This window comes from Amblyomma maculatum, chromosome 8, assembly GCF_055883805.1.
Source record: "Amblyomma maculatum isolate TAMU_Amacu chromosome 8, ASM5588380v1, whole genome shotgun sequence".
In the NCBI taxonomy this organism is placed as follows: domain Eukaryota; kingdom Metazoa; phylum Arthropoda; class Arachnida; order Ixodida; family Ixodidae; genus Amblyomma; species Amblyomma maculatum.
This window is the reverse complement of record NC_139351.1, coordinates 68,506,847-68,651,025: the sequence shown is the minus strand read 5'-3', so window position 1 is coordinate 68,651,025 and position 144,179 is coordinate 68,506,847. Positions and strand designations below refer to the sequence as shown.

Genomic DNA, 144,179 nt, shown 5'->3' with positions numbered 1-144,179 from the left:
TTAGTTGCTTTATAGAAACATGCATCCCACATCGTGGCACATGCCCAATCTCAAGTATTTCATGTACTCGTATAAGGGCATGGAGTCTGCCATTTATTGCCTGCCGTAATCATAGATTGCTTCTTCTAAGTAGAGGCATCACTTCCGAATGTTCTCAATAGATACGCCAACGGATCTCCAGCGCGGATCTCCGTGGGAGATTCAAACAATCATTTTTGTACATCCGTCGAAAATCCATGGGAGGTCCGTCGGACGTCCGCGGATTCCCTACGGATATCCGTATGTCCAGAACCAGACGTACATCGAACGTCCGATGTACGTTCTGTGGTTGATTGGGTTGTATGTAAAATACAAGCCTAACTAAAACATTGTTCTTTTTCTGGCCACAGCTTATGTAGAGAGTAGCAGTTGTGTCATCCATTGTGCACGCAAGCAGGACACCAGGTGACAGAACACGCGGCAACAAGCAAACATGGTCGAGCCTGCACATTTGTTCAGTTGTGAGGCAATATTACCCCGCAACAAAAAAGCATAGACCAATGCAGACGAGACACCGGTTCTACCTTCAGTACCTGTGCTGGTTCCGCATCCGCCTTCGTCCGCGGGATTTTCGGCGCACTGGAATAATGACTGTAAAGCAACTAGCTAAGCTTTCTACGTTTGCTTACGCACTGCCAGAAGAAGTACGTGGTGTTGAGAGTTTGAACATAGCTTTGACAAAAGCTATTGTTAAATTGTATGGTTTATAATAAATATTTTGAGTAATCGTCACTTATTTTAGTTCGTATATTTGATTATTGCCAGCAAACGATGGCGGCAACGGCAGTTTGACTGCGGTCGAGGCAGTAAAGCAGGATCGTAGACGATGGCGATTGAATTCACCATGAATCAGCATCGACTCCGCATCGAGCTTGACTTCAATCGACTTGATCACAATCGAAAGGGCCTATGTGACAGAGATATAACTAGAAGCACTACATGATTGTGCTTCTCGAGATTGACCTATACCTTTCGCTGGGTTTCAGTTTGTGAATCAGAGTGTGGTTTGCTTGGTTTCGAGGGAAAGGAAGGGACAGTATCCGTCTCACTTTTACGTCAACGCCTACACCTGCACTTACCAGCACACAACTGAAGGTAGCACATATATTGTCGGTAAGAATCCGTCTCAAGCTAGGCCCCGAGTAGACTAACAGTTGGATGCTAAGTGGGAAGCGTAGTGGTTCGACACCACACCAAACAATGAACAAATATCAGTAGCTTCACAATTTCGATAAGAAATAGTGTGCAGATTAGTGTGAAATCAAACCGTACGCAATAGCTCTGATTGCCTAGGATGTTTCTGAGTTCACATCCACGTGGCCTCTTGTGGATAATTTAATGTCTGGTGTGTTTCTGAGTTCACATCCACGTGGCCTCTTGTGGATAATTTAATGTCTGGTGTAGCGGCTTGAAAGCGCCAGTCTTCTTATGGGTCCTTCAAGTTCGCCAAACGACAAAGAGTGACAAGGCCGATGACTGACCGGGGATGGACAATGAGCGCTTGCAGTGATCTCACTATGAAAAAATAACAATTGTACTGGATTTGAATTGATCGGGTGCTAACCCGAGTACCTCGGTTCAGCAGTCAAGTGCCTTAGCCATTGTGCCACCGCAGAGGGTGGACTTCTCGTTATAACCAGGTTTAAGTAGTGGTAAAGCTTCGCCATGACTCCCAGATGACCCCCACACGCCATAGTTTATTTGTGTTTTTTGTAGGGAAGAAGAGGGTACCATCTATTGCTGAGAACAGCAGATGCGAACGCAATAACAACGGCAGGCGAATTTTTGCATAATGGAACGAGTAACGACTTCGAATGAAAATAGCTAGAAAAGGTCTTAATTTTCCCAAACAAGCTGATCTGGCTCGCACTGAAGTCACAAAGTTGTCGATACAGTCATCCAGTGACCATCACCTGCGAAGCACTAAGACTTTCCCCCATGGTTAGAGACATTGCAGCATGCAAGGGGCGAAACTAGGAGAACCGATTACATACCTGAGCCCATGAGATTCCACCCACGTTTCTGCAGCAGTCAACGAGCTCAATGAGCCGCTTATCCTCTTCCTGGGTGAAACGGCCCACGCTGAGGCGCGTCGCGTGGTGGCTGCTGTAATGTTGCGCGCACTGGAACGCACTTCGACCGGTGTCCAATTCCTGGGCCACCTGCGATACACACATGCACAAGCACTGTCGCAGTCAACTCTCCTGTGCCAGTCCGATGAGGACACTCAAAAGAACACACAGGAAACAGACGTTGAGCTGGTGGCTCTGAAATAGGGTAGAACAGTACAGTACGGAGGACCTTCATACCTCTGTAAGCTGCTGCATGCCAAATCTGAATCAAGAGTTCTTCGCTGAGCTTCCACTGAGCTACTGCAAGTGCTGTGCGGCAGAGTAAGAAGCAATGTGAGGCTGCCATCTGAGCATACAGTTCTCTCAATGTTCCCTCAAAATACCTCAGTTTATTTGAATAATGGACTGGCTGGTGAGGTATTTTCTTTTTATTTTGTACACCCGCGACACGCCAGTCCATCTGCATCTACAGCTTTCGGTACTACTGCCTGATGGGAAAGCCTAAGCAATTCTATTACGCTCAGTTTTATATTTAGTTCTATATCTTTAATCTACATAATGCAATACATTTTAGTGCCTGATACTTACGATGTACTGAGGATTGTCTAGGCAGATTTTTGAAGTCCAAAGGTGATGCTATATTTTTTTAGTTTGAATTAATCTTGTCATTTTTTTTATATTCCTGAAATATGTGGCCGGTTTCGAAGTGATGTCGAGAAAGAACGGCAACTCTAGAGTTACAAATTTTACCTGAAATAAATATCGAAGCCTGCGCAACACTTTATTGTGTCGTGCCTGTCTGTAAGGCTGAAAGCTGACTATTTTCAGGACATGCACGCAGTTTGATATCGGTTCCTATAACTGTAAACAATATAACGCAATACAAATATTCATGATTAATTCAGGATTGCTGCAGATTTTAATTAATAAAAGGCGAAGATTTTTTTTAACTTGGAATCAAAGATGTCCTTTTTTGGCGCACTTGAATTTGTTGATTTTGATGCGGTGTGGAATCTCTGTTATCTATTTCTCGAATTTTGCATGAAATGGTGGACATAGCTTCCATAATATAGAAAAATTATTTATTGTCAAAACCTTAAATAGTTATCGTGCCAACATCTGGGACAATATATTTACTTTTTGCACGGCATCGCGCCTGAAGCTGTTTCCAATTTCTTCAGTAAAACTACTGGAGACCAAAAAAATGGTTTAATAACCTTGCTAGAAGTAACAATGCAGAGATTCATTGAGTAAAATATTATGCACGAAAATTTGAATATGCAAGCAAGGCTAAGACCATCGTTTTTTGATGGCGAAAAGAATTTTTGCACCTTTGTTTATGTCGACACATTTAAATTTTAACTAAAAAAGAAAAGTTGGTCATGGAACCTTGATTACCGCTGTGTGATCATACCCACATAAGGGGTGGATTCTGGAGTCACTACAAGAGAAACGAGCAGAACCATCTAAAGAACCTCGTTACGTCATTCGTTATACTGCCAGCAGCAAATCGAATTGCTTCATTGCTATCAGTTGCCTCAACATGTTTTCGTGGATTACTGGCAACGCAGCGAGATTTACGCTTCCCCCCGTGTTTCAATTGCTCGTGACGATTGCGCACCAGATCCCAGTTGCGCTCGTCGTACTTGGTGGCCAGGGCACACAGCTTCTCCTCCTCATCCTCGGTCCATGGATTCTGGTTGAGGCGTACGTCCGCGAGATTGCGCCACTGAATCTCGCATCTAAATGGGGTTCGGTTTGTGCGTATGCCCACCGCTGAAACGCGCAGCCAGTCCACAGGCAACGTCGAGTACAGCAGAAGCTGCTTCAGGCTCATCTTCCTCACCAAGGACACCTGCATTTGACGTTTAACACTCAAACACACCTTGGGCTCAGAGGCGAAGATGGGTTCACGTGAGTTTAGCGGCAGTCAGAAAACACATAGGTGCTTTCACGCCCCCCTCCCCCCAACCCACCCCCAGATGGCAATTTTTCCGAAAAAAATAACACAGATAAGTTGCGCAACTGTATAAGGCACAACTGTTCACAAAGCAGTTGTTGTGGCTGTAGGAAGAAGGAAAAGAAAATGCTCGGGCCTGCTACTGGCTCTGTAGCTGAGCTACCTCCACTGCTTCGTGCGGACAGAAAAGAAAATAGAGATCAAAGAAAAGGAAGAGAGAGAGAAAGACGCGTGCCGCAACAACAGCCGTCGTCCAGGGGAAGGGTGGCAGTTCCTGGCCCTACAGGGCTGGGACGGTAGGTCAACGCCGCTTACGGCGAGGGCTAGCCAGCCACCGAATTTTGATCTGTTGTAGGCCGTCATTGCACCCGCCACCGCTTAGGTGGTGGACGAAGGCTGTTGTTGCGGCAGGCGTCTTTCTCTCCCTCATCTTTTTCTTTCTTCTCTATTTTTTCTTCTGTCCGCACGAGGCAGTGAAGGTGGCTCAGCTACAGAGCCAGTAGCAGGCCTGTGCCTTTTCTTTTCCTTCTTCCTATAGCCACAACAACCGAAGCAGTGGCGGGTGCAATGACAGCCTACAACAGATAAAAATTCGGGGGCTGGCTAGCCCCCGCTGCAAGCAGCGTTGACCTACCGTCCCAGCCCCGTAGGGCCAGGAACTGCCACCCTTCCCCTGTTCACTAAGTAGAAAATAGATGTTTGTGGCGACTGCCACATAGGCGCATAGCCCGTGATAATTGGTTCACAGAAAGGGAAAGGCGCAGTATCTGTCACACTTGCTCTGAGGACATCTGAACCGCGCCGTAAGGGAAGGGAGGAAGGTGGGAGTGAAAGTGAAGATAGAAAGGGGAGCCGTGGTGGAGGGCTACGGAGTAATTTCGACCACCTGGAGATTTTCAGCGTGCGCTGGCATCGCACAGCACACGGACATTTCATTTTGCCTCCATCATCCCGTGATATGTTCTTTTTTTATACATACGGATGGTATATGCATTTACAGATGAGATTTAGGCAATACCAATATATAACTTGTTCACAGGAAGGGAAAGGCGCCGTAACTGTCACACTTGCTATGTGGACACCCGAACCGCGCCGTAAGGGAAGGGAGGAAGGTGGGAATGAAGGTGGAAAGAGAGAAGGAGAAGCCGTAGTGGAGGTCTATGGAGTAATTTCGACCACCTGGGGATCTTTAACGTGCGCTGACATCGCACAGCACACGCACGCCACTTCGTTTCGCCTCCATCGAAACGCAGCCGCCGCGGTCGGGTTCGAACCCGGGAACTCCGGCACAGTAGTCGGACGTCTTACCACTGCACCACCCCGGCGGGGCTTAGGCAATACCATCGTAGAAAAAGAGAGGATAAAGAAGAGGAGGAGGAAGCGGAATAAGAGGAGCTGGAGCAGCGAGGAGAAATATGCAATGCCAATTCGACAACTCTTTCATGGTCGACTTCATTGTCCGGAGCACAATGGCGGCTGTGCGTCAGTCGCAGATTTTTTTTTTCAGTAACGGCAAACTGCCTTCCTGGAGCACAGTACCCATGCTGCTCTGCAAATGCATCTGCAAATAACACCTTGAATTTCGAATCGTAACTTTTTCAAGTCTCAACGACGAGAAATACGGCACGACACGACAGATATCAATAATGCATCCTGATGATGGTGAAAAACTTATTGGTAGGAAGGCTAAAAGAAAATTACACAGCAGCGTTGCAGGCGGCCTTGAAGCAGTCGGTTGCGGCATCCCAGCCAAGTCGCTACAGCGATCAATGCAATGAAAATGACACGGTGGACGGAAATGACGAGAACGGAAAGGGTCGAAAATAAAGCTTGTTACTGGCAAGCTGCATTTTTTTTAAAGAAAATTTGGTGTTAGTTATGAGTTCCCTCGAAATAAATTTACTGTGCTTGACAGGATGATGGGAAGCTTGTTACTGGTAAGCTGCATTTTTTTTTTGCAAGAGAATTTAATGTTAGTTTTGAGTTCTCTCGAAATAAATTTACTGTGCATGACAAGATGATGGCGCTGAGTTGTGGCGCGTAATTTTCTGACTACAGAGCATGCCTACGCCGCCCACCTTATATTTTGCCACGTAAACATTGTAAATTTTTGGGTTCAATGACCCGAAGTGACATATGGACAATGAGCGATGTCGTAGTTGTGGGTTCTAGTTTAATTCAGGCTACCAGGGGTGTCTTAACGTGCAGTATATAGTGCCAACTATGTTCGTCGGCGGGCAGTTACGAGGTGTTTGAAATGGTGTTGCGGCTGCCTAAGAGCTGGGAGGCATCTTGCTTGCTTCTCTTGCTCTCCTCTGATGAAGAATTCGCCGCTAGGCTTGTAATATGCATTTCCACTCAAGGCAGGTGGCATGAAATGTATATGAGAGTGAAATATCAATGCATATGGGCCACGACTCTACAGCTGTAACTGGGAAGTACCTGAAATAATACATCACTTGCGGCAAAAAGAAACAGCACGCTGACGGTTCTTCACTCTACAGTCTGCAATTTATCAGGCCCTGTAAACCGGCAGCGTGCACAATTTCAAAGGCAAAAATGGCAGATAATGATCTCATATGCAAACATTCGTCGTACAAGTCGGGTAGCAAGCAGCGCACCACTGCAGTTTACAACCCTTGCATTTAATAGATGTTGGCGTGACTGTGCAAAAGATGTGTTGCATTAAGCATATTAAAGCAATTTCATGGCAGTAGTTCCTGAGATTAATGACCCACGAACCATTTTAAGTAGCAGCAGACGTTTGTTTGGAGCACCCCTTACGTTAAATATACGGAGACCTGCCTGCCCCAGCCCCATCAGGGACGAAACGGCGGGGTCTGCCGCTGAATTTTTCTGTTGTAGGCCGTCATTGCACCCGCCACCGCTTCGGTGGTGATGGACCACGGCTGTTGTTGCGGGGCAAGTCTTTCTCTCCCTCTTCTTTTTTTCTTTCTTGTCTATTTTCTTTTCTTTCCGCACGAGGCAGCGGACGTAGCTCAGCTACAGAGCCAGTAGCAGGCCCCTGCATTTTCTTTTCTTTCTTCCTACAGCCACAACAACAATCACAACCATAAATTAAGACAGCACCGGCTGGAACTTCATGAAGACCACGAGGTTCAATGTACAGCGCAAGTGTTTTGCAGTCGGAACTTGAAGATGATTTTTACTGCACATCACAGGACGAAACAACATGCAGCGCACAAGAATGATGCGTCATCTACGAAAATGATGAGGTATTATGTGCAGGAATAATGCAAACTTCCCCTATATGCCTCAGGTCACACTTGTAAATAAATATTTATGAATGGACAAATGAAGGAAACTCTCAAATAAACTTAGTAGAGCGAACGCTATAAATGAAGCAGGAATGTTAAGTACATCACATAGGATGGCTGAAATGCCATTTGGTGTTTGCATGCCCGTGCTACTCTTGCTTCGCACAGCTGCTTTTTCGTGAAAGAGGAGCGATCCCCACCGTATTGCACGCTTCCCAATCTCTCCGCAAGTTGGCGGAGACCAACCTCTGACATGCAAACAGTGCACAACCATGGACCATTGACGCACCTTGTCGTCTAGTTGTTGGATGCGCTCTTCCAGAGCATCAATCTCTTTTTGATACACAGTTGACTTAAGTTGCTCGGCCAGGGTCTCCCTGCGGTTCCTAAGAGCCTCCACATTTTGCTGCATCAAGGTTTTGTGGACTGCCGTCACCTGGGCACACAAAAACCAGCTGTAACCACGCTGTTATCTGCAAAGCAGGTCAAGAAGAATCAAACCGGTCACTTTTGATCACATCAGCAATGCAAACATCCCCCAATTTGTTACAGTAATGTATGCAGTTTATGTCCCCGTTTAGGGCGAAACCGGATAACAGAATCAAAGGTCGCAGTCCCCACCGATTAAATGCCTCTATAGCTGGGAACAAGGCTTCACGTGCGTGGCATATGGCGTTTATAGTGTACGAGCCAGTGCTGATCAAAGAATGTTAAAGGCGAAATCGGAACTCCGTACAGAATCGCAAATCCAGTTTCAGTAGGCATTGACTAACTGCCTTATATGTATACATGCCTTTAGTGCCCCCGTTTATTGCTCATATACGTGTATCTCATATCCATGGTTACCGCAGAACTTACCACCGGAAACTTTCCATGCATATAGGCAGCGCTGAATGAGGGTTCGAGGAATGGCATAATTAGACAGCATGCTGAAAATAAAAATCGACACTAAAGAGTGCTTACAATGGCTGATGTTGCCCATTTTGCTCAATGTGCTGATCCTTACGAAATAAAACTGACGAATATCCTTCATTTTGACCTTGAATGTGAGAGAGTGAAATGGAGGACTTAAAATGAAGGTTCTTAGTGTCAACATTTTGAAACGAAGTTTCTTAGTGGCAACGCTGCCGGCAGGCGGCGTCACGCATGTAGACGGCAAAATAATGCTCAAAAGTGAAAGACCTCACGCTGCTTAAGGCAGACCGTATCTGTAAATATGCTAAAGTGTCAGCCCAACAGAATAAGGCCCGGGGCCAAATAGAAAAGCAAGTGGCCTCGGTGAAACTGCGTTTATGATTCCATTGCAGCAGATGCAATCGGACGCACGAGCGGAACAATTGTCCAGCGTTTGGGAAGACATGTTTTGCATGCAGAGGGACCAATCAATTCCTGACCTGCTGCCAGAGAGTCTGCAGTCAGTTGTTGCTGTGGTTGTAGGAATAAGGAAAAAACATGCACGCGCCTGCTACTGGCTCTGTAGCTGAGCCACGTCCGCTGCCTGATTGATTGATTGATTGATTGATTGATTGATTGATTGATTGATTGATTGATTGATTGATTGATTGATTGATTGATTTATAGGAAGGGAAGGCGCGGTAACTGTTTCACTTGTTTCTGTGGACACCTCAACCGCGCCGCCGTAAGGAAAGGGAGGAAGGTGGAGTGAAAGTGGAAAGAGGAGCCGTAGTGGAGGTTACGAAGTAATTTCGACCACTTGGGAATATTTAACGTGCGCTGACATCGCTCAGCACACGGACGCCTCATCGTTTCGCCTCCATCGAAACGCAGCCGCCGAAGTCGGGTTCGAACCCTGGTATTCCGGCACAGTATTCGGGCGTCTTACCACTGCACCACCCCGGCGGGGCTCGTCCCATGCGGACAGAAGAAAGAATAGAGAAGTAAAAGAAGAGGGAGAGTAAGACGCGCGCCGCAACAACAGCCGTCGTCCACCACCGAAGCAGTGGCGGGTGTAATGACGGCCTACAACAGATAAAATTCGGTGGCAGGCTAGCCCCCGCCGGAAGCTGCGGTGACCTACATGCCCCAGCCCCATCAGGGCCAGGATCAGCCACCCTTCCGAGCTCTGCAGTCAGAACGGTAGCTGAGGAGGACAGCTTCGAAATCCTCAATGTCAGGGTCTGCACTGTCGAAAGGACAACTGATTGATGGCACTCAAAGTGGCCAACCAGAATGTTGTTTTCAAAGTGTACACTGGGCCTCAGGCAAACTTGCTGCCCTTTCGGTATTTCGTAAGGGCACAGCAGAGACATCTCTGCAGCCAAGTAGCTCCATTCTTCGGTCGTACAGTGGAGACGTGATTAAACGCTTTGGAGTGGCAACCCTACCAGTGGTCATGAACGACAATTCCGAGGCTTTCACCTTCTTAGTAAAGAAGAGCAACCAGGCAATACTTGGAGTACAGGCAACTGAGGCTAGGACTGGTATTGTGTTCAATCTAAGCCGTGGACGCCGTGCGTTCGAACTAAATATTGCGAGAATTCCCACTGCTCTTCAAGGTACCGAACTGGCCGGTGCGAAGATGCAATTCCAGTGACACAGCCGGCGCGATGCGTTCCCTTGGCGTTGCAAGAACCGCTGCGAGAGGAGCTGCAACGCATGGAAAAGGCACACTTCATTCAAAGGGTCAGCGAGCCAACTCGGTGAGTCCGCTGGTCATTGTCAGGAAGAAAGATGGCAAATTGAGGGTCTGCGTGGATCCTAGAAATAGTAACCAGTACCTAAGCATGAGCACTATCAGATGCCGAAGCGTGATGATACTTAGGCGGAGCTCGCTGGCGCTAAATACTTCTCCCGCCTCGATGAAAATCCAGGGTTTCATCAGATTCCATTGGATGAGGTCACGCCAAAAATTTGCACATTTGCTACACCTTTCGAATGGTATCGCTTCATGACACTGCCGTTTGGGAATTCTTCAGCACCGGAGGTGTTCGAAAAAACATTGACAGAGATATTTGACTAAGATCCAGGCGTTTGCGTGCATGTCGATGACATTCTGGTTTGCGGTGCAACACGGAAGGAACACGATGAGTGCCTTCGTGGAGCACTGAAACTAGCAAAGCAAGCTGGCCTGACGTTAAATGCAAACAAATATAAGTTCGCGTCCACAGAGGTCGAATTCTTGGGTGACATCATCAGCCAAGACAGAATAAAGCCCAATCCCAGGTTCAGCGCATCATAATTGCCGAAATGACGCACCCAACAGATAATAATAATAATAACAATAATAATAAATTTTTTCCTTTACTACAAAGAAAGGAAAGGAGCAGTCGCTAAGAAGCTGCTTCGAAGAGCAGCTTGACGGGGCGGCTGGCCCTGTATATGACAGCATTTCACAGCAGAGAAGTCACGCCCACACACTGAATAAAAACTGAATGGAGAAATAATTAGACTACGAAAAAGCACTAAAATAAGACGGCGATTCAGCGAATGCTGGCGGTGGCCAATTACTTTGGAAAGTATATTCCGCATCTTGCTGAGAAGACCAATTTGTTGCGAGACCTTACCAAAAGGACAAAATATTTGAGTGGACAAAATTGGATTCTTGAAATGGAGGTACAGAAATGGAAATAATTCCAAAATATACAAAATATTATAAAATGCCTCTTTTCTGATTTGGGGGGAAAATTGGATTCTTGAAAATGGAGGTACAGAAATGGAAATAATTCCAAAATATACAAAATATTATAAAAGGCCTCTTTTCTGATTTCGGGGGGAAAAGATTGAAACTGTAATAAAAAAGACACCATTTCTCTAAAACTACACTGCAAGTCTGGACTCTAAACGCAAAATGGGGATGACATAAATGCTCTAAATATAATTGCATTATCCGAAAGGCTGCTGTTAGGTAGCTGCATGCTTTTGCGGATACTCGTCCCCATCCACTCACTTTGCGACCAGCCTGATCAATGAACACTACTCCAGAGCCGTGCCCGGAATTCCTCGCACACTATGCCGGATGTCCTCGAGAGAGAGGGGTGTTTAGCACTGTGAGGTTAAGTTCAAATAAAGCTGTACCCATGAACCTTAGGCGTGCTTTTCGCAAACAAGCTTCAGTTTCATGGACATCTCGGAGGCGGTAGGTTACAGCTCCGCTCTCCTCCAGAGAATGAGAACTCAGTCGAAGTTTTTGGTGCTCACATGTGTAATTTGAGCTGAGTAGCGAGGACATATGTTTTTTGAATCATAAACTAAAGATTTTTCTCAATCAACACTGCTGAGTGTATGCTAAACTATATGCACACTCACAGTATCAATTTCTACTAAACTGAAAGCACAAAAAAATTACTCAAGTTCTCTCATGTTTCTTTGAAACTGGAAAATTTCCCGGCACACTTCATTACATGGAGACCAAATGTTTCGTGGTGCATGAAAACAGGAGGCCCCAATGTGTTCCTGCTGAAGGGGTCATTGCACGTTGCGGAGAAATTCGTAATACTCCTGTTTTGTACTACGCTTCACGAATGTACAGATCTGGTTTCCTTTTTCCCTTAAGCCGTATCAGGCTATTGGTTTCAGTGGGGAAAAAAAAAACTAAAAGCTGCCGTCCCCTGCATCACTTCTTTTCTTCCGCCATATGTGCCGAATCATAGAAAATACAATGGCCAAGTGGAGCTCCGCAGAGAGCAACACCGATAGTACCAAAGCCGCCAAGGGCACCGTACCAGCCAGCGGCGCTCGTCGCGATTCCAAGGTGCAGCCGGCGAAATGTACGGGTCCATCTCCTTGTTGGCCCGCTTAGTCAGCGCATCCTCGTTCGGTGGCGCCGGCATACCGTCCACGTCGATGAAGTATGGGTGGTGGAAAACATATACACCGTGCCAGTTCTTGCGTTTCTTTGGCTTCCTGCGGCGGGTCTTCTGAGCTGGCCTCTGCTCCTCCAGCTCCTTTTGCAGCAACCTGCGAATATGCCACATATGCTTGAAGTGATCACGGTAGAGACAGTGAAACAGATTTTCGCACCTCCTGATCTTGACAAAGCCTGGCCGTTCAATGTTTGGGATCACAGATTTCTTTAGAAGAAAGGCATTTCTTTGAAGCCTTAAACAATAGCAATTCGTACCAGACATCTCGTTCGAGGTGCACCTTCTCGGAAGGCACCCGAGGAGATCAACCTCCTTTGACTACACAGCCGGTAGTGTCTGCTCGGAGCTTTCTCCTCCTCACGCGGCACGTCTCACCGTCAAACCCGCCTTTCATCGCCCCCTCCATTATTCTCCAGATTCTTTCCAAGAAGGCAGTGTCCATCATGTAGGCTTCTGCAGCCCCCAAGCGTGCCCCCGGCCAGATCGATTGCCACTCATTTCCAATGCGCTGCGCTCTGCAGCTGGCAGCTCTCCACATCAGTTTGCCTTCTTCCACGTACCGGTTTTGTGCCCTAGCTCTACTCAGCTGCGTGCCATTGTGCACTGCCTTCTTACTAACATTACTAATCGCTCTCTCACCATACATGAAAGTCAACACCGAGTTAGTTCGGCCCATGCTCGGAGTCGATGCTGCCATACGCTTTAAACACGCAGTTTAAAGAATATTATGCAGTAAAACAGTTCCCAACTTGAATTGTTGATCAATACGATCACACTCAGACTCGTGGTAGATATATCCTGGTTAGCCTTATTGGTGCAACGAATGCGAAGACAAACATGGGCTCCAGCCCCAGATTATAAATACTTTTTCATCAAGCATGAAGTTTTAAAAGTGTAGTATCGTCTTTATTTGTTGCCCCAATGGCTATGGGCACTTAAATGACCCCCCCCCCCCCCCATATGAATATTAACTTTTCTAAAACTGTCTGTGAGCCATTTTCATGACATCCGGGCCCTTCCTTCTTCACATATTCATATTAGTCCAGCCAACTTACACAGAGTGCATGAATATGTCAGTCTCCTGCAAACACACGGCATATATTGGTCAAAACACATTGATGTCATCTGTAATGAGACCTTTAAAAGACTAGGGCACCGCTCCTCGCATGCTGCTAATCAAGAAACTGAGCTCCTTCCAGATAAAACATTACTTTGCCCCATTATCAAATATGCTTGCGTTGTTTGGAATCCATATATATAGTGCGACATCAACAAACTAGAATCTGTACAGAAAAAAAAAACTGTTTTATTTGCAGGAGATTTGACACGTATATTTCAGCGTCTGCTTTTCTTCCAAACCTATAGACGCACTTGCTACGAATCATCATCTTGGATATCTCAAATTTACGTACATTTTAATCGATTCTTCTCACTTTTCCGCAATACATAATAAACCTTCATGTGAGGCGAGAACATCCTGAGTACCACCCCCCCCCCCCTCCTTTTCGCGCACACTCACGTTTTTAGGGGCAGCTTTTTTCCTCATACCATTAAAGCTTGGAATTTTTAGCAGGCAATATTTGCTCATTATCATTAGAGGAATCCTTAGAAGCCTGTTCATAATGTTGCATATTTACTTTGTTTGTTTTGTGCTGTACCCCTCTACCCCACTCTTGAAATAGCATCGCCGAGGCTGCAGTATGTAAAAATGAAATAAATAAATAAATAAATAAATAAATAAATAAATAAATAAATAAATAAATAAATAAATAAATAAATAAATAAATAAAAGACACACTAATAGATGCTTCACCAGATGAGAAATCAAAACCACAAAACGTCTCTTGAACCGAGAAATCAGACTGCAACGTTATTTGTTTTATGTATTGCCCCTCAGAATGGGTGTATATAATCTCCCATTGAGCAAAGATTTAACCTGGTCGCAACACGTTCACCACATAACTAATTCAGCTAAGCAAATTTTAGGATACTTACGCCGTAACCTTGCCTTAGCACCCCGTTCAATAAAACTGCTTGCTTACTAAACATTTGTACGGTCGAAATTAGAGTTTGCATGCGCCGCGTACGATCCTTCTTTTAATAACCTTATTGAAAATCTGTCCAGAATCGCGCTGCAAGATTTATTTGTTCCGACTATTCATATCACACCAGCGTCTTCGCACTTAAATCTCGGCTTAGCCTTCCTTCACTGGCCTGCCGTCGCAAGATCACTCGTCTTTCTTTATATAACAAATTGAATCATACCTCTGATCCTGAAACTACTCCTATCGCACATACTCATCGCATTCTCATAACTCTCACCTTAACGCCGTCTATCCAATCAAAGCCCGCACCGATACATATTATCAGTCTTTGTTCTTGAAAACAGCTCGAAACTGGAATGGCCTTCCATCCGATGTGGCAACCATCGCCAACTTCAACCAATACAAAACCGCCATCGAAGATATTCTGTATTCATATTAAATTTCATAGCCCACCTCTCATGTAATGTCCCCGGACCTTTGAGGAATAAATAAATATAATGGGAAAAAAAGGAAAAATATAAATGCAGGAGAGAACCGGGGCACTGAGCACAGTCTATAGAATTCACTCACATTGGCAGCAGCCTAAAACAACTTTATATAGCAAGCAAATGATTTTACTGTCGGTGAGCTGCAAGTGACATTAGCGCCACAATGTATAGGGACACACGCAGGTGAAGTTAAATGCATTCTGGCCAAACTATCCGTGAGCCTGTGCTACGAAGCTGCCAGGAAGCCATGCGTCAACAACGGCATCTCCGGAGTGGGCAGCAACCCTGTTACTGCGGAAGCGCGAGCAGTTCGAAGGCACTTTTTCCTCAACCTTACCGCTGTATTCAATATTCGCAAACCTTTTTATAATGTATACAGAGAAACACGAATAAGCACAAACAGTGCCAAATCCGATCGTCTTCGTCCGCCTACCCCAAGCAAACATTAAAGACGTTAAGACACATATATCCTTCAAGCTAGGATTAAATAAATCCCATTCAATTCAGTTCTTGACGGTATCGACTTTTTCTAATTCACTTAATACCCCCATTTACCTTACCAAATACGTTTACGCCCTGAGACAGCAAACAACATTATGGGAAAATATGTCAGTTGTGTCTCTCCACCTAGAAATTCATGCCGTTTCGCACACACAAATTACATTTCCTGAGGCACTACCCTACTGTAAACGTTCAATCTAATTGGCATTTTAAGGGCTGAGTGGCTTCCCTCTCAATCGCCACAGCACCCATCTTCTCAGATGACGTGCTACCTCACCAGTTGGTGACAGCCACGATGGGCAGACAAAGCGCTCCCATAGCATTGCGGTCCACAAAGCGATTCTACCGCGCAATGCTCCTTGCCAAAACCATCCATTCACCTAGCTTACACCGTCCGTCCGGGGACCATACCAGGTGCATACATAGCTAGCAACCACAAAACAAATATGTGCAATAGTACTAATTAGCACTAATATATAATTGTGTTCCGCACTCTCTAAAAATGACTTGCCTGTTTTTCTCGAAGGCTTCGGTGAGCTCCTCAATTATTGCCGCCAAATCATCTTGATAAGAGCAGTTTGCTTCCAGGCACAGCTCCAGGTCAGACTTTCCTTCCGCTGCACTGTTAGAGTCTGCGTGAAGGCGAAATACATATTTCGTTTCATTTCCAGATAATCAAATCTCTAGGAAGATCTCCCAACAGGGTCTCATAAGTAACCCAAAACTCTCCCATACTGAGCAAACTCAGCACACGCAGCACACACAGCCCCAAATGTGAAGAGCTCAGGGAAGATAAAGAGCATATTCTGTAATGTCCTTACAACACGTACACTGCCTTTACCTCTATGTATACGTATCTCTCCACTTTTGCGCAGGGGTGTACATATGCAGCGTATGAAGGGTGGACCATGTTACGTCACTCGCGTCCGAACTCGGTGAGGCTAAGAGTGTCAGGAGGAAGAATTTTATTGAAGGTCAGGTCCGAAGCACAGCGAAAAAGGGCGCTTTCGCGACGAGGGCCCGTTGGTCATCAGCCGAGTCCCAGCGAACCCAAGAAGGGAGATTTATTTATAGGAACGGAAAGGCGCGGTAACTGTCTCACTTGTTTTCTGTGGACTGATTTATTTATTTATTTATTTATTTATTTATTTATTTATTTATTTTTTATTTATTTATTTATTTATTTATTTATTTATTTATTTATTTATTTATTTATTTATTTATTTATTTATTTATTTATTTATTTATTTATTTATTTATTTATTTATTTATTTATTTATTTATTTATTTATTTATTTATTTATTTATTTATTTATTTATTTATTTATTTATTTATTTATTTATTTATTTATTTATTTATTTATTTATTTATTTATTTATTTATTTATTTATTTATTTATTTATTTATTTATTTATTTATTTATTTATTTATTTATTTATTTATTTATTTATTTATTGGAAGGGAAAGGCGCGGTAACTGTCTCACTCGTTTTCTGTCAACCGCGCCGTAAGGGAAGGGAGGAAGATGGGAGTGAAAGTGGAAAGAGAGAAAGAGGAGCTGTAGTGGAGGGCTACGGAGTAATCTCGACCACCTGGGGATCTTTACCATGCGCTGACATCGCCCAGCAGACGGACGCGCCTCTTCCATTATCAACTTGTTTACAGTAAAGGAAAAGCGCAGTACTGTCGTGCACGTCCTGAAAGATCCCGTAAGACCTCGTGAAAGAGTGAATTCGCACTAAAACGCTCGCGTGCGGCGCGATGTGACTGGCACGTGAAATAACTCCGAGCGATACTATTAACACGCCACTGACTGCAGAATACCCCTTAGCCCATATGTTGCCTCGAGACATATTAGTCATACCCTACTGTTGCGACGCCCCGCCGTGGTGGTGCAGTGGTTATACGGCGCTCGACTACTGTACCTAAGGCTGCGAGATTGGACCCCGGCCACTGTCCACGGCGACCACTTTTCCGTGAAGACGTTTAAAAGTAAGGCGCCCGTGTGCTGTGCGATGTCAATGTAAGTACGTTAAAGAACCCCAGGTGGCGGAAATTTCCACAGTTCACCTATCCCATGCTGGTAAGCCCAAGGTCGTGCATGTGATTTCAATATTTTCGATGTAGACTGAATACATGATAGGTTTTTGTATTTATTTAATATATGAAATTCATATCCACAGTGAACTGTGTCGGGCTTTTAATAGGTTCTGAGCAACGCCCTTTTTTAGAGCGCAGCTCTTTGGCGTCCGTTCCTGGGTTTCGCGTCGGCGTCGGCCTCGTAACCAGTTCCGCCCCCCTTTCATCCCCCCAGCGCTAGCAGCGACCGACTGATACAGCTGGATGCCGCTGACGCCGCTAGAGAGTCAAGATAACGTGACTGCATAGAACACCGTCGCCGCCATGCAGAAAGAGGAGGGGAGGGTCCCCCCCCCCCTGTTCCTGTGTGGCGGATAGGGTGCTCTTCAGTTGCCGACGCGCTGGTTATTTCACGTAGGCCCCGGCACGTCGATGAATACGTGACCACCTTCCCACGGCTAGACCTGGTTCTTGGCGCTGCGGAAGCGAGGGTATCATATTGTTTGCGTCGGCATCGACGGCGTTGTCCCTGAAAGCAACTCCGCAGCTGGGGTTGACTCACTATCGGCGTTAGCAGCATCAGTCAGTCGCTGCTATCTCTTCCCTCCTCCCTTTATCGCGTTGTCCGCTTGCTGCGCGCGCTTCTTCCCCCATCGTTTGCCGCTGGGTGTACACGCCGCCCCCCTCCCCCCTCTTCCTGCGAGTCTCCGGTTGTCAAAGCGCCGGCTCGAACTTAATTCCTTTCTTCGCTCCTCCTCCAATGCAACCCCTGTGCGGTGGCAATCAGAGAGCCAGATCGGTGGCGGCGGATCTGTATATGTGCACCGCCCGAGCCGAAATTGCCGCTGCCGTTCGTCACTGCGAAATTATCTGCCAGTTCTTTCTGAGCCATGAGCGAGACGAATGTTGACATAAAGACCAACAGGAATTTCTTCACACTTATGCGCGAGAACATCCCGTTCCTCTCGCTCGTAACGCGTCCCACGGCTGTGACAACCTCTCGAGGCACTTGTATAGATCTCGTCTTTGAGAATGAAGCATTGGTGTACCAAGTCGAACATATATCAGTCTATTCCTCCGACCACAAAGCTTCCTTCATGACTGTCAAGAACTGTTAGTGGAGTCTTTGTTAAAGGAATACGTGTGAAAAATAAAAAAAAATTATGTGATAGCGCATACATGTGTTGCTCGATTTCTTTGCCTCAATCTATCGAAAATCTGAAACAGCTTATTTGCTGCGCTCAAATTTCGCATTAGGAAGTAACGTAATCGTCGGTAATTTTTTTTTTCAAATTAAGACTTTCGAAAAGGTTGGAACTAGGCGTACATGTAATGATTAATCAGACTGGAAACCTTGATGATGCTTTGGTGGCAGATGGTTGAAGAGCTCCAGGGGAGGCGGATCACCTACGCATCAGACATCGTGGTAGCAAGCAAGTCCTTCACTCCTGTCTTTCCTTGAACATCCTCACCGTCACATCACCATCAACTTCAAGCGAACCGATCAGGATGATCGCTCGGTGGCCCCGGGAAGTGTTACGAAGAACATCGACAGTGGCGCGAGAGGAGCCCTCGCGCTAGGCCAACCAATAAATCATCCTTAACCCTATCGCCATGTTGTGCTGTCCTCTGTGCTTGTCACCACGTAACAATACGGCGACACACATTTTGCTTCCGCAGAAACATTGCAGTCTTGTGTGACTTGTTCCACACTGTACACGTTAGAAAGCAGTCTTTCCCCCTTTTCTAAGATTTCCATAACGAAAATGCCCTTCAAGGTTGCGTATTTTTTGAAAACCGCACTTTAGCCACCCCGCCGGGGTGGCGCACTGGTTACGGCGCTCGTCTACTGTTGCCAAGAATGCAGGTTCGAATCCCGGCCTCGGCGGCCGCTTTTCGATAGAGGCGAAAAGCAAGGCGTCCTTGTGCTGTGTGATGTCAGCGCACGTTAAAGAACCCCAGGTGGTCGAAATTTCCAGTCCTCCACTACGGCGTCTCATAGCCGGAGCTGCTTCGGGACGTTAAACCCCACAAACCAAACCACTTTAGCCACCATATTGCGAAATGAGGCGCCTGAGCCACCCGCCTCCCGCGTATGAAATTCCCGCTCAAGAGGGCGCTCGCATGCTAAATGGAATTATGGTATAGATAACCGATCTAAAACAATCATTAACATATAGGAAAAAAACGAGCATGATAGCAACTGCTATCACTCCGTTTCAAAGGGGACGCTCCTTACATTCCATACATACATATGAGTCACTCGATTGACTCTAATCCATCGTAGAGTTACTGTATATGTATACCAAAGGTATTGGTAGCATATACATTAACTTTAATCCATCCATCCATGGAGCGCCGCCTGGCCCAGGTTGGGAAGCCTAGAGTTACTCGATAATTCAGGTAGCTCTGGCCTGGCGGCTCGGATTACCGCGGAAGCATCAGCAGGTCCCAGCAAAAGAGGAAGCGTTTTGGAGGCGAAACGAAGAGACGTCCGTGTGCTGTGCGATGTCAGTGTACGTTAAAGATCCCCAGGTGGTCAAAATTACTCCGTAGCCCTCCACTACGGCTCCTCTTTCTCTCTTTCCACTTTCACTTCCACCTTCCTCTTTTCCCTTACAGCGCGGTTGAGGTGTCCACAGAGAACAAGTGAGACAGTTACCGCGCCTTTCCCTTCCTATAAATCAATCAATCGTCTCACAAAAACTATGTTTAATGTTGCATCACGCAGAGAAGCAGAAGCAGGCCCAAGAAAGGAGACTACAGAGCGGGTGTCTCGATGGCTTCTGATCTTCGGCTGGCTGGCTGGAGTGGATGAGGGAAAGATTGGTAAAAGGGGAGGTGCACGTGCCTGTGCTGGAACTGCAGGCAGAACCGATGCAGCGATGTTGTTCTTGTTGATGATGGCGGAAGAGGGGGACTCGGCGCGCTCAATTGTTTCCTCGTGGTTGAGGGAATCACCGCCGTTGCGCCGAGTGGGCGGGGAAGAGGGTATTAAAGTAAAGGAATGTGATGAGAACAGTCTGGGCGACGAGGTGGTGGTGGTGGTGGTGGTGGTTGTGGTGGTGGTGGTAAGAGCATTTATTAGCTATACAAGGGCCAGGAGGTATGTTTGGATCAGCCCATAAGAGACCGGTCCTTACAATAACTGGGTGGATGTCCCTAGTTTGGGACCCCAGGGGCGGTTGCCGCCGCCCGGGCGCGCCTAAGGCTTGTTGGACCTGTAACTCGTGGCAGCCAAGCAGCATCGCCTCCTAGTTTTCCCAGGTTGGGGATGGGGGGGGGGGGGGGGGGGAATAGTCGGGTTGGAGGGGCAGGCCCACACCATGTGATAGATGTCAGAAGACACCGCTCCACAGTGTGGGCAGCTGCCACTAAAGGAGAGGTCAAAATGTTTTAGGGCTGCCGGGCACAGCAATGTATTGGTGAAAAGGCGGAGAAGGAGCCACTCATCCGTACAGCGACAAGGACAGGTGAGAGACCGCCAACCGATGCAGCCACTGCCGGCGTCGTGCAGATAGTAGAGAAGGGGTGAGGTGAGAAAAAAGCAGAATGACGGAGGGAGAGGGGGAAGATATCAAAAGACCGCGTCGCTTGTAGACAGAACATGATTAGACGGGCCGCGCCGAAGTGCAGACACATTGACGCCGGAGGAACCTCCTCGCACAGCCTGTGCTTCTTTCAAGAAAGACTTTTTGTTGGGCTAGTTGGTGCAGCATTTTTTAACAAAAGGACAAAGCGCTAACGACACATTCACAAGAAAGAGGACACGGACAAGCGCTCACTGACAACTGATCTTTTATTGAAGGAAAACGCACAATATATAGACCTTTTCAAAATTGGCCAAAGGGCGCTGCCATATTGGAGACTGGGCTGTGCTCATAACACAGGAAAAAACTGCGGATTCTCCCCCCCATACCTGGTTCTCAGCCCAGTCAAACCGGTTTCTCCAAGGGTCGTGAAAAGGTCTATAGGCACACCATGGCGGCGCTAATCAGATGCAGCAAACGTCAAAAGGTGAAAGGACCTTAAAAGCGATAAAAGACAACAGGCATAAAAGCGATAAAAACAGTTATGATGGAAGGTTCGGAATCAACAAACTGATGTATGACACGTGGTGTATAGGGCCCGATGTAACATGAAGACATTCATAAAAATTGATAAAAAAACTGACAATCACATTTTTTTTTCTCAGACATACGACTAAAAGGAAGATACTTCAAGCGCTCTAGCATAATAAAGATAGTTTATTCAAGTCATCAGGCATGCTCATATTAATGCGACTCTGTTAACACACTGCATACATTATGTCAAAAGATTTGGACAACCCTGCAATGGCCACAGGATTGGAGAAGGTCAGTTTACATCCCCATTCCAAAGAAAGGCAGTGCCAAAGATTGTTCCAACTACCGCACGATTGCGCTTATTTCGCATGCTAGCAAGGTGATGTTAAAAATCCTGCAAGGTAGGCTGCAGCAGTATGTGGATCGGGAGCTTCCGGACGTGCAAGCTGGGTTTCGCAAGGGCAGAGGAACTAGAGACCAAATTGCCAACCTTCGCTGGATCATGGAAAAAGCAAGAGAGTTCCAGAAACCCATTTACTTCTGCTTTATTGATTATGCGAAAGCGTTTGACTGCGTAGATCACAGCAGATTGTGGCAAGCTCTCCAAGAGATGGGAGTTCCAATTCACCTCATCTGTCTCCTCAGGAACCTTTATGAAGGGCAAGAGGCCACAGTCAGAACTGGGCATGGTCTTACTGATTGGTTTCCGATTGAGAAAGGGGTGAGGCAAGGCTGCATACTGTCGCCCTGCCTATTTAACCTATATGCAGAGTGCATCATGAGGAAGGCCGGTCTGGACGAGTCATCAGCTGGAGTGAAGATTGCTGGAAAACGTATCAACAACCTTAGATATGCGGATGATACCACTTTAATGGCAGAAAGTGAAGTGGAACTCAAGAGACTACTGATGCGCGTACAAGAAGAGAGTGAGAAGTTTGGGCTTAAACTGAACATTAAAAAGACGAAGATCATGGCGTCTTGCCCTATCAAGTCCTGGAGCATCAATGGACAAGAAGTGGAAGCTGTGACAGATTTTCTGTTCTTGGGCGCCAAGATTACCTCGGAAGGAGACTGCAGCCATGAAATTAGGAGACGCCTGCTTCTGGGAAAGAGAGCAATGGTTAGCCTTGACCACCTAGTAAAGAGCAGAGACATTAGTCTGCCAACCAAGATCCGTATAACCCGTGCTATGGTCTTTCCAGTTGTGATGTATGGATGCGAGAGTTGGACTGTGAAAAAGGCTGACCGCCGAAGAATTGACGCGTTTGAATTGTGGTGCTGGCGAAGACTCTTAAGAGTTCCTTGGACTGCCAGAAGATCAAATCAGTCGATATTGTCGACCATAAACCCTGACTGCTCATTGGAGGGTCAAATTCTAAAGTTAAAGCTCAGCTACTTTGGTCATCTGATGAGAAGAGAGGAGTCGCTGGAGAAAGATTTGATGTTGGGAAAGGTTGAGGGTCGCCGGAGAAGGGGTAGGCAGCGAACGCGATGGTTAGATGGCATTCTTGAGGCATTGCAGATGAAGCTACGTGATGTTAAGAAGATAGTGAGAGACCGGAAAGCGTGGCGTGACATGGTCCATAGGGTCACGAAGAGTCGGACACGACTGAACGCCTGAACTGAACTGAAAATTCATGCGCGAAAATCAACCGCGCCCTTCTAAAAAAGAGAACAGAGAGAAAAAAGAGAACTTTCTTGTGAATGTGTCGTTAGCGCTTTGTCCTTTTGTTAAAAAAAAAACTGTGCTTCTTTCTCTGAGTGCAGCGCTCGACAAGCATCACCTCCCCCCCCCCCCCCCCGCGCACACACACACACACGAACGCACGTAGCGATCCAACGCGTCGAAATTTGCCGGTCGGAGAAAGCGCTGCGCGACGGTCTACGCTATGTTGAAATGGATGTCACGTCGCATTGACAGTTGAACTTGAATCCGCTGCCGCCGCGTAGGCGATCCCCACACGATGGTGTCAAAAATTTAACACCCGCTTTACGCCAAATGAACAATTAATATCATTAATAATTTAAACACTTTTGCGTAAATGACCGAACCACATCTCACCGCACAATATGAAATACTATTAGGCACTAAAACAGGTATTTCATCATGAATGAATGCAATATGAATTTCCGTACACCCACATTGCCAATGCCAAGACACATGCACGAATGCAAAACTTATAACGGACACGGCAAACTCTTTGCATCTCGGATGGGGTTGATAAAACATTCCCTCTGCTCCATTTTTCGCCTTTGGGGTGAAAATAAACATTCCAAAAAGTTTGTTGCCACCGATGTCGACTGGACGCTCCGAGGTCGAACCCTACGGCCTAAACTACAGTTCCCTTCTAGCAATGGATTCTAACATGAAATGAGATTTACTGTTCTATGCGATGTCAACGCACGTTAAAGATCCCCAGGTGGTCGAAATAACTCCGTAGCCCTCCACTACGGCTCCCCTTTCTCTCTTTTAACCTTCACTCCCACCCTCTTCCCTTCCCTTACGGCGCGGTTCAGGTGTCCACATAGCAAGTGTGACAGATACTGCGCCTTTCCCTTCCTGTGAACCAATTATTATTATTATTATTATTATTATTATTATTATTATTATTATTATTATTATTATTATTATTATTATTATTATTATTATTATTATCATCATTATTATTGCTGCTGCCTTAGTGGCCTGACCTGAAATCGCGCCTAAAACCTCTTCCTCGATAAAATTTTTCTCCTCCTTCTACGTCTCACGTCATGAGACACATGACGTGAGGTGTAGAAGGAGGAGAAAAATTAACATCAGTAAAAAAAGGCAAGTAACGGAATTAAACATCGGCTCATTTCAGCAATGATTTAACATTATTCCGCTTAAAGAAAAAATTACGCTTTCGAACCCATGGCCCTCTGCGAGCCAGACACGCAATCCGCTTGTATCGCTTAGGGAAAAAAGAAGCTGGGGCTTACACAATGCATGTCCTGGGGTCCTTCACGTAAAATTCTGTTTTTACGACTACATACACATCAACAAATGTGTGTAATTAGAGAGAAATACAGGTCGCTATCATGCCACTCTTTAGCGTTTGTTTTTTTTTTTTTCGAGTGCACTACGATGTTCGCTACTCGTGCTGCGTTGCCACGAGGACAGGGTGTTTCGGCTGACAAATGTCACCACGCGCAATTGAGGATTTATTCACAGAAACAGAAAAGGAAATAAAAAAATTTTTGCCAATCATCCTAAGCACATGAACAGGCGCGGCGGACGTACACCAATAGTAAGCAAGAGGGAGAGGAAACCAAAGAGGTGAGCGACCGGCAGAAAGGACAGGGTAGGGTAAAAATAAAAGGTATGCTGATGTATCCTAGATTTTGAGCAGAGCACAGCGTGGTCTTGTCAGGCGCAGCGAAAGCAGCCGCTTCGTCAGGTGACCGTAGCGTGCCATAGGGCTCCGGAGTCGACGTTGCTTTAGCATTAGCGGCAACGAAGTGCCGGCTATGATTCACTCGTGTACGCTGCTGTTTTGTTCCACCGCAATTTTGTCGCGGGAGAAAGATTTAAAATTCTCCACATTGGCAGCTTGCCAGAACGAGACGACTCCGACATGCGTGCGATCTCCTCACGTGTCTCGGCGCACGGCGCAGACGGAGCTCTGAGAGGAAGCGGGGGGGGGGGGGGGGGGGGGTGAAAGCGGCGGCGATTGGCTCACGGCAGCTTGGCGGTGGGCGGGACTTCCGTAGTTTTAGGCCGGCATTGCACCCTCCACCGCTTCGGTGGTGGACGACGGCTGTTTCGACGCGCGTCTTTTTCCCCCTCTTCTTTTTTTTCTCTATTAGCTCTCCTTTACGCACGAGGCAGCGGAGGTGGCTCAGCTACAGAACCAGTGGCAGGCCCGTACATTTTCTTTTCCTTCCTACAGTCGCAACAAACAAAAATTCTCTAGCAGAAAATGGCGACAGAGTGTGAGCTCGCTTCGCAGGAAGCCGGGTGAAAATGGCGCCTTGCACGTGTCAACCTTGGCATCTTGCAGACGGCTATTGGCACAGGGGCGCGCACGAAACAGGAAAATTACATTCCCTCTTCGTGAACGTCCCCGAAACAAGAATGGCACTTTGCAATACGAAAGCAATTTCTTCTTTCCTTAGATCGGATGTCTACTCCGAAGAGTAGACCTTCACGTTTGTGGCTACAAGCCGCTGCATGCCAGAAATGACCTGATCATGGCCGGGCTGAAGGGAAGAGTCATACGCTCCTGAAAGAGCGCGCGCGTACCCCCTTTAGCACGGCCATGACCTGATGTACGCTGCTGCTATTTTGTTCTGCCGCCACCTAGTCGTTGGAGAAAGCTAGAAAATTCTCCATTTGAGCAGCGAGACGGCTCCGACTTGCGGCGCATCTCCTCACGAGTCTCGGCACGCGCCGCAGACGGAGCTCAGAGGTGTGTGTGTGTGTGTGTGGGGGGGGGGGGGGGGGTGAAAGCGGCGGCGATTGGCCCGCGGCAGCTTGGCGGGACTTGCGTTGCGGGAGAGCGAAAAATGGCGACGGAGAGCGCGCTCGCTTCGGGAAGCCGGCTGAAAATGGCGACAAAGAGCGGGCTCGGGAATCCAGCTGCTATTCATGCTTCTTGGAACTTAATGTGGCGGCAGCGGGCTGTATGCCTGCTTATGCTTGCTCGTTCACGTCGAGAGAAGTATTTTAGGCTTCGTTAGTTGTAGTAGTATGAAGCACGCGACCAGTATGTCGCCGTTATTTGCGCAATGCTCCTCTGTGAATGCGTCAGCGATGTGCGGTCCTGCTTGTTCGTTTGTCGCTCTAAGTCCGTCCAGCCACAGGGATGACTCAGTTACTTTGGAGCTTTATTCGCGGCAGTCGGTGACCAGATTGCTCGAGGCTGGCGTTGTGGTAACAAATAGAAGAGGTTTGATGAACCTCGGAGCAGTGTGGTCGTATCAATGCGCCGTGGTACTCGAAGTTCGGGCATCAACGAAACGCGGCATAGCACCCAGTGCTGACTGCTGTCTTCTTGCAATGGATGCCGTTGTGTGCCGCTGCTGAAGCCGCACGCTCCATCTCCATCTCGTCTTTCGGTTATGCTTAAAGCTTCTAAGATTATATGGCCGAGTATTCTTGAACTCTTCTCGCTGCCTGCTCGTTTCTGAAGACGGGCTGACGTCAATGTCATCAATATCGAGGCATGCAGTGCTTCTTCATCGCATATATTCTCGACGATAGTAGAAGGCTCCAAAGCGAACTAGAGATGCAGTGCGGGGCTGACCCGAGCCAGACAGAGCTAAACTGAGCGTAAAAAACGGTGGGCGTGATAAAAGAACCGTTGAAAGATGAACAAAGAATACAGTGGAGCGCAGGGAAAAAACATGCGTGCGTTACTCAAGAGATAAACGAGACTGCGTTATAGGGGAGCGCGCAACGTAGGCCAGATGACAAGAAAATACTATGTGTGAGGCGGCGTGCATGGTATTCCTGACAGGGAATAAAGCTGACTGCAACCAAGGACACTTAGTAACAACGTTTTTGACTAGAAAACTTGCGCCACGGAATACAAAATAAAGAAAATGAAGTGAATGATCGCAACCTCGCAAGCCCGAAATGCGAGAAAATCGCATCAAGGTTGGCATCTATACATACAACAGTAATAATATTATTGGTTCAATAGATTTTTATCTGTTGTAGGCCGTCGTTGCACCAGTTACACTGAATCTATTCACAGCGCGAAAGCTGAGTCATGTATGCTTAACACCCACTTTTCAATCCGCGGCATTTTCTTAATTTTTATTCATAATAATAATTGGTTCACAGGAAAGGAATGCCGCAGTATCTGTGACACTTGTTCTGTGGACACCCGACCGCGCCGTAGAGGAAGGAAGGAGTGAAAGTGGAAGGATATATCTCTAAGAACGTTGGTGGAAGATGAGAAGGGTGAGCTGTAGTGGAGGGATGCGGAGTAATTTCGACCACCTGGGGATTGTATATTGCACGAATTAGGAAAAGTTGGGGGAAGAACTCGCCAAACAGCTAGAGGAGGAGGATAAACATTTATTATTTGAGGAAGTCAGGCAGGCAGGAGCTTCCGAGCTAGATATCAAGATTACACCGACACCATGAAAGACAGACTAAGCGTGCCTTTTATGATATGAGTGACATCACTGACACAGTAACGAACACCATTTAAAGTACAATGATAATTCTATTTTATATTTACAGGGTTCTTATGCTGAGTTGGCATCGTTATTGAAAGCGCCGCTAATATGCCTTAGCTCGAGTCATATCTGTTTGGTGCAAACACCGGAACCGGAAGTGGCTACCACTTCTGGTTCCATCGTTTCCACTAATCGGATCACTCGAAGTCAGGGAGATAGCGACATCTTCGATAACGACACACGGAACACTTGGTGCGGTAGTAAAGGGTTTCGATTTCGACCATTTGGAACCGCACATTCACTGTCATTTCACTGCACACGGATGGCTTTTGGCGGTTACCTAACTTCAATATGCGGCCGTCCTGGACACAAAGTACAAATCAAAAATTCTAGTGGGCACTACCACTAAAGAGCAATGAAGCGAATGCCTCATCATCACAAAAATACCATTATGCTGATCGGTCGCTACCACTAATTAAATTCTTCACTCACAGCTTTAACGATAAACAATCGCGATATGCCGCTGAGCCGTACGCACGCACGGACACTCATGACTCATGAGCCTTAAAACTAGCTAAACGTTCGAGCATGAACACTTCCGCCAAACAGCAGGCGAAAGATAAGGAGACGTTGCGTACAAATGCGCGATGAACAACAAGATACAAAGTCCATGCCCACACATTGTTTTTTAGTTGGTTGCGATTTATCAACACAAAGCGAGTTAGGCTATGAGGGTGGCCGTGGTTGATTGTGACCACCTGCATGGATTCTTCTTCAACATGCACTGACGTCTGAAGTACACGACTGCCATCCGTTCCGCATCCATCAAAACGCTGCCGCCCATGACAGGATCGAAGCTAGCCAGCCTTTTCGGCTCAGTAGTCCAGCACCCTAACCACTAAACCCCCTTGGCAAGGCAAATTTCTCACACGATAAAGCACTAATTTTAAATAAGCCTCCCGTGAGAAATATAAGCACCACAATCATCGCACAGACAGCAATGGTCTCACTATTGCCTTAATCACAGTGAAATTTATTCATTAGTGCTAAGCATCAACGTACCTGCATTCCTGCGACACTGTTATTTAAAAAAAATGCAAATAAATATAGCCCGTCACCTTGTTACTCAACGGCAGTGGCGGCGAAGGCCAGCCCGTTTCCACGATTTCTTATATTCTCTTACGTTTCTATTCAGTATTTAAGCCGCACGCGCACAATGCTGATGACCGAAAAAGTGGAAAGTACGACTAGCGACGACGGTTGCATACTCACCCAGGCCAAGAGGATCTTCGTCTGTGTTCGCGCCTACTCCTTGGTCACCATTGGGGTCGTCCGCTTTCACTTCACCTAAATATTCCAAGAATGCATCAGTCAAGCATCTATCGCCTTCGAACTCGTCGCTGTCGAACTCCTCCGACACGTAATCATCAGTTAGTGCAACCAATGGCCTCAGGTCCAGGTGATCAGACCAGCAGCTCGGCCCCGGCTCATCCCAATCCATGACGAAATCTCCAGCGAAACAAATCAGCCTCCACGCACAGCACCGCGGCGACAGCGACTGCTCCGTGGTGACCGTTGCTCCAGCCAGCGGAGTACGCAGCCGCTAGGCGTCAGCGCTGAAACAGGCTAGCAGCCAATCAGGTCCGGCCATCTCCAACCATCGCTTTTCGAATCTCCGTGTCTACTAGTGTCTCCGTGTTCCGACCGACACTATTCAGCGAAGCGGAGCTCTCATTGTTACCTAGAGCCATCTGCACTGCAATATAGACAACGTTGCTATTAAGGTGGCTGTACAAGAAATAAAAAATTATGGGGTTTAAGCATGGTTTGAACATAGTCATAGAGCGAAAGCTGAGTAATGTACTGCCGCTTGCGGCGGGCTGGGGTGGTTGTGGCAAAACATTTATTTTGGGAACCAGGGTATACATTACAAGGATTGAGGTGGTTCCTGATCCCGGCTGATGTCTGTCAGGCCGTGCGCCTGGCAGCGACCGCTTCAGCCCAGTCAACCAGCATATTTTGCGCTGCTGGGTCTGAGCTGGAGACCGCGATCTCCCAACCCTCTTGGTCCGTGCTGCCCCATTGGGGCGGTGGCTTCAAATATTCGCATAGAAACATTATGTGATTGAAGGTGGCTCTAGGTGAGCCACATAGAGAGCATGTGGGGTCGTACCGGCCCGGGTGTGCCAAGGCCAACCAAGCTGGGAAGGGAAAGGTTTTGGCTTGTAGCTGTCGCCAGATTATTTGTTGGGGTTTTGAGAGAGAGGTGTAAGGTGGGGGATATAAGAGTCGTTGTTCTCGATAGTGAAGTGTTATGTCATGATAGATGAGAAGTCTGTCCCGCGTGCTTCCCCAGTCTTCGGTATGCCCCGCTCGGTTGACGTGCGCTCGAGCAGTTGAGTGGGCTGCCTCGTTACCGGGGTTGCCTGCATGGCCTGGTACCCAGACGATGTGAATGGGTCGGGAAGCTGTGGAACCAGAGGCCAAGATTTGATGGGCGACTGGATGTATTTTCCCTCTTGCGAAATTTTGAATGGCCGTTTTAGAATCGCTGAAAATGAGTGTGGCAGTGGAAGAGGAGATGGCTAGCGCTATGGCTGCCTCTTCGGCTTCTGTCGACGTTTTTGCTTTGACAGAAGAAGAAACTATACGATTGAAGTATATAAGAAATCACACTGATGACATATGTCATGGGGTGCCTGTATTCTGCCGCGTCTACGTAGGCCGCCTCGGTGTCAGTCGCGTGTGCTTTGTGTAACGCCTTGGCTCGAGCTTCTCGTCGTTCCTTGTGGTGAGCAGGGTGCATATTTTTAGGTGGGGGTTGTACGGTAAGGTTGTCCCGGATGTGTTCGGGGACTAGGTGGCTGTTTTCAATGGGTGGACCAATTGGTTGGTTTTAGCGCTGCGAGAATGAACCTGCCCATCTCTGTGGAGGAAAGTCTGTTGATCTGGGCAGTACGATGAGCTTGCACTAGTTCTTGGATTGTGTTGTGCAGTCCCATGTTTAGGAGGCGTGTGGTAGGATTATGCTTCGGGAGGTGAAGTGCTGTTTTATGCCTGACGAATGAGTGACTGTACAAATGCCTGTACAAATGCCTGTACAAGCCGTCGGAGATCGTGCTCTCGCATGCATCTGTGCCTGTTCGCTATTCATTTGCTGAGTCTGATAGTTTGATGGGTGGTGATAGTCAGTTTCAGGATAGTTTCTGTGTTGAGTCCATTGTTTTGCAGGAACATTCCTAGTATTCGAAGTTTGCTGACCTCGGGCACTTGAAGCCCATCTATGGTGATGTGTATGGAGGGAAGTTTTTACTTGGTAAGGCGGCGGTTTGGGTGGAACAACAGAAGTTCGGACTTAGTGGGGGAGCACGCTAGGCCGATTGATGCTGCGTGCGTTGCCACTACGTCCGCTCCTGCTTGAAAAGTGTCCTCTATGTTTCCTACATTTCTCGTGGTTGTCCAAAGGGTAATGTCACCCGGACAGAGGGTGTGGGAGAGGTTTGGGATTTCTGTTAGTTTGTGTGCCATCGGGATGATGGTGATGTTAAATAGTAGGGGGGGGGGGGGGAGAGGACTGATCCCTGGGGTGTTCCGCGATTACCTAGACAGAAGTTGGGGGATTCTATAGGACCGAGTTTGAGTTCCGCGGTGCGGTCGCGGAGAAAGGCTGCGATATGAGTTAGGCTGGAGAGGGCGTCAAGGATTGAGTCATGTGGTATATTATCAAATGCTTTGGTGAGGTCCAGAGCCAGTAAGGCTCTCGTGCGGTTTCAATGCTGCGGATGTAAATTTCTTCGGAAGTTTGAAGCATGATGTATTGTGCGGATAAGTGTCTTCTATATCCCAGCATCGTGTGTGGAAAGAGATTGCGAGTATACATGTGGTTGTGTAATCTGTTAAGGATTACATGCACGAAAAGTTTTCCCATGCATGATGTGAGAGATTGGTCGGAGGTTGGTTATGTCTAGTGGTTTGCCTGGTTTGGAAATGAAGGTGAATCTTGCGTGTGTCCATTCCGGGGGGAGAGTACCTGCCTTCCATTGCTTGTTGAACAAATCTGTCACGGTTTGGACAGAATGGTCATCGAAGTTGCGCAGAGCTTTGTTTTTATCTCATCTACTCCCGGGGCGGACATAGTGCGGAGTTTATGCATCGCTGCTCGAACCTCCCATGTCGCTATGTCTGCATCGAGATCGGGGTTGGGCTTGCCCGTGTATGAAGGGAGTATAGTTCGTGGCGTAGTTGTGAGGTACATGGCGTTTAGGATTTGTATTAAAATGTCATCATCCATCTTTAAGTTGCATGTGGATGAGACGAGTTACGTTACGGTGTTGAGAGCTTTTTGTGTGATTAGGTTCTAGAAGGCACCTCAGTAGCTTCCACGTGTCTCGAAGTCCGTGGTTGCCTTCCATGCGGTCGCACACCTGCCCCCACTGTTGTCGGGTTAGTTGCGTTGCATGTGCCTCTATGTCCTTAATCAAGGCTGAGATCCTTCTTTTCAGGGATCGGTTATGCTTGTTTTTGAGCCATCGCTTTTGTAAACTGTTATGTACCTCCCACATGTGTAGAAGGCGGCTATCGGTGACGTCCGACTCTTTGGTGTTCGGGGCCTCCGACGTGGCCGTGGCTATGTCGCGGGTTAGGTCATTGACCCAATTTACGAGGTGATCTATTTGAGGGGGGGGGGCATCTTTTCGGAGGTTTCGGAACTTGTCCCAGTTTGTTATTTTGAGGCGCTTTTTGACATATGGTGTGATGGAGCTTAGAGAGAAGGAAGTTTGGATAATGTAGTGGTCGCTGCCTAATGATTTCTGCGTGTTCGACCACTGTCATTGTGTGAGATTTTTTGTAAGTGTAAGATCAGGTGTAGTGTTTCGCTGCACACTGTTGCCAATACGCGTATGTTGCTGCGGTTCGTTCACCAATGTAAAGCCCTCGTTTTGTAGGAGCGCCCAGAGTTGGGATCCCTTGCGGCAATTTGATGTGTAGCCCCAACTGACGTGTCGAGCGTTGAAGTCACCTACTACAATAAGCGGGTGGCGTGTGCTGATCTGAAATGTTTTTCGTAGTGCTGCCATGAGGGGAGCTGCTTTACCATTAGGGTGAGTGTAAATGTTTAGGATAAAGAGACTGGGGCTCATTCTGGTTCGAGGCAGGAGTTCAATTAGACGACAGTCGATGTCTTCTAATTCCATCGGGTGATCTTTAGCGGTGTAGTTGCGGTGTACCAATGTAGCAACTTGTGTTTGTTGGTATGTGGGGCTGTAGTTGAGGAATTTAACAGAAGCATACGTTTCTTGTAGTGCGATGACTGTAGGTATTTCTGCCTCGGACAGAGATTGATTGAATGTGGAGTTGCAGGTTGCTGCGCTTGGAGCGAAACCTCCTGCAATTCCACTGCCACACTCTAATTTCCTTGCGGTTTCCTGCCATCGTTAGGTAGGTTGCAAGTTGGGGTAGTCGATGTTTTGGGGTGAGGGACTGTGATGTGATTGAGCTTGTACTGGAGTTGGGCTACGATTTTCGCTTGGGAAGACTGCTGTTGCTCGATCGCTGTCAACCGAGTGCTGAGGTCAGTGGCCCATGAATTTGTGCTTTGGGCCATTACTTCGAACTTTTCGGCTAGCTTTTGTTCGAGGAGAGCCAGAGAAATGAGGAGGTCTTATTGATTTTGGTTTGTCGTTTGCTGTGAGGCCTGTTCCGTAGCCTTACGCTTGGTTGGGGCACTGTGGGAGGTGGAAGGCGTGGGGCTTGGTGCAGGGCTAGGTGATGGGGAAGTTGGTGGAAGGTTCTGTGCTGGATGAGAGGTGAGGGGTTGGACTTCCATTTGCTATGTGGGGGACAATTTTTCCAGTAAAAGCTGTAGCTGATTGCTAAGCTTGGCTATTTGCGCGCTCTGTTGTTGAATTTGTCGGTCCTGTTTCTCTAACCGGGCCTTAAGAAGGGCGTTCTCCTGGACGAGGGAGGAAGATCCAGCTCACCTGTTTGTCTGGAATGGGCTGTTCTGTCAGAGACGGGAAGGATGGCGACCAGTTCCGGGACTTGAGTGGTCTGGATTCTGTCCTCGCTGTCGGTTTAGAGCGGTTGTCGGAGCAGCAGCGATTAGCTGAGTTGGACCGGTGCTTGGTGCGCGACTTCCGGGCAGTCGACTGGTCCGCTGTACCTTCGGCAGGTGTGGTCGTTGTCCTCTTGTTGCCCGGACGATTGTAGCGTTCTTTGCATTCCTTAGATCCGGTGAAATGGGAACCGTTGCAGAGAATGCATTTCGCCGCGCACGTAGGTGGTTCGAAGGGTGTGTGAGCATCTCCATATCGCTGGCATAAATTGTTAATTGGCTTGGTGCACACATCATTTCTATGGCCAGCCTGGCGGAAATTACAGCAGGCTTCCGCCTTGGCCAAGAAGGGGTAGCAATTATATACAGCGCCTTAAAAACGGAGTTGCCAGGGGACCGTCTTCGTACTGATGAATGTAACCAGGATTGATTTAGTTCTTCCCAGCTGTCGGGCGTCCGTGATGGTGAAGGATTGGCTTCGGTTGAACATCTGCAGTTCCTGGAAAACTTCATGGTGCTTGGTCGTATATGGCGTTGTATATTATTCCTCTGATGGCGGTGTCAGGTTGGTCGATGTATGCCTTCATCGGGTATTGTTTATCCGCAACTTGGAGGGATGCAAGTTGGACGTAGAGGTTTGCTCTGTCTTCGGAGGGAGTACTTATGGTGAAAGAGTTGTTTCGGGGACTGATTCGGATGACGTCTTGTTGATGGACTGCTTCTATTGGCAGTTTCAAAGTAGTACTCACTAGGGATAAGATGCATCCTCCGTTATGCTTGCTGAAGCAAGACCTCCATTAGGGCGGTAAATAATCTTCAAATCATCGGCAGGCAGCTTAGGTAACGGGGCTTGACGCCTCACAGTGGTGGATAAAGACTTGTCTTATTGTAGTTGTGCCGGTGTGGCCTGGTCGGCCGGTGTGGCCTGGCCGGCCGGTGGCGGAGGTGGCGAACGCGTGCTGACGCTTCCCGGACGCGAGTGGCTTCGGGTGATTCAGCGTTCGGGCTTCAATAGCCCTACTCCATTTCGGATCGGTGTCGAGTACCTCAGGAGTGATCGCTTCCCCGTCGGTTTTATGGGCCATGCTGCTGTGGGCACATCCACGTACCAGGAGAGGGTCCCGGTGCACGAGGGAAGCCAGGCACAGCCGCTCCTGGAATCGGGGAAATCGCTAGGCCTAAACTAGGCCTAGCAGACGGCCGCCGCTTCGGGTATAAATTGTACGGTTTATAGCAAGTTCGTGCGCGAAATTTCAAAAAAAGTAGTAGTGGGCAGGTGCAGAGCAATTTCACAAACCGGTCGCAGCACTTGAGTTCATAGGGAGTCGTTCAGATCGCATAAATCACTCGAAAAAGTGAGGAGTCGATGCAAACGCGTCCGCTCATTACGCGGGCCGGTGAGCGAATCCCGCGGGCCGAGGGGCTACCCTGCCACCGCATTTTTATCTGTTGTAGGCCGTCGTTGCACCAGCTACTGAATCTATTCATAAAGCGAAAGCTGAGCAATGTATCGATAGCCTGCCTAACACCCATTTTTCAATCCGCGGCATTTTCTTAATTTTTATTAATAATAATAATTGGTTCACAAGAAAGGAATGTCGCAGTATCTGTGACACTTGCGCCGTGGACACCTGAACCATGTCGTAAGGGAACGGAAGATTGATTGACTTATAGGAAGGGAAAGGCGCGGTAACTGTCGCACTTGTTTTTTTTTTGTGGACACCTCAACCGCGCCGTAATGGAAGGGAGTGAAAGTGGAAAGAGAGAAAGGAGAGTCGGTAGTGGAGGGCTGTGGAGTAATTTCGACCACCTAGTGATATTTAAGTGATCTTTAACGTGCGCTGACAGGCAGGAGGGGAGGGAGGTGGGGAAGGGTGGCTGCTCCTGTCTCTGGTGGGGCTGGGACAGGTAGGTCCCCGTCGCTTGCGGCGGGGGCTAGCCTGCCATTTTTATCTGTTGTAGGCCGTCTTTGCACCCGCCACCGCTTCGATGGTGGACGATGGTTGTTGCGGCGCGCGTCTTTCTCCTCCTCACGTGCTTCGCACGCGGCGGTCTCTGTACTCCTCCATGTGCAAGTCATGCACGGCAACACCACCTCCGAACATCAGGAAGTAGCCCGCACGCTTCACCGAGCTCACGAGTGATATTACTGGCCGAGAATACTCTCCACTACAGAACTATATTTGGCCAGTCACACGCAGTACCCGCGTCGCAAACACCCTGCTTCCGCTTCACCTATACCCTATCTCACCCCGTGACGCCTGTTGATTTGGACACCCGCTCACGCTGCCGTCCCTGGTAACGAGGCGGCTCACGAGCTAGCCCGAGCTCTCTACAGCAGTCCGTTCGAACAGGTTGTAATTGATCTGCCCGGACCGTTCCCAAAGCTCGTAAAGGCAATCGCTGAGTCGTGGTCAAGCGGAGGAGGGCCCGCTTGACCACGACACGGAGGGAGGATCAAGCGGGCCCACTGCGGAGGAGGGGCGCGCAGCGGGGTTTACGGAGCTTCTCCCAAACGCACACCCCTGGAAAAGCCGAGCGCCAGGCCGGAGGACGCTTGTACCCATTTTTACCGGTGGGTGTCCGGCGGTGGGTTTCGAACTAACCACCTCCCGCAGCCGAGACGGGCGCTCTAACCACTAGGCCACGGCCTACCTTATCCGTTTATTGTAAAAAGGCTGCTCTACAATCAGGTGCCATGCAAAAAGTGCCGCTATCCCTTCTAAATTCTCTCTCCTCTTTTATCGCCGCGAGTGGTAATCATACAATGACGGACGCCGCCCGTTCACGGGCGATATCACTGAAGAGCTGGCATACGATTGTGCAATTACAGGCACTCAACGCCATATCGCCCACAGACAATTTGACAGAACGCATAAACAGCTAGGTCACTCACCAACATACTTGCCATGGATGTGGACTCTGGTTACACGAACAGGGATACCATACTACCTTTTATCACATGCGTATACGCCTTCAACACCGCCACTCATAAAACGACCGTGCACAGTCCATTCTAACCTCTTGTACGCCCGCCCACTGCGATAAACTCTGGGCATATGTCATTCTATTCTCTACCTGTGACAAACTTTGTATCGCCGAGATCCTATCTTTAGCTGAAGAAACTCATCGGATTGCTCGCCTGTGATCCATTGCTTCAAACAGCGCTTTAGTGACTGCTACGATGGTCACCGCCGCCATGTTATGTACGTTCCGGGTGGGTGACACGGTCTGACTTTGGAGCCGAGTCAGGAACCACAGCTTGCACGAAATGTTACGGGCCCACTACGACGGCCCATACGTACGCGGTTGTGGCCAGAATTACTGACGTCACTTATCAGACTGCGCGCATCACCGCAACTGGTCCCTGTTCCATGAACACGGAACAAATATTACGTCTTCTAAAGCCATGCTACATTCTAAAGAGAACTCGCACGGCGGATTCCGGCTTTGAGTGGAGTAAATATATGTCATGGACAGTCAAAGACGAGGTACTATTGAAGGACAGAGGTTTGATTTGGAGAAGCGGAATTTGGCTCGGTTGTACGCTATTGGGACCAGACTTTCCACGCCTGGCTTGAACAGGTCTTAAGTAAACGTTTAGCGCCTGTGACAATGTCACATGACAGTCATGTAAAAAATGGCAGGGGATGCTTTTCAAAGAATGAGAAGGCGAAAACCTGCTTGGGCGTTATTCTGTTGACCTGATGCTAAACTTTGTGTTCTACGCTCTGTTTTTGAACTTTCTGTTCAACTGTGTGCTGACCTGCTGCCGAACTTTGTGGTAGATGCTGTGAAAAAGTCTAGGATTCACATACCCAAAACAGACTGAAGGTTAAGAACCCCTACACCCGTACGACACACAGAGAACGCATTCATACTCTTGCCTGGAAATTTTACGTGTAGTAGAAAGCGCCACTCAAATCCTAGTCCTGAGAAGTGGAAGGACCTTCTAGCCGACTCGGACGCGCAACATCACCTCATGCTGGTGCAGCGAGCCACAGCCGCTGCTGAGGCCAATGGTCTCCTTGGCAAAGGACTGCCGACCATTGCTCTTTCCTAACCCACTACCCAAAACCCCAATTTTTCCCTATAAAGCTTATTAATCAATCAAGTCGCCCTCGAACCAAATACGGTCGCACACACTCTACCAAGCGGATTGCCTACTAAATATTTCTTGCACTTGCCCGATGCTCTGCTGTGTCACCTTATATTATCTTAACCAGCGGTCACCACTTGACCAGCCCCCTTAAAAGCACCCTACAAATCTCGTGCCATTAACTCGTCACTACCAGGAGCCTTCTATGCCTCCCCGTCGGTACCTTCACCTCTCAAGGCGACTTCTTTTGTACGTGCCGCAGTGGCAGCAATTCCCAAAACCTCTGCGTCGAATTGGGGCCGCACGTTTCTCTCGTCGCGGTTGTTGCAGCCGCTTCTACCTTAGCCGCTTCCTTCCGATGTCGGTAATGACGAGTGGCATTTCGACATTTCGAGCTCCTCCAGCCTCTTTCGCCGTTAAGTAGTTTCAAGATCGCCGCTGCGACTAAGGCTTCGTGCGTCGTCGCGCTTAGTGATTATATACGAAATGAAGCTCAGCCTACACGATGTATACGATTAAGTGCTTCACTTCACAATGTACATCTCACACTCGCAGCCAATACGAAAAGGGCAAACCCCCAACTACGTTTCGCGAAATTGAAAATGCACAGAACTATCTCGCTTCTAGTGGGCAAAAATTTGAGGGTCTCAAGATGTCTCTCAAGAATGGTGTGGATGATCCTGGCCCTGATGGGGCTGGGACAGGTAGGTCATCGCTTGCGGCGAGGGCTAGCCAGCTATCGAATTTTATGTGTTGTAGATCGTCATTGCACTCGCCACCGCTTCGGTGGTGGACGACAGTTGCTGTTGCGACGAGCCTCTTTCTCTCCCTCTTCTTTTTTCCTTTCCTCTCTAGTTTCTCTTCTGTCCGCACGAGGCATGGTGGCGGGAAGAGAAACTAGAGAGGAAAGGAAAAAAGAAGAGGGAGAGAAAGACGCGCGTCGCAACAACAGCCGTCGTCCACCACCGAAGCGGCGGCGAGTGCAATGACGGCCTACAACACATAAAATTCGATGGCTGGCTAGCCCCCGCCGCAAGCGATGACCTACATGTCCCAGCCCTTTCCTCTCTAGTTTCTCTTCTGTCCGCACGAGGCATGGTGGCGAAGCCCCGCCGGGGTGGTGCAGCGGTAAGACGCCCGACTACTGTGCCGGAGTACCCGGGTTCGAACCCGACCTTGGCGGCTGCGTTTCGATGGAGGCGAAGCGAAGAGGCGTCCGTGTGCTGTGCGATGTCAGCGCACGTTAAAGATCCTCAGGTGGTAGAAATTACTCCGTAGCCCTCCACTATGGCTCCTCTTTCTCTCTTTCCACTCTAACTCCCACCTTCCTCCCTTCCCTTAGGGCGCGGTTGCGGTGTCCACAGAAAACAAGTGAGACAGTTACCGTGCCTTTCCCTTCCTACAAATAAATCAGTTAAAATCAGGCATGGTGGCGGGTGCAATGACAGCCTACAACAGATAAAAATTCGGTGGCAGGCTACCCGTCGCCGCAAGCGGCGTCGAACTCGGCTATTGCAACACGCGTGTTTCTCTTCCTCTTCTTTTATTGCGAAGCAATAATAGCGGGGCTTTGGCCCCGCCGGGGTGGTGCACTGTCTCACTTGTTTTCTGTGGACACCTCAACCGCGCAGTAAGGGAAGGGAGGAAGATGGGAGTGAAAGTGGAAAGAGAGAAAGAGGAGCCGTAGTGGAGGACTACGGAGTAATTTCGACCACCTGGGGATCTTTAACGTGCGCTGACATCGCACAGCACGCGGACGCCTCTTCGTTTCACCTCCATCGAAACGCAGCCGCCGAGGTCGGGTTCGAGGAGGCGAAACGAAGAGGCGTCCGTGTGCTGTGCGATGTCAGCGCACGTTAAAGATCCCCAGGTGGTCGAAATTACTCCGTAGCCCTCCACTACGGCTCCTCTTTCTCTCTTTCCACTTTCATTCCCACCTTCCTCCCTTCCCTTACGGCGCGGTAGCGGTGTCCACAGAAAACGAGTGAGACAGTTACCGCGCCTTTCCCTTCCTATAAATAAATCAGGCATCTTCCTCCCTTCCCTTAATGCGCGGTTGCGGTGTCCACAGAAATCAAGTGAGACAGTTACCGCGCTTTTCCCTTCCTATAAATACACATTGCCTTGCTAAAACTCGGGGGATGAACTGCAAATAATGATTGATGACCTAGACAGAAAAAGTAGAAAGGTAGGCTTGAGAATCAATATGCAGAAGACTATAGGTAATGTTCAACAGCCTCGGGAAAGAACAGCAGTTTACGTTAGGTAGCGAAATACTGGAAGTAGTAGGCGAATATGTGTACTTATGACAGGTAGTAACCGCAGATCCGGACCATGAAAAGGAAATAACAAGAAGAATAAAATTGGGATGGAACGCATTTGGCAAGCACTCGCAGATTATGACTAGCAGCTTACCGGTATCGCTCAAGAGGAAAGTATACAACAGTTGCATCTTGCCTGTACTCACCTATGGGGCTGAAACGTGGAGGCTAACCAAGAGAGTTCTACTTAAGTTGAGGACAACCCAGAGGGCTATGGAACAAAAATGGTAGGGGTAACGTTAAGAGATAGAAAGCGTGCAGAGTGGGTCAGAGAAATAACTCAAGTTACCGACATTCTAGTGGAAATTAAGGAGAAGAAATGGGCATGGGCAGGACATGTAGTGCGAAGAGAGGATAACCGATGGTCGCTGAGGGTAACAAACTGGATTCCAAGGGAAGGAAAGCGTAGCAGGGGGCGGCAGAAAGCTAGGTGGACGGATGAGATTAAGAAGTTCGCAGGGGTCAAGTGGATGCAGCTAGCGCAGAACCGGGTTAAGTGGAGAAATATGGGAGAGGCCTTCGCCTGGCAGTGGGTATTATCAGGCTGATGATGATGATAATGATGATGATGATGAAATAAATCAGGCAGCGGAAGGCCCCGCCGGGGTGGTGCAGTGGTAAGACGCCCGACTACTGTGCCGGAGTACCCGGGCTCGAACCCGACCTCGGCGGCTGCGTTTCGATGGAGGCGAAACGAAGAGGCGTCCGTGTGCTGTGCGATGTCAGCGCACGTTAAAGATCCCCAGGTGGTCGAAATTACTCCGTAGCCCTCCACTACGGCTCCTCTTTCTCTCTTTCCACTTTCACTCCCACCTTCATCCCTTCCCTTACGGCGCGGTTGCGGTGTCCACCGAAAACCAGTGAGACAGTTACCGCGCCTTTCCCTTCCTATAAATAAATCAGGCAGCGGAGGTAAAGTGTACTAGAAGGTTTTCCAGTGGCTCGAGCGGAGGCGCTTCCTATTGTGCGCCGCGTACCTGCTTTGGAAGAGAGTAGCGGCGGCGCTGTCGTCGTGCGCGCTTGAAGCGAGTGTGCGCGCCTGCCTTCTGCTCCTGCAGTTGCGTGCGGGTTGGCGTCGCGGAATGTTGCTCCGTGCGTGCGTGCCTCCCAAGCTGCGACGATGCCTCCCAAGCGGCGGTTAAATCACTGTTACGCACCAGGCTGCCCAACTGGCTACGCGAGAACAGCGCAGGAGCGTAAGGTGTCGCTTTTTAAGGCTCCAAAAGACGAACAGCAAAGGCTTGCTTGGCTGCGAAACCTCCATAGGCTCATTGTTATGCTCTGTGACAACTTTGTTGTTTATTGTTGTTCATAACTGCCAAGCACCTGTGCGTACCAAGCAATAGTAAGTGCAGTGCAAATTCCTTGCAATACAGAAACGTAGACGAAGATATTAAACGCTATGAAAAATAATGAAATCTCCCTAAGAGACTAACAACATGTATGCAGTGCAACGGACAGTATTGAGGCGCGTCACCCCCACCCCCCTCAAGCGCGCGCGCACACACATACACACACACAAAATGTTACGACTCTGCTCGGCACTATAGCGGAGGTGGCTCAGCTACAGAGTCAGTAGCAGGCCCGTGCATTTTCTTTTCCTTCTTGATTTATTTATTTACTAACAGGAAGGGAAAGGCGCGGTAACTGTCTCACTTGTTTTCTGTGGACACCGCAACCGCGCAGTAAGGGAAGGGAGGAAGATGGGAGTGAAAGTGGAAAGGGAGAAAGAGGAGCCGTAGTGGAGGGCTACGGAGTAATTTCGACCACCTGGGGATCTTTAACGTGCGCTGACATCGCACAACACACGGACGCCTCTTCGTTTCGCCTCCATCGAAACGCAGCCGCCGAGGTCGGGTTCGAGCCCGGGTACTCCGGCACAGTAGTCGGGCGTCTTACCACTGCACCACCCCGGCAGGGCTCTTTTCCTTCTTCCTACAGCCACAACAACAAGAGGAGAATGGTAGGCGGGGAGGTGGTGAAGGGTGGCTGCTCCTGGCAATGATGGGGCTGGGACAGGTAGGTCACCGCCGCTTGTGAGGGCCGGAGACTTGGCCCTACGGGGCTGGGACTGGTACTCCCCTGATGGGGCTGGGACATGTGGGTCGCCGCCACTTGCGGCGGGGGCTGGCCAGCTACAGAATTTCCATCTGTTGTAGGCCGGCACTACACCCGCCAACGTTTCGGTGGTGGAGGACGGCTGTTGTTGCGGCACGCGTCTTTCTCTCCCTCTTCCTTTTCCTTCTCTTTTTTTTTCTCTTTGCACGAGGCAGCGAAGGTGGCTCAGCTACAGAGCCAGTATCAGGCCCGTGCATTTTCTTTTTCTTCTTCCTACAGCCACAACAACAACGCCGCTTGCGGCGAGGGCTAGCCTCCACCATATTTCATTTGTTGTAGGCCGTCATTGCACCCGCCACCGCTTCGGTGGTGGACGACGGCTGTTGCCGGCACCCGTCTTTCTCTTCCTCTTCTTTTATTGCGAAAGCAATACTGCTAGTACTTCGAGCCTTTGGAGTGTCGTGGCGCCTCCATACATGACCTTTCACGTGACCGTGTGACGTCACGCCAGACCGAGAGATGGGGCCCCAGCTCGCGCCATCGGATGGTGGCGGTGAGTCCTTACAGGAGCCGAAGCGGTGACGTCACGCCATTTTCACGTGACCGTGTGACGTCACGCCAGACCGAGAGACGAAGCCCCAGCTCGCGCCATCGGATGGTGGCGGCGAGTCCATACACGGCGGCTGTGTAGCCAATGAATCAACAATAGCAACAGCCAAGTAACAATGTATAGCCATAAGTTAAGGGCAACCATGGCACACCACCAGCCGAACAAGGCGCAGCCAAGGATATTGATTTCGCAGTCTTCCAGGCTTAACCAAGCTAAGCCTTCAGCCAACTTTTTTTTCTTTCTTCTCTATTTTCCCTCCTGTCCGCACGAGGCAGCAGAGGTGGGGCAGGTGGGGAAGGGTGGCGGTTCCTGGTCCTACGGGGCTAGGACAGTAGATCAACGCCGCTTGCGGCGGGGGCTAGCCAGCCACCGAATTATCTTTTGTAGGCCGTCATTGCAGCCGCCACGGCTTAGGTGGTGGACGACGGCGGATACGGCATGCGTCTTTCTCTCCCTATTTTTTTTCTGTTCTCTCTACTTTCTTTCTTCTGTCCGCACGAGGCAACGGAGGTGGCTCAGCTACAGAGCCAGTAGCAGGCCCGTGCATTTTCTTTTCCTTCGTCCTACAGCCACAACAGCAGCGGAGGTGGCTCAGCTCTAGCGCCAGTAACATACCGTGCATTTTCTTTTCCTTCTTCCTACAGCCACAACAACAACAACCTGTAAACCAGGTGCCGAATTCTCGTCGGCTTCAGTGCCGGGCAAACCCAACAAGTGGTGATTGATTGAACGTCCTTTATTGAATAGGAAGGCTTATGGCCATGGATGGGGGTAAAGGGGAGTCGGCAGAATCTTCTTTGTTTGCACAGGTCGTCACTCAAATCAAATCATATTGCTCTGACCAGTCCACTAAGGGAGCCATACTTGGCAAACACCATCTGTGTGTTAGCATCAGTTTCTAGAAGGAAACGATAGTTCAGGCGGTAGGGTTCGATCTCGGAGCGTCCAGTAGAAAAGGCAGGGCAATCCCAGAGCAGATGAGATATGCCGCCGCGCGTTAGAGTCGTATAGTGGGGACACGTAATCATTTCCTCTGTATACTGACGCCACATGGCCTCAATATCGATATTAATTCAACGTCCAGGATGTCCTGTCTGCAAGTCACGAAATCATGAGGCAGATATTCGCCACTTATTGTGTAAGCCATACGGCTTACACAATGTAAGCCTAAGTATCAATATTTATATCAACGTCCAGGATGTCCTGTCTGCAAGTCACGAAATCATGAGGCAGATATTCGCCACTTATTGTGTAAGCCATAAGCCATACGGCTTACACAATTGTGTAAGCCGTAAGCCGTACACAATGGCCGTGTGGTAGAGCATCCACCTCGCATTCGGTAGGTACGGGGTTTGATCCCCAGTACCGCCGGGTACCCACCGGTTTCCAATGGGTAGAAGATTTCCCCCGGCCTGGTGCTCGACTTTTCTGGGGTGAAAATGCTTGGGAAAAGGGGCCATGAACCAAAATGTTGGTTCAAGAAGAAAAAAAAAACGACGATACGGCTTACACAATAAGTGGCGAATATCTGCCTCATGATTTCGTGACTTGCAGACAGGACATCCTGGACGTTGATATAAACATTGATACTGAGGCGATGTTCGTGTTACAGCAGGTGTGAGGGCAACGCCGACCCGGATCCTCCGTAGCGCAACCTCCTCTGCGCGGGTAAGACCGCTGGGGAGGGTTACCGCACACGGTGGGACAAGAGCACGTGTACGGCGCCGGAAGTGCTCCTTTCTTGTGAGAAGCAGAGCGGCATCATCCATTGTGAGGAAGCGTGTCATTCATGAAGGTAGAGTCGCCTGTCGGGTTGTAGAATCTGTAGAGGTTTGCGAACTGAGTAGGTCACGTGGGACCCACTCAATTCGAATGGTCTGCGAGATGCGAGCCGCTAGACGATTTATATTTTGGCAGATTTATGGGCTGCGACTGACGCGTCGAAGCAGACGTATTGCTTGTAGGGCGTCGGTGCGGATGACAATTTTGGCTGTAGGTAGTAAAGTTGTGACGGATAGAGAGCGAAGCGCGTCTTGGACGGCAACCAGCTCAGCACAGAAAGAAGAAGGAGGTTCTGCAAATTGATATCTGGATGTGCTATTAAGCGCCGGCATACAAGGACAATGAATTCCAGTTGTCGTTTCACATCAGTCAATGCTGGCATTTACACATACAATTATTGAGCCTTGGGGCAGGTTGGTGTCTTGCTCTGCGATCCTTTCACGAAGGGATGATGCCGCATAAGATGTGGTTGGTCTGTGAAGGTCTGTAGGTTTGTTTTCGCTCAGCTCAACAAAATTCCATGGAGGAAGAACTGACGATGGCGGCGGCAATATGGCGGCAACAACGAAAAACGCCGCGACGATTTCATATGGCAGGCAGGGTGATTGCTCATCTGTGTGGGAACACACGTATTCATCACCTTCGGGAAATATTTTTTTTTAATAGCGTCACAAAATATTCAGTATTAACACTTGGATGATATGCTCGCAGTACTGGATATCCTAACTTCTCTTAGGCGCTCAAAGGACCACGCACCAGCAGGTCTACTATAAGACATATCTGCTGCTACTTCCTCTTATGCATGCTATTTATGGCCGGCAAACGCTAGATAATATCGCGGCTAATATTGTGGAATAGCCTCGGTAGTAATGTTCACTAATAACCCACTCTCCGCGCCTTTAAAAAAAAAAAACGATTAAAACATTTTCTACTTAATTCACCCTCGCTTATGTTTTGATGCGTTCTTACATTTTGTAGTATTTAAACGCATGTTATAACTCAATGTTATCACTGTCGTCAGTGCTTACTGGTCTAAAGTGTTTTTATTAAATAGTTACGTTATATTATGGTGCCGTAAAAAGTGTATTAGTTTACATTTGCTGCGACCCTTAAAAAACGTTTTGTTGGGTCTCTGCAGTTGAACTTTTGTACATTTGCTGTTTTTAATATTAAACCACCAAATTCTAAATAAACTCTCATTTGTTTTAACCACAGCTGATTACACATGTACTCACAGAGCAGTGTCATTTAACCTTTAGCATGCAGTGGCGTCGGCAGAGCCTTTTATCGTTAGGCAGGGATCCACGTTCTTTTCTCTTTTCTTTTTTGTACTCTAAGTGGTCTGGCTGGTCCTTTCCACAAAAGGTGAGCGAAGCGCCCCGCCGGGGTGGTGCAGTGGTAAGACGCCCGACTACTGTGCCGGAGTTCCCGGGTTCGAACCCGACCACGGCGGCTGCGTTTCGATGGAGGCGAAACGAAGTGGCGTCCGTGTGCTGTGCGATGTCAGCGCACGTTAAAGATCCCCAGGTGGTCGAAATTACTCCGTAGCCCTCCACTACGGCTCCCCTTTCTCTATATCCACTTTCACTCCCACCTTCATCCCTTCCCTTACGGCGCGGTTCAGGTGTCCACAGAGCAAGTGTGACAGATACTGCGCCTTTCCCTTCCTATGAACCAACCAACCAAGCGTCGATCAGGCATGATTCCTTTTTTATTTTTTTAGTCGATATTTATTGCCTCAGGGCATCAGTAGGTTATGAGATGAAGGATGAATAAATGATTAAATGAATGGAAAAAGGTTGGCTGATTGTATGAAGTCCAGAAGTGAGCGATGATGAGGTCCCTGCGTCCAAGTGACGTATGAGGCAGGATTGGTTGCTGAAAGGCCAGCTATGCTCAGGTGCCGGATTCGTGTTGGCTTGAGTGCTGGGCAGTCCCACAGCAAGTGGTGGATGTCGGCCTCGACATCTTCGTTGTTACAGATCGGGCATCCTGGGCGAGTATATAAGTGTTGGAAGTATGACCACGTCCTAGTTACAGCTGGTGTAAGGGCAACACCGACCCGGATCCTCCTAAGCGCAACCTCCTCTGCACGGGTGAGACCGCGGGGAAGGGATATCGCACACGGAGGGATAAGTGCACGTGTGCGGCGCCGGAGGTGCTCCTTTCTTGACAAAAGGAGGGTAGCGTCGTCGACTTCGAGAAGCCGTGGGATTGATGCGTCTTGGTTCACGAGGCGGGTTGCAAAATCAGCTTGACTTTGGGAAGGCAGCAGATCCCGTGGGACCCACTCAATGCGTATTGATTGTGGGATGCGCGCCGCAAGCTGGTGGATGTCCTGGCAAATTTTAGGGCAGCGGCTGACACGTCGGAGCAGACAAGATCAAAAACAGCGCGGCTACTTGGGACAAACAGAGAGGAGAATAACGGACAAGCGCTGACTAACAACTGAAGTTTATTCGAAAAAAGCACAGGTAATATACACTTTTTTACACAAGACGTACTGCTTGAAGTGCGTCAGTGCGGATGACAACGTGGGCTGTAGGGAGCATGGTTATAGAAGTCATGGAGCAGAGTGCCTGCTGAACTGCCACAAGCTCAGCGCTGAAAGATGTAAGTGGTTCCGAAAGCAGAAACGTAGTTGTCTGATTCAGGCTAGGTCTCCGTGGACATTATTAAATTTATTCCTTCATTTATTTATTTATTATTTATACAGTCCTTTTTATTAAATACAATCTGTTAAGGAAGACAACGAATACTCGGAGCCGCTGCATCTCTATCGCCACCGCTTGTCTCCAGCGTCCATCTCTCGCGTTGAAGCTCTGACCTGGGGCTGGTAATTCTACCCTGCTGTGTTCGACGTACTGGCAGCGTTAGTCGTCGGACCAAGTCCTTAAATACCATTTTCAAATCAATTTTAAATATCACTGGCTCTCAGCAAGGCTAAACGCAAAGCCTGGAAGAGCTTAAGCTATCTGCCCAACTATGTTGTATAACAGTAGTAGTATGTGGTTATTTTATTATTAGATATCCAAAAGGAAGGAAATGATGTTTGCCAGTCCCGGTATCGGCTATCTAATATCTGAAGCACTTGAACTGGCGCGACAGAAATAAAGGGATATTGAAGTGGTACAGGAAATCAAATATGTGAGCGACAGCGATGAAGGGCCGGAGTTGGGGCAAAAATAAAAATGAAGAGAAATATATGCACTGTGGCACTATATACAGTAGTATGCTTGAGGTCCGCCCGCAAATTTGCTAGGTCACATGTACAACAGCTATAGTAGCAACATTCATTTTCCAGAACTTACGAAGACGTTCCACAGAAGTCTCTTTTTCGCTCGCCTAGATACAGTGCCTAGAGAAATCGCCAAGCCTCAGCGTCCTCAAGCGTCAATGGCCGCGGAAATGAAATGTTCCCTTCCTTCACTGCTAGCTGAGTGAAGTAGAAAAAGCACGCAGTGCGGTGTGCGCTTTTTCGTGACGACGCGTCGTCATGAAAACACGATCTGAACCATGAGCACAGACTCGCAACTCATATCGCTCTCTAAATGTGAGTCTAGGCTCGCGCAGGACTTGAGAGAACTTCTTGTTGGGCTAATTGGTAGCTGATAATAATAAATTTAAAGGCGCCGAAAACCAAACACACGCGTACATGCACACAATTAAGCGAAGAAAACAGGACAGAGCTAGCGCTCCATTTTCTTCGTTTGTCTGCATGTGTGTGCGTGGTTTTCGGCGCCTTTAAATTTACCATGCCCACGTAGGACCCGGGCCATAATCTCAGCGTGAGTCCTAACTCTTTCCAATTCAAATCGGGATCTTAGTTAGCCTTGGTGAGTAGGTTAATTCTATCTTAACTCGTGTGATTCCGTCGACTTTGAATCTAAACCTATTTGATATCACTTCTATGTGACACTGAAGTACAACTTAGTTTCATTCGTCCAACGTGCGCAATAAAATAAAATAATCCTGTTGCTCAAAATGAGCAATGAGCGAGCAAAGGGACTAAACCGCTTCTGCCCCGAACACCTGTAGCAGACGAAAACGGCCTAAACGCGTAGGATGACGTCATGAAAGTGCACGCAGCGCCACGTCCTGAGCGACTGAATCCCTATTCTCTGAGGCATTCAAAGTTAATACAAAAAAGTGAATATTCATGCTATGAAACACTGCGTAAAATAAATTTTTAATTGATTCTAGTTACAATAATTGGTACTGAAGCGATTTCTTGTTCTTTTGTTTATTCAGTTGTTGCGCCACCTGTTGAGTGAAAGCACAGTTTTTTTGCCCGAAAGGCCCGAAGCAAAGTCGCTTGGAAACAAAGAAAATGTACACAAAAGCGCGAGAACTTCGTTCGGTCGAACAAGTTTTTCTTCTTTCGCAAGCGTTGCCGTTGCTGCCGTTGCCGTCGCCGCCGCTTCACCTCAGGGAACCAGCGAGAGACTAGGTGACGAAGACAGCGCGAATGACGAAGCGGCAGCTGTGAACGAACTTTAGAAAAGAGACGCGCGGTAAACTTTTTTCGTATGCTGGGACCGTCCCATTCGAGGAGGCTGCTTTTTCGCCCGTGACAGCGGCGGAAGCAGGTTCGGCGGCGGTTGTTCGTTTGTTGTGCTTTTCTGTTTGTCGTTTCTTTTTGTTCCGCCGACGCCAAGACTCCGTCGTCGCCATGGTTCGGACCGCGGGGACAGTAGTGCGGTCGTCACCGTCGGGAGAGACGTCGCACTCTCCGGAGTAATGTGTATTTTTTTGCGTCGTCTGTATCGATCGTCTCTGTACGCACATAACGCGCAAGTTTTTGAAGACCGCTTGCGCGCGCTGTCGTTGATCGGAATTGTCAGGATTGAGACGCGATGTCGTCGACCGCAGAACAGGCATCCCGTTCGCCGCCGAGCCTCGAATCGACCAGCAGCGGCAGCAGCACACCGCGACCGTTGCTCATTTCAGACACCAAGGATCTGCGCGCCGTTATCGGCTGTCAGATGCTGCTTCTGCACGCTCTGCGAAAGCGACGCCGGCGGATGCTCCTGGACCGGCGGACGTCACGCTCGGCGTACATGATACAGAACGCGATGCTTCTTCGCCGTGTCCAGAGACGCCAGTCAAGGATCCATTTCCTGCTGAGCATCCTCAAAACTGCCTTCGCGGCCGGTCTTGGCCGCGACCTGTGTCCGAGCCGCGCGACGAACGCCAACCACGTCTCTTCGTCGTCGTCGATCTTCGACGGCTTGGACGACGCCGACTCTGCGATGGAAGCCGAGGACGTCGTGCATCTGGGCGCCGAAGGCAGCCGCCTCCTCGCTCCTGGACTCATCGGAGACGACGTCTGGCTAAGCACGTTCCGGGTGGGCAAGGACCTCTATCACTTTCTACTCACCGAACTCAAGCCCTTCATGACGATGGCCGAAGGCGGCAGCGTGTTTTACCCACCGTTCGAGCAGCGTGTCGCCATCGCGCTGTGGAGGCTCGGCAAAGTGTGGGACGACCCGGCTCTGCTCAGGGCCTTTGGCGTGACGGGGGACGTGGTCGGGGCCATAGTGCGCGAGTTCTGCTCGGCGGTGGTCAAAGTCCTGATGCCCCGGTTTGTGCAGGTAAAGGAGGCCTCCGATTATATCTAGTTATGGTCTGAAGTGGCTGAGAGCCGCAATGAATGCTTACAGACGAAAGTAGTGGACCTTACTGAAATTCCTAGAGCAACTTTTTGGTGATACTTTCTGCGTGGAGTAGTGGCAGCTCATTTAATTGTAGAAATGTAGATAAAACTTTTGCGGAAAAAGTTGAGTAGGCTGGGTGTCATTGTGGCTGCCACGTTTGGGACCATATGTAAGCTAGCCTCAGTGCTAAAAGATGACTTCCATGACATGCATGAAAACTATAGGGTAAGGAACAAAGTAGTCTTGATTAGGACGTTAGGTCCTTGAAGAATTTAGTTATGCATCAGTGATGTTGCAAACTGATAAAAGTCTATGTGCAATAATAATATGCTGCTAAACCAAACGTGCCCTTGTGCTATTTGCAGGTGCCTTTCGACGAAGACCTTGATGACATCACGGACCAGTTCCGCGAGAGGGCTGGCCTTCCGCAGTGTGCCGGTGCCCTTTGCTTCGCACATGTTCCCATCCAGCCACCGGCAGACGACATCTCCGGCGAGTACACCAACCCAGAAGGCTGGAACTCCATCATCGTGCAAGCAGTGGTCGGTGCCGATCGGCGCTTCTGGGATCTCAACATCGGCTGGCCCGGCAGTACGCAGGTGGCTCAAGTCCTGCGCAGCTCCAGCCTCTGGAAGAAGGGCGAAGAAGGCACCCTGTTCGTCAACCATGAGGAGAGCACCAGCACGGCAGGGCGCACGCACAGGGTTCTCGCAGCGGGGACGGGCTACCCGCTCCGGAGCTGGATCATCACTCCGTACCTCAACCCCGATGAGCGGCAACTGCGCTTCAATCGCGCCCTCTGTGAGGTCCTCTCTGTAGGGGAAGTGGCTTTCCGGCACCTGGAAGCGCGCTTCCCGTTCCTGCTGCGTCACAACAGCAGTGGCATCGACCTGATGCCTAGTATTGTGGGTGCATGCAGTACCTTGCACAACATGTGTGAAGAGTGGGGAGATGGCATCGGCGACGGATGGCTTCCCGAGGCCTCCAGGCATGCACTGCCACAGCCACATCCGGGCTGCGATCCGGCTCGTGATACGACTAGGTGCATCGAGGCAGAGGCCATACGAACGGCTCTGTTTGCGACTGTAGTTAAGTGAGGACCAAGCTTTGTGTGGTTGGTGTTTGCGTTAAAACATTTTTTTTGACGGCTAACCACCTTTGTCTAACGTGGCTGTTCTGCCTCAGTCTCACTACCTCTCATTTGGCTCAGTATTTGGATAGTATTTCTGTGCAAAAGGCTTTCCAAACATCCTTGTTTGCAACATTATTCTTGGGGTTCAAGTTTCATGTTGCTGTAGTGTGCTTGGTGCAGAAAGGCTAGAGATGATCTCTTCAGTCGAGTTGTGGCAGCTGTAGTCTGTTGTTTGACTGCAGTCCAGATCCTGCAGTGTATCTCTCCATTGCAGAGTTGTGGCCCTTCCAGTGTAGTTATGCCAGTTTCATTGCTTCTGCAGAGCCAGAGTGTATGTGTGGCAATTTGTGACAGCTGTGTTACAGACTAGAATTTTGTGCATCTTACGTATGGCGTACATGCAGTTAGGTTGGTCGCTATTTGTGGCCCCCAACTGCTCTGCATACTCTGAAGCTGTGCGACACTGAGCCATTCACTGACTAGAACAAAGAAATAGTTGTAAAAGGCCACCTTACCACTCTTGCCATGCTGCCTAATCAAACATGGTACATGAAGTGTTTTTGCTGTTGCCTTGTTTAAGACGTAATTCAGGTGTAGGCGAGGAAGTTGTGTGTGCAGCTTTATTTTGCTGTATGTGGAGTGACGTGTGTAACATGTATTTTAACCATCTTTTGTACCATTGTTGGTGAACTCTGTCGTGTAATGTCCGCGTTACTCATTATCGCTGGCTGTTGGCAGTGATTTTCCTGAAGGACACTGTACGGACATCGGACTGACTGTGATTGTCTAGCTGCGATCTTAGCAGTTTGATTTTGGGACCAGTTTTGTGTGTTTGTGGAAGGCATGTTTGCCATTGGTCACATTTTCTTAATAAGTTCAAGATCACAGTAACGACATACTACAAGCTTTGAGAATCTCATTCATCACCCTAACCGCACCGAAGTTACCAGGTTACCTTGGCTGTTACAAGAAAAGCACCTTTGCTTTCGAGAAAGCAAATAAGGTATTCTTAGAATTTTCGGTTTTCATTCTCCCTCGTGCTCGTCGTAGCGTTATTGATTATATATATATATATATATATATATATATATGTCTTGTGTGCACCAAGGTGCGTATTGTACGCAACAATTTTTAGCAGCCTTTTTTTTTTTCTGCATTATGCACACGTTGTGCAGTCAGTTTGCATTCCAGCAAGTTAAGTACAGAATGTATTTGTCAGAAGTGATGTTAATTTACGGGTACTTGAGGACGCTACACCGAGCACAATTGTCATGTTCATTGTCATGTCATGTTGCATGTCACCCCATGAGCAAGCGTGTTTTTCATGTACCATCTTGGATAAGTGGCATACACATCAGCAGCTCACCATTTTGACATGATGCAGAAAGCTGTATGAATGCATAGGGTGTCATAGCCTTTGCTGATTAACGTTGCCTTCTCGGACGAAAGAAAACTACTTTCTTCACTTTGAAAAAGTGTGTTACCTTGTACTTGTGAGTAATACAACTGCTGTAATGTACCAAGTGACAAGGTTGCTTTACTGTCGCTGTCTGAAGTGACTGTTGCCCATTTTGACTTTCATTGCTCAAGCTTCAAGGAATAGGCGTTTTTAGCAGACATGGGACCAAGATCGCTTTGAGGTTGAGATATCGATACAGTGCCTCTACAGTGACTATTATAGAAGTTCCTTGTGCATCATTGGAGAACATGGTTTTTTCTTTTTTTTATTTATTGAGAGGATTCAAAGATCTTGCTTTGCAAGTCACATGTAGCAAATGAGTTTTTTTGCTGAATATGCTGCTTTTTTGTGGATAACTTCAACTGCTCCGCTTTGATACTACTTATAACTTATGACATACCACACCTGTATTGTAGTGTTCCTTGGGCATTGCAGAATGCCAGTGTATTGGAGCAGGCATGTCATTGCTAATTGGCAATGGGTTCAAGTTTAGTTAACACTGCTCATTGGCCTCGTATGGCTGGGCAGGTTTAAACTGGCATTTGGCTCTCAAACTTTAACTAAATTAACTACATGAAGGAGCCCGAGAGACAATGGCTCTTCATTCTCTGTACAACTCGAGCTTTTTGAATGGCATTATGACGTAGCACAATCACTTTAATGAGGCTTTCACTGAAGGCGCCATTGAGTACACATATTTTTGCTGTTTGTGCCTCGTATGTTAGTCCCTTGTGGTTATGCTCATAGTAATTTATTGTTACTTTCCATTATTGTTCATATACATGAAATTGAAGGTTGGTTCTACTTAAGTACCCTCTCCTCCCCATAGGTGGAACTGTTTTTGTCTGTAGTGTATCCATTTTTGTTGCTTTTCAAGAAAGTAGGGAAAAACATTGCAGGAACCATGCAATTATATGGTGCAATAGTTAAGCTGCAGCAGCGAGCATATTTGACTGGGTGTAAATCAAAGGAATTTCCCAACGGTGTTATGTTTCGAGCATATTTTGCCCTGCGTGTTCAGTGTTCCGTGCTACACTTCGGGGCGGGCTTCTGTTGCTACAGCTACATTTGTTTTACTACTTACGCATCATCTATGCTTTAATCTCAATCTGTGGCAAAAGAATTTGCTGCAGTGCTGTTGAACTGTTCTTTTTCCAACTGTGGTGAAGGTGTTGATTTTTGGGTGCCCTTTTAATGAAAGTATTTTTGAGGCCGCACAATCAAAAGAGATGAGTATTTTTTGATAATCCAAGTTTTGCCTTTCCTGTATATTTGCAAATGTTGTTGTGCGTCTTTTACATGATGAGTAGGAGTGAAATAAAGCGCCTACACAAATTGTAAACTATTGTATGCAGTTTCTGCAGTGGTGGTGCAAAATGCTTTGTACATAATTATTACTGGTCAAACAGGCTTTAACCAAACTCACCGACTCTTTATGAGCACGAGTTTTTACCGGTTATGAGGCAAGGGCATTAATACTGTTGAACTTTAGACGCATAATATGAGGCCGTCGGTCACTAAACACAGCAATAGAAATGTCTGTTGTGCCAATGGACAACGGCTAGGAAAAATCTTTTTGTTGCAAGAAATTATGATTCAAAGTTTGGTGTGTGGGGTTTAACATCCCAAAGCAACTCAGGCTATGAGAGATGCCCTATGAGACTTGGGCTATGAGAGATTATTCAAAGGTGTAAAAAAGAAAAGTGAGAATTGTTCTCGAATTTGCAATATAAGTTGTAATAGTGGCTTGAAATCATCACTGAATGCAACCTACAATGGGACACACCACCAGTGGCAAATGATAATTTCCGTGCTGTTTATCCTTCGATACAAAAAGTATCTGCAAAAAGTGATTTTCAATGATTTTTTGGAAATCAGCAGTTTTAAATGACAGATTTTCATTGTGCTAACCAGTATGTGCAGTCGCGGACAGAAGAATATAAACCACGCTTTGGCGGTCAGAGCCTTCTCACATGTTAATTAGCGAAACATAACGCATGTCTTTTGCATACACTTGTAATATTTGCCTTTGTCGTCGCATGTAAGGACAGCAAACTTATTTATTTCTATTAGATGACGGGACAGAAGCGTTTGAATCCGGATGTGTGGTCCATTTTATTCTGTCCGCGACTGTACATATGTTCACATATTATTATGCTTGCGCAGGTGAAAATATTGTGAACCGGCAAGTGTCTGGTTTGCACAAGGGTTTGTCCTGTTTTGCAGGTATATAAAGGCATGAGTATCTGGCACAAAGGTGCTTTAAGTCGCTTAGGTAAAACTAGGTGGAAGAAACAGTTAAATGAGAAAGTATAACAGAAATTAAGACTACAGACCTGGGTGAGACGTAATGCAGCAAACGATTTCTAATGGTCTGTCAGAATAATGAGAGGATTCCGAAAGTCCGGAGGCGAGGCGAAGATGTGAACTCTGCCGAAGAAAGGGGCGACCATGGCTAGCATGAGAAAAGACTGGAAAGCATTATAGTGGGATAAAACTTAAAAAAAAAAAAAAAAAAAACTACTTGCTAACTATGGGCAACGGCACAAAAATGTGTATTACTTTGCTGAACAGTCAACAAGATGAGATTTTTAATATATTAGACTGCTCCAAACAAGCCAAAAGAATTGAAGTTGTGCTTATAATTTGGTCTGATGGTTAGCCTTGTATTCAAGCAAGCAGGTAAATGCCAACAGTGGTCTACTTTCTATCATGGAGCAAAATGGTGTTGTGGTTACTGCATCTAACTATAGAAAAGGTCACTTGCCTGTAGAGGTCAAAATTCACCTGATGACGAAAAGAGCAAAGGCAAGAGCATTTGACAATTAAGGCAAGAGCATTTGGGATGCAACTAGAACGTTGCTTGTTCTCATTATGCCTTTACCTCAGAATGGTTTAGCTACATGCTCTGATTTAGCTGTTACAGTAAAACCTTGTTACAAGAGACACTCAAGGGACACGAAAAAGATGTCTGTTGTAAGCAAGGTCTCTTGTCACCAAAAATTCTAAAAGCACTGTGTTGATCAGTTAACTGCGCATCAGCATATATAAATGCAGTTACACGCAATATGTAATTTTGTGAGTGCAGAGTGTATTCCTTCTCAAATTCTGGAGGTAAAGCACTTCACTTTGCAAGCCTTCCTGTTGCTCTAATACCTTTGAAGCACTCTTACTTGCTTGTCACCCTCAGATGCTGACACATTTCCTCTAAAATGTCCTCGCAGTCATTCTCTATGGCCCATGTGCCATTTACTTGTGCGAGAATTGCACAGTCTGTAAGCTCTTTGAGAGCACACAAGATCCACATTTGCAAATATGAGTTCCTCAAAAGATTCTGGTACCTCAGCAGTCTCTTGGATGCTCGCGCAAGCTTCATCGCCCAAGCTTTCCACAGTATCCATATGTGGGCCCTCTTACATCATGTCACCACATTTAAAGCCTGCTTGTCTGAAATGGTTTCTCACAGCTTCACTTCTCAGGTCATTCCAGACACCTGAAATCACCTGAACAGCAACTTCGCATCAATTACTATTGTACAGTCTTGCTGCCTGTTGAGAAACAATTCTACCAACCTTGTTTTGTACAGCAACTTGACTGAGTAATGCATTTGTCTGTTGGTAGAAAGTAGGGTTTTGGAGTTTGGAGCGAATAAAATAATTGGTGGCTTTGAGCACGAGAACTTTGGTGCTGCAAGAAGCATTGTCCGCAAAGAGAAAGACATTAGGATCCTGAGCTTCCCCCTTTTGATCAAATTTTAAACAGCGAGGAGTTAAAAATGCTGGATGTCATTCATCCATTTTGATTTCCTTCGTAGGTGACAGTAATGTGGTGCCAGTGGCTGAAACAATGGGGTCGTTTTGACTTTCCAATCATTGGGAAGCACTCCTCAGTTCCTGACATATACAGCAAAAAGGATGCTGATATAGAGCAGAATTTAGCTAAGGGAATCTGAAGTGCATCATGTATGAGTTGGCACGCTTCAGCTGCATTGCATGAGCACACCTGAGTTGTGTCTCTTCTAAATAGTGAAGAATTTACTCCAGGGACCTGAAAAAGTTGTCCTTAGTAACCGAGTGTCTCTTGTATGCAATGTTGATAACATGGCAGACATAGGAAAACCAACCAAACAATTTTCAAGTGTCTGTTATAACCGAGTGTCTCTTGTAACGAGATTTAACTATCCTGTAGAGAAAGTATGCAAGCGCTCGTTTGCATTTCAGATTGAGGAAGGCTATCTTTGACAGTTCCACTTGGCAGATCGCTCCGGTACTCAAGCATTTTAGATGACAGCAGCACGATGTTGTACGACACAATCGCTTTTTTTGCAGCTTGTTGCACATAGTCGTCCGGCAGAATCAGTAAGCACGCTGAACTACAACCGTCTCGTCAAACGTGATAGTTTATTCAGGCCATTGTTTCTTTGAGTGCTGAACAAGAGTAAAACGTGTGCAGCAAATTTCGTGAAGTGAAAAACAGCATTTGTTGCAAGGTTTCTATGAGAACGAAAACAGACTTCCCCTCTCCTACATAAACACAACAGTGCAGATGATTGGCGCAACACTTAACAAGACATGACAGCAAACCAGCACACATGATACTGCATCGTTTTTTCATGAGCTAGTTGATGTTACATACTCCTAATCTTATCAAAACATCAATAATAATGTTCAAACACTGATGGCACGCCACAGCAGTGTACAAATGCTGTGCCCATCTATAAACAACATTTCAAGCTAAAGATGTCCAAAAATGCGTATAAAATCTTCACACCAAACAGGTGTTGTCAATATGTAGCAAAAGGCACCGAAAGAACCTTTAAAAACGGTAAAAAGATCGGCTTTGTCACAATAAAAAAAGATGTCTCAAAGCTCTCACGATAAAAGAGTCAGCACCGAAGCGCCAACAAACAGCAACGTGTAAACAACTGCAGGAAAGTGAACACATGCAAACACGTACATCTGTACTGTTAATCGCGTTCCACATACATTTCGGTTATACTAACAGGAATATTTATAAAGTTACACTTATAAGCAGAACTTTTTTAATGTTCCAGTTATAGCTGGAACCTATGTGGGACCAGATTAAGAGTGTAATGAAGAACCTCTGACAACGCTTTCAACCACTTTGCCGCAGGCAGTTAAAAAAAAAAAAAAATTATGAACAACTGTTTAGATACATTTGAATCTGCCTTTACCTAGGCAGAAATAGTCTAACTAGAGGGCGAGTGCTAGCTGTTAAACAGTGAATCCAAAAAATTGTATTTGAAACATGCCTCAGATAATTGGAAGAGATAAATAGATAAATAAAGGCAATCGCTATATTCACCGTAGCTGTCGTAATAAGAACTCGGTTTTGTGAAGTGTCACTTTAAAAGTGCCTTCATAGACAAGCTCTTTGGCCCTGTGAGCCTGAAATATGCAGCACACCAGCACATTCATGGAATAAAAAGCTGGCACAACAAACTGTAAAAAACATCTACATCTGTGCGCACCGCTCTGCAGTTAACAATAGCATTGTTTGGTCAAGGCAGCCAAAAATGAAGCTGGGAGCTGTGACTGAAAAGCCAACATATTCTACAGCATTGCTATTTGGAATGTCTCACGCATACCAAATCAACAAAATCTGGCATAAACTCACTGGTTGTGGTGACTTAGTAGAATAAAGGCTTTCAATATCTTGTGTAAAATCGAACAATCTTAACAGATTCAGCAGACCCGGACTTAGGGGAGTTGCCGGGCGACAGCTACAAGTGAAACACCATTAAAAACACTCGTTGAAAACCTAAGCAACGCACTGCCACCTAAGAACCTTTCAGCGCATAGTTGACGTCATCAACGCTGACGTTGAGCTGGATCTTGTGGAAGAGGTCATTCGTGCTGACCTCGGACAGCAGCAGACGACAGCCTGAGAGTCGTGCGCTGATGCTTGAAACCTCGGAGAATGTTGGTGGCTTGAACCCTGCATTTCACAAAGATACAAGCCTATATATTTATTCAATGAATTTTAGTGGGGAAGGGGGGGAGAAGCATAAAGCAGCAGCAGTAGCAGCAAATGACTGGTATGATATCTTGGGTCACATCGTAAGAAAGAGCACTGAACAAGGGTTGAGAGGAAGCCTCAGTTCGCAATGGTCTTTCATACTGTGTAGCCATTTTCTCCCTGGCATCCAGTAACAATATGCCAATCAAAGCGATTTTTGCTGTTCTCAAACTATATAACAACTCTGCTGCCAAATAATATCTGCTTTAGGACATGAAGACAAGTCTGGTTCAATTTGGTTTATGGAGCTTAACATCCCAAAGCGGCTCTGGTTGTGAGGAATGCCGCAGCAGATCGCTTCGATTATTTTGAAAACCTGGAGTTCGTTGGTACGCACTGACATCACACAGCAGGTTTCGCTTCTGATTGAAATGTAGTCATTGTGGCCGGAATGTAACCTGGGGCCTCCAGCTCGGCAGTTGACAAGTCTTAACAACAGGATCAGAAATAAACAGTAGATGTAAACGGCCAGCGATTACAGCAGGCCCACATAGCTAATACTTTACAGCACATATCTGTTCAATAATCAATCATGTTTCTTGTAAGGCTAAAAACTCTACTGACTTCAGCATAGCTTTGCAGTAACATAATGAAGTATAGATGCATTGCAGCAGGAAGAACGTTGGTGTATGGGTTGAGAGCAGGCACAAAGAGTAGAAAAATATAAATCAATAAAGATACGTCACTCACATTCTACCAGTGCTTACCACAAGACAAAAAAATTTGATGAAAACTTAGGCTCCGCCTTTAGGGTGCAATACAACAGCATTAACGGCTCCTATCTGCATTTCCCCGTGCTGATCCCAGTTCGTGTACATGCACTTCGCTATCAAATAATCGCTAATTCCTTAATTTGTGCCTCTGTTATCCCGCAAATATTCACTAGCATATAGTCGCAAGCTATCACATTATGTAAAAGACTGCCCGACATAGCTTTAAAGCCCTACTCTAACCAACCTGTACGAGTGTGCCTGTGTGGCCACGTCATGCTGTCTCGTGATGTAAACACAACCCGCCGAACAGTCAATGCCCGGACATGTCACCTGCCAAATAGCGCTGACGGCTTTTTGCTCCCAACGTAGATGTTAGCTTTTCCGGAGAATGGGATCTTTAATGCTCTCGTGTACAGCTCGCTTCCAATGTCTCAGGTACCTTAAATGTGAGATGTCACCAATGAAGAATGCACTGATATTGAGCATCAAGCCCATGAAAGGCATCCAATAAGGACTTCAAGGATATGGAGAATGTGAAGACTTCACGGGTGCCTCGGTACTCAATTACTAAAGGTCTCAAGGACGTCACAGACATAAAGGCCGTCAGGCATAGCCGTGAGGTCAACATACTCTGACGTACACTGAGGCAGCTCCAGTGCTAAAGAAGAAGTGCTCGTCTAACAATCTGAGCGAAAGAAACCTGCCTTCGAGTCTGCAGATGGTGATGTGCTGGTTGTAGACCCTGGAGAATGTCGTCTCTTCAACGCCGGTCCGATGAAACTCCGCAACCACTGCCCTCATAAAAATTTGTTCCTGTTGCGACAGACACCTGTGAGAGAAAGAATGCATTGGACAAAAGTGAGAAGGGTTTCAATACAAATGCAAAAGACACAAAGCCACCACACTACAATTGCCACGCAGCTGCAAAGGAAGAATTTTGCTCTGATCAAGATCATCGTTGTTCCCTAAAGTAACTTAGGCATTACAGCTAATGCCGGTGGTTCTCAAACTGGGCCTCTGGAAGATGCCCTTTAAGATGAACTCGGTTCAGATGAATTCTCCGATTAGACGAACAATGTGAAAAGTGGGCAGGAGGAGTGAGATAGGAGGGAGAGAGATGCATGGCTGTGTTGCTGGGCGCCTTTGAAGTGCTCAAAGCAGGGGGGAGATAGAAGAACCAGTACAAAAGTAGAATCACAAAACTAGTAGCCACTTTGGAATACTACAGTGAGAAAGCTCAGACAACAAAAAGGAAAACCGTACCAATGTTATTTTTAAGTAGGACAACACGAGCTGGTTTTCTTGTTTGCGGTCACTTACATCGTGCATTATCCTCTCTCTGGAAGGTCATTTCATTAATTGCTTTCATGCAGCACATATATATATAATATATTTTATAAGCACACTTCTGTTAAGATGAAATACTGGTAAGAAATGCAAATTTCATAACTGAAGCTCTTTAAAGAAGCATTTGCAAATTCCAGGGCTAGGTAAGCAGGTCCAAGAAAAGGTGCATGTGAACAATAGAGCCACACTATATTGAATACTGCTTGTGCAGGAAATTGTATATCTCAAGTTTCAATTAACAAGCTTCAGATGCAACATTCAATCATCCCTCATATTGGCACTTTGCCATGGAGAGAAAGCACAGCTATGGAAAAACCAAATCGGGCATCGTGCAGGAGCTCACCGCATGGCAAGGATCTTTGGCGACGAAAACATTTCCTGGATGGCACGGTCGACGTGCGACATGCCAACAACGTGCCTCGACGACTTCTTGGGGCTGTCGTGCACAGACAGCTCCGCAATCTCGGCGGCACGCCGGCAGACATCCAGAGCACGTCGAGCATCTCCGGACACCGCTGCAACCTGCATTTCAACAGTGGAATGAACACTACTGTAGCTGTCAGTCAGTTTTGACTTAATCTGAAGTTTGGAGGCACTGCAAGCATCCAACCAACAAATGAAACAGGCATATGATCAATTAAAACCTCGATTATTTCAACTCTATTCAGTAATTCATTGACATACAGAAGACACATACTCAGATTTCACTGTTTTCTTTCTAGGAATGCATAACCTAAGTTTTAGAGCAAATCTATTTTCTTCTGCTACTCAGTACATATCAATAATTTTCTGCAAAGCAACAGTGCTTATCTTAATGTTCCTGTCAGCAATGCAAAATGATAATTATAGTAGAGCCTCTTTGCCACATTTTTCGTGGGACTGTGAAAAAAAGAACGAAAAAACAAAAATAACACAGTACCCAAACAAGGAGCAAATGGGAATGTAACAGCAGGGTTCTACAGTATCCGTATTTCACACACATTGCCTCACGGACTGCAATACCCTCAACACTTCCGCATCAATGAAGCTTCATTTAACCACGCCAGAGAAATAAATGCAAAAGCGATCCTAAAATTTAACAATCCATCAATATAGATAAATCACTAAATTTACATTGCACTAGTGTGCAGCCAGATAAATTGTTTTTAGGTATAACAAAATGCATTGTTTGCAATAGCTCTTCAATAAATCTCCACATTGCTCTGACCTAAAATGCTAGAACATAGGCAACCACTGCAACATGCAAACAAAAAAAGTGCATGGGAGTTGTTCCATGAGCGAGACTGAAATGGTGTCGTCGTTACCTTCCTTGCGACCAGCTGTACAGCGTCAGGGTCGAAGGCCTCCAGGCCCTGCATGCGAGAAAGCACAATCTCCTGCAGCTGCTTGTGGTTGTAGGGGTGAAAGGTCATCCTGGTCAGACCCTGAAGCATAACAAAAAAGGAAGACAAATAACAAATTAAGTGAGTGGCACAGGTCGGAAAGAGACAGACAGAGTTCTGTTTGTAAGAAGCACCAACTGCCAGTATTAAATGCTCTTAGACATCAGCTACGAATTGCCCACAGAATGAGAAAGGTCCTCCAGTCAGTGGTAACTTCAAAGAACAGCTTTAGACTCTGTCTTTAGTAAACAGTCCTCAAATAAAGGACAGGTGACAGGTGACTTAACCATCATAACACTGCTCCCCTCTCATCCCCTGCTGTTCTTCATCACCACATTTGAGCCCAAAACCACTTCAAATTGAAACAAGAAAATTTTTTATTTCATCGACCAATTAGATTCATTAAACAGGCATGCCCTGTGGCAACCAAAAGCAAACCGAAAGGAGAAAGCCTAAGATCAATACTCACCAGCCGACTTGTGACGCGATTGGACATGAGTCGCTCAGGCAGGTCCATGGTGTTGGCGATGGTGAGGACGATGAGCTTGGAATTGGGATTGGTGGGCCAGTCGAACAGGTTGTACAAAACCTGCTGCTTACGCGTCCACAGCAGGTCAAGCTCGTCCACGAGAAGAACAACTGGCTCGTGTCGGGGACCCGGTCGCTCAAAGCGCTTACTCAACAAGTCGGCTGCTTGCTCTGCAGTAGCGTTCTCCCCGGTTAGAGCCTAACGGGATAAAAACAGGCACAGTGGATCTTCATGAGTGCACAGATTGTGAACACACAAGTGGACTAATACTATGCTGGCTCCTACGTTCTTAGCTTTATGCTCTGTTGATGTTTAAGATGTTACTATAGTAGAAGACTTACAGCTCTACAATGATGATTTAATGGCTTTAACGAAGGGCGTCAGAAAGTAACCTCTGTTTGCTTTGCTTGAAATGAGATCACACGTTTATTTCCAACGAATTTTGCCTCAAAGAAACTGAGCCCCAGGAGAAGGAAAAGTGCGTACCCATCGAAAGACAGGTTAGCAGTAGCTGGCAGCACTGGGAACCTTGTTCTGCCTACAATGCCTTGCGTGCAAGGCAGGCACTCAAAGCATTGGGCCACAAGCGTGGTCAAAACTTCAACTACTGGCAAACTGCAGGTTACCGTATTTTGCATCTCTATAACATGATCCTCAATTTGATGCGAGAAGTAAGCTAGAGAAGAGACCTCAGGGAAATGAAAATATACTGATGTTACGAACATAAGGCAGATACAGCTTGTTGAAGCGATTAAAGGGACAGAACACTGGCCAAAATATGCCACGAGATTGTGGTGAAGATGAAAAGACTTAGCCTCATATAGTACAGATCGAGCACTACAATATATAAAAAAAAAACAGGCTTTGCAGTCTTAATTTGCCATTGAAAATCACATAAAAACAACAGGGGTGCTATCTAGCGGAGAAACCCTATTACTTTCGCTGTATAAAAAAGAAAAAAAAAATATATATAAAATGCTTTTACACGAAAAAAAAAACAGACCCCAACAAGATGGCTTCTCTGTGCTTTCGCTCAAAACTGTGCACAGGAACAGTAACTACTGTGGGATGCAGAGAAAAAAACAACAGTAATAATGAAGACTAGACCAATACCACTTTCAAATAGAAAACAGAGAGGCATCCGTGCGATGTCAGTGCGCATTAAAGATCCCCAGGTGGTAGAAATAACTCTGGAGCCCTCCATACGATGCCTCTTACTCTCTTTTCACTTTCTCGCTCACCTTCCTCCCTTCCCTTATGGAAGTGGGACAGATAATGCGCCCTTCCTTTCCTGTGAACCAATTATTATTATTGTAATAGGAGTCCTTAAACAGGGCGCTACGCCGTCAACAGTAATTGGAACGTTCTGCGATCAGTCGTAGCACTTCTGTAAGCGCACGCCCGAGCGTCGGAGAGAGAGCTTCGTTGTCGTTTTCTTTCCTGACCGTCATGTGCGTTGAACATGGTTGTCGTTCTCTTCAAAGCATCAGGCACTGAACATATCAGAACCCAATACCTGTTTTACAACTTCCCCCGGGCGAAAAGACGCCATCCTGGCGGATTATGGCGATGCGACGATGGCAGGGTCGTTAGTAAGGCTTCAGGCGGTTACTGTGTACTATTTCACGATTGCGGCGACGGTGGTCAGTGGATGGCGTAAGGGGTTCGATGAGGTAGTTGACGGGGGATGTTTGCTTGACAATACGGTAGGGGCCCTGATACTTGCTCAGAAGTTTGGATGAAAGGCCGGGACTGGAGGAAGGCACCCATAGCCAGACCAAAAAGTCTGTACGGTAAGTAGGAAGAAGTGCAGATTGATCTCGGGTGGTTTTCTGCTGTTGCTGGACGTGAGAAGTGAAGGACCGGGCAAGCTGGCGGCATTTTTCGGCATAAGTTGCAGCTTGTGAAACAGTCGTGAATTCGGAAGAATCCGGTCGGTAAGGGAGAATGGTGTCCATGGTACAAGAGGGCTCACGACCGTAGAGAAGGAAGTATGGCGAGAATCCTGTGGTTGCTTGATTGGCAGAGTTATAAGCGAATGTAACGAATGGAAGAACGCGGTCGCAGTTGTAGTGGTCGGAAGCGACATACATTGCCAGCATGTTGCCCATGGTGCGGTTAAAACACTCAACCATTCCATTTGTTTGCGGATGGTACGCGGAGGTGGCGCGATGAACGATTTTGCATTCTCTAAGAACAGCTTCGACAACTTCAGAGAGGAAGGCGGGACTTCTGTCACTCAGCAATTCTTTGGGAGCCCCGTGGCAAAGAATGATGTGATGGAGGATGAAGGAGGCAATGTCTTGGGCTGTAGCTGATGGCAAAGACGCCGTTTCGGCGTAGCGTGTGAGATGATCAATTGCAACAATGATCCAGCGATTGCCTGTTGATGTGCTAGGAAGCGGGCCGTACAGGTCGATTCCAATGCGCTCGAAGGGCTGAGCTGGGCAGGTCAGCGGCTGCAGAGGAGCGGCGGGCTGGCGAGGTGGGTGTTTTCGGCGCTGACACTCTTGGCAGGACTGGACGAACCGACGAACATAACGGTACATCCCATGCCAGTAGTATTATGTCTGTTAAGACAAACGTCTGATAGGACAAACAAATTTCCTAATTCCTTCAAGTTCATCTATTGTGCAGCTAAGGGCTTGTAGAAAAATGAGAACGCCATGCAAAAATACAGAAGCAATGAATACGTTGATAATATTTGACAGGCAAGAGGTTAGAAACGCAGATGACATTATCTGTCGTAGTGAAGCCTCCTGTGCATTAATGCATGCTGTCTCGCATGCGCTAGAGGGTCACTGCTGTGCTCGTGTGCTCTGCACAGGCTGTCGTCGAGTTGGCTTCTCATAGCAGCCCGCAAGTCAGTCGTGTGTGCAAGTCAAATGCTGAACCCAGTGTAGCCATCTTGAGGAGACGCGAGAGAAAATAATACTATGTTGTGTTCGTGCTGCCACGCCTAACGATCAAGATACAGAGACAAGGACGAAGTGTGGCATGGTATCCAGCTATCTTGATGGTGGTTGGTGGCTTCTGGCCCGCGCACTTCCCCAACAAAGTCGTGAAGTCATTATAAAGGCTGGGCTGTGATTACTCAGTCTGCAGTGGTATAAAGCAACACGCACCCCGAAACCGACGAACTAAGAAAAAAAAAAAGCTTATCTCATATCTATGCAAATGCAGTAGTTTTCACTGAACTGTAGTATTCACAACAGCGCAATGTTTAGGAAGCTCCTCCAATGCAGAGTAAACTTTTAAGAAGGGAGCAATTGGTCAATGCAGCCACTGAAGAGCACTACAAAATGGCTACAAAGAAAGCTACTATATTATGATCCAGTAGAAACTTCGTAGTTGAAGTAAAAATCGGTCTTGGACCAGAGTAAAAACCAGGGCCATTGTCCCTCTGGGGTAGTTGCTCTGTGAAAGCTGTATAGCTTTCCTTTGTAGCAATATTGTCATGCTCGAGCGAATGCCAAAATTAAAATTTACTTTAGGTCAGGGGATTCCACTAACCATACTGAATTAACATCGTCCCTACTTTCAACTGACCAATTGAGCATCGCATGACAATCTGCTAGCCACCCTGATTTGCTAACAGGTCAGGGGATTTCACTAAACATATTGAGCTAATGTCGTTCCTGCTTTGTGCTTTGAACAGACCAATTGAACTTCGTGTGACAATCTGCTAACCACCCCGGCTCGCTTAGTTTGTAGTGCAACTTCCCTAGACAGGTGGAGGTCGGCCTGGGTTCAAACTTATGATCAGGATAAATTTTTCTTCAACTCAAACTTTCTGTGAAAGATGTACAGCTTTCCTCTGTATCGCTGCACTTGAACGAATAGTAATGTGTAACTGCGTCAGAGCTATTCAGGACCATTACTTGCCCATTACAAACTGCAGTCGTGTGTGCAATGAAAGTGGTTGACATCATCACAGTTTACTTGCGAAAACGGTTACCTATGGCGAAAATGCTCGCATTTAATTTCTCGGCCTATTCCATTGGGGACAAACTGCGTGCTCTTCGGGCTCACCCTGAAGATATGGCTGTAGCATTGCGCAGGACTGGTCAGCTTCATGCCGTTGACCTCGATGAACTTGAAGGGCTGCGTGTATCCACCATCGACTGACTCTTGGAGCACACGGAGGACGTCGTGAACCGTAGCCGTCTTGCCCGTACCCGGGACACCAGATATGTACATGCAGCTGCAAAGAGGTAGCAAGTGACAGCTTGTGGACACGTTTTTGGCTACATTGACGGCTTCAGGAGGCATGTGAGAATAGCTTTTTTTTGTTCAAGGCAAATATTAATTTGCATTAATCAAATTTGAAGCATATGTTAGAGATAACTTTTGGTTTTGACACATTAAAAAAAAGTTCAAGGCAGGTTAATTCATTTTCAAAATTGCCCCATTTACAAATACACTAGGAGATTACAAATAAAAAGAAAGAGAGAACTACGAAAACAGACATTATTCACTGGTTCCGAACACATTATTTGCTTGCGACAAATACTTCCAGAAATTCAAACAAAAAGATTCTCACTGAGTCATCATCATCATCATCAGCCTGACTATACCCACTGCAGGGTGAAGGCCTCTGCCATATTTCTCCAATGAACCCTGTTCTGTGCTAGCTGCATCCACTTGACCCCTGCGAGCTTCTTAATCTTATCCACCCACCTAACTTTCTGCCGCCCCCTGCTACGCTTTTCTTCCCTTGGAATCCAGTTTGTCACTGAGTATAGCGTCATATATTTTGCTGCTCGCTCACATATTAGAAACTGCCAGATGTTTGCAATGCTAACTAACGTACACTGTGTTCCAAATTTATTGCCAAGGATTGATATATGGAACATGTTAGGGATTCTATTTATCTTGTTTGCTGATCAGGAGAAATAATGCTTAAAATTTTTTTATTCACAATCATTAAAATAACAGCCCCCCCCCCCCCTCCCTTCCCCCAATAACACAGTAATTTGTACCAGCAAAAATCTTCGCTATATCAATGTCTTTTTTTATTTTAGTTGTTGGTTATGGCTCTGAGGATGCGTCTGACAGTTCAGTTAAACCTCGTTACAAGAGACACTCAAGGGACCCCAAAAAGGTGTCTCTTGTAACCAAAAATTTATATCAACTCGTATGTGTGGCAGTTTAGATTCCTTATTTAAATTCTGTTCCATGTCAGTGTCCTGTTTTGTTGCAATATGTCAGGAACCAAGGGGTTTCTCCTCCTGACTGGGAAGTCAAAATGTCCTTATTGTTTCAGCCCCTGTCATCACATTCCTGTGTGACTGAAACAACAGGGACGTTTTGACTTCCCAGTCAAAAGGAGGCACTCCTTCTTGGTTCCTGACATATTGCAACAAAACAGGACACTGATATAGAACAAAATTTCATTAAGGGAATCTAAACTACAGCACATACGAGTTGGTAGGAGTCAGCTGCGTTGCATGAGCGTATCTGGGTTATTGGTGTCTCTTCTAAATGGTGAAGAATTTACTCCAGGGGTCTGAAAACGTTGTCCTTAGTAACCGAGTGTCTCTTTAACCATGTCTCTTGTATGCAATGTTGTTAACATGGCAAACATTGGAAAACCAACCAAACCATTTTCAAGTGTCTCTTATAACAGAGTGTCTCTTGTAACCATGTCTCTTGTAACGAGATTTCACAAAGTGCTGGTATATAAGGAAACATTTAGGAATACGTTTCATGGTGCACTACTCCTTCCAATATGCCCCACTCACTGTTTTTTTCCAACAGTTACATATTATGTCATTGCATTTTCAGTTTCGAATGCCTTATGGAAGTACCATATTCGCACATTTACTATAACGAGTAAATGAATGTGATGATGGAGTTTGAGTCCATAAGAAACAGAGTCCATAAGAAACAAAACATCTGTGCAACAAAGAACATCATCTTCTGCAGGCTCGGTGCCATTTTAAAGGCACAATTTAAGAAACACACACAACAAAATGAAGTGTGGCAAAACCCCCTCTCTCAGAAGAAAAATGTACAGCTATGTATGGATGGCTAACTGAGCCGCAGTTTCCCTTTACCGTACCCATCTTTTCCATTGTACGCATGTTTGCCATAGCAGGGTTCTATCGTACAAGCTTGACACTGTTATGGAATAAAAGATAAAGAAAGGCTGTCCAACATGGTTTCTGGTGCAAGAGTCTGGCCCATGCCTCCCATTAAGCATGCGTCATTGCAAAAGTTTGTCGTGCAGAAATCTCAACAAAAAGACAACCTTCGCGTCTGACAGGTAAGTTGCTTCTTTTTGACTAAAAACAAAAACAAAAAGGCACCATGAATTCAGAAAACAGATGAAGTAGACAGAAAGCAACACAAGCCATTTTTCTCAATATTTCTGAATATATTAAGAAATTGCAGACAGTGAAGGAGAGATAAGAGAGATATGGAGATATGTCTCACCCTCCCGTGCCATCCTGAAGCTTTCCCTCCACAAAGGAGTAGATGTCCGCAAACTCCTGCTCTCGGCAGGGCAGGCACGTCGGCACGGCCGAGACGTGTAGCCTGCGTGAGTTCATTTCGAGAGGTGAAAACAAAGAAGAAAACAGAAAATCGACAACAGTGATAAGCAGCAATAACAGTGTGAAAATTTCGGTTCCTGAAGGCCTCAATCCATGTCTCCACTTTGCCCAGCATTGATTAAAGGACACTCTTCACGAAAAAGGAGTGTCAACATGTACTTTCACTGCCACAAACGGAAATGAAAGTAAGCAAACAGAGGCTGTTTCTGGCAGACTGGCTCAAGGGAAAAGGAATCTCAAAGATGTGTACAAAAATCAATTGAAAACAGTAAGCTGTACAACAGCGCAGAAAGTAGCAGTTGTGTCTTGCCCCATTTGGAGGCAAAACAAGAAACCTCACACACCTTTTCTTCACCCTTCCCCGTGTGTAACCGCATGGCAGTGATAGCAAAGAAGTTACAGTAACAGCTGTGCTTTTATTATTCCATGCTATGCAGACAACTCTGTTTGAGCAACGTCTGGTGGCCTCACCGTGACTTGGCTATGTCAAGTGGGGTTTGCGGTCCCTCCACTGCATGTCTTCTCTTTGGCACAGACGGTGTCAGGCTCAGCGTGGATCGCCGTGGCGTTCTGGGTGTGCCAGCTGCCGACGATTTCTTTGCAGACGTGCGCGGAGTTCGGGCAGAAGAAGGCTTCTGAACAAAGTTTCAAAAAGAAGGCATGCAAAAAAAAAAGTAGAGTAAGCACATTACAGACTTTGACAGACGACATTTGTGTTAATGCAGATTGTGCCACACCGGCATGCATATCTTTTGTTCTGCAAGCAAATGATGGACACTGAAGGCTGACATAAGTGACTTGACCAGACAGACATCGACAGTATGACAGACGCTGTACGTAGACAGAGTAACTTGCTTGATGTTGGTTTTGAGAATAGTAAAGTTTGGTCAAAAATCGAAAGTTCTCCAGTCAAATAAAAAAGGTTTGCAGCTTTGTCAACATGATTGATAACTGGTATAGTATCATGGTATATGATAACATCATATAAATTAACTCATCTGAGTGCTTCTTCTTACTAGAATCAAAGGTTCCTTAATTAACACATTGACGTAGAGGTGGATGCTAGTAGCAAATAGTCCAAGGGATTTTCTTATGTAAATATTACAGCTTACAACGTACCTTGCCTGTTCTCTTCGGCGTTTCGAAGTCGTCCAAGTCATCCTCACCATCAGATGAGGAAGAATTCTCGAAGACCTCATCGAAATTAGGGTCTTGGTCATCATCACTCGTGTCAGTACTGTTGAGCTCCAACTTCCTTGGCTTGGCGCCCAGGTTGAGTTTTCGTGTGCTTCGTGGCGTCTGCCTTCCTTCTTTATCACTGAAGAGAAGGAAAGAGCAGTCATCTCAAATAGAGTCTATGGACTAAGCATTTGTAAGGTGGACTGTGCAAGAACTGCATCAAGGAGCTCCAAACTATTGATACAGTAAAACCTCATAAATTAGGCACCTGTTAATTCGAAAATTTGGATAAATCGGCCTGTTCACTCCCTCCCTTCAAAAATGTACATAGGTCTATGGTAGCAAACTGTCGTTAATTCGGCACTAAATTGCTAGTGCACAGGTTAATTCGCACTGGAGACGGGCCGATACTGCCAATGAAGCAAAACAGCCATCATTCCCCAAGGAACGGAAACCACTATTTCAGAAACGTACTGAAGGTGGCGCTGCTATACACTGATCATTATCATCATAGGTGGGTTTTGGGAGCACGTGTCACTACAGCCATCATCTATCCATCCATAACTGCATTCTGCTGGCATAAAAAAGGTGGCGCTCGCTACTGTAATTTCTCTAGTTTCTCGAGTGACGAGAGCTTGGAAGCTTGCATATCTGAAGCTTGGATAGCGCCCTGTCGGAGCGGCAACCTTTTGCATTTTCTGCGAGGTGCTTTTTGTCATGTCCGTGCGTGAAATGCGTAGTGCCAGGGGGACTCTGGTAGTGCTACTGCTTTCTGTAGCGACGGCGGCAAAACGCGCAAAGCACGCGGTTAAGGATCTAGCGACAAAAGTGAAGATCTTTAAAGCGTCGAAGGATGGCACTTCCAGAAAACAGGTGATGCGTCAATTCGACGTCAAAAGATGCCCACTGTCAACATACGTCAAGAATGAAGCAAGGATAATGGAAGCTTTTGAAGGTAAGAAGTTCCACTCAAGTTGGAAGCCCTTCCGAAACACAGCTCACCCACCCCTGGAGGACGCATTGTTGCGGTGGATCGCTACTGCACGTGATGTAAAGCTTCCGTTAAGCGGACTTTTGATCTGTGCACAAGCCGAGACCTATGCCCTCTGAGTGAATGTTGATTTATTGAAGGGCTCAAAGGGCTGGTTTGCACATTTTAAAGACAGACATGGCCCTGTTTTTAAAGCCATGTGCGGTGAAAGGGGTGAAGTGAACGAAAACGCGGTTAAGAACTGGCAGAACGTCCAACTGAACATGTGGCAGCCTACGACCCGAGCGACATTTTTAAAGCAGATGAAACTGGGCTCTTCTTCAAAGTGCTCCCAGATAAGACAATTACGTTCAAAGGGGATGCGTGCAGTGGCGAAAAAAAGAAGCAAGGAGCGAGTGACCGCATTGCTGGCAGCAAATGAAGGGCACGAAGCGCCTACCTGGACGGGACTGAAGCCTAGATGCTTTTTACAATGTTAAAGGGACATTATAGACACCCAAATATGCTATCAAAATCTAATAAACGGCTTTTGGTGACATTGTCACCGCATATCTGGCAGCAAAAAATTATTGCTGAGATATTGCGATAAGAAGTTGAGTTTTTTTTTGTTCCCGCCGGTAGAATTCAAACTGTTTTCTCCTACTATGTAGTAGGGTAGGATGACGTGCACTATGACGCGAGAGGAGACTCCGTGATTGCTGGAACATAGAGAGCGACGAATACTTCGTAGGTGCGTGTAGAGTCATGATCTTCATTCGATACGCACTTTGGGTAGGCGCATCTGCTGCTTCGAGCTCATATTTCAGGCGCCGCAGGCCCATACCAAACTATCTGAGCACGCATGAAGTGCCTGAGCCGGAACATAACCGAAACTGAAGTGGACGCCTGTAGCGCCGCGTTAGCTGAGAGACTAGCGGCATTTACCGACAAGCGGACGAAATGAGTAGGTATATTTTTATATCTGCCTTGTAACATTTATGTTGTCTATTCGTCTTTCCGCCGTCGTTTACGCGTGATAAAAGCATGGTATCATATTCGAGACAAAACCGACCACCGCATTCAAACGGTCAACGTAATTCGCATTTGTCAGCCTCCGGGATCCCTTGCGCGTCACAAAATTTGTAGTTGCGAGCCTCGGCCGTTTCAGCTGTGGTGGCGATACCTGTATTCCTGTTCTTCCTCTTTACTACCTTATAACAGCTCTGTTTTCAGTAAGAGTGGCTTTTTTGTAATCAGGAACTGGCATTCTGTCGATGCAAGCCCAGTTCATTTTTCTCTTTAGTGTCCCTTTAAACACCTACCTGTGGAGTACCGAGCAAATTATAAAGCTTGGATGACATCCGAGATATTCCATGCCTGGCTGCAGGACCTCGTCCGACGTTTCAGCGCGAAAAAATGCAAGGTGCTTTTCGTGGTTGACAGCTGTGCCATGCACTGCAACGCCTCCAATCTACAGGCAATCCGGCTCGTGTTTTTGCCTCCTAACACTACCGTCGCCCTTCAACCTATGCATCAAGGCGTCAAAAAAAATATTGTAAGCAAGTGCTTGAGAGTATGCTTCTTTGTATGGACCGGAAGCAGGCGTGCATCATTGAGTTCCTGAGTGCAATACATATTCTGGCTCACGTGTGGGCACGCACGCCAGCAGAAGTGGTTGCCAATTGTTTAGGCACTGTGTATTTGCGCACTCTGACACAAGCTTGGAGCCTGCAGCACCAGTAGCAGAGGAAGACGACGACGAGTCATCCGTCGGCCTGCTCCCCACCGAAGTGAATCTCACAGACTACACTTTCATTGATGATGGCATTGTTGTCGCAGGCCAGTTAAGCGATGATGAAATAATCAGCGATGCCCTCGGTGCAGCGAATGAGGCGTCCGATGATGAGGGCTCACTCGATGAACACAGCCCGTGTGATAAACTCCATTGTACCGCTAGAGAAGTCGCGAAGGCTGTCGCAGTTTTAGAGGGCTTCTGCTACGATGCTCCTGGCAACACGCTTGCCCTGGAAGTGTTGTCCCATGTCCGAAAACTGGTCCTCACTGCCCAGCTTTCCGCGAAAAAGCAACCGAGCATTACAGACTTCTTTAAGAAGTAAAGGTATGCAATAAAAAAAAATTTCGCATGCAGGTTTTGTCGCTCACTCGATAATTCGACATTCGGATCACTCACACATTTTTTCACTCCCGTGAGATCCGAATTAACAGTTTTAATGTAATAAACAGAAATCACTGTCTTTTTGTTTTTTAGTTTGGAAGCTGCAGCAAGCACTTTTCTCTGAATCCCAGAAAGTGATGTTTGTTTTCTTTCTGTCCGACCTAACCTTGTCTAGCCAGTCTCTGAAGCAGCTAATGTGGCTGAAATAATAATATAGCGATGACCCCCTGCAAAAGAAAACGAAAAAGGTCACAGGTGGTAAACACACACCTCAAGAACACGTCGTCGTCAGACTCCGAGGCTTCAGTGTAACGAACGCTCTTCACTTTGCGGCCCGACCTTGTTGACGCAGGTCGGTTGTGTGCACGACCGCTGGAAGCCACAGCGGGTATTCTTGGCTCAGTGCGACACCTAGCAGACAGAGGCCTGCTCAGCTGGTTACACGTCTTGTCACGAGGCGGAGTCTTGTGACAGTTCTCTTGCACGGACTTCGCCTTTCGGCCACGCCTTGACACTGGTGATGCACACGAACTGGTCCAAATATGAAAATGAAAGAAAGAAAGAGGGAATAAAAAGAAAGATGACATTACGAATGAAAGAGGGTAGAATAAGAGGAAAATGGCTGCACAGTATGAAAGAGTACTGAACATGGGTTTGGGGGGAGACTCGGTTCGCAAGCCGAGCCAACATTTCCACAAAGGGACTCGTCTTCGTGTGGGCCCAGACGAAGACAAAGTTCCCTCGTCGAAACGTTGGCTCGGTTTGCAAGTTGAGGCTCTCCCTCAACCCTTGTTCATTGCTCCTTTATAATGAATGAAAAAAGCATGAAAAGGAAATAGAAAAAAAAAGCAAAAAGAACAAAGAAAGAATGAGAGTAAAAAAAATAAACAAAATAAAATTTTTTATGATAAGAAAGCATAGCCTAAAACAATATGGCCCTTCACCTCGCAAAATTATTAACTGCTAAACCAGCTCATTATTCCTTTGCTGTTTCCAAAAACAATGCATAACAAATATTCAAGAAGTCATTGATTCTGAGAAGCTGCTTTAGTTCTCGGGTTAAATGCAAGAAAAAAAAAATAGTGAAATTTTTACAAAAGAGAGAAATTGTGCTGACCGGCTTTTCCTTATTAAAAATTTGCTTGTTTCCCTTTCTTTTGTACTTCTAGCTATTTTTGTATTCTTTATCTGTTATGTTTTAATGTCTTTTTTTTTTTCTACTTCCTACCCACTTTTCAATTCAACTGTTCGCATTCTGGGTCTCTAAATACCTCCTGTAAACCAGGAATAGTTTACACATAAGAATCAATGAAGAATACCTTAGTAATCTGCAATTCGCTGATGATATCGTATTAACGAGATTTAACTCTACTCACCAATGAGGAAGAAATGTGGAGTCAACTAAAATAAAGGTTCAACTTACACAGACAGATATGGAAAGGAAAATGGTAGGTGTAATCAATTTTAAAAGATAGGTAGATTGCAGAGTGGGTCAAAGAACTAACTCGAGTCAATAACAGTCTAATCAAAATCAAGGACAAGAAATGGACATGGGCAAGACATGTAGCGCGGGGAGAGGATGACAGAGTGGATCCCAAGGGAAGCCAAGCGTAGCAGGAGGCAGATGAGGTTAAGAAGTTTGCAGGGGTCAAGTAGATGCAGCTAGCACAGGCCCCCTAGGTAATTGAAGGTAGAGTTGTGGGAGAAGCATCTGCCTTAAAAAGTGAGGGTGGACTGATGATGATCTATTTCTATCCTATTTAATCGTCAAATCCTATTCCGCTTGTTTCTTCATTTCTCCCAACAATTTGCCCCAGCCAGGGAGAATGCAGTTCACAGTTGCACAGTGAGATGTTTCTCTGATCCCAAACTGGTTTGCCATCCCCCAAACTGAGACATGCTATAGCTCTTAGCCGCCATGCAAAGATGCACACACCTAGAAAAATGGCAGGCATGCATCAAAACATTACATGAAGACAAAGTGCATTCACAAACAGTAAGTTCTAGACAAACTATGACAGGAAGCGAGCAAACACTGAAACGTGCACAGCAGGAAGAACTCACCCAACTTTTGGTGCCTCTTCCAGCTTCTCGGAAAATGCCACGGCCCGACTCTTCTGCCTGGGTGTCCTGGTCGTTTTGGCACACAGCTCCAACGTGTTTTTTGACGCTCTCCGTGAAGAATAAGTTCTCTTTCCAGTGACAGCACCCTCGACGTCACTGTCTTCAGGTGAAGGACTCCTCTTAGACACAGACATTTTGGAGCTGGAGTTTGAGCGTACTTCCTCGTTGGCCACGTCCGGTGTTGTAGTCATGTCGAGCTTACGTCTGCTGCGAGGCGTCGTCTGCTTTTGGGTCCCACTGCAGTCAGACATCATTGACATTAGGGCAAGGGCTCATTCTTTTCTTTAGATTCAAACAACTCTAATGGCTTGAAAGAGCATTCAGGAACCCCAAGTGCATTGGCTTCTATCCCTACCTGTCTAACTTACATTTGATAAAGAGCACAGAGCTTAATCTCTAATCATTTAATCTATGACTCAGTTATCTCACAAGTACTCATTAGCATACAGTTATGTCATTAACCACCTGTTAGAGGCATGCCAGTGATTTTGCCCTCACAACAGTGACAGCCTTGAAAATGACAACTCTAATTTTCTGTAGAATGGTGAATTTAACACCGCCACGTTAAAAATGGTACATTTAATAATCTTAAAATTCAATTAATGATGCTCAAATGTGGGCCGAAACAGTATGCTATGAGCAGTTACAGTATGACTTGTTCCCAAATAAGTTGCGTAAGAGAAAGGTCTAAGAACAGGCAAGCAAGGACCGAGGTGTCCCCTGTGCCCGAAAAGCATGCCAAGCAACTAACTAAAAGGTTCTGCTAAAACCGGTTTCGAGAACTGGTCTGTTAAAGCAAATAGCACAATAAAATGCCAAATGCCAGTTCGGCTCTTTGCCTATTCTAGCAGAGACAGAAAGTAAGGAGCAGTTGTGTCTCTAACACCTGGCTTTTCACCAACAATCTGGCACTGGTCAATTGTTCTGCTGACTTTACCTTCGAAAGCAAAATGAACTCTAGAGTAAATATTTGAAATTTGTAGTGCACGATTAAAACTAATTTGAAATCTTAACCATTGTGCAGTTTACGCCCTACCATGGTGGCTCAGTCAGTGGTTAGAGCGCTCGAGTGCTGTGTCGAAGCTAGGATGTGGGATCGAATCCTGGCCACGGTGGCCGCTTTTCAATGGAGGCGAAAATCAAGGTGCCCGTGTGCTGTGCGATGTTAGCGCGCGTTAAAGAACCTCAGGTGGTCAAAATTTCCGAAGCCCTCTGTTGGGACGCCTCTTATAGCCCGAGTCGCTTTGGGATGTTAAGCCCCACAAACCAAGCCAAACCATCGTGCCCTTTCTGCGAGTTTCTTGCACTAAGCAACAGATTTATACCCTCTTTACACGGGCGGAGTTAACCACGGTTAGCGTAACTGCGGTTACGCGAAACCGTGGTTAGCCCGTTTACACGGCAGACCGAACCATAGTTACACCCCTAACTGTGGTTATCGCAAACCGAGTTTGGCGACCTCGGTTTGCGTCGTTAACCGAGGTTATGGCGGCGTCTGTTCACGGAAGCTGCTCGTCGGCACTCGAGTGCGCGAGACGTACGAGCGTGTCTGCTTCAGCAGTGTACTCGTTTGCCCGTATTGAATATCCGGTGTCTACTGTGCCGCCCGGCGTCTTCGGTTACGGCCTACAGCCAAGCGTCTGCGTACTGAAACCCCGTCCTGTGTTTGCAGTATCGTTTGTGCGGCTTGGTGCTGAGCGCGGAACGTCAAAAAATGCGCGGTCTTAGCTTTATAATGAAAGTGCACAAGTTCGCAACGCTTGCAGTGCGGGATGCTGCGAGCAGGCTGAGGTACGTTACACTTACCGCGGCGGTGAAGCGAGCGAGCGCTGCGAACTACAGCGGGGTGCGTAACCCCCTAGTCGTCGATAGGCCTAAATTATTTCTCTTCGAAGCCGCGGCGATCGGCGCTTTGGAACTGACCAACGCTGTCGAAATGGTGTACTCATCAAACATCTTTATTGCGAATCCTATTCTGCCGCCGTAAAATAACGATACGATAAACTTTGGCGATACATTAATCGCAGAGCTAGTATATAAGTAGAACGCGGTGAGCCGCAATGTACCGGCAGCAGCTGTCTTGAACAGAAACTTGTTAGTATCGCGGTTATCGGTCTTGCCAGCAATTTGCCGCTCGTCAGTGATCAGGAGTGATTCCATTCTGATATTCGGCTCAGTATTCCAGATGCCAATAATTTTAGCACGCTTTGTTTCTGACGTCGGCGCTAGCGAACCGCCGTGTTGTTCGCGAACGGTCTGCGGGAGGAGGGGCCAACGCGGCGGCGTTTACGATGGTCAACGAGGTGCTGCCACCGTGCGGGGCTTCACCGCTTTGTTGACGCCTTGCCGGACGGCACTCCGGAAACTACATTATAAATAAAATATTTGTAAATGCTGCTTCGTTCCGCAGATCACCGCGTCGCTTCGGTTGTACTTTATAGGCAATGGCGGCCGTAACCGAGAACGGCGGCGAGCTGTGTAAGCACAGCTAACCGCGATTGGCGGTTAACCGTGGTTAAGTTCGGTAACCTCGGTTAAGCGTAACCGTGGTTAAGCCGGCCGTGTAAAGAGGGTATTAGATGCTTTAAAGGCAACTCTTGGAGTTGGTCTGAACATTTTCAGCTAACAACTAGATTGCATTCCTTGGAGTCTCCTGCCTCTAGCACAAGAAATGTTTCTTTCTTTTTTTTTCAGAACGGCAAGTAAGAGAACCATTTTAGAACAGTAAAAAGATGAAACAAAGACAGGAACCATTTTAGAACAGTAAAAACATAAAATAAAGACAGAAACTGTGATGATGTCAGAGAAATTGTTGTAGAAACCATTTGTAGCACGTTGAATGGCATAGATAGCAACACAAGATAACCAATGAATTCACAAGATAACTGCAACGACTTATTGCAAGACTCGAAATATGTTCTTCATGCTGGGAGCACCTAATACCGCAATATTAATGTGTTAACACAAGCACGGTGTTGCTTTCAGAAATCACTTCAACAGACGCTATAAAAATGGCAAACTTTAGAAACCATTTGAGCCAGAATTGAATTACTGGATGGGTACCGCACTTGGTGGAGAGGATCGAATGGTGATAAAACCTAAGGGTTTGATTGCTATTTGTGAACCTCGGAAACCCCCAAAGTTGCCTTTTAAGACTGCAATGCATATCATGCCATCAAAACACCGATTAGTCTTCAAACGGTAGGAAAATCCTTCCAAGCCAGAAATCTTTTCTGCTGCATTTACAGCTGCCTAAACACATGCCTCAAAAGTGCGAATATGACTACAGAGGTTCTCCAACTGGGTTCATAGTCTGGTCCTCGAAGACAATTCTGAGATTCTTAGTCTTTCCTCTTCACAGAGGGTCCTTACTTTTTCACACACAACATTTTAGCTGTTGAGATGGCTACGCGTGCTCATCCAAACCGGCTCTAAGAAATGAGTCACATTCATTCAGCGACCTTTTTTTTCCAAGTGCTATCACACTGCAGCAGTATAACGCAAATGAACTGCAGACACAACATACAGGAGTGGAAAGCATTGAACCAGAATGACAGCAGAAGGTGATAGGCCATCACATTCCAGCAATGGACATCCCAATATATTATGAAAACCAAGGAGGTGCCTTGATAGGGTGAGCAATAGGCCAAGTTGTGCATTCAAGTAGCGCATGCACCATGACACCATCTCGCGGGAAACTAAGAAACAAAATGAAGCCGGAGGGGGGGGGGGGGGGGGGAGAGGGGGGTATGAGCAGCAAGTTCTAGAAATGGAATCTGTTTGCCTGGGCCCAATATTCATGCTGCGTCTGTTAATTCGAACATTTTTTGTCATCCCAATGACTACTTTGAATTAAAAAAGTTTTACTGTAGGTTGCAATGAGCTCCACACACTGACTCCGCCATATTGTTACCACACATAGCAAACTTCCACCTCTGCACGTGTGCACGATACCGCCACCAAGCACCAACAGAGAGCCCAAAGCAGACGGCACACGTGAAGCTAGGCTAAACGCACGAGACCTGACCTTGCGTCCTCATCGTCGTCTGAGTCAAAGGAGAGCCGCCAGCTCTTTTTCAGCAGACGCTCCGAGCGAGAGTACCTGGGCTGTTCCTGCTGTCGCTGTGACGACAGGGACAGGACGCGGTCGGCACGTGATGCCGCTGCCCTCCCCGCCGGTTCGGTGTGGCACTTGTGACGGCGCATTACCACTACTTGTGACTCCTGCTGAGGCGGCGGAGGTGTCACGAACGTGGCGTTGAGCAAAAGGTTCCTGTCATGATTCCTTGCTGGTGATACATAGGCACTGGTGGAAAAACAGAGGAAAAAAAATAATAAAATAATGCGGCTGTGAATCCTTTGTTCGGAGTTCTTAACCTTTTTCGACCAAGAAGGAACCCAAGTTACGGATTTCATCCCTTCCTGCACAACAAATATGCTAAGAAGAGCGAGCACACAGCTGACTGTACAGCCCTTAAAAAGAAAAAAAAAATGTTGCCAAAGTTATTTAGTAAGACAAACTGTATTTCGCAAGTGTGAAATACAGTTAGTGAATTCTTGTTCTATGTGTAGTACGTGCAGAAAAGAAGCACATATTATCAAGTCTGCATAAGTCTGCTTGCCTTGTCAGAAACGTAAACCTAATTATTTAAGCCACAGAATGAATATGTGAAAGCTAAATATTTAAACAAATCATCTGTATGCACAGGACTTACCTTTCTAAAATAAAAAAATAAATAAAAAGAAGTGGAGGAAAAAGCAGGGGCATTGTCCCTACTAAAACTTTCCTCAATTTGGCCCAGCACTTTGAAACTCAACAGAGCAGACAGCTCGAAAAGATGGCAAAAACTCATCATGAACGATAAGTGTTAAAAAAAAAGTGTAAGAGAGGAATCAACATGATTCCTTCCTCAACATCTGACAATATGCATGAATTTACTTCTGTATGCAGTTTCAGGAAGGGCAATGGAACATCTTACATAGGTGCAGTAGAATCTGAATGACACAAAGTGCACTGTATTGCAAGAAAAAAAAAAAAAAAGGGGGGGGAATCGAGTCATCCAAAACGAATAAAATTCATATTAAAGAGGGTGAAAAACGCTGATATGCATACAGCTGACAGAAGTTATTTATGGATCCGAGGCTGCAGCTAACTGCCCATGTTGCTTTCAGTCTGAATGGCAATTTGCATTTCTCTGAAATGTAGGCTATGTGTCACCACTCATTGTTCGGGGTGCATCCTTGCACAAAGACCTCAGGAAACATCAGAAAACACAAATCCATCAAAAGCAATCCGAAGCTGTTTACTATACTGCACCTAACAGGCTACGGTGATAGTCCTAGTGAATAAAAAAATAAAAATACAACAAATTGTTTCCTCCGTACCTTTTTCCAGAAACTGTTTTCATGTCGTCGATTCCGCATTCTTTCATGGCTCTTTGTGGCAGTGGAGGCGGGTGTCGACTTCTGCATGCAGTTCCACATCTCGTGTTCTCGCCGGATCTTGATGGGGGACACCAATAGCACCTTGTGTGGCGACGACTGAGACTTGACCGGACTTGGAAAGTCGGTCAGCGTGCCTTCCAGAGTGACCGACGCACACAGTCGTCGTGGCACCGATGAAGCTGGATCTTGAATGTGGTGACCGTGTTTGCCTGCGCACGTTTTGCACAATTCTCCTTATTTACCACAACTGTGGAAAACCTATGGAATGCTATAGAGCTAAGGAAAGGAAATCACAGAGGGGCACTCTTAGGCGACAGAAAGAGAGCCCTCAGAACGATCCTGCTCATTCCAAGAAAAGTAAATACTATAACTACATAGTTTACATATGTCATGTACACCATGCAGAACAGATGCAGGTTATCTGTTCTCCATAGCATAATTAAAGGTTGTCTGAAGCTTAAAGAGTCAATTCCAAGAGAAGGTGAACGCATATTAGGGCCACCAGAGGGTAAGGTGGTCACGGCCAATTCACGGTGGTCAGAGTCAGGGCCAACTGGAGGCATATCACCTTTCAGCGCACATAGCTAGGCTAATGACAACTACGATTTACAAATACCTGTGCTCAAAAACAAATTAGGTCACCTCGACAATATGCCGAATAACGCTGCAAAGCACAGGCAATGAGAAGTAGAACTCTGAAGGCAAGTTGTGCTTGAAAGACAAACAGTCGCTGCAGCGAACTTGTAAGGGCAAACTGGAAAACGAAACTTTGAGGCGGGGCAGCTCACATGTGCAGTCATAATTTGCCAAATTACCAGAAAATAAACATTGTTCATCAGTCAGAGAAAGAACGCTAGCAGACGATGGACAAGGATAAGGAGGACACACACACGCGCTCATCCACAACTTTATTTTGTCTGTATATAAGGCGCGAATCGGCTGTCTTCCTTATCCTTGTCCGTCGTCTGATAGCGTTCTTTATCTGACAATGGTTAACCAACTCGCCCAGCAACATACCTTGCTTATGTCTTGTTTAACCAAACCAAAATTAAAATAAGGACTGCTTAATGTATGAAAGAATATAAGAAAGCAAGGAAGCGGCATGACAGGTTGCATTTGCCAAGGAAGCTCAGAGCTAAGCAGTAAAAGTAGAAGCTATTCAATAGATGCTCTGCCGGCAATAACAGATGAGGATTTAAAGTGAAAATACGGCAACGTCAGATACGGGGAAAGGCAGGGTGAGGAAAATTACTACATACGGGTTGGTGTTGTGAGCGAAGTATGAGCCACTCTGCATGAGGGGTGCTCCCGGACAAGAGACGATGGTGTGCGGCTTCTCGAAGAGGACTTCCTGCTTGAAGATGGAGTAGCAGGAGCTAGCGCGGGAACGATGCCACGTCCGCTGATCTTGTACCGGCAAAGGAACAGGGGGTTCCCTTCGGCGTCAACTATCTCGAATGCAACCTTGGGAGACACACTGGCCGCCATTGTCAACACCTGTGAATGCATAAAAACGATTTACAAAATAGAGTTAAAAGAGGTTATAACGAAATTGCAAAATGTACGCCATTCTCGTTACATTTAGGTTTTCGCTACGTGCAGTTTGTCGCATGAAGACTCAAGATGACAATGCAGAACAGAAACCAGAATAAGAACCGAATGTAAGAAAAACCACCTTGAAATTGCTTTTACAGTAGATCACCACCTCTCTGTGAAGCATTTCACAATCGCGCTGAGGACGCGGAAGAAGCTTTCACCTCCGCCGCGACTCACATGATGCGTCACAACGGGGCGGGAAGAGCGTGTGGGGAAGGACTACAAGTCTGCTGAAGGCACTATGGCCAGGCTAGGGAAGAGCGCGTGCAGTCGTGCTGCCGCCGGGCAAGGAGGCACCTGTGCTCTCCAGTGTTGCTGCTACCGATGCACGAGAGCTATCGGCACCGGAATCTCGTGATCAACAGCGTGGTGGCGACGAACGTAAACAGCACTCGCATTGTGTGGATTTTTTTCTTGGTTCTGTTATGTTTCACTGCTTTTCACCGTGAGCTATTGTAGCTGAAACATGGCATGTTGTATCAACTGTGGTCAGTCGTTGCGATTGTAGACGGTCCTCTCACGTCAGTTCGTGCCTTATCATCATGAAAGTTGCAGGGTTCTGAGAAATTTTCAGCAATTCAGCATTAGCCAAGAAACAGTCGGCGCTGTGCATTTGGTGTATCAAGGTCACCCACTGCAACGTGTCTGTTACATCGAGTTTTCAAGTACATGTGCTTCAATCGAGGCGGTGTTGGGAAATTGTACAAATCTGTAATATTGAAGAATTCACCACATGGAGGTTCATTACACAACAGAGATTTAACTGTAATAAAACAAATGAAAATGTGAGGAGAGAAAAGGGAAACGTTTCAGAATGCCACAGCTTTTCCATGTCTGCCTTTACAAGGACGTTGAAGTCAAAGTGCCTGTGTTGACGAATCAGCCCACCCTAATGACAAAGGCACCGATTTCACGTAAAAGGGATGCCTTTATGAGCTAGGCATGGCCAAAAAATGAAAAACCAGTGTCATCGTCACCACCTAATTTTGCAAGTAAGGCGCTGCATATCCTCTATACACACCTCTGAGACAAGAACAGTCAGAAGAGTGGAGAGTTGGGCTTGTCGGTTTATGATCATGGTGGAAACAGCGTTAACACAGCGTTCTGTCTTGTGTTAGCGCTGTTTCCCCCACGACTCTGAGACAAGGCTACATCATAATTCATATTGCACTAGTGACAGAGGAGTCATATCCAAGAAGACATCACAAGTCTCAATAAAGTGAAGGGGAAAAAAGAATTATAAATTCTATATTCTTAAATCTAATTTTCACAGTAATAAATGGATTCTTGGTTTTGTTTTGTTTTTGTGGGGTTTAACATTTCAAAGCGACTCATGCTATGAGAGACGTCGTAGTGGTTAAGCATTCTTCAATGCTGAACCAACGTCAGAATAGATAGAAAGAGTCCCACGACAACAAAGTTGGGCTGAGTTTGCCCACTTTAATCAAGCCGTATGAGCACATGCCCTCGATTTAGCATATTTGAATCAGGATACAAGGATCCCAGCGGGTTCGTTTCCCTTCTCAAACGAGCTTCTCGAGTTGGCAGCTTCTAACAACTTGGCTACGTCATGTGGTCTTACGACAACTTGTTCGATGACAATCACCCGTCCTACCATACCACTTGCCCACTACTACTTGGCGGAGACATACCCGTGACTTTTCTCTCACAGCAACAACGCTGACGCCAATAATGTCAACGTCAAATTTTGTGGAGAATGGGGTCTTTAATGCTGTCGACTTAATAAACCAGCAGGAACATGCAGGAAAAATACAGGACACCACTCACAGAGCACTTGCCGAAGATGGTCTCGGCATCAACTGTGTCGGACCAGAGGCCACGTTCGTCCAGTAGCACCTCTCGGAAATAGTCAAAGTCAGCTACCTTCGCCTGCTGCGATGGCGAAAGCTCGGTAGCCCGTACATACCAGGTCACCGTGATGAACCTGTGATCTTGGTCCTTCTCACCTGAAAGAGAACCAATGAATCATGCAACGTTCAAGAGGCATTGAGATCTCCACATCACAACACCAATGTTACAAGAACAGGCGTGATTAAGGTTAAAAGTGATACTACTCCGGAAATCTGTACTTACATTGTGAAAGCCGAGAGTGATGTACAAGGCTGATGGAAGGCTATGCAGCCAGGCATGGTATGAAAAGCCTTGACAGCCCTCGCTTAACAACTCAGCAACCAAAACGAACATGTATGATCGCAGAAAAATAATACGATCCGTGCTGCAAGCATTCCAACTCCTCTCTTGAGAGAGGTTTGTTGCCTTGATGTGCAAATGTAAATGCGGTGTATTTCTATGAGTATCAAACCTCCTAAATTGTTTGCTCAGATAAGTTATTCTGTCTATCCCTGTTGATAGAACAATTGCAATTTTTCATTAAATTGACTGAATCCATGGCAGGCCTCTCACTTTCTCTAACTGGACGCTCTCAGAAATGGCGTTCTCACTTTTTTTTTTTTTTTTTCAAAACAGGAAGAGGAAGATGCCACTTTTACCAACATGAGAGGGAAGTTGTGGTAAGAAGACAACAGTTTTGTCCAAAAAGCGGTTTGAAAAAACTTTCCACTGAGCATAGGGCATGATTGTGTCACCTCACCAGTACTGATCTGTAGCTAACTGCAACAAATAAAAAGGAGATGAGTTCAGCTTTACGCACAATAAAGGACATTCCCCTCTCTGCTTTGCTAAAATAAGTACAGTAGTGGGTGATTGATTTTACAACCAATTTTATAATTTTACAGGTTGCCAATTAGTAAGTACTTATTTGTTTCATTGGTTGGGTGGACTGTCACAGCCTCTGTTTACAAAATTTTGCTCGATAAAAATGACACATTAACAGTGCTGGTCACTAAAATTATTTTGAATAGAACTAAAGTTAATTCATTATGCTTATTACCTACTGTTATCATAAGCAATTGCGACAAATACAAAAAGTGATCAGTAGCCCAATCCCAGACTATGTCCTCAATACATATCTTAACTTAATTTAATATATATTAACCTCATGTCTGCATCCAAACATGCTTCCTTCTTGGGCCATCGTTTCTTCACCTCTTGTTTTACTGTCTTTTCACATGATTACGTGCACATTTATTTGCACCTATATATCTGTTTTGTTTATATTCCTTTTATATTTTTTAGTTCAATGTAAGCTATGCCGATCAGTTTTTCACCGTCCCCTCTATAAGCAAAGCTGCAAATAAATAAATAAAATATTTCGTTATTATTTCGCCCATAAGGCACACTATATAAAAATCATGTAAACCATTTTTTGCAGGAACCGGAGAAGTCTCTGCTCTAATTGTTGTCAGTTGCCCACTTGATATTTGAATGGGGTGCAATTGCTGCCCAGCAATGATGGCAGTAACTGCATGAAAATGCTCCAATTACACAGGCATTATTTACCGACGTCAGAGTGGACACATAGTTTGCAGCTGCCACGCAGTGCGACTCCCATGAGATACACCAATAGGACCCGGATGCTCGAGTTGGACAGCCAATTATTTAATTATTTTTTATTTTTCACCCAATATTTTAGCAGCTAACTGTCACTCAAAGATACCACTACTCACGTAATTCATGCAAATATAAGCAATAAAACTCACTTGTCTGTTAAGGTATGAAACATGCCTGCCTCTTTCTGTAGGCTCATTGGTAGCAAAGCTTTTCACGCATATTTAGTTCGAAATTTAATACATCAAATTTAAATTAATTTTTTTTTTCGTTTATACACGAAACATCTCCTTCACTTTGTATTCGCTGATCGATCATTGCAGGTCAACGATCGCTCGCCAAAACATAGTTGTGCGTTCGTAACTTCAGTTCACTGCACTTCTCCACGTGAAACTTCTTATCCCTGGCATGATAACGGCTAACAATTCTCGCATAGGGACATGTGACGAACAAAAACAACACGAGCGACCTTGAGACCATCTCCCGTTCTCACCGGTGTCGAAGGCACTTTTGATCCGACCGATGTAGCAGTTTCGAAGCTCTTCGGGGTCCATACTGTCATCATCTCGAATTAGGACGTAGTCGCCAACGGTATACGTCTTTCCGGAAAGCTTGAACTTGCTGCGTAGCGAAAAACAAAGACAGAAAAATTTGTACAACGCCGCGTGCCATACACAATTGTGAACTTCGGTCTTAACAAAGACTTTGATAATCGCCGTTGACAATAATTTTTTTTTATAAAGAAGCAAGAACAGCGTAAAGCGCAACCAAGATTGTGAGTTTCGCAGTCTTTTCTCAAAACTGGAAACGGTTTCAGATAGCCATGCGGTAGCGCGGCCCTTTAACTGTTTAAATGGACGGCATACGTATGCCTCGCTTCGCCGGCAGAGATATGACTGACCTGTACGATCTGTGCTTGGATCTTCGGTTCTGCACGAAGTAATCACCAATCCATTCAAAATCTACGCCACATTGCTGTTTTTTCACGATGTCCAACATGGTTTTCGGCTGCTGTTTGGTGTACAATGCATGCGATCAACGGGTGTCGGCGACGACCCGGTCTACAGCGAGAGTTTCTTTTTGGCGGGAAAACACTCCGACTAGTTCGGGGAGCCACCGCGCGTACAAGAGAAAGTTTGAGCGCTGTCATCGTTAGCGTTGTAACAAAGAACGAAGTTTTACGCGATTTCTTATTTTACACATTTTCTTAGTTTTATATAATACCTGTATCGCCCGCAGGCAGTACAATACTAAACAAAACGATATAGTATGCAATCAAACTAATGTAAAAAAAAAAAAGAAGCTTCATTTGGTGGCGGCATTGAATTTGGCGGTCAATTCGAATCTGTTTGGATGGTTCGTGCAGTTTGGAAGCTAAATGCTAAATGTCATAGCGTGTGGACCTAAAATATCGTTTGTTGAGCGCAGCCTTCGAGTTTCTTTATAGCTTCTTCGTGACAACCATTTTCCTGCAGCCACATACCTAGGATCCTACTCTTGTCCACTCTGGGGATGGGAACTCTGTGCTGCGTGATGGCTGGTACACGAGCATCTCGGACTTTTCGGGAGAGCATTTAAGGCCTCTAGGGGTTACGTATTCTTCAACAATTTTCACAGCTGCCTGAAGAATGTCTTCAATTTGTCCATCACTACCTCCCGTGGTCCACAGTGTGGTGTCGTCTGCATATAGGCTGTGTTTTAGCCCCTCAATTTCTTCTAGCTTTGATGGAAGCTTGACGAGTGCAACCCTGAACAGCAGGGGTGAGAGGACTGAGCCCTGGGGTGTAGGCGGATAGGTTGACGCCTATCCTGTATCTGTTGGAGATTAAAGTTTTGCCACCCCCATCACCTAGAATACCGATAAGATGCGCTGTTCAAGAAAACATGGCAAATGTTGTATTTGTTGTTGCATTCCGATCGAAACATTCATTTTTTAGGCATAAATACGAGAGAATCGGGAATATAGTGGTGAAACCACCGTGGGTGCAACTGCAAAGGCAGAGAATATGAACCGCGTGCGTCGGCCAGCCCAAAAACAGCAGGCCCTTGGGAGAGGAAGTCATCTCCGGTTATGGGGAAAGAGACGGCGGTGCCATGAGGGCGCGAAAGGCAGTGGGGAAAGCGCGTATGTACCATCTCTCGCAAACCTCTCGACGGAACACATGTAACATATCGCGCGATAATTGCAGAGGTCAGGGAATTCAAGTGCCGCTAGCCATTGCTGACATGTTGACTAGCATGTTGCTAATATAGAAAATTTTGTGTTCATACAATGTGAGGCATGCATGGTGCTTTTATAAACCAAGACGAATGTCTAAGAACCGTCTCCAGTCGCAGCTGAAATCAATTCTGCTGCTCAGCTTACAGCACTTTATTTGGGCATGAAAGTACTGCCAGCAATGCACTATTGCCGGAGTGCTTGCTTCTAAGTATGAGTATATGGACTGCAATCATGATTTCAAAATTTTAAAGAGGTCGTAATGAGGCAATTTATAATTCTCATTGGTCCAGTCAAATGCACAAAACTACAGGCCTCTAATTATGTTTTGTTGCACTTGAGGCCCAATTATCCTTAGAAATGAACTAACTGCATTGCAGCAACCGATTCTCGCGTGTCCTCACTTGCGTCTTCACTGTCAGCTCGCACATGGTTGCTTATCCGTTAGGTAAGTCAACACCCTGCCCAACTTTATTTTGTTTCACACAAAATGTTGACTAGTGTTTTCTAGCTGATACTGTTTTTTGACACTGCACCTATCATTTTCCATTAAATTACTCACTGCGCAGAGTTCAGTTTCTTTTCTAGCGATTCGGTTGACCTCGAAGATAGCCGCATACTGCCAGGATACGTTTGTTGTATCTGGACTGCATTTTGGATCTGCGAATTATTTTGTTCCATGTATTCTACTCGTAACTTCACCCTCCACTTCTACTCCTGCCTGCCTTGGCATTAAATTCACCCATTGATACAGTGTACTGCATTTTTACTTCACCGATTATCGATTTCACGTCTTCGTAGAAGCTTTCGAGAATATGGTCATTATGGCTTGATGTAAGCATGTGAGCCTGTACCACCTTCAATCTATACCTCTTTCTGCCACCCTCTCATTTGTGCCGTAGAATTCCTGTGTTGTCCAGCTATGCCCTTATGTACCAGGAATCTAATACATAGTTCTCCTTTGTCCTACAGTATATGCACTAATCTTTAGCACTGTATACGCCTCATATGCATTCACTTCACTGCTAGACTGGCCTCACTGGATAAGGTTCTGGAGTTAATTATTGCCTGTTTCAGTTTCCAGTGGTGGCCTGTTTGCATCCAGAGAACCTTACACTCTCAGCTAAAAGATAGCACTCTTAACTTCCAAAAACGGAAACCCATCAGGGTAACACAGTGGTTAAGATGCTTGACTGCTAAGCTGGAGTACCTGGGTTCGAACCCGACTATGCCAGATGCATTTCAAATGAGGCAAAACACAAAGGCATCCTTATGCTGTACAATGTCAGTGCATGGATCTCCACGAGGCGGCTGTGTTTCAATGGAGGCGAAACAAAGAAGCACCCTTACACTGTGCAATGTCAGTGCACCTTAAATATCCCCAGGTTGTCAAAATTACTATGTAGCCCTTCATTATGGCTCCTCTTTCTCTCTTTCCACTTTCACTCCCGCCTTCCTTCCTTCCCTTAGGGGCGCGGTTCAGGTGTCCATAGAAACAAGTGTGACAGACACTGCGCCTTTCCCTTCCTGTGAACCAATTATTATCATTATTCTGATGATCCAAATTCACTCCGCTCCTCTTTCTCTTCTTTCCACCTTCCTCTCTTCCCTTACAGCAAGGTTCAGGTGTCCACCAAGAAGTCTGACAGTTACTGCACCTTTCCTATAAACCAATTTATTTTTTTGCCCAATAGAAAGCGGCTGATTTTGAATGATTTCCAGACGGGTCACAGCAACATTTTTGAAGATCCCACTTGGTGATATCTAATCTTACCACTTCAGGCCATCCCAAGAGGCAGGCAGGATAGTTAAATGAAACGGCAGGTGGCACCAGTCATAAATAGAAGCAATTTATTAATGACTGAATATGGTTCCTTGTGTGCCCCTTCGGCTCTCAGCGGTCCAGCAGTGGTTCAGTCTTCTGCTGCTGGCAGGAGCGCTCCAGGTCTTGGAGCTTCTGCTTCATTTGGTCTGGAAGACACAAAAAAGAGGTATCAGCCACATGGAACGGCTGCAGTACAGGGCACGCACATCATATTAATCACTCACTAATTTTAGCTAACCAGTACACTGCTGGACTAGTCAGTATAGCTCTTACAGGTGTAGCACATCTAAGACAACACCACAACAAAGCAGATAGGAAAAAATGCTAACCTCTTTGGATTATTTCAAGGAAAGCAATTAATTTTACCTAAGGTTCTTTTTTTCCCTTCAAGTCAGAACTAACGACCCAGCAACATGATGTGCGAGTGAGAGCTGTACTGCACCTCATGTTTTGAATGGACCTAACCCAAGACCAATGTAGACCAAGCCTCACATGGGTCTTAATAACCAGGCCTAATATGGAATCACCGGAGACATACAGGACCCAGTCGTGAGCCACACAGCATAATCGTTACCACTCCTGTGATGTCATGGATAATGCTGGTAAGCATAGAAATGCAAGAATTTTTTACTATACATGCTAAGAGGCCAATATTGCTTACCCCAGAAAGGCATAAGACAGGCTAGCAGAAAAGAGTATTTCTCCACCTGACCTTGCCTTTGCCTTGCTACTCTTTACAGAAGAAGCTGCTATTATAGGGTCGGTACAGCCATAGCAAGAAAGAATATTTCTTCACGTGACCTTGCCTCCACCTTGCTACTCTTTACAGAAGAAGCTGTTATTATAGGGTCGGTACTGTTACGTTTCTCCACCGACAAGTGAGACAGCTGACGCGGCCACCGCATAGCAACAGGCAGAACCGCGAGCTGATCGGCCATTTCGACGCCGTTCATCGGCCGCGCAACGCTTCCTCCCGCGGACAAGTCTCAGCGTGTTCCTGCCACGCGCCAAATGTGTGTGCGTGCGTGTGTGTGCAAACGCCGGCCAAGCCTGGAGCTCGTGAGAGAGTGCGCCGCCCTCACCCGTCTGCAGGAGGTAGAGGAGATGCGTTCGGACCACCTGCGATTGAGTCACCCCATCTTGCCCAGACTTGTTGGGCGCTCCATTTCCTGTGAACTGGAAAACCTATATAAAGCAGCGGCCGACTCCGCTGAGATAGAGACTACTTTGACGCGCCATTGAGACGACGCTAGACACCAGCTGTGTGAATGTGTCTGTATTCTCTCCGGGTCAGCTTCTCTGCCCGATCCTTCATGATGTTGTAGTAAAGGTTGTTTCGTTGGAAGACACCTCGTTTTTGCTAGAACCGTTCATGCCGTCCACGGAGCCGCCAGGCCAACGCTACCGAGGGGCCGCGCGCCGCACGTAACAACTGGTGTCAGCGGTACGCTACCCAGGCGCACGCGACACCAAACCTAACAGTACAGCCATAAAGCTTTGTGCATTCTACTCTAGAATCTACAGTGCCAGCTGTGAGACCTTAATTATGTAATGAATTAGATAACTTAATTTCAGTGCACTGACATAACTGAGATTGCAATTTAATTAATAAAAACAGGTGGCTAAGTGAACAAACAGTAACTCCATTTATAGGGAATAGGAAGGTAGGGCCAGATGGTGGCTAATGCAGAGGAGAAGGGCCTGATGTGAGCAGAGGATTCTGCAACCAGAGGATGGTTGCCATGGAAATAAACTGGCAGGCGGGTATACTGCGTAATGTGGAGGGCCAATAGGCCAATGCCAATAAACTTTTGCTGATTAATGCACTGAGCCAGCAGCCTTAGCTGTGCAATTTTTAGACTTGCACATTTTAGTGTGAAACAAACTTATCCTCAGAATTAAGCTTGAAGTAACTGACCTCGTGACTACAGAAAGGTCAGGTTAGCAATCGAAACGGCTTGATGAGGCCAAGCGCAACAAAGACTACTCACCGGCAAGGCGTTGGATCCACGCGAGGGCGTCCATGTGTGCACTCATCACCTGCGAGATCTGTTCAAGCTGCACATAAAATACACAGGGACGCTTCAGATTTACACTCAACACACTCATTCGACGCTGGTCTGCCATCAAAAAGGCAATACAGTAAAACCTCGTCAATTCGACACCCGTCAATTTGGATGATTTGAACTAAGGGCATGGTCCTGGCCAATGTCCATGTAAGCCTATAGTGTCGGCTGCTCGTCAATTCGAACATAGATAGGTCTTACCTCGGTAACTTCGGATGGTCAATCGCGTTGACGCGTGAAATCAGCGATGACCAACACAGAACTACCAGAATTGCGCGGAAAAGTGATGCCCCCGCACATCACGTTGCAACGACGATCAGAGGTTCCCCACGTCTGAAATTTAGCTCAGTCGGATAGCGTCGGTCTCATTTTCCTAAACGTCACGCCATCAATTGGGCACATACATCAGTCAGTCGCTTCGTTTTGTACACTGCTTGGCGCATCACTGCTTTCTTCAACTTTATTTCCAAATGGTGTCAAGCTGTTCGAAAACCTATGCATATATTCACTGAGTGAATCTACATACTGCTTTTAGTACAGTGAAAGCGCTTGTGTCCAGCACGCAATTTCACTGCGCTGCGTGCTTCACTGCGCAAACTATGTTGTAAATAATCCTCGAAACGTGACGGGGCTATTTTGTGAAAAAACACGCTACTGCTACTGTGTCGCATTGCAAAAAAGTGAGCGAAGGCCTTTACCATTTTGCAAAAAAAGGTGAGCGAAGGCCTTTACCTTTTTCCCAAGAAGGTGAGTGAAGGTCTTTACCATTTTGCCAAAAAGGTGAGTGAAAGCCCTTATCATTTTGCCAAAAAGGTGAGTGAAAGCCCTTATCATTTTGCCAAAATGGTGAGCAAAGGCCTTTACCATTTTGCCAAATAAGGTGAACAAGGGCATTTACCATTTTGACAAAAAGGTGAGCGAAGGCCTTTACCGTTTTGCCAAAAAGGTGAGCGAAGGCCTTTACTATTTTGCAGCACTCACTTCCTTAATATTCCTGACAGTGTGTGTAAAGTGAAGCACTAGACAAAACCAGGAAATTTTATTACTGTCATTTGGGTTTCATCTCAAATGCAGAAAACTGCCACATAGCTGCTCATTAGATAAAATTACTGATGCAAATGGCCTCCAGCAGTTTTTTCACACATATTCGATAATTCAAACTTTCGGTTAATTTAAACTTTTTCCTGGTCCCTTGAAGGTCGAATTAACAACAGTTTACTGCATAAACCTAAGACGAAGGCAAAAATGCAACGGTGCTTTCAATGAAATTATTATCCTCATTATGCTCCCAATTACGTCCACACTTCCCTTTGACTATCCTTAACCAGCCCTGTGCAGAGCTGTCCGTGGTAACCCTATCAGAGCGAATTGGCTAGTTTCCTCCTCGTGGCTGGCTCTCTGCTTGTAATGGCAATGCTTTTCTTTACCTGAAACCCACTCCCTTTCTCCGACAGATCAGACCATTGTTTCCCGCATTACGTGTCCCACCGAAGCAAATTTCCTAACCTTTACAAAGAGTCAGAAAATTCTTAAATTAAGCTTGTGCTTTAATAAACACTTTTTAGAATAAAAAAATAGAGCATTAAGGATGACCTCAAAAATATAGCTGCTGGATTTCTCTTCACTTGAAGTACCATCTGCTCCGAAATTTCACAGGTGGATCAGGTTACACGACAGGCTTTACAACGGAAGACGACAAGAAATTTTAACCGACGCTGGGCAGTTCAAACAACCAATTAAACGCGGGTGTTCCGTTAAAAATAGTTGCGGTTGCGCCTCAACCATGGACCTGCTGGCTTGTGCACAATTGTTTAGAGACACTGGCGAACGTCATATATTCAGTCTATTGAAATTTACTGTTCTGCAACTTACCTGCAAGAGCCACAATTTAGGAACTGAGCCTTGGAATCCCAACAGCGGGACTTTAGCTGGACAGAATTACTATGTGGCACTGTGCATAACTGGTAAAATAAGATTGAGCAAAGTGAGAGGGAGTATCCAAAAGTTTTAATTATAATAAAAAAGGCCAAGAGATACTTACATGAAACTCTGTACAAAATCAACGTCATTGCCATGCATACTTGTGCAAATATCAAAACTTTGCCTAAAGTGAGTTTTTTTCCACAGGCTGTAGGAGACATCAAGCTGCATGATGAACGGTGTTGAAGACCGCAGCGTTATAGTTTCTCTACTTGAAGGGCAACAATGCATGTCAGATCCACGATGAAATGAAAGCCTATCATATGATGCAGTTGTGAGGTAGAAGAGGCACTTTCAAAGTGGTCACATGTCTGACAGAAAAGCGACGAGCGGGTGGACCCTCAATTAGGGAAGATCTTGCCATGGTGAAGAAAGTGGCGACCATTACCCTCGACAACAGAAGATCGACCATGGAAAAGTGATGATGGAAACTGGACTAAGTTATGGAACTGCTTAGAGCAATATTCATGAGAAACTACACGTGAATAATGTGTCTGCATATTGAGTACCTCGCTTGCTGACCCCTCTTCAAAAGTGAACTCGCTAAGACTTTTCCCAGAACAAGTGGGTTCTGTTGGAGCAGAATGAAGATTTTTTGCTCGTATCATCACTAATAACGAGTGCTGGGTATACCTCTATGATGCGAAGACAAAATAAAGTAGCAAGCAGTGGAGACATCCATCCTCCCCTCCTCCCAAGAAAGCGAAGGTCCAGTAATCTGCCAGCAAGGTGATGCTGTCCACTTTTTGGAAAAGCCGTGGGGTAACCTTAACCAATTAGTACCTTCCGAAGGGCGAGACCTTCAACGACGATCACTACTACAACCTTATGGAGAGAATGCGTGATTCACTGGAACAAAAACATTGTGGTATGATCAGCAAAGGCATCTGTCTCCTGGCCAACAATGCACCCATCCATATATCTGAGGCGTCCGTTGTCATTATCCACCGAAGAAACCACTTCACAATCGGCGATTTAACGACAAAGGGGAAGTCATTTTAAAAGTGGAACAGTGGTTTTCGAGCAAAGCGGAGGACGTCTACAAAGAGGGTTTTTGAAACAGTGAAGAAACACTGGCAAAAATATGGGACTCTGCTAGGAGACTACGTGGAGAATAACTAACTTTGATGACTGCAAGTGACTATTGTGTGTTTCTTTATTTCATGGTGATAGTTAAAACTTTTGGATATCCCATCGTATATTTTACGGGAAAGGCAAAGAGCATCCCATCTGGGAAAAGAAATGCCAAATCTACAATGACAAAAGTGACTAACATGACAGCAGCAAGCAACATACTCCTTTCTTAGTCATACAAATTAAACAAACTAAAACAATTTGTCTATTGGCGTTATGATGTAAAGGTCAACTGAAAAGCTGTACACTGGGAAACAAAATGTGCAGTTTTGTGTTGGTTATTTGAACTTACTTCATTTTCTTGCCGACCTCTCTCATTTATGGACATTGTGTACATAACTTCTAATGCCGCCATGGGAAAACTTGAACAGCAAATGAGAAGCATGTATCGTTTACGTTTTATAAAATTGTGATGTTAAAGGGACAGAACACTGGAATTTAGGTCTCGATTTTTTTTCGCCGCAGTGGAAAGATTGATGTCTAAAATGTTCGATTCCATAACGATTTTGTTAGAAACGCTGTAAAACATTTTTACCGGGAATTTTTCGATCAATGCGTGCACCCGTTTTTATGTAGTCCGATACTGGAAACCATGAGCAGCGACCGTGGTGACGAGTGGTGGTCGACAAAAAAGACGTACCGAAAACAAATATAACTTTGACTCGCCAGACAGCAATCAGGCAATTTTTTGCGTAGAGTAACGTCTTTTTCAGTTTCACACTCAATGCTGTTACAGCACAATAATGCACGCCCTCGTTGACGAAAGTTTTAGTGGGCACTGTCTTTGCTTCATTCACGAAATTGCAAACACTGTGGCACCATCTAGTGGCAAAACCTGAAAGCATACCCATGAATAAAGGTTTATGAACGACCTGAGGCCTAGACCTCGGGTCATTCTCATAAACATCTCAGGTCATCCTCATAAATAAAGGTTTTTGAATGAATGAATGAAGTTTATGAAGAATGAATGAATGAATAATTAATTAATATATATAATTAATTAATTAATTAATTATTAATCAATTATTGAAAGCAGGGGTGGTTTTCATTTAAGGACGCACTGGAGAGAGCGCAAAATATAATAAATTATGGGCAGCACTCCTAGAAGAAAAAAGAACAGTACGCAGTTACGAAAATCAGTGATATTTTGCTGACATGTAGTTACGTGGGGGGTTACACTGAAAGTACTAGAGTTTCTCCGCTAGATAGCGCCTCGGTTGTTTTTATGCGATTTTCAATGGCAAATTAAAATTGTAAAGCCTCTTTTCTTTGATATTGCAGTGCTCGATCTGTACTATATGAGGCAAGATCTTTTCATCTCAACCATAATCTCATGACATATTTTGGCCAGTGTTCTGTCCCTTTAAGGGCAGTAAGGGCTCTTGGAACCTCTTTTGCTAACAAATATGCAATTACTTTTCTGATATGTCAATTACTTTTCAAGATGTTACACATTTTCACTTCTTTGTTTGCAAAAACAATAAAAAGGAAAACTGATCAAGAAACTATTAATAAGATATGGCTGGATAGTATACAGCACAAGGAATACAATGAAGGAATTACTTTTTTTGATTAAGCCAATATTAGCTACTTTACAGCTTGTTGAAGTTCAATGCAAGGAAAACTGATTGACAAGCAACTTAAATTAGAGGGCACAAAAAGTTAGCAAGCATAAGTTGAGAAATTAGTTGTGAAAATTGTATACCTTAGTTACATACGAGCATGCTGCAATAAAAATGATTCGTCCATCTGCTCTAAATGCAAAGATATCCTTCTCTCTGGAAACTAGCAAAGGAAGGGTCAAAAATTAATTTTCAAATATAAAAAAAACAAAATAATCATAAATGATATTTATTCAGCTTGTTTGCGCCTTAGAAAGTGGAACAAATGACCAAGGGAGTGAATAAATTCATAGATATGTAGATGTGCTGTAGAAGACTGGTAGAGGGAGTTTTCTTTTTCTTTTTCATCTCCTTTCGCTTAAACTATGACAGAGGAAGTAATAATGACCAATGAACAGCTACATACATGTTTGTAGACGTTACGCTACTCGCTGTTCTGTAGTTAGATGTGTTTGATCAATATTAGTTGTGGATACTGCGCTGGGCATGGCCTGTGAAAGGAGGACGCTATGCCTGGGTTTGCCATGCCCACACGCTTCATCCACAGCACTAACATTGTTAACACTCGCTATAGTCCCACCAAGAAGCAAAAGATCAATATTAGTAAATATTTTGTAAATACACCAATGTAGATTTGAACTGGGGCTGGAAAGCACTCTCAGAGATGCTTTGAGGCCATGAATAAAGGAAAAGCATAATCGTGCCTAGGAAAGCCCTACCACGACATGGCAACAGAACCAGGGTGGTACACACCCTGGTTAGAGCTGGGTGTGTATTACCCTGGTTCATAATGGCCTAAGAAAGCGGCCTATATTGAGCTGCCCTCAAATCAGTGGGACCGGTATGCTTCAGTCCTACCAACAGCATACCACACGGGTGCAGGGTTTGGTTACCTGCTGCCTCTGCTGTGGTGACGTCAAAAGTGCCAAATGGCAAATCAATGAGGACTGACCGGCTTATCTTGTGCAGAGACAGCATTGGCAGCGTTCAGCTGCTCCACGATGTCGCTGATGTCACGAGACACACAGCTCAGCTGGGAGTTGATGTTGTCAGCCAAGTGGTATCTGCAGTGCAACAGGCAGAGAAGCAGACGTCACTTAGAAGCAGACGACAAAGCCATCCACAAAAGAGCACCATCCCTGGTAAAGATGCCATGACTTCAAGATGATAGGAATATGATGATCATCATCATCAGCCAGACTGTACCCACTGCCTCTCCCATATTCCTCCAATTAACTCGGTCCTGTGCTAGCTGCATCCACTCGATCCCTGCGAACTTCTTAATCTCATCCGCCCACCTAATTTTCTTCCACCCGCTGCTACGCTTTCCTTCCCTTGGAATCCATTTTGTTACCCTAAGCAACCATCGGTTTGTCCTCTCTATGCACTACATATCCTTTTCATGCCCATTTCTTCCTTTTAATTTCCACTAGAATGTCAATGACTCGCATTATTTCTCTGACCCATTCTGTGCACTTCCTATCTTCTAGCATTACATCTACCATTTTTCGTTACATAGCCCCCTACGCTGTCCTCAACTGAAGTAGAACTCTCTCCGTTAGCCTCCATGTTTCAGCCCCATAGGTGAGTACAGGTAAGATACAACTGTTGTATACTTTCCTCTCAAGCGATGCCGGTAAGTTGCTAGTCATAATCTGGGAGTACTTGCCAAACGCGCTCCATCCCAATCTTATTCTCCTAGTGATTTCCCTTTCATTGTCCGGATATGCGGTTACTACCTAAGCTGTTACTACCTAAGACATATTCGCCTGCTACTTCCCGGGGTACGATCCGCAGTGTCAGAAACTGAATAGTCCCAGCTGATTATTCAGTCTGGCTTTCGCCTTTTAGATATGGATTATTTTCTGCTAGCTAGAAAAGCATAAAGGTATCTGCATACTCGAAACCTCATGTTTCACAAAAAACAACACGAATAGCTCAATATGTTCAGGAATTAATGCACCCTGCACAGTTAAATATTCATACAAATTGCAGGACTACTGCTATAAAAGACAAAGCTTATGCACAATTATTCATTTTCTTGAACATCTGAACCCTTTTCTGTAACCAAAACTGAGCTACAGAGTCCTTTCGTTAAACATTACACCTTGTGAGAGAAAGAAAAGCTGCTGCACCAGACAGCCCTTCCTTGGCGCACCGAGAAACTTCGCAATGTCCACCTTTGGTTCTTGCCTCTGCAAGGCGACCCTTTCCCACTGGCCACAAGATGGCTTTACCATTATGTCCAGCAGTGATTCCAAATGCAGCCAGAATCACTGAATTACTGAAAACGCCTATGGACGATTAGAGAAACAGTTTCAAAATGTTGCGTGTACCATAGCAGATTCCACGACGTAAAAGGCTATGCTATATCCCAAATAGTATAATTTTTTTGTTTTGTTCTCACTAATGAGTTGAGTCTCACAAAGAAATCTGGTCTTGCAAACTTCTTGCTGCCGAAAAAAATGAAACTTGGCCATTCAAATATGACACTTTCTTTGATGCCAGTCTAAATTTAATGAGGTGTAATTGAAAACATCGTCATGCTGTTAAAATATAGCTTGTCATTGAAATTTATAAAATAGTGAAATTTAGAATTAGTATCACGTGAGCGAATATCCTTTCACAACTTCAGGAGCTTTCAGACATGTGTGCTGTCATGGTGCAATTCAGGTTAATATTGCACAACCCTCGGGGAAAGAGGGGGGGGGGGGGGGGGGGGGATTCTATCTCATTTTATGATCTTGTCAAATTTTGTGGCCACTAATTATCCCCGAATTCAAGCTTGGCATATTGTCAAAAACAAAAAGGATGCTACAGTCAGTGAGCAATTTAATCATGCAGCCTTTTGAAAAATCCAGACATTCAAAAAAAAAAAAGACACATATCACTTTACTGTGAACGATTTAGCTTCGCGAAAAACTGAATTTTGCCATTTCCCATACACTACTTCGAGGCGACAATATTAGATAACATCTAAGCCACAATCATTCTTTTTTTATCTGCATCCCCTTACGCCCATAACAGACAGTATGTGATACGCGGCCATGACAAAAATGGGCTGAAATGCTTGCACCATGCCATGAGAAGCCAGAAGAGGGGAACTACTAGGGAAACTTTGCATTGCTTAAAAAGAATTTGCAATATAAGGCATGACAAATGCTGCTACTGCTCCAATCTTCAATGTGACCATGCCGCCTTGGCTCGCACACTCGCTGCCTCAATGGACACAAGGAGCACATCATTCTTGAAAATGAGCGAAATGGCAACAATGACGGACAAATAGCTAAGCCCATCCAAGCCAATCAACTCGGCTGGCTCTGTTTAGGTCCAAGTTGGTGGTTATCGCAGTTTGTGAAAAGCCAGCCGGCTTTCACAGCGATGCTTGCCACCTATATGTTAGGTTAAAATGAACGTTTCTTTAAGATTACAACACGGGCTTATGATTATAATGAGAAATTGTTACTTCAAACTGTGTGCTGATATGATCTAATGCAAAATGAAGCTTCACGTAGGCCTGACACATCCGAAGCTATCGTTGCTGTGAAACCTGCTGCCAGCCACCACTATGCCATCATTCACTGCTGAGCCGTGCCAACTTCTGGCCTTTTCTCGAGGCCACCTCGTCTCATTTCACAGCCCCGAGGGTGCCGAAGAATTGGTTTCTTCTCACAACTCGCAAGCTTGGTGGTACAACTATCCTGATGGGCAGTAGCAAAAAAAAAAAAAAAAGACAGAGAGAGAGAGAGAGAGAGGACACTTAAGCTTTGCTTTCAAGAGTTCAACTCGATAGCGTTATCGGTCACCGTTCGCATCGCCTTCTGCTCTTCAGCCTCACAACGTCATACTTCTCACAGCACATCACTTCTTTTTTTTGTAAGCAGGGTGAAATTTCACTTCTGTCTTGATTTTAAATACTAGTCAGATAACCTTCATTTGGTTATTTCTTCCCACTTAAAGTCTGTAGCCTGTTTTCTTTCTGCTGTCGTTAAAGGGCAACTCCGGTGGTTTTTTTTCGTCATTTTATTTTTTTGATTGAATTACATTCCTCGGCATGTCCCGACTACAACGCAAAAAACCTTTTTTCGAAATTCCAATTAGAAGTATTTTTAAAAAGCAAAAACAGCAAATCGAAACCGAAACTGCTTTCACGGCCAGAAACGACGTTCCAGTTGACGAAATGGTGACGTCATACTCAGTATTAGAAAAACACTCGTACGTGCGTTGGATGGTGAAAATAAATTATGGAAATCATGACGCACTGCATAAAATGTCTCAGGTAGTTCAATATAAGCCCCACAATTTCATAATCACGCAGGAAGTGGGCAGTAACGCCTGTTTGTGACGTCAGAAACTCACTGTTGCCCGCAGAAATACTCTCAACTTAAGCCATGAAAACGGCATATTTTAAAGTCGCGTTGCGCGCGAACGGATTATCGTACGGCGGCCAAATTTTGTAGAATGCGTCAGGACGGAGACGAGAACCTACAGTAAAATTTTTGCTACAATATTCGAATGCCAAAAAACCTCCGGAGTTGACCTTTAAACCCCAATGCTTTGAAGACGATGGATGGATTTAAACTGGGGCAGCAGCTTGCGCCATCTGTTGCGGCAGCACAGGTAAGCAAAGCGGAAATGCTCTTTGCTATGCGCTTAACTATTGCTTCCACATTTAGTTTCTTTCTAACGAAGCATCTAAACATTAGCTGACAGTCATAAGGCAACGCATACATTAGGTCTACCCTTACTTGGAGAGAGCAATGTGGATCTGTGGCGGAGTGGTTCCGTGTTCGCCTCACACTGCGAAGGAGCTGTGTTCGACTCCGCGGGTTTCGGCAAAACTTTTATTCTTTCTTTACTTCCTTCTGGTTTTTGTGTTAGAACCACAACGGTGACACCGGGTTTTCTGCAACATTGGGCCTTTAATATTATGCTGTTAAAGAATGCGTTATATTCAAAACCAAGGTTCGAATATATAACGAAAAGTGCCTTCTCAATAATGTGATTACTAGAAAAGAACTCGTCTTACAATCACGTGAATATGATAATACTAGGAAGACACAGGATGGAGTAGTAGTAGCACTAGTAGTAGCAGTAGTAGTAGTAGTAGTAGTAGTAGTAGTAGTAGTAGTAGTAGTAGTAGTAGTAGTAGTAGTAGTAGTTGGGTCACACTGGATGAACATCACTGATATCAATGAAAAGCAGTGGAACAAGCATCGTAAAAGCTGGAACTGCACTAGTCTAATTATCGCGCTGGGGAAAGCCTGTCATCAGGAGATTCTGAGAACAAGCGGATGAAACACATCATACAGAAAAAAAAAGAACACTACTTCTAGGCATACATTTTCCAACTTAATAAAAAAACGAAGCATTTCTTTATTCTTGCTCCTTTCAGTGCTGAGGTGGGCGAATCAATCTATTTTGATTTGAAACAGCGTGACCAACATACTGATGATCTTCATGTCAGTGATTTCCAAACAACTTTCAACAGCAGAGTAAAAGCAATAACGTAGGTCACCATCAGCAATGTGAAAAAAATCAGTTGTGGTTTAACTCTGGTTAACCCTAGTTGAATTGCTATTGCAACGGCAGAAGCTTCTTTTGCCTCCTACATTATTCCCTCATCATTTATTTATTTATTTTATTTATTTATACAAGTACCTGCAGCGCCCAGGGGCATTATAGCAGGGGGGGCAATAACGGAAAAAAAATACCTAAAATGAGCATGTTACAATACTGAAAGTATACAGTAAAGCACATTTGTTTAACAATAAAAAGAACAACACTGAAAATGTGAGTGCGAGAAACAGGTTTAAAAGGGTGGAGAGCTACTACGACAAATTGGACGCCAGGAAAGACTGAAAATGTTTACCTGTTTTACATTGTGCTATGCTCTTAGGAAGACTATTCCAAAGTGAAGAAGTGTGAGGAAAAAAGGAATTACGGAACACATCAGTTCGACATCGCGTTACAAGAACTTTCAGCTTATGGTCGCGGCGTTCAGAGATAAAATGTGGAGGTAGAATGTACAAGCTCTTGTTTATTCCCGTAAGATCAGAGTATATTTGGTAAAAAAGTTCTAATTTTGCGGTTAGTCTCCGGTAAGCCAATGTTTTCCATCTAAGGTTTTCTTTAATTAATGTGATGCTACTACGGAAGTTATAGTTGCCGGAAACAAACCTGGCAGCGCGGTTTTGGATGCGTTCAAGTTTTTCCACAAGGTAAGAGCTTTGAGGGTCCCATGCCGCACAAGCATACTCGAGTATAGGACGGACGTTAGTTACGTATAGCTGTTCTTTTACTTTTGTGGGGGCTTTATAAAAATTTCGTCTAATGAGATTTAGCGTTCTAGATGACTTTAAGGTTAAATATTCTATGTGTCGGTTCCATGTCAAATTTTCTGAAAAATAGACCCCTAGATACTTGTAATGTTGGACCTTTTCAAGTGGTAGCCCGTCCAAATTATAGACTGATCTCACGGGAAGACGTTTACGGGAAAATGACACATGCCCTATCAGTGTAATGTGCTACATTACTGACGACACTTAAGCTCATCCTTTAAGAGTATGGCGAGAGAGCCTAAGCTACCAGCCCACATATAAATGAGAAGGGTTCACTGCTGCTGAACCGAATGTGGAGCGAAAGCATTCGCTGCTGGTGACTGAGCATTGTTCTTCTTCCTCTTCTTCACGGCTATTCAAGGTCAACCATGGCGACCGGCCGTGAGCTACCTGACGGCTCGAAACCTGGCGCTGTATTGCTATCGCAATAAAATATATTCTTCATAGTTTTGTTGCACAAACCGCACGAAGGAGTAGTAAGCATGAGACTGATACCATAGTGCCAATATGCGCAATGACCTGCTATAGTGGGTGTTAATTGAAATTGGCATTTTGGCTCCACCAACATAAAGTGTAATGAAAAAGCTACCAATGACATGATCAAATTTTCGGTCTCCTTTGAGTCTCAACTATGGAGCGTGGACCGCAGCGGTGCTGGCTTCACGGTGCTGCATCAAACAGAACAGTAGCAGGATGGAAAACACACATACGTGTGCTCGCGCTCCATGTCGGCGTGCTGCTGCACGGAGAGCGCTGGTGCGGTGCGCATGGCGCTCTCTAGGGGCGCCAGCAGCCGCTCCAGCTCCGCCTGTTGGGCAGCCACGTAGTCCAACTCATGCTCCAGCCGCTGCTGGTCCAGCTGGGCGCACTCCACCTGACCGTTCAGCTCAGCCACCCGCTCGGCACTTTGCAGGAGCAGGCGGTCCCAGGCATTAACCTGCGCCACACGTGAGCCACGTGGATTCAATCCACCCAAAGTCCTCAAAAAAAAGGGCCCAGCACTGGTAGAGCGGCGGACTGCACCGGCCACTGAGCTACTGCAGACGGTCAGACAAAAAAAGCATGGTGCCTGTTTTTATAGAAACAAGTAAAAACAAAAAATGATGTGTTGTACCTTTACAGCGAACGAGAACAAAAATAAAGTCACAGATAGCAATGAAAAAAGGGGCATGATATCAATCTTCCAATCGAACAGTGTTCTAGACCCACTATGTGTGCCCGTAGACCACATCGCTGGTTGCTTCTTTTTCTTTCCTGACCACCCCCTTTTTTTTTTTTTAATACAATAGATGATTGAAAATTCTGGCACAATTTTTCGGACATGCTTGATTATTCGGATTTTTTCGCGTCACCGCGATACAGTCTATGTATATGAGCTTCCGACATTTTGGCCGTACTGATTGCTCAATTTTTTGAACTTCATTTGCATTTGCCATGGCATCACTGCCAATAGCCAAGCCTCCATATAACATGTATTGTGGAACGGCATTAATTCGGACTTCAAGGGAGGGAGGTCGAAAAAAGCAAAAAAAAAAGGGGACTATAAAAGCAAAATTTGAGCTAGAAATTATGGGTTCTTCACGCCATGCGACGCAGTAGCTGCATATGATATACAGCCCCGCCACGTTTCGAGTATGCTTCACAACATGGGGACATGCGGTGAGGCACCCTCAAAACGTGCCAGTTTAGCAACTTGCAGTGGAAGGTTCGCTTTCATGAAATGTCTGGACCTCGTCTAACCCAGCGCGTTCGCCTGCAAGGTGCTGATGGCAGTACGGCTGCCGAACATCGGTTGCCACATGTGGTCGGTGCAAACGTTGCTGGGCAAAACCGTCAAGAATCAGATTAGGCTACTGACCCCTTCCTCCACCATAATGACAATCAGAAGTTTATGTAAAGCTATTTTGTTTGACAAAATTTGTTTTTTTTGAGCTGCCCGAATTTTCGGACATTTTCGCGGCCACTGGGAGCTCGAAAAATTGGTTCTTGACTGTACTGGGTTTTGCATATTTGGGAGTTGGGTTTTAAAAAATTCCTATGCGAAATCTACTGTCCTAATCAAGCTGAAATAGCGTTCACAAAGCAGCAAAATACAGTTTACAATATTCGATAAGTGATTAAACATCGGTACTTGCCTAGATTTTCTGGAATCAACGAAAAACTGCTCTCGGCGGCGTGCACAATTTTCGCAAAAGCGAGTCGGGAAGCTGCTTTGACATGTTGCGCTATCTGTCGAGCGGCGAGGCAAGCACGCAAACGGCCTTGCCTGGATGGCAGTTGGGGATGGCGGCCAAATATGCAAAACCCTGTATTACGACATACCTCTGGCTATCACGAAATAAGATTAAAATGTCAATAGTAGTGCTTTTGTTAACATATGCTGTTAATTTACAGCAATCTAATGATGCTTCTGACATTCTGAATACAGCAGCACTTGTATGCAGTGAGTACTAAGGATATTGTAACGAGTACAAGGCAGCGATAACTGATCGGAACCGTTTCACGCGCTACCTCAGTTTTGTCCTCTTTGTCCTCTGTTCTTCTTTGTCCTCTTTTCAGAGAGGCATGCGGCATTACCCCCCCTCTTCGAAAGCGGCGACTCGACGCTGGGAGTGTCTTCAGATTATGCACACAGGAGAAGCAGGGAACACAAAGCTGCACACGCGCAAAAGATCACTGCCTCTCATAATACGGTTTCATCTGCACTACATGAACAGTTTCTAAAACCCCTCAATAAACTAAAAGTAGCGCCAACATGTGAAGTTTGCCGCCCGCCTCCTCTCCTGCGCTCTCCTTCATCGTTCGACCCTCTCATTGGCCGAGCGCCGTCACGTGCGCGCGCGCGCTTTTTTTTTGCTGGGCGTGCAGCTTCCTCCTTTCCAGCGGGGCGGGCGGCGCGCGCGCGGCACATATCGCCCTGTGTTTTGCTGCCACGCGGACTGCTACTAAATCGTTCCCGCTGGCTATTTAATTTTTTTTTTCAAGCATGTTGCGCTCTTTGGCCGGCGGCTGATAGAAGCACGGTGGTGAAGGCGAGTTCAACCAACGCAGACATCGCGTACAAATGGTGTCACGCACTGACAGTTGAAAACGGAACCGTTTCAGCGCAAAATATAAAATAAACTGCTACCACGCTTCTCAAGTTTCACGGTAGCTTACAATTCAGTCCAACCTGCAAAGAAACCACACAGACTGCAGCTTCCGCAGCCTAGTTAATTTTTTTTTAGCATGTTGCGCACTTTTGTCAACGGCTGACGGACTCAAGGAGGTGAAGGCGAGTTAATTCGACGCCAAAATCGTGTACGTATGGTGACACACCATGGCAGCTGAACACGGCACCGTCTCAACGCCAAATATAAAAAAAATAACTGCTACCTCCCTCCCCAAGTTTACCGGTAGCTCACAAGTCAATCAAAGCTGCAAAGACTCCACACAGACTGCAGCTTCCGCCGCCTATAGTTAATTTGATCTGCAGCTGAAGTTGCAAATACATGGAAGACAGCTGCTGCCATACTTCTTAAGTTTACCGGCAGCTTCCAATCCAGTCAACGCTGCGAAGAAACCATACACAGACTGTTCCAAAATTGTTCCTGTCCGCCGCCTAGTTACAAATTTTATAAAGCATGCCGCTGAGTGGCCAAATGTGACGAACTACGGACACACGGAGATGACGGCGAGTTGAACCAACGCCGAAATCGCGTATATGTGGTGTATGACACTCGCAGCTGAAACTATTCTGGCGGGAAATCCCTGTCAACATTCGGTAATTATGTTTCAGCAGTGAGTAATATTTTAACCTGAACACATTGCGACAAAATGCAAGGCTCTGGTGAGACCCGGCGCACGGCCGCCTCGATCGGCGCGCGCGCGGCGCTGATCGAGACGGCTGTGAAGAGCGCCTGCTCCGGAGAGCGCGCGCTAGTCGCGCACCCCGTAGGTGGAGCCACGGTCGAAATGCGAGAGAAGGAGCGGCGCCGCCGGAGGAGGAGAGAGGAGATGGCGCTACTTTTAGTTTATTGAGGGGCTTTAACAGTTTCAGCACTTGAGCGCCGCCGTATTGAAGGTCGTTGGCTCCGGGCAACAACTTCGTAAGTCACGTTACTAAGACGCCGAATGACATCGTATGGCCCAAAGTAACGGCGAAGTAGTTTCTCGGAGAGTCCTCAACGGCGCACCGGTGTCCACACCCAAACAAGATCGCCAGGTTGGTAGTGAACGTCTCGGTGTCGAAGGTTGTACCGACTGGCATCGCGATGTTGTTGTTGTTGAATACGGCATCGTGCGAGCTGGCGCGCTTCTTCGGCCCGCTGTAGAAATATGTCGACGTCTGCATAGGCGTTGGTGACATCGTCGCCATGACTTATGGGTAGCATAGCGTCCAACATTGTGGTTACGGGACGACCGTAGACTAGCTGGAATGGCGCAAGACGCGTCGTCTCCTGTTCAGCCGTATTGTATGCAAAAGTTGCATACGGAAGGACTTCAGCCCACGTGCGATGCTCAACGTTGACGTACATGGAAATCATGTCTGCAAGCGTTCTATTGAGGCGTTCAGTCAGTCCGTTTGTTTGCGGATGGTAAGCAGTAGTCCTACGATGACTTGTGCGGGTAAGACTGAAGAGAGCCTGCATTAGTTCAGCCGTAAAGGCTGTACCGCGGTCAGTGATAATAACCGATGGGGCACCGTGGCGCAGTACGATGGTCTTAAGAAAAAACTGGGCTACTTCTGCAGCAGTTGCACAGGAAAGTGCCTGTGTCTCGGCGTATCGCGTTAAGTAGTCCGTCGCCACTACTATCCAACTGTGCCCTGATGCGGACGTTGGGAAAGGGCTCAGAAGATCCATGCCCACTTGCTGGAAAGGGGATGTTGGCGGAGGTATCGGCTGAAGGAGCCCTGCAGGCTTCAGTGGAGGTGTCTTTCGCCGCTGGCAATCTCGGCATGTTCTCACGTAGTGCTGGACTGAAGGTAGCAACTTAGGCCAATAGTACTTTTGTCGAATGCGTGCTAATGTTCGCGTGACTCCTAAATGACCAGCCGAAGGCTCATCGTGGCATGCGTGCAAGATTTCTGGCCTGAGGTCGGACGGCACAACGAGAAGAAAGGTTTCCTTGTTGTGCTGAAAGTTTCTCTTATATAGGACGCGATTTCGAATGCTGTAGGAGGTTAAACCCCGTGCGAAAGCACGTGGGACAGCTACATCAAGGCCTTCGAGATGCTCAATAAGTGGGCGTAAGCCGGGGTCAGCCCGTTGACGCTGGGCCATGTCGGTGGTCGTGACGACAGCAAGAAACGGGAAGTCATCGTCTTCTCGGTCGGGAGGGGCAGCATCAACTGGTGCACGAGACAAGCAATCGGCGTCGCTGTGCTTACGGCCGCTCTTGTATACAACCGTAATGTCGTATTCTTGGAGGCGGAGGCTCCACCTTGCAAGCCGTCCAGAGGGGTCTTTGAGGTTGGCTAGCCAGCATAACGAATGGTGGTCGCTCACAGCCCTAAAAGGTCGGCCATAAATATAGGGTCGGAACTTAGTTATGGCCCAAACTACCTCGAGACATTCCTTTTCCGTGGTTGAGTAGTTCGTCTCTGCTTTTGAAAGAGAGCGACTTGCGTAAGCGATAACTTTCTCAGTGCCATTTTGCCACTGAATCAGAACGGCACCGAGTCCAAAATTACTGGCATCGGTATGAATATCCGTAGCGGCGTTTTCGTCAAAATGGGCAAGTATCGGGGCGGCCTGCAGTCGCCAGCGCAACTCGTTGAAAGCATCCTCTTGATCTTCTTGCCACGCAAAAGGAACATTGTCTCGGGTAAGACGCGTAAGAGGCTCGGCAATCACTGAAAAATTCTCTACGAAACGCCTGTAATAGGCACAAAGCCCCAAAAACCTTCTAACGGACTTTTTGTCGGTTGGGCGCGGAAAATTTTTCACAGCAGCAGTCTTGTCGGGATGTGGTTTCACGCCCTCAGAACTAATAACATGGCCAAGAAAGCGGAGCTCCTGGAATCTGAAATGGCATTTCTGTGGTTTTATCGTCAGTTGGGCTGAACGCAGTGCCTGTAGTACCATTCGCAGTCGGTCAAGGTGCTCCTCAAGCCTAGCCGCGAAAATGACGACATCGTCGAGATACACTAAGCACGTTTGCCACTTCAGTCCAGAGAGAACGGTTTCCATCATTCGCGAAAGGAAGCACTTTAAATTCATAAAGGCCATCGGGGGTGACGAACGCTGTTTTCTCTCTGTCCCTTTCGTCCACTTTTATCTGCCAGCAGCCATTCTTGAGGTCAAGCGACGAGAAATATTTGTCATTGCGTAACCGGTCCAATGCGTCGTCGATACGTGGTAGCGGGTATACATCCCGTTTCGTTACCTGATTTAACTTACGATAATCGACGCAAAAACGCAAGGTGTTGTCTTTTTTCTTCACTAACACTACAGGCGAAGCCCAGGGGCTGGTAGACGGTTGTACCACGTCATCGGTAAGCATTTCCTGCACCTGTCTTCGAATAGCCTCTCGTTCCGTTGACGACACTCGGTATGGGTGTTGGGAAATCGGCTTGGTCTCCGCGTCAACCATAATGCGGTGTTTGGCTACTGGAGTACGCCCAACTTTCGAAGACGTTGCAAAGCATCCAGCAAATTCATGAAGGAGGTCTAGGAGTCTCCGCCGCTCAACCACCGACAGATTGGCATTAATGTCCACAGTTGATAGAATGTCGGGTGCATTACATCGGGCTGGCGACGACGGCGCCAGAGTACAGATGTTCCTTGGCTCAATAAAGTCGGCAACATACGCGATGGCCGTTCCTTTCACAATGTACTGAAACTCGGTCCCGAAATTCGTAATCCAGAGCTTCGCACAACCGTCCCGTAAGCGAACAAGTCCTCTTGCAGCGCAGATCCCTTTCTCAAGAAGCAAACCCACGTTCGTCTCTGCCAGTATGTCTCGGTCGCATGGTGAGTCGCTTTCTACCAAGACCATAATGCTGCACCGTGGCGGGACCGTAACGTCACCAGCTGTAATACGTAAAGCGGACGTTGATGAACCGTCGACGCTAGATCTCGCAATGGCTTGGCTCGGCGAAAATGTCACTCGTGATTCTTGCAAATTAATTATCGCACCATTAGCCTGTAAGAAGTCCAAGCCGAGTATGACGTCTCGCGAACAGTGGGTAAGTGCAACGAAGTCGCAAACATAAACAAATCCGTCAATTGCAACTCTCGCAACGCATCTTCCAGCCGGGGTAATAAGGTGTCCCCCTGCAGTGCGGATCTGAGGCCCAGTCCACTCGGTTAAAACTTTCTTCAATTTCCTGGCTAACCCACTGCTCATAACTGAATAGTCCGCCCCCGTATCAACTAAAGCTGTAATGAGACAATCGTCGATAGAAACCGGTATGTCCGAAACTGCGCACTCAGGATCATTGTTACATGTCGACGTCTGATAGCCGTTATCTTGTACTAAGCTTGATGGAGGATGTTCAGCACTTCGCTCGTCAGCGGCCTCACCTCCGCAGGTCGCTGTTCCTAGTTTTCCCGAAGCCTTGGGGAGCGGGGGCTCGTCGAGCGGCTAGTGCGGTGTGTAGAGGGCCGTGGACTTGGAGAACGATAACGGGAAGAGGTAATGACGCGGGACCCGTATTGTGGGACGTCCGGAGGATTCGTATGCGTCGACAGGTACTCCTCGATTTCGGGTGGTCGTTCACCACTCCGAGGCCATCGTGCACGCGGATGGAAGCCACGAAGTCCGGCGCGGCGGTACGGACAGAACCTTAACATGTGACCGGCCTCACCACAGTGGTAACAAAGGGGCTGATTGTCAGGGGTACGCCAGACGTCAGTCCTTCGGAATCGTGCTTCGGCTAGAAGAGGAGGATGGCGTGGGCTTGGATTAAGAGTAGGGGGGTTCACTCTGGCTCTGGGAGAGCCGTACCCACTGTGGTGCTGGTTTGGATGCGGCACAGTGGGGTTCCCTCTTGGATGATCACAGAGGTTATGCTGCTGAAGCACGGCCGCGTACGTTGGCACAATCGGTGGCGGTGGCTGCACACCAGGCACAGACGGTTCCGGGACGACGGCTTGCCTCACTTCTTCGCGAACAACCTCCGCGAGTGATGGAAGCCTCGACGACGATGTTAGACCCTGTAGCTGAATACGTCTCAGCTCTTCCCTGACCACAGATCGAATCATCTCCCTTAAGGCATCATCAGAACCGTTGATGCCGGAACCGTAGACGACCGGTGACATGGCGGACACGTTACGGTTATAGTGCTGAGCCCTGTGTCGAAGTGTTTGTTCTATCGTGGTGGCCTCCGCTAGAAACTGATGCCGTGCCAGGTGGATTGCGCACAAGCCCAGCAAATAGTTCTTGCTTCACCCCGCGCATTAGGTGGCGCACTTTCGTCTCCTCTGACATGTTTGGATCAGAACGCCTAAAAAGGCGGATCATGTCCTCGTAGAACATTTCAATACTCTCGTTTGGGGCTTGGATACGAGATTTCAGCGCCGACTCCGCACGCTCTCTTCGGTCGTTGGCGGTGTAGGTCGCCAACAGCTGGCGACGAAAGAGGTCCCATGTTGATAGTGTCGCTTCGTGGTTCACGAACCACGTCCGCGCTGAATCTTCAAGAGCAAAGTAGACATTATAGAGCTTCCTTTGCTCATCCCAGCCGTTGTAATTGGCGACCCGTTCGAATTGGTCCAGCCAGTCTTCAGCATTCTCATAAAGCTCGCCATGGAAGGACGGTGGCGTTCGAGACTGGAGGACGACGAAATGGGGTGAAGACTCTCCGTTAGCAGCAATGTTCGTGTTGGATCTATGCATGTTGGCCACAGGCGTGCAGGAAAGAGGCCCGAACTCTGGCGACTGACCTCGAAGGCGGCGGCTGCAACTGCGATGGACCGGTGTCAAATCCGTGGTGGCTCTCAGTTGCCCTTGAAGGGTTGCTCTCAGCAAAAAGGGAAATCGTACCCGGCTGCTCCACCAGAAAATGTAACGAGTACAAGGCAGCGATCACTGATCGGAACCGTTTCACGCGCTACCTAAGTTTCGTCCTCTTTGTCCTCTGTTCTTCTTTGTCCTCTTTTCAGAGAGACATGCGGCAATATTAAGAACGCATTGTAGTCTTAAAAGAACATCAGAACATGAAATGTGCCTGGAAGCTTGCAGCCACATTCTTGCGTACGCGCTGAGCACAAGACTAAATGTGCTCGGAAAATCCAACAGGTAGCAATGTAAAAATGCATCTAAACCCACGGTGTATACCATGTACACTCATGCAAGGGTACACAACTAAATATGAAATTTAAATAACTATATTTACTTAGAAAACACCTGTGACATTCCAGTGACTCTGATGCACTTACTTTGTTTATAGGTTCTGCCCCAATCGAAGCCAGGCTTACCAACACAAAATTTTGTTGAAGTTGGTTTTCAACTCTTATGATGTATGTATATCCAATTATCCGAAAGTGTACTTACCCATAAAGGCAAAAAATTATGCGTGCATTCAGATAAGAATGGTAATCACGCTACAGAGCATTCTGCTGATGATAGTATGTAAGTGCACTTGAGGAAGATCGTCTTCAAAAGCATTTTGTTGTTTATATCGTAACCAAGACATTAAATAACATAACTAAGAGCTGGATTGAATATCAGTTAAGTTCAGTTCAATCGTGTCAGACTCTTCGTGACCCTATGGACCACATCTCGCCACGCTTTCCGGTCTGTCACTATCTTCCTAACATCACAGATTGAATATCACTGCACCACAAAATAAATATAAAATTATGGGATAGAGTAAAAGCTAAACTGTCACTTGCGTTTTCTCATGAAATGGCAAGAAAGCGAATTTATTCCATTTTAAGTTATGATCACCCCCGTCAAAAGCAGAAGACGACTTTATAAGCACACCAAGAAGGCTTTGGATATTGCGGAAGAAAAAATTTAATTCAGCTAAAAATAAATTGAATTCCTGACGCTCGCACCTTAAGGGAAAGGAATAAGCAATTCTATACAATAATAACATGCGCTAGGTTCTATATTTATTTTAAGACTTTTAGTCTACACAATAAAATACTTTTTAGTGGCTGATATTTATGAAGAACTGAGGATTAGTTTTAGGTCAATGAAATGAAAATGGTGTTTTTTAAATCCAATTTAAATTTGTCCAGTTTATTACTTTTTTCATTTTAGCCAATTTCAAAGTAATTCGGAGAAAAAATGGACAAATCCAGTGCTACAAATTTTTGCCAGAACAAAAAACATGGCCTGTGCAATACTGAGAAAATGTTTCAATGGAAACAACCCAGCGGATCGTGCCAGAATGTAGGGCTAAATATTTAAAATTTTCAGTAACAGCCCTGCATTTTTATAATAACTTTTATAATATTAAACAATATAATGCAACAGATTTTCACTCCCTAATATTTCTGAGGTACTGAGGGTTCTTGAAGGAGATCTTAACAAAAATCAATGATGATGTTTTTTTTTATTATCCATGTTTTGCTGTTTTCGAAATTTTTCCAAATTTGACGCATTGTGCAGGAAACACCCAACGGTACAGAGCTTCAAATTCTTCCTGAAATTAAGAACATAATAGCTATAATAAAAATAAGGTTTTTTAATGACAACAAATTAATGCTTAGTGCCGAAATATAGGATTAAAAATCTACTTTTTTGCAGCACATTGCTCCTGGAGCAAAGTTTGTGATTTTTTTACTAAAACAACTGCAGCAAGAAAAAATGTCGTTGAAAACTCTCCTAAAAGGGAGAGTTGCACAGATTTATTGAGTAAAGAATAATGGACAACATGATATCAGTGTGCAAGCAGCTAAACTACTGCGTAACTTGCAAAACTAAGGTCCGTTCCTTTGTGTCAGGATATTGTCCCACCGCGTACAAAAATTTCACCGAAAGCAAAAAAAATGTTCATGGGACCTTGATTACCATTCTCATCTGAGTACACTCTTGTTCTTTCATTGTTGGGGGAGAGGGAGTGAGGCCACAGCATGTAATAGGAAGAAACAGTGCTCTCTTGGAATTGTGAATTTGAACAGTACAGCAGCTGCCTTGACATTTACCAGCTGCGGAGCAACAGCCCATAAAGAGATTCCCCATGAAAATTGAAAGTACGCTGCAAATAAATTACCCTCAAACTACAAAGAACCCAAGAAATGCCTAATAGTCTCAAAAAAAAAAAAAAAAAGTAATCAAAACAGCCCGAAACTTTGAACAGTAAAAAGGCTTATTCGTCAATGCATATCTGAAGTCGGCAGTTACTTGCGGCCCTTCAGCATGCACGCTATTTTAGTCTTCTTTGCTCTCCCCAGCTTACCTGGGTGGCCTGAGCGATGAAGTCTCTCTCGAGCTCTTCCAGCTCCACTTTCCACTGATTGAACGACTCCTCAAGCAACCGGTAGTTCATCCTGCAACATTGTACGCACACTGTCATGCTCAACGCACGCAAGTTACGAACATCTGGTCTCGGGATCTCTCACAAACTTGACACCCTAGAAGCCATTCAGAACTAAGCAGCCCATTTCATCCCTTCAAACTATGATGGTAAGCACAGTATCTCATCACGATTAAACCTGCACTTAACTTTCAACTAAGTAATAATTCCCCTGACTCGGCCTCTTTCAGAAATTACATCATTTACGGCATTCTTGCCCATGTGTAAATACTCTAAACCTTCTTAAGGGCAGACACACCCTCAAGCATTTAATTAACTATATCAAATTAGTGTTTTGTGTATGATAGAATAACCTTGAATGCTGAGATTGGGTGAAAGCCTTGACAGGCAGGTACCAGAGGATTCTTGCAAATAGGTATTATCTATGAAAAGAAGTCAGAACATTACAGTGGGGAAAAGCGAGAACCTGGTCCCAGAACAATAAGCAAGAGTAAAAACTAAGCCGCAGCTACAGGACCTCTTGAGTCGGGACTATTTTCTAGTAAGTTCAGTAAAACCCCGGGACCAGAGAAAATGTCCGAAGGAACTGATCGTTAAATCGTAAGACAGACTGAAATGAAAAAATTGCAACAGAATGCCCCATATTAAGATCCCTTCATATATTCAGCAAAAAAAGTCTGCAACCACTCGTATCTGTGCACAAAATACTTACGCTCTGATCGTTAGTGCAGTGATAATAGTGCAGTGGACACAAAGTGGTGGATGAACCGACACACATACGTCATCTCTATAGCTTTTTCGGACATTTGGGGCACATACGTATCACGTTTCTCTCTCTCTCATCCACGCACACACACACACACGTATGCACACAATGCTTCTGAACTAACAAGGCTTTATTACAGTTTGAAACTCCCAATAAATGATTACAATCTCTTACTCTACTCGTGGAACAAGCAATGCAGCCACATAATGACCACAGTTGTTGCTGCTCTGCTGTACAACAGTCAGTGGTGCACTTACAATGAGGATGGTACATTGGAGCTGGATGTCGGTGCCGAGGCTTGCGTTGGAGCTGAAAACAATGCACAGGCAATAAATGCATGGAAACACCTTTTACTATTGTTTAAGAGACAACCCCTACCACCGCTTAAACATTAGACTCCTTTATGCAGTGCTAAAGCACAAGGAGATCAAGCAGTCTGCGCTGTATGCGGCACAAACAAATGCAGGCAGAGCAAGAGTGAGGAACACAAAAAAGAAAAGTGTGCACAGGGTGCAGCTGCATCTGTAAGACAAAACAAAAGAACCAGCAACGGCAATAACGACAAGACTCACCTGCCACTGTCACCACCAAAAGTCACACATAACCGTGCACTCGCACAAGTCTGTTATAGTACCATCCGCAAGGCTAAGAAAGCGCCCATGGCACCACAAAACGTGAACAATATGATGCTGATGTAAACTCATTTTCTGCCACAGTGGAACAAGATAAGAGTGAATGCCTGAGTGAAATTAAGGGAAAGAAAAAAAAAAAGCAAACAGTGAATGCAGAGCTTATATAAACAATTTTGTAAACAATCCAATCCTTGTGCAGATCGACTACGAGTTATGAGCAGAGTAACACGTTGTCCGGTGTCCTCCAGATTTAAAGCAAATCCCGCAGCCATGCCCTGCTGTAAAGTATCGGCTAGATTCACAACTGCTGGAGAAGCCTAACAAGAAATGAAGTGTCTTTGCACACTCGCGTGTGCATATAATCCGCAAGCAGCAACTGCGGCCAATAATGTGTCATTCCATGCTCAGCAATTTAAAGCCTTAAGTGGACGGCAGGTATAATGAGCACACTGTGTGTTACTAAATTTTAATTATGCCTTCAAATATATATGTATGACACAACCTAGTGAAACCATGAGTAAGTATGAACTCTAAGAACAAACACCAATACCAAGCAGGAACCAAATTTTTCGCAACAGAATGTGAAATGATACCACCTTTGAAGGTGCCGTAAATGAACAGCCATTTGCAATATACATGTGCTGTCTTTAGTAGGCTACTTAATAATCATAAAATCAGCCCAGTAGCTTCAAACTTTTTGTGAAGCCCTCACATCTCAAGCAAGTATGCCAACTGTCTTGTTAAAGGAGCACTGAACAAATATCCAAGAATATTGAGAAAGCACCACAATTGCATTCTTAAGACACGATTACACTAGTACAGACACATATTTAGAGTTAGTATTGGGCAGATGGGTGTATTTTTGACGTTTTATGAGTGTCGTCCGGGTCAAAGGCAACGCGCTCCCGACTGTGAGCTAGCGGGTGCGACGTCACATTTACCCTCAGCAACGTTATGGCCTCCCGGCCCCGCCACTCCCGCACCTGAAGTTGGTTAACCGCCTACGCGCAGTGTCGGTTCCCCCGCGTCGCGCCGTGCACAATGCTGCGGAGTGGGGAATGCTGCAGATGAGGAAGGTCGAGGGCGACGTGTATGGCGAATGCGTATTGTGGATAACTGATTGCACGCTGGGAGGGACGGATGGCGCTGAGTCCGCTGTCTCGTAGGAACACGAGCAGCAGTTTTAGGGCGTGTTGCACTTTCTAAAAAAAAAAACATTGAAACACGTCCATGCGCGCGCTTCGTGAGTGCCACGGAGGAAGGGAAAAATGAATGGGTGCGACCGCATGCTATGGGGTGGCTAGGGAGACATAAGGAAGGCAGGTAAAAATGACGTGATATCTGTCAGAGCTTTCACAGGAGGCTGCTAGGCGCGACGATTTGAGAAATATTCGTTAAAATACTTACTTTCCGCTCATTTCTGTTCATAAAATGTGTTGTTTTAGTCACTCTCAATGCGATAGCTACCATCTACATTAAAAATCTCAGCGGGAATTTTTCTGTTCAGCATTCCTTTAACTTTTTAAGGTGAAAGCCACACTTGGCTAGGTTTGCGAAAACATGTCCGCAAAACAAAGCAAAATGTAAAACTGTGACATGACGTCATGTTAAGATGAGACTGGTAGTCATGAATGTGTATGTAATGACAAGTGGTGTATAAATGTTGTGTCATGCCCAGTCATGCCATGTGAGTAATCACAGTTTAGTCATGAGTCATAGTCACTTATCATGAGCCAGTCACAATAGAGATCCAATGTGCATGACTATGGAGTCCATGACTTTTGTATATCACTCAAGGTCATGACCATGACTAGTGTCATGACTAAAACGTGCTGAGTGTGGAGCAAAAGCTTTGGCTACGGGTGAACAAGCGTTGAATTGAACACAACCAACGTTTCCTTGAACAAATCAAAGTTCACCAGCGTTGTATGCAGAACCTACTTGCATGCCCATCGCACATGCTTTTGCATTTCTCCAATGCAGATCTGTGCAATGTTCTCAACGTTTTTTGAAGACAAATTTGAATTCGCATAGTAGAAGGTGCTGAAACCAAACCACTAGGGACAACGTAAAAAACGACACACACAAATAGCATTAAAGGAAACATGGTCGAAACAAAATAACAAAGGCCATCATATGATCGCTCAAAGCTGCTATGCATTTCATAGCGTGTCGTCATACAATTAGCTGTAACAGCCACTTTTGTTAAGAAGTCTGCAACAGTCTGGATTCTTCTGGTCATCGTACTACAAATGCTGTGGGGCTCTCTGATAACCCTTGCACATATTGCAGTACTGCCCCAACCAAAACAAAAATTGGCATTAAAACTAAAAACTCAGTGGATGAGTGGACAACCACTTCCGCACATGCTAGGAAGCCACGACTAAGGCCCTTATTTCCCACGATTCCTCAATGTGGATTTAAGTATGCTTTGCAGAAATAAGAGTTATACTAGCTATGTTCTGTTAACTGATGCTACTTTTGTTAGAAGCTTCAGAAGGGATGACAGTATGATGGAAAAATGATTACTTTACCTTATCTGCAAGAATGCAATGCAAGAGTGTGAGCTCGAGGACTTGTGAAAAATTTATATATGTACTGCAATCTGAAAGAGCTCAGGTCAAGGGCCGACCGAGGAAATGGAAACGGCGCACTAACATAAGCAGGCAGCAAATACGTCAGCAATATTTAAGAGGAAACATTCAGGAACTACATGACTGGCTGTTTGTCCTATAGGACACGAAATAGAAGTATTGAAATTTGACATGGCAGCGTTTATTATTGCGCCGCTCTTTCAGCAACGAAAAAAGAATGCCTGTTTGCATTTTTCTACCATCACCAGCACAGTGCAAACTAATTTATTACGTAAGTAAATAGTACAGCAAGAAAGAAAACTGGCAGATGCCAACAACCTCACCTGTTGCAACTGCAGTGGTAGTGGCTGCAGTAGATGGCTGTGAAGGTGCAAAACCTGCCAATGATTGCTGCTGGCCAAAGCTGAATGTCGTGTTAGTCTTGTTGGTCCCGAGGGAAAATGCTGCGAAACAAAAAGATACATACTGCCACTGTTCTATCATTGTCTCCTCCTTTTCAGGTAAAAAAACAAAAACAAAACTATGTTATCTCCTCTTTTGCCTCGGGCGCCCGGAGATCAGACATCGGTTAGCTCATGGCCCGTCAATGCAAGGCAGTGGATCAAAAAAAAAAGGCTTATAGGTTGCGGTACATTAATAACACTAGCAGTAGTCTTTCACCTATGTTTCAGCAACACAGAGGATTGAAGGGCATTTACAGGTTACTTCCTGTGCAGTCTTCTCCAGTTTCATTTCCGCTTCAGCCCACAGTCAAGCGAGGCGGGCAAGAAAATGTCCCACACATGCAATCCATAATAGTAAATGTTCTCCAACTCCACAGCACCTCTGGCAGTCAAATTAGTAATATATGCAGTGCAACATGAGAATGAAGCTAACATATGACCAAGTGGAAGAAAAGTGATTGTATTTAATTGCTTGTAACAGAAAGGTGGCAGAGGACACCAGTACATTTTTACAGCACTGGGGACTTCAAAAACATTTATCATGGGATACATGTACTTTATCTCACCGTACCGAGATATCTAGGCCGGATAGTTAACAGGCCGTTTTAGCACAGCATAATGCATAATTACGACCAACTAAGGCACAGTGACAAGTGAGCAAATGCGCCAGCCAAAGTGCGGGATTGACTGAAAGCTTGCAGTGATGGATTGTAGTAAAGCAAAGATCCACTGTTTAGATAAACAAAACAGATCAATAATGCAGGAACGAAAATGCACAAGACAATATGAAATTGAAATGAAAGGCAGCATACTTGTTGCGGGCGCTGTGCCAAAGGTGGTGTTGCTTGTTGCCGTATTGCCGCCCAACATCTTCCTTGTGCAAGATGATCACGGTACTGGCACAGGGGAGAGATAGCAAGCACCCTAAAAGAGACATGATTCGCCCATGAGGTGATGAGTTCTCCAAACGGGACTGGAATGGTGCTTCATGGGTGCCACTCAATCAATGTAGGGACATGCACCTTTAATAAAATAAAACTATGACATATTTTTTGATAGTCAGTGCATAAGGCATAAAAGATGCCAATGCAGTCACGAAGACCTGTTGTCACACCAGAACATGAAAGCTTAACGTCTTTAACTCTGTTGAAATGTGATTACGACAACTTCGTTTCGACTGATATTGCTCCCAGTAACCACAGCAGGGATAGGTCAGGTAAAGATGTGGGCAGTGCCATGTGACCTTGCCAGTGTATTTAAGATGTAGCGAACCTAAACTTACGTTGGGAGTAGGATAGAAAGTGAAGCTGCATGCATTATTGTTACATTGCTCATGACCCAAATGAAAAGCAATCATGCATGCAATAAGCCATATATACAGTCATGAATCTGTCATCTTGTCGCCGAGCTTCTCCTGCTTAACAGCCACTGCCTATCTCTTTCAAGCCTCTTAGACTGCAAGAAACTTGCAGAAACGTCAAGGCGTTCAACTGCTTCAATCACAATTACAAAGAGGCAGTTTCGATCCTGGCCGTATTTTGATGAAGGCGAAAAGCAAATAAGGAATCCATGGACTGTGCAATGTCAGTGCATGATGATGAACCTCGTGCACCACACTTCATTATGGCATTCAACATAGCCAGAGTCATAATGGAATGCATCTGCTGCATCTCCGTGACATCACAATGTCCACATGGGGCTGAATTATGCTACAGTCACAAAAACTATCACAAACTTGTCAATCAGCCTTTATTCCTACTCCCCCTCCCCCCTTTCCATCGTACAATAGGAGCGCGGCTAGCGATTGGAGTGTAATTCGGCCTTCGGTGTACTTCGAGTGTACTAACGTCGCGCAGAACACGTTTGCCTTGAGTTTCGCGTCCATCGAAACGCGACCGGGGTTTTTGAACCTGCAATCGGCAGTCGAGCGCCCTAACCTTTGACATCCCGCGGTGAGGCGGACCAAAGGAGGCGCTCGACGGACCAGCGATTCCTACATGTTTTTATAAAGCTTAGAGGAGGCATTGGGTGGTCTTTTGACAACACAAAAACAAATGAAAAAGTGCCGGGGGGAACACTTAGCATCCAGAAAGCAGCGAATATGTGCCCCATGAAACGAACTGCGATGGTATAACAACGGGCAGTCAAATCCTTCGTACTCTGGCAAGGCTCCGTTCACCAGCAGTCATTTCTAATTTAAACCATCGACATATCTTCCTTCAAAACAAAACGCACGCATCGAGGTATGCAGCCTCGACGAAATGCTGCCGGCCACTGAACCGTACGCGCTCAGACGCAAGTCCTTTAGCCGGGTGGGCTTAATTCCAGAGTACTAAAGCACCCAACGTAATTACTTGCCTTTGAAAAGGATACACTTCTAGGAACGATGAATGAAGGGCCACTCAGAGCATTCTTTTATTCCTTCAAATTGCTAGCATCTGTAAGAAACTTGATAAAACTCGCGGCTACACATACCTGCCTTGACTTGGATTGTTTACTGTCAGCACTTCGTGCAGTTGCCATAGCCAAACAATTTTAATCATTTTTAAATACAGCACATTACGGATTTCGACATTTTATCCAATTTCACAACAAAAAGTCACGTGATCATTACCGTGATGATCATTCGTTGTTCAAAGGAATACTGGGAACACGTCAAAATCCCATGGTGAAGGTGAGGTACATCTCACAACGTCCAGACGGGAATAATACGGGATACTCTTAACTTAATCCTTTTTCTAGCCTAAGGACTGTGTTTATTAGACTTCAATGTTTTTGCTCGCGGAGAAGAAACTTCATCATCTGACAAAATCATGATGACACCTCCCTCATGTTCTTCCCCAGTACTACTCCTCCGCCTTTTGACAGGAAACTTTTGTACATTGGAGCCGCCTGTGCCAATCGGGATAATGGTGAGCTCGGGCATTATAATGCTGCCATTCTTGCTTCCATATTCTTGTTCACTTACAGCAGGTGAACTATATGGCAGCTCAGCTTCACCCCTGGCATTGGTAAGTGGAGCTATGGTCAGCTCAGTTGGTGGACTGGTCCCAGGAACTACCGTGATGGTAAGCTCGGCTTTTGCCCTGCTGATGAGAGCGATGGCCGGGTTGCCATCATGAACAGGACCGATGTTGTGCTTTGCTTTCACACTAGAGACACCAGAAGATCCAGAAATTGGCTTGATGGAAAGCTGACCTGATGAATTACAGCCTCCGATGGCACGGCCCAGTCCATCTCCAGCACGCGGCCTCTTCAATCTCTGTTTGCTTGCCAGTAAGACTTGCAAGTCAGCTTCACGAGGGGCCTTGCACACCTCTTCCACCTTCTCTTCCGCATCTTGCTCACCTTTGTTGCAGCTGCCATTCTGTGAAAGGTCCTTCTCATCACTCGTCAAGTCATCTTCAGCGTCATCACTGTCATCCTCCTTTTCTTCGCTTGAGTTGTTCTTTTCGAGATCTGAGGAGCGATCACAGTCTTCGTCTAACACAACTACCGGCTCCAGGTGCAGCTCCTTCTCTTTGTCCACATAAGACTGGATCACATCATCCATCTTCTTCTGGAACAGCTTGCGATTTTCTTCAAGCTTGGCCATAAGCGTGCGATCACTATCAGCAGGATCAGTGTCATAGTCGCCGTGGTCTCCTAAGTAAGCGATTGCTTCGGACAACTCGTCTGTCTTCCGCCGGCGCTGCAGTGCCTGGCCCACCTTCGCAAACACATCTTCAGCAAGGCTTTCGGCCTCTCTCACACTAAGTCCCAAGTTGTCTTGCTCATTTTTTCGCTTCACCATATTGCAAATGTCACTATAATCTGGGAAGATTTTCTTGTTAACCAGTCTCTCCACTTGAGCATTGATTGCGCGGTAAGGAGTTCCGGTGAACTTGAACTTTCGGTCTCGCAGACGTCCCGTGTCAGGGCGCCTGCCTTCCAGTTGGCACATTTTCAGCCACACTTTCCACGCCCTTTTCATCAGCTTGTCTTCCTTGATGTAAGGGCTAGCATCATCGTCCTCGTCAGGATCAAACTCTGCTTGATGCAGCTTCTTAATATACTTGATTAACCCCACAAGATAATCGCCCAGCTTGTCAATGTTCTTGCAGTCCCGAGGTGAAGGGCCATTTCTTTCCTGCAGGCCCTTCTTGAGCAGTCGGTGCCCGGTAATCTTTTCCTTCACCACCTGTTTGCTGTTTCCACTTGTACCAGGTTGCTCTCCCAGTGCACTTGGGGCAGCGTTTGGTGCTCGTGGGGGAGCTGCTGAAGGAACAAGAGGCCGTTCATCTGAAGTACTTTGGTGCTCTTCATCCGGTTTGAGTGCTACATAGAGAGTCTCGTCCTTCTCCTTTGGCCTTCGCTCACGATGAGCCCGCAGTTCGTCTGCAAGTCCCTTGAGGTGCAAATATGCTGCTGACCTGTTGCTAACTTTGCTAACTTTGTTTGTCATTTCAGTCAGAGTCCGCTGAAACCCTTTAGAGGCCAAGTAGTGCAGATTCGTCTGACTCACCAATAAATGGAGTCGATCCAGAATGCATTTGACGTCTTTTCTCCTAACGTGTGGCAATGACGCATCCAAGAACTTTGTGACAACCCTATTGGACTCTTCAGTTATTTCTTTCAGCTTAGGCGACACCTTGTACTCGGCCCTGTTGAACATGTTGTCCTTATCCTTAGGCACCGGCTGTATCAGCGTTTTAAATTCCTCCAAGCGGCTCTTGATGGGTTCATCCCATTCCATTGGTTGCGGTAGCTCCTCGTCGTCTGATACCGTGATCACTTCGACTCCTTCGCTTCTGGCGTCAGCCTCCGCTGGTTGGAATTCAGTCATGGCTACGCACAGCCATGAGCATCAACGGCGCCAACGGACTCTTTCCATGGACCGCGGTCACAAAAAATCTACCAGACTTTCCAACAACACTCGCGTTTACCCATAGAGTTAATACAAAGACGCGTTTACCTGTCTACGCCTGGCGTCACCTCGCGGCGTAAAGGTTGAACTAAAACGTTTGAATAACTATTATAACCTTGCTTTCTTTAAAAATTTACGACAATAGAGGTGAAAATTAAGTTTTAACGGTTCGTCGATTTTCTGCCGCAATAATATTGCGTGTTTAATCGTCACAACGTAGACCGCGATTATTACTTCTAGCAGACGCAAAACCATGGTAGAAGAACAAATGGTAGCGTAACGGCGTAACTCCCATAGAAGCCTGCGTGTCGACTCTGAGCGAGGCTTTAGTTTCCCAGCGCCCCCTGCGAACTGTGAGGCACAACAATTACGTGACGTTGCTTGTAACGTCACAGTGACGTACTTTTGGCGGGGAATTTGATTGTCTTTTTACTTATGAACGAAAACAAGGCCAACAACGACGGAGGCAGAACGATGCTCGGATAAGGCAGAAAAATGGACACCGTAACTGTTCAGCCAACTTTACTTGACATGGATTTCTACTGTCAAGTTTTACGTTAACTGAGATGTTACGGCATCTTTAACCACCTTATCATAGCATCGTTCTGCCTCCGTCGTCGTTAGCCTAGTCTTTCGTCGCGCGTCATGTAAACGCATTCTGGGGCTTATTTCTTCGGGCACGTTTGTGAACAAGGGCCTTCAAGTGAATTCGGCAAGCACATGGATAGAACCACATGGCTTGAGGCATTTCACTAAGGGCATAAATGAGTGAAGCTGCGCTGCACAGAAAGCCAGGCTTTATTAATTCACGATTACTTACATAGACGCTTCACGACAATGAAATCTAAGTGTAGGAGAGCGACCACCGCTCATTCGTCACGGTCTTCATAAACTCCTCGTGATAACAAAATGACCTGAGCGTAGGTCTCCAAACGAGACGCGGTGAGATTATAAAAGGGTAAAAGATCTTGCTAACAAACAAAGTATACATATCAGCGTCAAAGAACAACAAAAACAAACGAACGGAATAACTAACGCTAGCGCTAGAACGCCAACCTGTAAGAGCTTAGGTAAGCAATTCAAATTGGGATTGCTAGTATTTAGAAGTTAATGCGTCTGAGAAGTGAAAATATCTACGATATAGCTTCGCTCCAATAAATCTTGCCCTGTTCATGATTCTCATATTTTACTCGCGCTTCATTTGCCACTGAAAGGAGTCAATGTGAGGTTACAAATTTACAACTTAAGCATTTAACATGTTCATGAGAAAGATCCCATTGACAATAGGAACATCACTGTAATAACAGCTAAAGCACGTTCAGCGAACGTTGGTGCGGTAATACGACGCAGTAAGCAAAACACGCAGCAAGGGGAGCGGAACGGAAGGCTTTGAGCAATGCGACACGCTTCTTGGGGGCAATAAAATCTCACCTTCACCGCTCAATTAAAACATGCAGCGATACGCCGCTCATGCAGACGTGTATCCGTAAAACAAGCCACCACTTTTGCGACGTGCCTGGGAGGCCGAGCCGAGCCGCCGAGCTGTGACGCAGCATTGTCCCATCGTCCGGAAATGCGCACATGCAGCGGCAATCAGTTTCTGATCGAGCACAGACAGTCTTCGCCTTGCAGTAAAGCTCTACCAAAACCAGCAGAATGAAATACTGACTGTTTGTTACAGATAACCCACTCTGTACGCAGCACGCAACGATGAACGTTGAACCGGGGCCGACGACGCACCCATTCCGCGGATGAAAAAAGCTTTGGTCTGAACAGTCTGAACCATATCTGAGCTTTGGGTACTTTGGGCAACTACGCAGCAGATAATAAGTGGCCGAGAGAGGCCGTTAGAAACAAGTTAAAATATTATTAAAAACGTGACACGTTTTTTCTTACGCAAGAAACAAAAACGGCATTCATTCCTGAGCGCGAATATTATGTTTACTTTCTAGTTCTTTGGAGTTCTGGCAGATCTTATTTTCTGTGCGTTAGTAATTTGCCTCACAGTTCGCAGGAGCCCTCATCATCGAGTTGATGCCGCTGGCAGTAGGCAGCTGCACGCGTTTTCTTCCGAGTTGCGCGACCAGTTGTACATTGACCTTGGCAAAACGCTTGTCTCCAACTGTTCACGTTTAGGGTATAGTGCCTAGAATATACTATATTCTAGGCACTATATTTAGGGCCAATACCACCTAAAAAAGTCTAGGTGCTGTTGAATGGGCCCGCTCACGACTTGACGGAAGAGAATGTTAGTCCGTTTTTACTTTTTTATTACTGATGCTGAAGTGTATGTAGTACGTACATGCTTCTCGGATGTCTCATGCACACTGCTGTAAGCATGAAAACATGCAAAAGACTGTAAACTTAAGAGGATTATGGACGAAAGGTGATAACTACAACAAAATTAAAAAAAAAAAAAAAAAGCTCTGTGCCGTTACACCTGTCGTCTGCAGTCACTAGGCGATGAAACCAAAGACCAACTAGTTTTAATAATATACAGAAACAATAAAATCAATGCACAACAAGCCGGCATCGTCAGGCGAGTTCGTTGCTTCCGAGGTTAACTGAAACTGCACAGAATAGTTTGCCACGGCTACTACAGCAAGAGCGAAACACATGCGTGCCGTACGCCAGCCGTCCTGACTCCCGGCGAGGTGACCAGAAAGCGACCAATTCGTCGAGAAACTCGTCAAGTTAATAATAAAAAAAAAAAAAGAACAACAGCATCCAACTTTTACGCAAAAACCTCAACCTCATGCTTTCCTTAGAGCGCGATTCAAGTATTTGCAGTGCTATGAATCTCTCGACCATAAAGGCAGCTAAATTAGCCTCTGCTAGCGCACACATTGACACATTTGAAAGATCGTTCATAGGCGTTAGCAAATAGCATGACCACCGTACAGCTACTGCAACCACCGCAAGTGGCTAGATGGGTAGGTGTGCCGACCGGCAGGGCACAAAGCGTAGTTCCGCGTGCCTCCGCTTCATGACGACGAAACTGGCGCTGCTGTTCTCCGCCCGGTGCTCACCGGTGGATCGTCTGCTACTTGTCACAATCGCATCGCGCGTTTTGTTAACCTCATTTTTGTTTAAAAACATTACTTATTACTTGCGTTATCAGTCAAAATAGTAGCTGAAACTGAGACTTTTGCGGTCTGGCATTGAAACAATAAACAGACGACACTGGCTACCTGTTTTCTCGTCTGTTTGCTGTCTGTCATCGTCCACATGCAAGCGCCGTAGCGGAGCAGGCGCTGCGCTTTTTGTGAGAAGTGATCGGAATGAAGACCAAAAAGGACACAACTTGTTTCGCACCCTTCTGCAAATCCGGCTACAAGTCATCGAGAAAAGGACTGAAAGTCTCGCTGTTTTCGGCGCCGCGGGATCCAGAACTGTTCAAAAGGTGGGAGCTTGCTCTTCATCGTGCCGACAAGAGGTTGCAGCCACACTCCGTTGTGTGTGAGCGGCATTTTGACCAAGAGTGTATCGAACGGGATTACAAATATATGATAGAAGGCAACGTTGTTAGCCTCCCACGTTCTCACCCACGATTGACGAAATATGCCGTGCCTTCTGCCCTGCCCGATGCTCCTGCTTACCTGTCAAGAGAGGTGACCGCGAAACAAAAGACGAAGAATTCCACAGGCTGCCGCCCAACCAAGGCTGCCAGAAATGACAGCCACGACCTTGAGACAGTGCCGGACGATCCAGTACCTTCAAGCTCCAGTGAAGGTATCTCTACGTCTGTAACCGAAGTGTCAAGGAGGGATTCTTAACAGGGAGCACTGCAGAAGGCCTCCGAGTCACGCTGTCGATCACTCTTTCCCTCTTGGATTATCTGTCGTCCAAAATAGGCTACAGGTACTTAATGACCGCCAGACTATAGCCAAGACATCTTGGAGCAACTGTTTGGGGTTTTGCGACAAATGACAGGAAGTAACGACCATCCAACCCCCGTTCAGTTCTTGATCTCCATAAACACTCTGGAGTTCATGAACAAGTCACCTGATCATGGGAATGTTTCACCCGGTCTACTAAGCAGCTTGCTTGACACCGCGATGATGTCATAGCAAAAGCAGAGACCCGGCAGAGGTATGTGGACGACTTACTGGACATAGGGAATGTGCAGGCGGCACACGAAATGCTCAGCGCTTGCCAGCTTGACAACGACCACAGCAGCCTAGCTGGCGGTAGGAAAAAGTGATTCGCGGCTGATTTTCTATTTGGCAGGATACGTGGCGCGAAAGTTTCTTTCAAAGACTAAATGTGCCGATTGTGCCACTGTTTTGCTGGCATCGCCAGAAGCTCCCCTTCCACCTGTGGCCGCTCTCACACCCACGTAAGCATGGGGAACTTAATATTCCCATCTGATGCTTTGAACAGTCTCGTGACATCTCTCGAGTCACTGCTTCACAGTCACTGAGGCGAGAAAGTCTCGCAGACTTCGCCTCTTTTCTGCAACCTCCGCCTATGATCGGTTGTGAGGAGCATAAGATTGAGATCACTAACAGCGTCGTCAAGTTTTACTCTATCAAGCGGTAACCGCATGAGGCGACAACCCCTAGCGATCCGTCGCGCGACGCCGCCGCCAACGCCCGTCGTTGTCGCTGGTGCTAACCGCACGGAGCGACGGCGCTCAGCGACAGAGGCGCGTTTTCAGCGTTGCTCTGTTACCGCCGCCTCGTCATTCGGTCAAGGGGAATGCAATCACTCTATATCCCATTTTTAACACTAAACAGCATGAAGTACGATAAAACACTGATGAAATTTCTTGTAACGCATCGTATTTTAAAGGGTCACAGCGCAGCGGTGCGTTACTATACACTGCGATGCCGACTTGCATTGCAAGCAGCGACTTTCTCCTGCTCTTTTCGGAAATTAACAATATCAAGCCACGCTAACCTTTTTCTTTCTTTTATTACCCTTCCAAGCTTTTACTGAATTATCTCGATGCACTCATATATATACACGGATCAGACGAAGTGAGCGCGTGAAGGCACCAGGTTCTTCGCCCAAACCGGACTGGGAAAACTAACTTCACACGCAATAAAAAGAAAAAGAAAGCCAGAACGGAAGTTGAGCACCCTAAAGCCCTCTGCGATTGGCTGCCTCGCGAGCTGCTTCCGGGCGACACGCGAAATTTTCTAAAAACCCAGAAATTGAGCGACGGCGACGAGCGGCAATGCTTTGGCGGCCCTAGGCCTGTCGCGCGACGGCGTCGCGCAGCATGTCGCCGCGAATTGTCGCCTCATGCGGTTAGCGCTTCATGCGCCTCCACTTCGAGCAAGAACCTGACCCGTGAAAACGCGCGAAAAAAAAAAAAAAAAGAAAACACCTGAAATTGAGACGCGTACTTTGAATGCATAGGCATGATTTTGGGGTGTGTTACTTCACTGACTCAAAAACACTAATGTGTGCATATGTCATTTATTGCCCTTTCAAAAGTTCAGCTAGAAGATACCGTTTTGCAATACAAGCTTATGCACTCGTTTTATTTTATTTATTCGCAAGGTCTGCTTACGCCCATGCACACGCATAAATCACAGCTGAGCACTGTGTTAATATATATTCGCGTTGCCTTGTGATGGCGTGGAACATGTAATGAAAAAAAAAAATTAAGAACGAGGAAGTGACATAACAGTGTCATGGAGTTGCTTGCCTGAAAAATCGGGAACGCAGCAAACACACTGTACGTAAAAAAACAGCCTTAAACTCGGCTCCCCTGCCTTTGTAATATGTTTACATCCCTTCCCTATTCCCGTAAGACAGCTTGTTTGCAATAAACTCATTTGCACTTGGAAAAAAGTGAAGCGAGTCGCTTTCTGTCATGCGTGGCGACGGCCGGAGAAAACGGTCATGAACCGGGCTTTCGCTGGTGGCGCCACTGCGGCGTCATGAAGAAAAGGCACGCGTTACCCCCGCCGGTCGGCACACCTACCCATCTAGACACCGTACCGCAAGCACGACTCGCGCCCTGATCGCCATGTTGTTTAGAGAGCAAAGTTAGGGTGGCTAGCCGCCCTAGCAAAGTAGTTTGCATCTTTGCACGACCGGCTTTTTTACTTGGTAACAAAGCCGGTCGTGTATCATTGCATCTATTCGATGTTAACAAAATGCAAAAAAAAACAACAAAAAAACAGGCAAGGAAAAAAAGTTGCGATGATGATGATGATGGCCGGATCGGAAGGTGGCTGTTACTGGCTAATGGCTCAGGGGCTCGGGCGCGGATTGCGAAAGGGACGCGGTGAGGTCGTGAGTACAGACTTTTGCATGACAACCTAATTGCCCAACGTTTTGCCTGTCAGTATGGCCATGGATCGCGATGCAGTGTCGTCAGGCTCCCATTATGTTCTTGTCAGTATCCTGCAGCAGCAACTGTTGTCGTAGAGCCGCAACATTTGTGTGGGTGCAACAGGCAAGGTTCAAAACTATCGGTCGCCTGTGCTTGAGATGCGATAAAAACGGCAGGTACATGTTCACTTGGCTACATTTAAGGCAGTACTCCCTGAAGGAACGACTGTTCATGTCAGTCCTAAATCCCGGGTCCTAAGACGTGTGTTGCGTGTGTATCGTGTAAGCTGGCCACCTGCCGATAAAAGCCGATTGGTACTGAGGCTTCTCTTTTTTACCAGGTGGAACCGGAAGGGGCCTAGCCAAGTCAATTCCCTACTTTGACGGAGTCTCTCCCGCCATTGTGCAACGCCACTAACACTATCTAGTGTCTAGTATGTCTTATCCACAATTTCGTCTGGTGTATGGCGATGGGGCCGCACCTTTTGGAGGGAGAGATTATCGCAGTACGTGCCACATGGGTCTGCTCTGCGCGTGCCCGGCCGTTGCCTAGCAACGGAGACGCGGGAACTGAGAGAGACTTAACGAACATCACTGAAAGGCCGACGCGTTGTTCCTGAAGGCGAGCGGCGCGTACCATGCATCGCATTACGGCCAACAGCGCCGCCTACACCCGGCTTGAAATGGAGGATCGGCTTCCGTCCGCGTTGGCGTCACCTCCCCCTTCTAGCATCTAGCCACCATAGCCAGGATATTTCATTTCATTCATTTCATTTATTAATACTGTCAGCCACCATAAGGGGCTGTAACAGGAGTGGAAAATACAAAACAAAAAATGAGCAATATAGAAGACGATGAAGATCAATAGTCAATCAAAAATTGTCTCTGAATACACACACAAACAAAACAAAAATGAATTACACAGGAATCAGAACAACAGCCATCCTACACAACAGCAATAGAACCTCATCACCCTGTGGTAGAGCCATAGATGAAGGGACAATCCGACCTAGGGATTGCTAGGGATTCAGGGCGGCTGTCCAGCAAAAATCCAGGCAACACTGGCATTATTCATGGCGAATTTTAGTACAAATTCAGATAATGATGATGATCGAACAGCAGAATCTGGAAGAGAGTTCCAGTCCTTACAAGTTCGCGGGAAATAACTAAACTTGAAGCAATTATTTTTTATAGCCGGCAATGGAATGAACCTACTATGACGATGCCTTGATGTCTCATTAGTTTTGATCTCAAAATAGTCTGATTTATTAATTTTTAGGTAATTATTGATAATGAGGTAAACAGTTTTTAGTCTTTCATATCTGGTTCTGCTTTCTAACATTGGTAGTTGGGCTTGTTGGCAGAGGTCTGTTGAAGAATGGTTACGGCGGTATTTATTATATATAAACCTTGCAGCGAGCCACTGAATCCTATAGGTAGCTTAAACGTGTGCTTGGCGCTAGGCTGGGCTGCCTACTCCTCTCAAATGCAATCTAATCCCATACAATCCAGTGTAACCCAATTCAATCCGAGCCAATCCAGTCTAATCAAATCCAGTCCCAGCATGGAGGAAGGACTTAAGTGCAGTCATGAAGGAAGGAAAGCTTAGGAGAGGCCCTGACGTCATTTTTTTTAAGCCGGCGCGGCCGCGCCGCGACCGGACGCTGCAACGTCTCTCCTCCTCCTTTACCCTTTCTTCGCGACGCTCACGTACCTAAAGCCCCTCGATAATGGACTTTACACGTACCTAGGGCCCTTAGCAACGCTGTTGCTAGTGGCCCGAGTTTTCATAGCAACGCGTCGCGGTTGCTAATGGCCCGACTTCAGTTCAGTTCAGTTCAGGCGTTCAGTCGTGTCCGACTCTTCGTGACCCTATGGACCATGTCACGCCACGCTTTCCGGTCTCTCACTATCTTCTTAACATCACATAGCTTCATCTGCAATGCCTCGAGAATGCCATCTAACCATCGCGTTCGCTGCCTACCCCTTCTCCGGCGACCCTCAACCTTTCCCAACATCAAATCTTTCTCCAGCGACTCCTCTCTTCTCATCAGATGACCAAAGTAGCTGAGCTTTAACTTTAGAATTTGACCCTCCAATGAGCAGTCAGGGTTTATGGTCAACAATATCGACTGATTTGATCTTCTGGCAGTCCAAGGAACTCTTAAGAGTCTTCGCCAGCACCACAATTCAAACGCGTCAATTCTTCGGCGGTCAGCCTTTTTCACAGTCCAACTCTCGCATCCATAAATCACAACTTGAAAGACCATAGCACGGGTTATACGGATCTTGGTTGGCAGTCTAATGTCTCTGCTCTTTACTAGGCGGTTAAGGCTAACCATTGCTCTCTTTCCCAGAAGCAGGCGTCTCCTAATTTCATGGCTGCAGTCTCCTTCCGAGGTAATCTTGGCGCCCAAGAACAGAAAATCTGTCACAGCTTCCACTTCTTGTCCATTGATGCTCCAGGACTTGATAGGGCAAGACGCCATGATCTTCGTCTTTTTAATGTTCAGTTTAAGCCCAAACTTCTCACTCTCTTCTTGTACGCGCATCAGAAGTCTCTTGAGTTCCACTTCACTTTCTGCCATTAAAGTGGTATCATCCGCATATCTAAGGTTGTTGATACGTTTTCCAGCAATCTTCACTCCAGCTGAAGACTCGTCCAGACCGGCCTTCCTCATGATTAACTCTGCATATAGGTTAAATAGGCAGGGCGACAGTATGCAGCCTTGCCTCACCCCTTTCTCAATCGGAAACCAATCAGTAAGACCATGCCCAGTTCTGACTGTGGCCTCTTGCCCTTCATAAAGGTTCCTGAGGAGACAGATGAGGTGAATTGGAACTCCGATCTCTTGGAGAGCTTGCCACAATCTGCTGTGATCTACGCAGTCAAACGCTTTCGCATAATCAATAAAGCAGAAGTAAATGGGTTTCTGGAACTCTCTTGCTTTTTCCATGATCCAGCGAAGGTTGGCAATTTGGTCTCTAGTTCCTCTGCCCTTGCGAAACCCAGCTTGCACGTCCGGAAGCTCCCGATCCACATACTGCTGCAGCCTACCTTGCAGGATTTTTAACATCACCTTGCTGGCATGCGAAATAAGCGCGATCGTGCGGTAGTTGGAACAATCTTTGGCACTGCCTTTCTTCGGAATGGGGATGTAAACTGACCTCCAATCCTGTGGCCACTGCGGGGTTGTCCAAATCTTTTGACATAATGTATGCAGTGTGTTAACAGCGTCGTGGTTGAGGTTTTGAAGCAACTCAGCTGGAATACCATCAATTCCGCTAGCTTTGTTCTTAGCAAGGCTGGCTAAGGCCCATTCAACTTCACTCTTCAGGATGCCCGGCTCGAGATCAGTAATCACAACCGGCTTATGTTGGGTTTGCACATCCGGGTCCTTCTTGTACAGTTCTGTGTATTCCTGCCACCTCTTCTTTATCTCTGAGGCTTCAGTGAGGTCCTTGCCTCGTTTGTCCTTTATCACGCCCAGCTTAGCACAGAAGCTTCCTTTGATATCTTTGATTGTCTTATACAGAGCTCTTGTGTTCCTTAATTGGCTGTTGTCCTCCACTGCTTGACACTGTATGTTCAGGAAGGCATTCTTATCTCTCCTTGCTATTTTCTGAAAATCCGCATTGAGAACCTTGTATCTTTCTCTTTCCCCCATACCTTTTGCCATCCTCCTTTCCTCAGCTATTTGCAAAGCCTCTTCAGATAACCAGTTTGCTTTTTTGCATTTCTTTTGCTTTGGAACTACCTTAGTAGCAACTTCTTGTATTATATCACGAACATCAGTCCACATCTCTTCGGGCTCTTTGTCTTCTAGATCTAATTCTTGAAATCGATTCCTCACTTCCACAGCATATTCTAATGGAATCTGATCCAGATCATACTGAAAGGCCTTCTAGTTTTCTGCGTTTTCCTCAATCGAAGCTTAATTTTGGCAACAAGAAGCTGATGATCGGTGCCACAATCGGCCCCAAGCCTTGTTTTTACTGCTTGTATAGCGCTTCTCCATCTCTGCCGGCAAATAATATAATCGATCTGATTCCTGTACAGACCGTCCGGTGAAATCCATGTGTACAGGCGCCTCTTGTGCTGTTGAAAATGAGTATTCGCTATGGTCAGGTTTTTTTCTTGACAGAACTCTACTAGCCTCTGCCCAGCTTCATTTGGCTCACCAAGACCGAACTTGCCTGTAATTCCGGATATTTCTTCACTCGCGACCTTAGCATTCCAGTCTCCTATGAGAAAAACGACGTCTGATGATGGGGTGCGGTCTAAAAGGCATTGTAAGTCCGCATAAAATCTTTCAACGTCAGCTTCTTCAGCAGCAGTGGTCGGTGCATAGACTTGGATAACTGATGTTGAAAGGGTGACCTTGGATCCGAAGTGAAATCATTCGGTCGTTTTTGGGGTTGTACCCTAGCACTGCTTTGCCCATTCTTCTGTTTACTATGAGAGCGACCCCATTCCTTCTCTTGGATTCGTGCCCACAATAAAAGACATAATGGTCACCGGAGTTAAATTCTCCCATTCCGGTCAACTTGAGCTCGCTGATACCCAAGATATCAATGTTCAATCTGTCCATTTCTCGCTTGACGATATCCAGTTTACCTTGCGTCATAGATCTTACATTCCATGTTGCTATGTGATATATCTCCTTGCAACATCGGACTTTCCGGTCGCTTCCCGACACATCCACAACTGAGCGTCCTTTTGGCTTTAGCCCAGCCGCTTCATTCGTCCTGGAGCTTCTAGGAATCGCCCTTTGTTCATCCTCAGTAACATGTGGGACGCCTTCCAACCTGGGGGGCTCATCTTCCGGCGCCATATCGATAATGGTATTGTGACTGGCCATAGGGTTTTCTTGGCAGGAAATACTGGAGTGGGTTGCCATTACCTTCTCCAGTGAATCACATTTTGTCAGAACTCTCTGCCGTGACCTATCTATCTTGGGTGGCCCTACACAGCAGAGCTCACGACTTCATCAAGTTTCTAAAGCCCCTCCGCCACGACAAGGCAGTGATCCATGAAGGGGAATGGCCCGACTTGGCTAACCCCAAATTTTGACGTCACTTCCGCCACACTTTCTCCAATGCATTGGGAATGGCAAGGACCTCTCCTAAGTTGTTTCCTTCCTCCATGAGTACAGTTCATTCCAGTGAAATACAATCCAACCAATCCAGTCCGATCCAAACCAGCCCAATCGAGTCCAATCCAACCCAGTCCAATCTAATCTAGTCCAATCCAATCCTGTCCAATGCTCTAGAACACTATAACAGAGGTTCTACCGTGCGAACCATGTGACCTTACCATTTCTTTTGTTTTCATTTGCTTTTGAGCGCGCAGCGCCTTCTCGTTGTATAACGTTGTACTATGTGTTTAAAAAGTTTTTTTTTTCTTCAAACCTCGTCGCAACATCTCGTCTAGGCGAAGGCAGGGGTAGGGAGAAATACCACTTGAACCATTCTGGCCGCGACCGCGGCATGGGCAATTTTCTTATATCGTGGGGATAAAAAAGGTTTACCGCCGTATTCACAAACCTACCTGGCCCTTTTCATTAGTGCCCCTTCCCTTTCCAGCTCCTTAACGCATTTCATAAACAGGCCTTGTCCTTAGTGGCCTCCTTTAGCCCAACTTAAATTTCACGTAAAGGGAGCCATTTAAGGTACCATCCCAGGCACCTTCCGGCTCAGAATTCAACATGGCAGCGTACTACGAAGACAGCTTCAGCGAGTTCGTCAATTTTGCCCACCGCTCAGAAGATACCATGAATGAAGCATACAGTTTTGCGCACCCGTTTCGGTGGAACCTTAGGGATCTCCAGAACCCAATAGAGGTGTACAATAACCAGGAATTCCCGGCACTGCTTTTCCAAGACTGCTGTGCTCAAGCTTCTGTCTATGTTGCCACTGCACCAGAACACAGACGGACGGGGTTGCCCTGTGCCGCCGTTATTGCAACTGCTGGTGACGCTGCGTTTCTTCGGAGAGGGGACTTATTAAGTGGTCTCTGGAGACCTTATCAATGTTTCACAGCCAAGTTTCCCGGGTTGTATTGCGAGTGTCAACGATGATAGCCGCAACTTTTTACCCGGCACTAGTAAAGTTCCCCAAAGCTGGAAACATGCATAGAGTCATGTATGACTTTTGCAAGATTGCACAGTTTCCCAGAGTGATAGGTTGTGTGGACAGCACGCACGTGCGTATCAAGAGCCCGGGCGGAGACGACACGGAAGTATTTCAAAACAGGAAGGGATACTTCTCAATCAATGTGCAGGTAAGTGAGATGTGTACAAATGTGTAGAGGGACCAGAAGCTGCTGCTTTAAGTCGTCTGCCTATTCGCTGTGGTGTGCGGCTGCGACCGACGCAGTAGCATTTTAAAGAGTGGACGACCGTGTACTTTACTGCTGTTACAACGGAAACTTGCTACTCATGGTCGTCCTAGAAATGACTTCATATCAGGTGCAGAAAAACATGACATCTGGAACACAATCATTTATGTTTATTTTTTTTTCTCGTATGTTTACAGGCTATCACAGGACCTCAGCTGGAATTTTTTGACGCAGTTGCAAGCTGGCCAGGCTCGGCACATGACAGCAGAATTTTTGATAACAGCAGTGCAAGAGTTCGTTATGAAGAAGGAAGTGTTTCTGGCATACTCCTTGGTGATATGGGGTACGCTTGCCGGCCATACCTAATGACTCCGCTGAGAGATCCTGGACAGAGAGGCAGCCCAGAGTAGAGGTAAGTGAATGTGACAGGTCACAATATTGTATGCCTACTCATCCAAATTTCAAACTTCTCTTTATTCAGGTACAAGTCGCAGATAAGAGCAAGGAACTCTGTGGAAAGGGCTTTCGGCGTATGGAAAAGAAGATTTCCATGCTTAGATATGAAGCTGCAAATAGAAACAACATCTGTAATCGTCATCACAGCATGTGCTGTTTTGCAAAACTTTGGCCGGAACCATTCATGGGAAGAAATGCCTCCTGCTCCCCCCCCCCCCCCCCCCCCCACAGGCCATATCGGACCCTCAGCAGCCCCCTGCCCCAGCTTTACAAGCTGAACAGCCGCTTTCTGCTGGCTTGGTGAGTGGCTTCAGGACCAGAGCAAGCATTATTCAGCAGCATTTTTCATAGTGTAGCAAAGGAAAACATGATACACAGACACAATGTGCAAGATTTTTCTTTTCATTTGAGACATTTTTTTTTTTTGGGGGGGGGGGGGGGGGGGGGGGGGCAGCTATTTTCACGGTATGAGCTCTAATTTAGCTTTTTTCTTCGTGCACTCAATCTCATGAAGTTCTTTTGCGTTCTTCATGTGGAGAGCATGCTTGGCTCTCATGAGTTTCATTTTGAGTAGATTCTCCCTCCTCTTCCGCTTGTTGTCCCTGTCGACGGCTCTCAGACGTGCACCGAGTTCTTCTTGAACAGCCGTCTGCTGTGCGCACTTGCGGTACTGGGCGCTTGTTTTTCTTTCATTTCCGAGCATGCATTTAATTGGTGTCCGGTGGCTAGAGTTGAATTAAGCACAAAGTGAACCATGTTCGCATGCCATGTCAAGAACATGATTGTAATTAGGTCATAGACATCGGAGTGGTCATACGCATTTGGGATCGGTCGTACTATTGCTTCTCTCTCCATCGTTGCAGTTTGGCTGCTTTTGTTCGTCCCTTGGAATCTAGTGAAACAGTAAGCGTGTGAGAAATTGTGTTCTCTTTCATTTTGATGTCGACCTTGTGTTCATTGCTTCGCAACAGCTACCCTAATATGTGCAGTAGTTTAATTGCAAAAAAAGAATGCTGCTTGTGTGAACCTTGCAGCTATTTCAGGTCGCTGCTATATATTTCTACGAAGTTAGTAGTGACAAGAGAACACCATGAGAAATGCCGTGCTCCGAACACCCCAGTCGGATTTGCAGTATGTTGTGGTGTGCTGATTTGTTGCACACAGACAGATGAAAGAGAGGGCGCAGCCGAATGATCTCTTGCCGTTTCCTGTCCGGTTGGACACAAAACGTATCTTTTAAGTATTGAAGTATTTTATTGCTGACCGCAGACATATCAGTGGTCGAAAGCATATCACTTCGAAAACATGGCACAGTGGATCAGATGGGCTTACACAGAATTTGGCATCTCTTCCTAGTTTTTACACACTTGTCAAAAGGAATGTAAAATACAGCAAGCAGAACACAGTCTATAAAATACAGGGATCACAGCACAGCGCGAATATATCACTGGCACAGTCTTACTTCATGTCAAACACACTCCAAATATCACAACAGCGTGCCCGCATCATGATATTTTTATGCTATTTTTTTTCGTAGGATATGGCACCTAACTGAACCAAAACTGTCCGTCACATAACAGCTGTAACCTATTATTCTATATGTGTACATTCTGTGAGAGTGTTGCTGGTAATCTTAGGCTTTGCTTTTAACTTCTTATTATGCTACCCTTTATGAAATGCCACCTCAGGGGAGCTTGAAGGTACAAAATGAAATGAAAGAAATAGCACATTTTTGGAGCTGGAAACGATGGGGCATTCTAGCGCTGATTTACTCTTCAAATCTGTATGTCGTGTACTTCTATGTGCTTTCTCAGTGCATCTACCTTCTTCAACATTCTTCCATGTGTCTTCGAGGATTCTGTAAGCCCAGCTCTGCTGCACTTTAATTTGTCTAGGAGTGGCCGAGTGGGTGTTTGTCTTTTTGCCTGTCCAGAACACCCTTATATTGGGGATTCCTTGATTAGGAGACCACTGGTGGATACTGTCACCTGTGATAGTGCATTGAGTGCTGCTGAAACATGCTCATAAGCAGCATCAAGTTTTTCCTGGTCACTCCGGTATACAGCCATATGTTTCTCAGCCTGTCAGTCGCATTTTGTAGCCTTGTCCTCGAGGCTCCGAGCCCCTGTTTTTAAGGTTTTGGAAAAATACCGAGTTGAATTCTGCCTGATATTTTGGGTGGAGAGAGCTGTGGCACCTCATTCGACTCTTCTGACCCCGTTTCAAGGCGCAGTTGAACATTGCTGGTGTATGCTCAGGAAGCCTCTCAAAGCCCCAGCCTTCAGTCAGTTGGAAAACTGCGCAGAAGTGTTTACATGACAGTTTAGAAGTCTGCACATGTGCAGGTTGGTGTGTTAAAGTTTACAGTGTGATACTGACCAGCTGTGCTGGAGCTGTCTTTAAACGCACCATTTTCGAGTGAATTATGTACATCAGTTTGGGTGTACTGCAGGGCAGTGTCCAACCGTTGCATGATGTGCTTTCTGACTTGTGGAGGTCTATTGTGTAGGTAAATAGGTACGGTATCATGATACCTCCGGTATTTTGAGGACCTCCTCATCTGTTCCTGGTTGAATTGTGTCTTTCGCTCAGGCAAGAACTGGCTTTTAATGTCCATATTAGGAATGATAAGCTTTGTTTGCCATTCCTGGATCTCAAATAATGTTCTTTCAACAATTTGTGCCATTGTTGGTGGTTATCACAACTGAGTATTTTGTTCTGTTGAACATGGTCCATTTGTCTGCTAGTGGTAACCATTGGCAAGCCATATAACTCCTCAGTTTAGTATTTTTCCAATGGTCACAATTCATGAGCTGTTTTAATGTATTCCTCCTGGGACATGGCATGGGCCAGCCTCCTCAATAGAGAAAGCACACCCTCACTATCAGCTACTTCACTCTCCTTTTCCTTAGCCACCGGTCAAATGCTTGTTCCCTGTGGAACTCGCAAAACATCACTGCACTGTTTGGGAAAATTTCTTCAATTGCTCTCATTTCTGCTGAGCAACAGTCCACCATCCAGTACTAAAGCTCTAGCTCTGGGCACCAATGCAAGACAGAAAGTGCCTCTGCTATGCAAGATGCAGTCTCGAACTGAACTATGAAAGCTCCGGCAGCCATGTAGCTATGTCAGAGTTTTCACTACTATGAAAAAAAGAAAAAAAATGCAGCATATAATCTGTTGTCTTGTTGGTGGCATCTAAACAAACAGCACTATGCCCATATTTTAAAAGCAAATCCTTCATAAAACACGACTGGTAGTAAAATGATAATGCCTGCTCATATTCTTTTGCAACTGCCTCCAACTTATAATCATTTCCCTCTTCAGTTTCTGTCTGGAAATGATAATCAATGTTATAATAGTCGCGCTTATACTTATATGAGAGCAAATTCTCATTCAGCTATTGATTTAACATTAGCTACAAATGGTATTGGAGTATCATCGTGGTCTACAATAGACTTCGGTACGTCAAGTGACCACCACCCTATCACTTTCAACATTGCATGTAATCCGATTAGGTCAACTGGTACATCGTGTAAACTTGTCAACATTACCCTGTTCAAGAAATGTCTAGGAGAGGCCTTCAGGTCATCTGCCCCTTCTGATAAATCGAATTGCGGTCCTGATGTATTGTCTTCAGTTTTAGACGCAACTCGGCGATCAGAGTTTACAGTTCAGTCTGCCATTAAAAACAGGACTCCTTCGAGCTGGTGGAATGAAGATTGCGAAAAAGCCTATCGTCAGAGGAAAGCCGCATGGAAGTGCCTAGCTCATAATCACTGCCCAAACAACTGGATTAATTACAAGTTCTTTGCAGCTTCGTTTAAAAGAACAATGTCCAAGGCTAAGGAATAATATAACGCAAATCTGAACATCTATTTGTCTAACCCAGTCAACCAGAAATCTCTCTATAGATACATGGAACGTACAAGTTTTGCCCTCCTTTCATACCAACCAGTTCACTGTTTTGTCTAAAAAAGATGAATTAGATCAATTAGAATCCAAGGCCTTGCGGCGCGATTTCAAGCTTGCACTACCTTTTCTACAGCCCGATTGCAGTTTGGTATAAACTTCACTGAGGTAACTATATATCTGAATTAATGTCTGTAGTTAATTGCCTGCAATCGGCTGCCCCTGGAGTTGACAGAATATATGTTGCTATGCTGAAAATACTATTCAAAGACTTTGCCTCGGACCTATTGCAGATCATGAATTGGTCTTTGGAAAAAGCTTGGATTCCACAAGCTTGGAAAACATCGAAAAATATTTTGCTAATTAAAGACCAGGGTAAAGGGTTTGATCTCGACAACATTCGCCCGATTGCTATCACTTCAAATTTAGTTAAGCTTATAGAACGGATAGTCTGCTCTTGTCTCACGGATCATGTTCTATCCTTCCAAGGCTTTAGCGAGGCTCAGATTGGATTCCGACAGGAATGCTCGATTTGGAACGCACACGTTGACTTGGAGAGTCATATTAGCGTTGCCATGAGGCAAATGTAGGTTTCAGCTCTAGTTACTTTAGATATTGCCAAGGCGTATGACAGCATAGAATACAGCATTTTGCTTCACAAGCTAGCTGATCTACATCCTCCATTATACATCTTTGCGTAAATTAGGGAATTTTTAAAGGGTATATCATTCTTCTGCACAAAGAATGCATTAAATTCCAACACTTACACCCAGTCAAGAGGTGTACCCCAGGGAGCAGTCCTGTCGCCGTTATCGTTTAATATATTAATGCGTGACATTCCTATTCACCCCGCTGTCAAAGTTTATGTGTATGCAGACGATATAGCTTTTTTTGCTTCTGCCACAAATATTCAAACCCTATATCAATTGCTGCAAGATTATCTAAATTCCCTGGAGGTCTGGCTGGACAGCCTTAGGGTAACTTTAAATGTCAACAAATGTGCCGTCCTAGTATTCCCACAGACATCCCCCGTCAACATTTACTTGTCTTATCATTCTGTCCTAATCCCGCAGGTTGATTCTATTAAATATTTGGGTGTATTATACGACCCACAGTTAGACTGGAGGCCTCAAATTAGAAGCCTTGTGCTTAAAGGTGAACGTGTCCTTGGCCAGTTGATAAGAATCAGCAATAAGAAATATGGTATACGTCGGGACACTTTGCTCTTGCTTTATAAGACCTACGTACGACCAATACTTGAATTCGGCTCCATTCTCTTTTCTGGGTGCCCAAGGTACAAGCTTGAGCCCCTGTTTGTTTTGGAACGACGAGCTCCGCGCCTTTGTTTAGGTCTGTCCAAATCAGTGGCCAATGCATTGCTATACTTGGAAGCTCGGATACCTAATCTAAATTCGCGGTTTCAGCTTCTAACTGTGCGAACATATTTAAGGTCTTTGGAGCCAGTCCCTGGAGTGGCTAACCCCATATTTACTTCGATCCCATCATACTTCTTTGATTATATTTGGCCTAGGTATAAGCTCCCTCAGGTTGTGTTTACTAATTCCCGGCTGTCGAAACTTTCAGTATCAGTAACCTCTTTAGTACAAGTTGACCATCGGCGGCCTGATACTATAACTTCATTTGATAACACCCTCTCAGGGAATGCTAAGCACTTGTCTGCCAATGTATTAAATGCCCTTATAGAGGATTACCTAGACAATTTTCCGAGCCATATTACCATTTTTACAGATGCGTCTCAGCAGGATGAAAAAGCAGCTATTGGCATATACTCCCAGGCTCTTGACTGGAGTTATTCATTTCGAGTCCCATACTATACGCCAATTTTCACTGCTGAGTTTCTGGCCATTGAGTTGGCCTTGACTAAAATCCCTAGAAATATTTCTAAAGTTATTTTTCTTTCTGACAGCCTATCCGTGCTGTCATCGCTCGAAAATTGGAAAGACATTCTGCTTTGCCGTTTCCTATATTTTTTCCTTCCTCCTCACGTTTCAGATTTGCATTTTCAGTGGGTCCCAGGCCACTGTGGTATTACATATAATGAAAAAGCAGATTTTTTAGCAAAATCCGCTCTTAGTGGACCTCTTGTTCCATTCATACCTAATACCGTTTACTTAACTTTAGCACAATTTCAAAATTTCCAACGTCTCCATCACCTCAGTAACGAGCCTCTCCTTTCTGCACCAGATTACCAACACCTCAGATGGCCTTGGCGTGGCCGCATGTATGTTTCAAGGCAATGTGAAGTGTCTATGACTCTCTTGCGCTGCAGATTACCGAAACTAAATCTGTATTTATGTCGTTCGGGGCTATCCGCTACTAACCTCTGTGAGTATTGCAGAGAAATTGAATCCATAGGTCATTTTTTTTCTCTTCTGCCGGAGGTTCGCATCTCTCCGCAAAATTTACTTAGCAACTCCCCTTTCGAGATTAGGCCTACCACTAACCATTCCAGGTCTCCTCTCCTTTGGAGCAAGCGTCAAGAGATATGCATTAAAACCAGTTTGCAATTTTATTCATGATTACATAATTTCAACAGGTAGATTCCTATGCTAGGTACGACTTCATTACCTTTTCTTTTCCTTTTTATTTTTTCGAAATTCTAGTTAAAGATCCATATTTACCTGAATACCCCAGTCCTTGAACATAAATATTTAAAATTTAAAATGCACCCTGGCCAAACCCCCGCCGTGGGTATGTGCCATTTTTTTGTCTCAGGTCATCATCATCATCATCATTGGAAACGTAAGCGCAAAACAACTTGCGCTGACCGAGATCGACAACCCCAAAGCGTTATGAGGGATCAATGTCAAACCTCCAGTCGGAAATCACACCTAGGTGTGAGCAGCAGGAGAATTGGGAACCGCGCCCTTAAGAGAAACTCAGTAGAGAGTAGAAAAGGGAGCAGGACGCGCCAAAGAAAGCCGGTGCTTTGTGAGAAATGCCAGTGCTTCTGTCCGCCCGGCGGCCTCGTGCGAGAGAAAATAAAGAAAGAAAAAGAAGGAGAGCGCAACAACAGCCG

General features: G+C 46.0%; 3 protein-coding genes across 5 annotated transcripts; 1 reads left to right on the top strand and 2 right to left on the bottom strand.

Moving 5' to 3' along the window:
- The first annotated feature begins 48,708 nt into the window (after positions 1–48,708).
- On the top strand, positions 48,709–54,030 carry LOC146181412 (uncharacterized). Its single transcript, XM_084576451.1, has 2 exons — positions 48,709–50,021; positions 50,450–54,030. Exons 1-2 carry the CDS (start codon positions 49,284–49,286, stop codon positions 51,179–51,181), a joined length of 1,470 nt encoding a protein of 489 aa, XP_084432577.1. The 5' UTR covers positions 48,709–49,283; the 3' UTR covers positions 51,182–54,030.
- A 3,026-nt stretch (positions 54,031–57,056) lies between these two features.
- Positions 57,057–87,287, bottom strand: Orc1 (origin recognition complex subunit 1). Its single transcript, XM_084575784.1, has 18 exons — positions 87,102–87,287; positions 86,694–86,821; positions 84,521–84,699; positions 82,396–82,633; positions 81,077–81,345; positions 81,014–81,030; positions 79,719–79,997; positions 75,632–75,928; positions 73,838–74,098; positions 70,362–70,560; positions 69,714–69,877; positions 69,124–69,225; positions 66,718–66,889; positions 62,626–62,883; positions 62,079–62,198; positions 61,118–61,296; positions 60,132–60,256; positions 57,057–58,633 (listed from the first exon to the last, which is right to left on the bottom strand). Exons 1-18 carry the CDS (start codon positions 87,197–87,199, stop codon positions 58,476–58,478), a joined length of 3,243 nt encoding a protein of 1,080 aa, XP_084431910.1. The 5' UTR covers positions 87,200–87,287; the 3' UTR covers positions 57,057–58,475.
- A 2,967-nt stretch (positions 87,288–90,254) lies between these two features.
- LOC146181410 (nuclear pore glycoprotein p62-like) lies at positions 90,255–124,209 on the bottom strand. 3 transcript variants are annotated; one of them, XM_084576450.1, is made up of 9 exons: positions 124,189–124,209; positions 120,047–120,158; positions 119,115–119,234; positions 115,823–115,874; positions 114,722–114,812; positions 104,097–104,323; positions 97,998–98,109; positions 92,235–92,301; positions 90,255–90,389 (listed from the first exon to the last, which is right to left on the bottom strand). In XM_084576450.1, exons 2-9 carry the CDS (start codon positions 120,102–120,104, stop codon positions 90,313–90,315), a joined length of 804 nt encoding a protein of 267 aa, XP_084432576.1. In that variant the 5' UTR covers positions 120,105–120,158; positions 124,189–124,209; the 3' UTR covers positions 90,255–90,312. The 3 variants fall into 3 exon arrangements, with proteins under 3 accessions (XP_084432576.1, XP_084432575.1, XP_084432574.1); XM_084576449.1 differs by lacking the exon at positions 124,189–124,209 and adding an exon at positions 121,710–121,824; XM_084576448.1 differs by lacking the exon at positions 124,189–124,209 and adding an exon at positions 121,593–121,723.
- Between the last annotated feature and the right edge of the window lie 19,970 nt (positions 124,210–144,179).

Bases quoted from the DNA above. Each gene is read 5' to 3' on its own strand.
- LOC146181410 (XM_084576450.1), bottom strand. From the start codon at position 120,104: ATGTTGGGCGGCAATACGGCAACAAGCAACACCACCTTTGGCACAGCG. The intron at 115,875-119,114 runs GTGAGGTTGTTG...CATTGTTTTCAG, and splicing joins TACCACTGCAGTTGCAACAG to CTCCAACGCAAGCCTCGGCA. The intron at 92,302-97,997 runs GTCAGTCCTCAT...TTTTATGTGCAG, and splicing joins TCTCTGCACAAGATAAGCCG to CTTGAACAGATCTCGCAGGT.
- LOC146181412 (XM_084576451.1), top strand. From the start codon at position 49,284: ATGTCGTCGACCGCAGAACAGGCATCCCGTTCGCCGCCGAGCCTCGAA. The intron at 50,022-50,449 runs GTAAAGGAGGCC...TGCTATTTGCAG, and splicing joins TGATGCCCCGGTTTGTGCAG to GTGCCTTTCGACGAAGACCT.
- Orc1 (XM_084575784.1), bottom strand. From the start codon at position 87,199: ATGTTGGACATCGTGAAAAAACAGCAATGTGGCGTAGATTTTGAATGG. The intron at 84,700-86,693 runs GTGAGAACGGGA...GTTCTCTTTCAG, and splicing joins CAAAAGTGCCTTCGACACCG to GTGAGAAGGACCAAGATCAC. The intron at 81,346-82,395 runs GTATGTAGTAAT...AAACGTGCGCAG, and splicing joins TTCGCTCACAACACCAACCC to GCAAACACGGTCACCACATT.